At 53.2% G+C, this 102,386-nt stretch overlaps 3 protein-coding genes across 10 annotated transcripts; 2 read left to right on the forward strand and 1 right to left on the reverse strand.

Annotated features, from left to right (window-relative positions):
• Positions 1 to 465: 465 nt before the first annotated feature.
• Positions 466 to 61,864, forward strand: SEC14L2 (SEC14 like lipid binding 2). 7 transcript variants are annotated; one of them, XM_044989701.1, is made up of 14 exons: positions 466 to 604; positions 5,322 to 5,431; positions 17,152 to 17,204; positions 21,746 to 21,821; positions 38,291 to 38,334; positions 39,212 to 39,271; positions 39,396 to 39,584; positions 40,326 to 40,421; positions 43,382 to 43,442; positions 45,980 to 46,063; positions 53,300 to 53,406; positions 53,680 to 53,819; positions 54,315 to 54,484; positions 59,151 to 61,864. In XM_044989701.1, exons 5-14 carry the CDS (start codon positions 38,323 to 38,325, stop codon positions 59,303 to 59,305), a joined length of 1,074 nt encoding a protein of 357 aa, XP_044845636.1. In that variant the 5' UTR covers positions 466 to 604; positions 5,322 to 5,431; positions 17,152 to 17,204; positions 21,746 to 21,821; positions 38,291 to 38,322; the 3' UTR covers positions 59,306 to 61,864. The 7 variants fall into 7 exon arrangements, with proteins under 7 accessions (XP_044845636.1, XP_044845638.1, XP_044845639.1 ...); XM_044989704.1 differs by lacking the exon at positions 17,152 to 17,204 and adding an exon at positions 37,856 to 37,921 and having other exon boundaries at positions 472 to 604; XM_044989700.1 differs by lacking the exon at positions 17,152 to 17,204 and having other exon boundaries at positions 472 to 604.
• A 17,225-nt stretch (positions 61,865 to 79,089) lies between these two features.
• Positions 79,090 to 85,486, forward strand: MTFP1 (mitochondrial fission process 1). Of its 2 annotated transcripts, XM_044990436.1 has the most exons (4): positions 79,090 to 79,295; positions 80,496 to 80,623; positions 82,480 to 82,712; positions 84,804 to 85,486. In XM_044990436.1, exons 1-4 carry the CDS (start codon positions 79,241 to 79,243, stop codon positions 84,874 to 84,876), a joined length of 489 nt encoding a protein of 162 aa, XP_044846371.1. In that variant the 5' UTR covers positions 79,090 to 79,240; the 3' UTR covers positions 84,877 to 85,486. The 2 variants fall into 2 exon arrangements, with proteins under 2 accessions (XP_044846371.1, XP_044846370.1); XM_044990435.1 differs by lacking the exons at positions 79,090 to 79,295; positions 80,496 to 80,623 and having other exon boundaries at positions 80,644 to 82,712.
• Positions 85,487 to 86,008: 522 nt separating this feature from the next.
• On the reverse strand, positions 86,009 to 90,337 carry LOC123351189 (zona pellucida sperm-binding protein 3-like). Its single transcript, XM_044990434.1, has 6 exons — positions 90,133 to 90,337; positions 89,494 to 89,605; positions 88,297 to 88,388; positions 87,587 to 87,681; positions 86,694 to 86,774; positions 86,009 to 86,341 (listed from the first exon to the last, which is right to left on the reverse strand). The coding sequence occupies exons 1-6, from the start codon at positions 90,297 to 90,299 to the stop codon at positions 86,052 to 86,054; spliced, it is 837 nt and encodes a 278-aa protein (XP_044846369.1). The 5' UTR covers positions 90,300 to 90,337; the 3' UTR covers positions 86,009 to 86,051.
• Positions 90,338 to 102,386: the final 12,049 nt, after the last annotated feature.

Below are 102,386 nucleotides of genomic sequence, written 5' to 3' on the forward strand. Positions count from 1 at the left end.
AGAGACCTGGGGAATGGGGAGGGGAGGTCCCTGGATACAGGGGTGTAGCACTGAGCTCACAGGGGAGGGGAGCAGCAGTGACCTCACAGAGACCTGGGGGAGGGGGAGGGGAGGTCCCTGGATACAGGGGTGTAGCACTGAGCTCACAGGGGAGGGGAGCAGCAGTGAGCTCACAGAGGCCTGGGGGAGGGGGAGGGGAGGTCCCTGGATACAGGGGTGTAGCACTGAGCTCACAGGGGAGGGGAGCAGCAGTGACCTCACAGAGACCTGGGGGACGGGGAGGGGAGGTCCCTGGATACAGGGGTGTAGCACTGAGCTCACAGGGGAGGGGAGCAGCAGTGACCTCACAGAGACCTGGGGGACTGGGAGGGGAGGTCCTTGGATACAGGGGTGTAGCACTGAGCTCACAGGGAAGGGGAGCAGGGTCACGGATACAGGGGAGTAGCAGTGAGCTCACAGAGGCCTGGGGGAGGGGGGCAGGGTCCCTGGATACAGGGGTGTAGCACTGAAATCACAGAGGAGAGGAGAGGAGCAGGGTCACTCTGGGTACAAGCGGTGACCTCAGACGCCTGTGGCTGGGGAACAGGGCCGTTCTGGATACGGGGTAAGGCAATGACATTAGGGTTAGGTTAGGATGTGCCACTTATCGCACTCCACCTGGGCCTGCCCAACTGGGACCCTCATGCCCCGCTCTCACCAAACACCCCTTAGCCATGGCCTTGGCTCCCCCAGCTCCAGCCAGCACTGCAGCTGAGCCTCTCAATCCCACTCATCAAGAGGTCAGAAAATAATTAAAATGGAAAGTGCCACATTTTTTGAAAAAAATGTCTGCAAAAATGCTTTTGCACTTTTTGCCCAGCTCTACCATGAGCCTCTCATACTAGAAATGAATAGGGAAACGAAGGCCCGGATTCTAAGTGACATGCTCTAGGTTACATAGCAACTCTGTGGGCCACTGGGAATTGAATGCAGGAGCCGGGAATCTTAGTTCTCTGCTCCCTTATAAATATTAATACTTTTTATAGTGCTGTTATACCCTCACCTCCTGTAAGCCACCAATCCAGCATATCCATTAAGTTCCACCCTTGAATTGATGACAACCCCGCTTGTGGCTGAAGGTAAACTGGGAGCTAGGAGAGATCAGACAAACACAGATGAGATATGCCAAGAACTGACCAGAGACAGCTGTTCGGGGACAGGAGGCCATGGGAAGGTTATTAGCACCGACAGCAACATCTGAAGCATTCCTGGGTGAAGTAGGGCTTCAAGGCAAGATATGAAGGGGGGTGGCTCTGAATCATAGAATATCAGGGTTGGAAGGGACCTCAGGTCATCTAGTCCAACCCCCTGCTCAAAGCAGGACCAATTGCCAACTCAATCATCCCAGTCAGGGCTTTGTCAAGCCTGACCTTAAAAACCTCTAAGGAAGGAGATTCCACCACCTCCCTAGGTAACCCATTCCAGTGCTTCATCACCCTCCTAGTGAAAAAGGTTTTCCTAATATCCAACCTAAACCTCCCTCACTGCAACTTGAGACCATTACTCCTTGTTCTGTCATCTAGACTGCCACAGTCTAGATCAGGGGTAGGCAACCTATGGCACACGTGCCAAAGGCAGCACCTGAGCTGATTTTCAGTGGCACTCACACTGCCTGGGTCCTAGCCACCAGTCCGGGGGGCTCTGCATTTTAATTTAAGAACATAAGAACGGCCGTATTGGGTCAGACCAAAGGTCCATCTAGCCCAGTATCTGCCTACCGACAGTGGCCAATGCCAGGTGCCCCAGAGGGAGTGAACCTAACAGGCAATGATCAAGTGATCTCTCTCCTGCCATCCATCTCCATCCTCTGACAAACAGAGGCTAGAGACACCATTCTTTACCCATCCTGGCTAATAGCCATTTATGGACTTAACCACCATGAATTTATCCAGTTCTCTTTTAAACACTGTTATAGTCCTAGCCTTCACAACCTCCTCAGGTAAGGAGTTCCACAAGTTGACTGTGCGCTGCATGAAGAAGAACTTCCTTTTATTTGTTTTAAACCTGCTGCCTATTAATTTCATTTGGTGACCCCTAGTTCTTGTATTATGGGAATAAGTAAATAACTTTTCCTTATCCACTTTCACAACATCACTCATGATTTTATATACTTCTATCATATCCCCCCTTAGTCTTCTCTTTTCCAAGCTGAAGAGTCCTAGCCTCTTTAATCTTTCCTCGTATGGGACCCTCTCCAAACCCCTAATCATTTTAGTTGCTCTTTTCTGAACCTTTTCTAGTGCTAGAATATCTTTTTTTGAGGTGAGGAGACCACATCTGTACACAGTATTCGAGATGTGGGCGTACCATGGATTTATATAAGGGCAATAATATATTCTCAGTCTTATTCTCTATCCCCTTTTTAATGATTCCTAACATCCTGTTTGCTTTTTTGACCGCCTCTGCACAGTGTGTGGACGTCTTCAGAGAACTATCCACAATGACTCCAAGATCTTTTTCCTGACTCATTGTAGCTAAATTAGCCCCCATCATATTGTATGTATAATTGGGGTTATTTTTTCCAATGTGCATTACTTTACATTTATCCACATTAAATTTCATTTGCCATTTTGTTGCCCAAATTAGTTTTAAATGAAGCTTCTTAAACATTTTAAAAACCTTATTTACTTTACATACAACAATAGTTTAGTTATATAATATAGACTTATAGAAAGAGACCTTCTAAAAACGTTAAAATGTATGACTGGCACGCGAAACCGTAAATTAGAGTGAATAAATGAAGACTCGGCACACCACTTCTGAAAGGTTGCTTACCCCTGGTCTAGATCCATCCTCTTTGGAGCCCCCTTTCAAGTAGCTGAAAGCAGCTATCAAATCCCCCCTCATTCTTCTCTTCTGCAGACTAAACAATCCCAGTTCCCTCAGCCTCTCCTCATAAGTCATGTGCTCCAGCCCCCTAATCATTTTTGTTGCCCTCCGCTGGACTCTTTCCAATTTTTCCACATCCTTCTTGTAGTGTGGGGCCCAAAACTGGACACAGTACTCCAGATGAGGCCTCACCAGTGCTGAGTAGAGGGGAATGATCACGTCCCTCGATCTGCTGGCAATGCCCCTACTTATACAGCCCAAGGTGGGAATCTGTTCCAGGCATCTGGGTGGGTGGGCAGCAGGTAAGAAGCTAAAGGTGGGAGAAGACTATGGAAGGAGCTGCACCAGGCCTAACACAACGGGGGTCTGGTCTATGATAGCGGTTTCTAGATGCTACTGCAATACAAACAATAATAGCCTGTACCAGGGGTCGGTGCTGGGGCCGGTTTTATTCAATATCTTCATTAATGATCTGGAGGATGGTGTGGACTGCACCCTTAGCAAGTTTGCAGATGACACTAAACTGGGAGGAGTGGTTGATACGCTGGAGGGTAGGGATAGGATACAGAGGGACCTAGACAAATTAGAGGATTGGGCCAAAAGAAATATGATGAGGTTCAACAAGGACAAGTGCAGAGTCCTGCACTTAGGACGGAAGAATCCCATGCACTGCTACAGACTAGGGACCGAATGGCTGGGCAGCAGTTCTGCAGAAAAGGACCTAGGGGTTACGGTGGACGAAAAGCTGAATATGAGTCAACAGTGTGCCCTTGTTGCCAAGAAGGCTAATGGCATTTTGGGTTGTATAAGTAGGGGCATTTCCAGCAGATCAAGGGATGTGATCATTCCCCTCTACTCAGCACTGGTGAGGCCTCATTTGGAGTACTGTGTCCAGTTTTGGGCCCCACACTACAAGAAGGATGTGGAAAAATTGGAAAGAGTCCAGCGGAGGGCAACAAAAATGATTAGGGGGCTGGAGCACATGACTTATGAGGAGAGGCTGAGGGAACTGGGATTGTTTAGTCTGCAGAAGAGAAGAATGAGGGGGGATTTGATAGCTGCTTTCAACTACCTGAAAGGGGGTTCCAAAGAGGATGGATCTAGACTGTTCTCAGTGGTAGAAGATGACAGAACAAGGAGTAATGGTCTCAAGTTGCAGAGGGGGAGGTTTAGTTTGGATATTAGGAAAAACTTTTTCACTAGGGAGGGTGGTGAAGAACTGGAATGGGTTACCTAGGGAGATAGTGGAATCTCCTTCCTTAGAGGTTTTTAAGGTCAGGCTTGACAAAGCTCTGGCTGGGATGATTTAGTTGGGTTTGGTCCTGCTTTGAGCAGGGGGTTGGACTAGATGACCTCCTGAGGTCCCTTCCAACCCTGAGATTCTATGATTCTATGAGATACCATGGAGCTAAAACACCTGGGGTCAGTCCACATTAGTGTGTCCATTGGGCAGCTGCGCTGGCTCTTGCTCAATGGTGCAGGAGTTTTTGATGATTGCCAGGCTAGATGCAGTTCTGGTGTCTCTGCCATGGACACCTCAACCCTGCTCCCTGGTTCCTGGCAGTGGCCTCTCTAGCGCTTGCAGCCTGAGTCTATAAGCTGCCTGATAGCTACAGAAGAACCTAGGCCCTGATTCTGGCCTTCACTATGTCCCATGTACCCCAGCTCTGCAGGCGTAAAGAAGCTGTATAGCCAGTTGCCCCTGGCCTGGCTGCTGCAGAACCAGATGAATGGCTCAGAACTTGCAGATCCCAGCACAGGGCATAACTGTGGGAGAGGGTGTTCTGATATTTTTAACTATCTGTAACACCTAGGAACCCCAGTGAAGGATCAGGGCCCCATTGTGCCAGGTGCTGTACAGAGCAATAGCAAAGAAGACAGCTCCTGCCATAGAGAGCAATCACAACCTACAATGGTGGAAGTGCCCTCTGCACATTTCTTGTTGCTGGAATGGGGCTTTGGGTACCACTGCAGCTAAGCATAAATTAGAGCAGCCCTCTGGTTGCTCTAGCTTGTGCCAGGGGCTGACCTACTCCCTGGAGGGCCCAGACTCAGGCAGGAAGGTGGCATAGGGCTGCTTTTCTCTTCTCCCCCTCCTCTAAGCTGCACGGAGTTTAGCTCAGCTGCCACCCAAGGGTCAGGACCTGAAGGAACCTGGCCTGGAGTCAGTGGGAGGTGTGAGTGCTCGGCACTGCTGCTGAGAGACCTCCGATTCTTTGGGTGCTTTGACTGGAGAATGCAAGGGAACAGTGTGTCTGCAAAATAAAAACAACAAAGGGGAGGGGGAGAACTCTGAGCTGGGACAAAGGCATTCAAAGGTAGCCAGTCTGGGGCGTGGGGCATGTCCTGTGTGTTGGCAGTGCAGACACTGGGGGATCTCTGGGTGAATTCATAATTTTGATCCAAAGGAACAAAACGAAAACTTGGCATCAAAATCTCCCATCTCTTTTCAGTGCAAACACACTCCTGCAGCGGCCATCGAAGCTTTCGGCAGCAGCTGTGCCCAGGCAGGACGGGGTTAGTGACCGAGAGGGCAAACTGGGCAACGGAGCAAGAGTCCAAGGTCAGAGGCACAAGTTACCGTCTATTATCACAGGTTGTCAAGGGGCAGGGGCTGTACCAGACAGTGCCAGCCACGCACGGGGGTGACTGCTCCCTGCCCAACACCTCTGCCACAGCACTCTGGCTACAATGCCCTCGCCTTCCAGCAAAACTGGTCCTGCCTGGCCTCCTACATGCTTCCTGCGTGTCTGAAACCCATCAGGGCTGCCAGGGAGCTGTCCCCTTTAAGAGGTGGAGCTTGCAGCCTGGCACAGGAAGATCAAGTCTGGAATGAACTGCCTTGGTCGGAGGAGGCTGCAGACAGAAGCCAGCTGGTCAACACAGAAGAGACCATGAGTGGCAGGGTGGGAGATCTGAGCCCCAAGCAGGCAGAGGCGTTAGGCAAGGTGAGATCTTGCAACAGTCCCTATTCTTCGGCAATGCTGATTATTTCCTCACGCCTCCTCCAGTGGGGGAAGGGAGGGGGTGTTAATTTTCTCCCCAAGTGCTGTGCCTTTGAGATGCTGGGATCCCGCAGTGATGGGGGCTGTATAAGCACCTAGATCAGGCCTGCACAATCATAAAGCAGTGAGGGCCATATTACTCCAAAGAAAACAGCTGAGGGCTGAACCCCCCCCCCCCAGCCCTGCCGAACCCCCTCCCAGCGCTGCTGAACCACCCCCCCAGCACCATCCAGCCCCCCAAAACATAATCCCCCAGCACTGCTTGCCCTGTGAAAACAACCCCCCCCAGCGTCACCCAGCCCCCTCGAAACAACCCCCTCAAGCGCCGCCCGCCACACGGAAACAAACCCTCCTTCCCCAGTGCCGCCCGGCCGAAACAGCGGTATTGAACCTTGGTAATATGTTATAGCGGGCCCCTAAGGTAGTATAATTAAGGTAAAAGAAAAATGTCTTTTTGCTACAAGTAGAATAAGATCTTCCCCCCACTTTGTAATCAATTGCCCTGTTGAATGAAGGAGGTGTGGATGAGGGAGGCAGCACCTCCAGATAGCTGCAACCCTCGGAGAGGGGATGGGAGCCAGACCAAATCAGTAGAACAGGTCAGCCACCGACTCGTAGCTCGTCTCCTCAGTCCCCCACCCTCAGCCCCCCACCCCCCAGCTCACCTGCCCCCTACTCATAAGAACATAAGAACGGCCGTACCGGGTCAGACCAAAGGTCCATCTAGCCCAGTATCTGTCTACCGACAGTGGCCAATGCCAGGTGCCCCTGAGGGAGTGAACCTAACAGGCAATGATCAAGTGATCTCTCTCCTGCCATCCATCTCCATCCTCTGACAAACAGAGGCTAGGGACACCATTCTTACCCATCCTGGCTAATAGCCATTTATGGACTTAGCCACCATGAATTTATCCAGTCCCCTTTTAAACATTGTTATAGTCCTCGCCTTCCCAACCTCCTCAGGTAAGGAGTTCCACAAGTTGACTGTGCGCTGCATGAAGAAGAACTTCCTTTTATTTGTTTTAAACCTCGCCTCCTCAGCTCCCCACCCCCCCGGCCAGTGATGAGCTGCCAAAATCTAAACAACCAGTTCCCTCCTCACCCCACAAGGGGGTCGTGGCCTGCCCCTGCCCCCTGGGACTCCTGCCCCATCCAACCCCCCGCATTCCTTGACGCCCCCCCTGGGACCCCTGCCCCATCCACCCCCCTTCCCTGTCCCCTGACTGCCCCCTGCCACCCCATCCAACCCCTCCTCTCATTCCTCATGCCCCCCGGGACCCCTGCCCCATGCAACCACCCCTTCTCCCTGTCCCCTGACTGCCCCCCATCCAACCTCCCCCTCCTTCCTGACGGCCCCCCTGGGACCTTTGCCCCCATTCAACTCCCCTGTTCCCCACCCTCTGACCGCGCTGACCCCTATCAACTCCCCCCGCCAATCACCCCCTCTCGAACTCCCCTGCCCTCTATCCAACCCCCCTGCTCCCTGCCCCCTTACCTGCCTGGAGGTGGCTGGCGGTGCTACAGCCGCGCCGCTCGGCTGGAGCCAGGTCATGCCACCGCTGTGCAGCGCCTGGAGCACTGGGTCAGGCCGAGCTCGCAGCCCCCACCCCCCAGTTTCCCACGAATCAGCTGTTTGCGCGGGAAGCCTGGGAGGGCAGAGAAGCGGTGTGGCGGCTTCGCACTCAGGCCCAGGGAGATGAAGGCGGAGGTGAGCTGGGGCGGGGGGGCGCGAGGAGGGCCGCCCACACCACAGCAGGTAACCCGGGGGGCACGCAGGGGAACTGCTCCCTGCCCCAGCTCCCCTCCGCCTCCCTGGGCCTGAGCGCGAAGCCGCCGCACCGCTTCTCAGCCCTCCCAGGCTTCCCGCACGAACAGCTGATTCGCGGGAAGTGGGGGGGGGGGAAGGGGAGAAGCGGGACGGAGCGTTCATGGGAGGAGCGGAGGCGGAGCAGTGGTGAGCTGGGACCAGCCGCCGGCTCACCTGCCCCCCCGCCACTGCCCGCCCGCTCGCTTCCTCAGCCCCCCTCCCCCGCCGTCGGCTCACCTGCCCCCCCGCCACTGCCCGCCCGCTCGCTTCCTCAGCCCCCCTCCCCCGCCGTCGGCTCACCTGCCCCCCCGCCACTGCCCGCCCGCTCGCTTCCTCAGCCCCCCTCCCCCGCCGTCGGCTCACCTGCCCCCCCGCCACTGCCCTCCCGCTCGCTTCCTCAGCCCCCCTCCCCCGCCGTCGGCTCACCTGCCCCCCCGCCACTGCCCTCCCGCTCGCTTCCTCAGCCCCCCTCCCCCGCCGTCGGCTCACCTGCCCCCCCGCCACTGCCCTCCCGCTCGCTTCCTCAGCCCCCCTCCCCCGCCGTCGGCTCACCTGCCCCCCCGCCACTGCCCTCCCGCTCGCTTCCTCAGCCCCCTCCCCCGCCGTCGGCTCACCTGCCCCCCCGCCACTGCCCGCCCGCTCGCTTCCTCAGCCCCCCTCCCCCGCTGCCGGCTCACCTGCCTCCCCACCACTGCCCTCCCGCTCGCTTCCTCAACCCCCCTCCCCCGCCGTCGGCTCACCTGCCCCCCCGCCACTGCCCTCCCGCTCGCTTCCTCAGCCCCCCTCCCCCGCCGTCGGCTCACCTGCCCCCCCGCCACTGCCCTCCCGCTCGCTTCCTCAGCCCCCTCCCCCGCCGTCGGCTCACCTGCCCCCCCGCCACTGCCCGCCCGCTCGCTTCCTCAGCCCCCTCCCCCGCCGTCGGCTCACCTGCCCCCCGCCACTGCCCGGCCGCTCGCTTCCTCAGCCCCCCTCCCCCGCCGTCGGCTCACCTGCCCCACCGCCACTGCCCACCCGCTCTTTCGCTCACCTCCTCAGCTCCCCTCCCTCACCCACTGCCGCAGGCCACACAGTGAGCCCACGCGGGCCGCATGTTGTGCAGGCCTGACCTAGATAGAAGCAGGGATCTTAGAGGGGTGCAAGAGACTGGGAGAAAGCGCATCTGTGCCCCCAGGCTGACCGGGAGGCAGTTTACCTGACCTCTCCCGCAGGCTGTAAACGAGATTTCAAATCTCCCTGCACCCAGGACTAGGGTGACCAGATGTCCCATTTTTTTAAAGGGACAGTCCCATTATTGGGGACTTTTTCTTATATAGGCACCTATTACCCCCCACCCCCAGTCCTGTTTTTTCACAGTTGCTATCTAGTAACCCTGCACAGGACCATCCTGCGAGGAGATTTCTCCCGTTCCTCAGCACCCAGCACCTGTGGGACTCAGGTGCCTAGAGCAGCCCAGGCCAGCTCCAGGAGCTGACTCACACAGGAGCCTGTTTGGGGAGTGAGTGGCAGTCCCAGCCGTGATTAGCACAGAAAGTGTTGGCAGAGGCACCAGCTCATGGGAGCGTGATCATGCTGGGTTTCTGGGGGCTGACGAGCCTCTAATGAGTTCCCTCTAGACTGTGCAGAAGGAGCAGAGGAAGCTCTCAGGGTGACTAGGAATAGGACCCCCCCCACACCCTCCGTACCCCGAGATGTGTCATTAGTAGGAAATGGGACGCTGCTGGGCCCTGGAGGTGACAGAGCTGCACCTCCACTGGGCATGTGGTTGCCTGGCGACTAGCAGAAGGGACTGGACACAAGAGAGAATTCATGGCCTGTATCTGGTGGAAAAGGCTCAGGGCCGCAGGCTGATTACTTGGCAATTGTTCCTTAAGCAGCTTCTGAATGAAAGGTGACGAGTGCACAGCTGTGGGGTCCTCGCTGCACAAAGCACCACTGCCCTGTTCTCCTGCAGGGAGAGGCTGGGAGCTGCCCCACAGCCCCCACCATTCCTGCAGTGCCAATTCCTCCCTGGACAGGAGTAGCTGGGCCTTTGCATAGTGAAGCCTAACATTTTGTTCCCTGCAGCTCCTGGAGAGAAGCGTTTGGACGGGAGTAGCTCTGAGCCCCTCCACAGCCAGTGCTCCTGCCCCATGTCATAGGGCCTCTTGCAAGGCCAGACAGGAAGAAGTGGTTTAACTCACATGGTTGCTTCTTTGCCCCCAATTTGTTCCTCTCATTGTAAACCTTGAGTCTTTCCTGCCTCCTTTGAGCCTTTCACCCCCCCCTTCCCATCTTCCTCTCCCTTGCCCTTCTGCACACATTTGCTCTTTCCTATTCTCTGTCCAAACGTGCACCTGTGGGGGCCTTTTATGAAACTGCTCTTCCTTTGATGCTAACTCAGACACATCTGTACTGAACTTAGGAAGGGGAGAGAGGGCTGAGGGGGGTGTTAAAGGAAAAGACCCCTGTTCTGCTATCCAGCGTTGTTGGATACATCCATCCATCCATACAATCCCCCACCAGTATTACAAATACCTGGGAAGTGTGAGCATTGCTGGTGGCAGCCACTGGCTCAGAGCTCCCTGTACAGAGCAAGGGATTTTTCTCAGCTGGGCTGAGAGAACCTTTTCCCCAGTGTGTTCAGAGGGAAGAGCTGTCAGCTTTGAATGCGCGTTTGTCAGTCTGGGGGAGCAAAACGTGGCTTTGTCATACAGCACCTGCTTCAGTGTATGTACAGGCAGGTAGGGGCAGGGATCTGTGCATGAAGGCAAACTGCACCCACCCCCAATGAGCTCCGGCTAGCCCCCTTCCTGCAGACCGTTGAGCCAGGTATGCAGCGTGAGCAGGAAGTTCCACCACAGGTGTAAATGGGGAAGGGAATTTTGGTAGCATTTTTACATGTACTGGGCATAGGTGCTAATGATGGCACAAGGTGGTGGAGAACCAGCCCCCTCTGCATTTGAAGAGTGCATGTGCTATAGGGATTTAAACCTGTTCCTCTAAGGAATAAAGAACAGCCTTGTAGGTAAGGTGTGTGAGTGGGTCCTGGGAGATTTGGAGTCTGTTTGCAGCTCTTCCTGCATGGACTTTGGCAAGTCACTTAAACACTGTGCCTCAGTTTCCCCAACTATAAAATAGGAACAATTCTATTTCCATACTTCTCTGGGGAAGCCATGAGTGTTCATTAGTGCTTGGGGAGCCTTTGCAGCCCTAGAAGTGCGGTGTGCTATCAACAATTCTATTTTGCATTCTTCTCATCAGCTGGTTTTCATGACTCCTCTTGTCAGTTTCAATGGAACTTTCAAGTTAAAATAAAAAGAAAGCAAGAGATGCTGGCTGGCAGGGAAACCTCTCCCTCATCCCACTTCCTGGCATTCAAGGGAGAGGGAGGCCGTGGGTTAAGCAGGGCCGTCCTTAGGCATAGGCAGAATAGGCAGCCGCCTAGGGCACCACTAGGTCTGGGGGCACCGCTCTGCTGGGAGCCTGACAGATGGGAAGCAGTGGAGCATGTAAGAGCAGGCTGCTGGGTCCTAGAGAGAGCCGAATGCAGCACAGTCTGAGGGAGGGGACTGGCTGCTGGGGTCTCTGGGAAGGGGAGGGGGTAGGGGTTGGGGAAGGAGCTCACCTGTGAGTGTGACTCTTTCTCCCCCCCCCGCCCCCGCTGAGGTGAGGTGAGGCAGGCTCTGCGGCTCTGGAACCAGTATCCTTTGTTGTCCCCCATAACATCCATTCTTCTCTCCCCCCCCGCCCCATGGAGCACCCCCTCCTTTCTCCCTCCTCCCCAGGAGCATCCCTCTCTCTCACCGACCACCCCACCGTCAGGGCTGGGGTGGGTGGGGGGGGGGGGGGTAGGTGGGGGGAGGAGGCTGCCTGCCTGCTGAGGAATGAAAGTGAAAGTAACTCACTTCCTCGGCCAGGATTGGAATGTCTCACAGGGCTGGGCTGGGGTTAGCCAGATGTGTGAAAAATCAGGACAGGGGGTTGGGATAGGGTGAGCAGATATCCCTATTTTATAGGGCCAGTCCCAATTTTGGGGCTTTGTCTTATATAGACACTAATTACCCCCATCCCGTCCTGATTTTTCACACTTGCTGTCTGGACACTCTAGGTGGGGGTAATTAGTGTCTATATAAGACAAAGCCCCAAATATCGGGACTGGCCCTATAAAATCAGGACATCTGGATCTGGGCACCCTAGCTGGGGAGCACGTCTCTCCCCCGGGCTGGCAGCTGCCAGCGATCCACCTAATCCGGGGGGAGCTACACAGGGCAGGATGAGCTGCTGTGGCTCCATGGGTGACCTGTCCCTGAGATCAGATGCTGTGCTAACTTCACCATGGTCCATAAGGCTGGTGGTGGTGCCCATTGGCATGTGATTGGACCTGAGGGTTTGCTGCTGCTGTTGCCACTCTGCACCCTAAGAGGTGGATTTTGGGGTCTACTGCAGCTGTTGGACCAGCAGGCTGGGGGGTGAGCCAAGCATGAAAGCAGTACTGTGTTGCCATTTAGATTGTCATTTAACAACTTTGTTTGCCAAAAATTCTTGCTAACAATCCTGAATGCAATTTCAATATTAAAAAAAAAAAAAAATCAATATCTTAGCCAAAAACAGAAAATTAAGTTGTTGACAATTATTAGTGACAGGTTTGGTTTGAGGCAGGGAGTGGGCCAGTTTTCATCAGAGAAACAAAAAATGTTGACTGACTTTCCTATAGCCTGTTACTCCAGATAAGAGCCCTCCAACAACTGTAATATGCTCATCTCCTTACTAGTGTATAAAGCAGGGGTCGGCAACCTACGGCACACGCGCCAAAGGTGGCAGGTGAGCTGATTTTTGATGGTAGGCAGCGGCAGGCTGAGCAGCTCAGCCCATCACTGCTCTGGGGTTCCGGCTGCTGCCCTATTGCCAGCTGGGATACCGGCCATCGGCCCCACTCAGAACCTGCTGCTGGCCTGGGGACCCCCAAGGAACCCCAGGCTGTCAGCGGGCTGAGCAGGCCGGCTGAACCACTCAACCTGCTGTCAGCCTGGGGTTCCATTCACTCAGCCGGCAGTGGGCTGAGTGGGCTGGTGGCGGGCTGAGCAGGGCCGGTGGGGGGTTGAGTGGCTCAGTCTGCTGCCAGTCTGGGGTGCCGGCAGCACTCAGCCTATTGCTACTCCAGGGTTCCGGCTGCCGGCCCCTTGCCAGTCAGGAGCCCAGCCGCCGGCCCCACTCTGCCTCCTGCCAGCCTGGGTGAGCAGAACCCCAGGCTGGTAGCGGGCTGAGGGGGGTTGGCGGCCGGGATCATGGCTAGCAGGAGTTGGTGGTCAGAACCCCAGACCAGCAGCGGGCTGAGCAGGGCCTGGGATCCTTGTCTAGGGTTCCAGCCACCAGTCCCGCTCAGCCCGCTGCCGGTCTGGGGTTTCATTTACTCAGCTGGCAGTGGCCTGAGCAGGACCGGTGGCCAAGACCTCAGATAATAACAATAGTTTATTTATATAATATAGACATAGAGAGATATCTTCTACAAACGTTAAAATGTATTACTGGCACGAGAAACCTTAAATTACAGTGAACTTGGCACACCACTTCTGAAAGGTTGCCGACCCCTGATATAGACTGACCATATGTTGTACTAAGATTCTCCTGCATTTTTTTTTTCCTGTGAGTCAGTATAGCTTTTGCTAGCCCAGAAGTTGGGCAGCCAATGTTTTACGTTTTCACAATGTTTTCTCTAACTTTCATAAAGTAAATACATAGTTAATATGAGTTAAAAAGGCCAGGGACACTTCCTTGTGAAGAATCTGTACAGCAGATCATGCTAGAGCTGTGAAAATGTCAGTTTTTGATGGAACTTTAGAGGCAGTGATTTATCATGTATTTTATCATGTGAATGTGCTGCTATTGCTAATGTCTTTCCAAACAAAAATAAGGTACAATAGGACTTCTGTAACATTTCTGTGCTACCTTAATCTAGATGAGATGATTCTGTGCTGACTTCATTTTGGTCACTTTGTGCTTTACCTAGCAGTAAAACTAGGGTTATATTTTCCCACTGTTTGGAAACCCAGCTTGTTAAACTGATTTTGCAGCCAAAAAAGCCAGAAAGATTGCTTTTAATTAAAAACAAATCTTTGTTTCAATACCTCTTCATATAAATTTCCAATAAAATTTTGACAAATTAAAAAAATTATATTATTTGCATCATTCTGTCAAATCAGAATTCTTTCTATAGTGCTACTTCTTTAGTGCTAGTGCATCAGCATTACAGTGTGCTTAATTAAGTTAAACTGGTTTTAATACCGTGAATGTGGCAAGTTTTCCAATACTGTATGCTTATATTTGTGTTGCTAAGAGCAGATCAGGCACAGGGGCACCAGTTTAATAATCTCGCCTAGGGCACCAGAAATCCTAAGGACGGCCCTGGGGTTAAGAGTAGGACATCCCAGGAGCTCTCTGTGGTATGTTTGTGTGGGAGTGAGGGAGGGATTGCAGCTAATCATCATGTACAAGTCCAGGTCCTTCCATCTGTCTAGAAAGTAAACAAGTCCAAGTGACTAGTGTAGAACTACATTCATAGCTCCCCTAAAGATCATCTGAAAGTCAACTTGAAACAGCATTCAAAGGTGGCTGCCTTCCCCATTGAAAGCAGCAAAGAATCCTGTGGCACCTTATAGACTAACAGACGTTTTAGAGCATGAGCTTTTGTGGGTGAATACCCACTTCGTCCGATGCAAGTAATGGAAATTTCCAGGGGCAGGTAAATATAAGCAAGCAAGAAGCAAGCTGGAGATAACGAGGTTAGTTCAATCAGGGAGGATGAGGCCCTGTTCTAGCAGTTGAGGTGTGAAAACCAAGGGAGGAGAAACTGATTCTGCAGTTGGCAAGCCATTCACAGTCTTTGTTTAATCCTGAGCTGATGGTGTCAAATTTGCAGATGAACTGGAGCTCAGCAGTTTCTCTTTGAAGTCTGGTGCTGAAGTTTTTTGCTGCAGGATGGCCACCTTAAGATCTGCTATTGTGTGGCCAGGGAGGTTGAAGTGTTCTCCTACACGTTTTTGTATATTGCCATTCCTAATATCTGATTTGTGTCCATTTATCCTTTTCCTTAGAGACTGTCCAGTTTGGCCGATGTACATAGCAGAGGGGCATTGCTGGCATGTATTACATTGGTGGACGTGCAGGTGAATGAACCGGTGATGGTGTGGCTGATCTGGTTAGGTCCTGTGACGGTGTCGCTGGTGTAGATATGTGGGCAGAGTTGGCATCGAGGTTTGTTGCATGGATTGGTTCCTGACCTAGAGTTACTATGGTGCGGCGTGCAGTTACTGGTGAGAATATGCTTCAGGTTGGCAGGTTGTCTGTGGGCGAGGACTGGCCTGCCACCCAAGGCCTGTGAAAGTGTGGGATCATTGTCCAGGATGGGTTGTAGATCCCTGATGATGCGTTGGAGGGGTTTGAGCTGGGGACTGTATGTGATGGCCAGTGGAGTCCTGTTGGTTTCTTTCTTGGGTTTGTCTTGCAGTAGGAGGCTTCTGGGTACATGTCTGGCTCTGTTGATCTGTTTCCTTATTTCTTCGTGAGGGTACTGTAGTTTTGAGAATGCTTGGTGGAGATTTTGTAGGTGTTGGTCTCTGTCTGAGGGGTTAGAGCAGATGCGGTTGTACCTCAGTGCTTGGCTGTAGACAATGGATCGTGTGGTGTGTCCGGGATGGAAGCTGGAGGCATGAAGGTAGGCATAGCGGTCGGTAGGTTTTCGGTATAGGGTGGTGGTAATGTGACCATCACTTATTTGCACCATGGTGTCTAGGAAGTGGACATCCCGTGTAGATTGGTCCAGGCTGAGGTTGATGGAGGGGTGGAAGCTGTTGAAATCGTGGTGGAATTTTTCCAGAGTCTCCTTCCCATGGGTCCAGATGATGAAGATGTCATCAATATAGCGTAGGTAGAGAAGGGGCGTGAGTGGACGAGAGCTGAGGAAGCGTTGTTCCAGGTCGGCCATAAAAATATTGGCATATTGTGGGGCCATGCGGGTGCCCATAGCGGTGCCACTGATCTGGAGATATATATTGTCATCAAATTTGAAATAGTTGTGTGTGAGGATAAAGGCACAGAGCTCAGCAACCAGTTGTGCTGTGGCATCATCAGGGATACTGTTCCTGACAGCTTGTATTCCATCAGTGTGTGGGATGTTTGTGTAGAGAGCCTTTACATCCATGGTGGCTAGGATGGTGTTTTCTGGAAGGTCACCAATGCATTGTAGTTTCCTCAGGAAATCAGTGGTGTCACGGAGATAGCTGGGAGTACTGGTGGCATAGGGTCTGAGTAGAGAGTCCACATATCCAGCCAGTCCTTCAGTGAGAGTTCCAATGCCAGAGATGATGGGGCGTCCAGGATTTCCGGGTTTGTGGATCTTGGGTAGTAGATAGAATAACCCTGGTCGGGGCTCTGAGGGTATGTTGATTTGTTCTGGTGTTAGTGTAGGGAGTGTCCTGAGTAGATGGTGCAGTTTCTTAGTGTATTCCTCAGTGGGATCTGAGGGAAGTGGCCTGTAGAATTTGGACTCTGGAAAAATTCCACCACGATTTCAACAGCTTCCACCCCACCATCAAAATGTCTGTTAGTCTATAGTATTTACCCACGAAAGCTCATGCTCTAAAACGTCTGTTAGTCTATAAGGTGCCACAGGATTCTTTGCTGCTTTTACAGATCCAGACTAACACGGCTACCCCTCTGATACTTCCCCATTGAAATCTGCATTCATCAGAGGAAGTCAATTCCACAGATTTCACAGGGCTATGGCAACTGGCATAGGAAAGGTTTCTGGTGTTAGACCTGGGAGCCTGATTCTTGCACCTTGCATGGCCTTTGACTCCTGTGCAAGTTGCTGGGCAGCATTTCACACACACCCCTTTTGCACAGGGCAGGGGAGAATCCAATTGCACACTGATTTATTTCTGGATGTGGTTCAGTTGGTTTTGATGATCTGTTGCATCATTCCAAACAACGATGCGTGTCTTCCTTTAAAGGGTCCTGGAACATGGATCCCAGCTCAGTTGCAACTAAGAGTCACTGTTGTCTAACAGCCACGCAGGGCCCTCTGTGAAATGCATCGGTGTCCACATGAAACCCAGAATGATTCAGCCTCAGCAGAGCTATGAATAACTGCCTGGCCACAGTTGCCAACTTTCACATGGTAAATAAGCACCCTGACTTTCACAATAAGCCAAAAATCAAGCTAATCCCATTTCAAAACAAGACAATCCCTAAGAACCCCAACACTCTATGTGACTAGATCTCCCTGGTGTGCAGTCTGAGACTGTGGTGGGCCCGCTGTGCACCCCTGACTCTCCCCCCCCCCGCCTCTCCTTGCCCCTGCTTGCTGGGAGCTGATCAAAAGATAGAAGCAACAAGCTACAAGCCAAACAAACTACAAGCCAAAAACTAGCCAACAAGCAACTCACAAGCCAATTAAGCCAAAAACAAGCCCAATTTCTGTGTTTTTTCCCACAGGTTTGGCATATCTGTGCCTGGCCTAGCGACTGAATCCTCCCTCACACCAAGAGGTGAATTCCTGGCACATTGGCATAGTAGCGATGGGGGAAAAGGGCAGTTTATCCTGTTGCTGGCTGTTTGACCTCTTCTGTGGTTAAATGTAGGGCCTGCTGGGCAGGGCCGGTGCAACCATTTAGGCGACCTAGGTGGTCGCCTAGGGCACTGGGATTTGGGGGGTGCCATTTTCTTCGGCAGCGACCGCAGCAGCCGGATCTTCGTCCGCCCCGGTCACTGCCAGCATTTAGGCAGAGGGAGCTGGGGCAGGGGAGCATGGGGAGGGCCACCTGCAGCAAGTAAGGGGGGGGCGGCACGCAGGGGAACTCCCCGCCCCAGTTTACCCCTGCCCCGCCTCCTCCCCGAGCACGCAGTGGCTGCTTCACTTCTCCCGCCTCCCAGGCTTGCAGTGCCTAAGCTGATTGGCGCCGCAAGCCTGGGAGGCAGGAGAAGTGAAACAGCCATGGGGTGCTCGGGGAGAAGGCGGGGGAGGGGTGAGCTGCTTCACTTCTCCCGCCTCCCAGGCTTGCGGCGCAAATCATCTAAGGCGCCCCAAGCCTGGGAGGTGGGAGAAGTGAAGCAGCAATGGGGTGCTTGTGCATGGAGCAGGGGTGAGCTGGGGCGGGGGGGGTGCCTCAGGGCAGAGGGTGGGGAGCTGCTGCAAGGGGGTACCTCAGGGTGGGGGGGGAGCTGCCTCGGGGGGGGCCTCAGGGCGGGGGCATGGGGGGGGGGCGCAAGGTGGAAGTTTCGCCTAGGGCGTGAAACATCCTTGTACCAGCCCTGCTGCTGGGTTGTCAAGCCAATACCTTGCGCTACTGCTTACAATTGATTTTAAATGTGTAGACACAGAAACTTCAAACAAACCAGGACTCCAAAAGACAGGCTGCGGATGTCCAAGTCTCTCCCTTTGAGGTGAAGCTGGAACCTGCCATGTGCCGTAATGTCAGGGGCAATTTGGAGACTCCTCTGCCTTTTTGACCCAGGCTGTAGCAGGACAGAGGAGTTGCTAGCCTGGAACAGGCCCGAGGTCCCTCTAGTTCAGTGTCCTGGCTCTGGCAGTGGCCAGCATCAGATACTTCAGAGGCAGACATCAAAACCCTTCGATAAGGGACAATAATGCCACATTTTCCAAAGTTGCCTCCTAGGCTGCAGGCGCTGAGAGATCTGAGGCCAAATTTCCAGGGATGCCGGGGGCCCAAAGCTCCCTTGGTTTCAAATTAGGTTGGTGGTGCTCAGCATTTGGAAAATCATGTCTCAAATCAGCACCCAAAATCAGGGATGGTCTCGAAAATGTGGACCTTAAGAATAACAAGCCCATTGGGGGCCATTTCTAGCCACAGATTTCTGGGTGTGCGGTTATACCTTGGAGCAGGAAGGTTGATCTCCTTTACACATTTTTATTCTTTCCCATCATCACTATAAACACCTTACACTTTTTTCAAAACCCTATCAAACTGTTTACCTCACCCGTGTCTTGTGGCAGCGAGCTCCAGAGATGAATTAGCGGAAAAGAGTTCTGTTGCACCTTATAGACTAACAAACGTATTGGAGCATGAGCTTTCGTGGGTGAATACCCACTTCGTCGGATGCAAGATGAATTAGACATTTAAAGTGTTTCCTCCTATCAGTTTTATCTGTGTTGCCTTTTAATGTCTTGGGAGGTCCCCTTGTTTTTATATTATAAGAGGCAAACTGGGACGAGATCAGTGAGGCTGGAGGGGGTATTTTAGATGGATGGTGGAGTTAGAGAGAGATGGATTTTAAGCACTGGGAAGGTCGGGGAAGTTTTGCCAACTGAAAAGTGTTATATTCTCTGCAGCGGGTCTGATCTGATGCATAGTTGCACATAACTGAAATCTCTATTGTGCAATATCTTTGGTTCAAGGAATCAAAGGTGGATCACAGCATTAATTGACAACAGATCTTTGGAAATTCTCCTCTCCTGCTTCCCAGAGCTACTGCTGGGCTTTCATTCTATCTTCCCTTTGCACGGCCCCTCCGTGTTGCTGTTCTCAAGGCAAAGGAATTAATCCCAGATTTAATTACACCTAATTTCAGACCACAATAATCTAACTGGCCCCATTAAGAAGGGAAGGGAAGGACTTAGAGTGCTCTGCCCCTCTGTGATTTATGCTATTCATTGCCCTGGTGCAGCCGTGGCTGACCCTGGTGTGTGTGTCCTGGGAAGCGGGGGATCAGCTGACTTGCAGGCTCAGGCTTAACTTATACATCTATTACTTGGGACTGATTCCTCCCCTGCCCTTTGCACCCCATGTTGGGTTTGCCATTGACTCAAGGCCACCTGCTTGGGCTCCCCTGCTGCCTCTCAAACTGATGCCAATGTTGCATGCATAGCAATTCCCAGCCATTAACCCCCCGTTCTCCATATCTTGGGCAGGGGCCAGCTCTGTGATTCAGATGAGGACTGCTGGCCCAAGGAGAGAAATGCTGCCTCCAACACAAATTGCCCACATGCCGCCATCCACGTGCCTTTGTGCCCTATGCTAGCACCTGAAGGTTCCCTTCAGGAACCCTGGAGACCCTTTTAGACCCCTAAAGATTGCTTTAATGCCTCCCCTTTTGGGAGACTGAGATCAGGGCTACCCTGTAGCACTGACCCCCGTTTCCCTTCCAGCTCAGCTGTGCTGTTCCTCACTTGGCCAGAAGGAGCCACCGTTGAGCATGACAAGCATCCCCGGTCACGGGGTGGGATGTGCTGCCCTGCCCCCAGCACTGCAAGGCATTAAACAGGCTCCAGGACCCCATCTGGTTCCCCTCAGATGGTTAGTTAGCCAGGTGTAGGGAGGCCCCCAGTAGATTTCATGCTGTGTTTGGCCCCTTCAGGAAGCTCTGCCTGGGGTGGTTTGGGGAAGCGTTGCTCTGGACGGGGGAGTGTTGTGGTGACTGACAGTCCAGCTAGGGCAGGAAGGCTTGATCCCAGAGGTGGGCCCCGTGCGCTCCCCCATGGACGGTCAGACCCTGGGTTAGGCTCATCTCATGGGGAGCTTGGTTCCACAGCCAGACCAGACCCCATCTTCCCCCCTGCCTGGGCTCTGTGCCAGCATTTCCCAAGGAGCGCAGCGGGCTGAGTGACCAGTGGCCCTGCTTCTTCATTGCTCACTTCCTGCTTGTGCCTTTAAACTGCCTTTGGTTTCCCCCTATTCCCAGGGCAGTCTGGGCCTGAGTAGCCCCAGTTTAAATTACAGGATCCCCAGGGCTGAGACCAAGCCCCCTTTCCCACCACATCTCTTATGCTGGCCAGGGAGTCCCCTTACGCAAGGGCTGTTCCCAGGAGCAGTAACAACCCGTTGCGCTGCCCAAGTGGCAGAAGGATCACAGCACAAACGATCGCTGGGGAACGGGCCTTGATGAGTTGGCTCCTCCCTGGCCCATGGCTTTGACGATCAGGACCAAGGCCTTGATCTGGCAGCGGCAGCATGAAAACCAGAGCTGTGTCCAGAGCGCTATCGATGAAAGCACTGAAATGCTCTTGCGAAGGAGAGACCGAAGCTGAACCCCAGGGCACTGAACCCCAGGGGTGGGGATGGGTCACAGGACTGAAATATTAACTTGGGGGGGAGGGTGTCTGAAGGACGTCATCCCCACAGGCAGTTGTGCTGCGTAGGCTGCTCATGGGGTGGGGTGGAAGGAGTTGAATCGCCCCTCAGAGTGACGTGTTAGAAAGGAGCAGCAGTGAAACACCCCACCAGCAAGATCTCTGGAGCTGTGGACAGGCCTGCCGGGGAGGTGGTGGAAGTGCCTCCCATAGGACCCTGCAGCTAGACTGGAGATAGAACCACCCTGTCTCCAGCCCAGAGGGCTGGACTAGATGGGACCTAATGGGTCTCTTCCACCTCTACAGGGTCTTCCCTGAAACCCTGATCTCTAGGGGCAGGGGTACGTTGCCATGGTGAAGAGCTCCTCATTAGACAGCTCTCTGCCCCCCCCCACCCCCCATACTCCTTCTGTGCCTACAGCCATCCTGGCCTCTGGCATAAGCGATGTCAGAAAGGGAGAGGGTCCCTCCCCCCCGCCCACAAGTCACTGCGGTCTGGTCGTCTCCACTTGGGGCCCAAACATTGGGTGCAGGCCTTTTGCTGTTCTGCAGCCCCCAGCTCCGGGAGCGCGAAGCCCATGCAGGAGACATGTCCTGCTGTAGACATGCTCAGCAGTCACTTTGCCCTTCGGTCTTAGCGGTCGAGGGAAACAGGTCAGACTTGTGAGAGGCCTTGGCCAGATGGCAGGGCAGGCATGGGGCTGTCTGCGGCCTGGCAGCTGGGCACTTCCTGGGCAGTTGCATGCAATGTGCCCCTTGGGAGTCTACCTCCTCCTTGCCCCTGCCCTGACTAAAGTCTCATCGTGGGATCAACCTTCGGAGTCCCCAAGGTGCTGGGCCCTGGATGGGGAGGGGGTCATGGGGGCTGGGTGAGAAGTCCTGGCCTCTGCACTGAGACACTGAGCTTGTGGGCTCTGCGGGGCCCAGTTGGTGCCTCCAGTTTTGCTGATCCTGCACTGGGAAGCGCCCATGACGCTGTCCCTGCTCCTCTTCTCTCTGCAGTTCCGTGAGAACCTCCAGGACGTGCTGCCCTCCCTTCCCAATCATGACGACTACTTCCTCTTGCGCTGGCTCAGAGGTAACGGGCTGGAGGAGGGGGGAGATGCGGTGTGGAGCCAAGCTAGCCCTAGTTGCCCCTTGAGCCGAGATCAGCCGCAGGCACTGAGCTACTGCTGGAGCTTTCTTGTTGTTCCCACTCCTGCGAGACAGGAAGAAAATGGATGGGCCTGAGTTTGCCTGAGGTGTTTTAGGCAGAGGTGAAAGTAAGCGGGTACGGGCTGGTACGGAGGACTGGTAAGAAAAGGTGCAGTAGCTACCAGCAAGAAAATGGAGCATTCTCTCCCTCTCTGACTCCGCCTCCTGGATCCAGCAAAATTGAGGGTCCAGGAGCCCAGCTCCATGAATGTTCGGGGTCGGGTCTCCCCTCTGGCCCCACCTGCTGCCCCCCCGCGCCTCCCCTGAGTGTGCCCCGGCCCCCTTTTGCTGCCCCCGTGCACCTCCCTGGGTCCCGGAGCAAAGCATTTGTCTCTCCCCATCCCCTGCAGCTCCATGCTGCCTGCCTACATTATCTGCTGCCACGGGGTCCTAGTGCCCCCCCTTCCCACTACTGCCAGGGCAGGCTGCCATTCCCCCTAGGACCCTCTCATTTTCCAGTGGGACCCTCCACCGGTACAGCCGCCCCCCTGCCCGCAGTCACTGCTCTTGCCCCACCCTGGGTAAGGGGCAGCTCCAGTGAGGGGCAGCAGCAGGGGAGGAGGTGCACATGTGATGGCAGATCCCCCCCCCAGCATGGCACTCACCACAGGGGAGGCGAGGGGGATTCCTGGACCTGAGAGGGGCCCTAGGGGCACGTGCAGTGACGGGGGGGGGTGAGTGTGCTGCCGGGGGAGAAGGGGGTCCCTACCCCAGAGCTCGCTGCTGCCAGCAGGGAGAGGGCTGGGGGGAGTCCTTCTCTCTGGCTCCAGTCCCAGGGCAGCCTGCCTGCACCCCAAACTCATCCCCAGCCCTGCCCCACCCCAGAGCCCACACCCCCAGCGAGAGCCCTCATCCCCCGCACCCCAACTCTCTGTCCTAGCCCTGAGCCTCTCCAACACCCCAAACCCCTCATCCCCAGCCACATCCCAAATCCACCCCAGCCTCACCCCACAGCCCTCACCCCTGCACCCCCTCCCTCCACACTCCCTCCCATCCCCAAACTCCCTCCCAGAGCCTGCACCCTGCATCCCAGTCCCCTGCCCCAGCTCAGGGCCTGCACCCCAGACCTCCTCCCCCACCCAAACTCCCTCCCAGAGTCTTAGGCAGGTGGGGGGTGGAGTTTGGGGGGGCAGAGTTTGTGCAAGGGCAGGTTCTGGGCACCACCAAAATTTCTACAAACCTGCCACCCCTGCCAGCAAGAGCTGGTGCGCCATACTGGGGTGGACCGGCTTCCTGAGGCAGCAATTTAAAGGGCTGGAGCCCAAGGCCCTTTAAATTGCTGCCAGAGCCCCGCTGCCAGAGCCATGAGGTAGCGGCTGTGGGGCTCGGGTGGCGATTTAAAGGGCCCAGGGCTCCTGCCGCCGCTACCGCCCCGGGCCCTTTAAATCGCCGCTGGAGCCCCACTGCCACTACCCCAGGGCTCTGAGGACAATTTACAGGGCCCGGGCCCTTTAAATAGCCCCCGGAGCCCTGGGGTAGCGACGTCTGGGCTCTGGTGGCTATTGAAAGGGTTCAGGGCTCCCGCTGCCTCTACCACTCTGGGCCCTTTAAATAGCCACCGGAGCCCTGCCGCCGCTACCCCAGGGCTCCAGCAGTAGGGCTCCGGAGACGATTTAAAGGGCCCAGTAGGGTAGCGGCAGCCGGAGCCCCGGGCCCTGCTGCTGGAGCCCTGGGGCTCCATCGGCAATTTAAAGGGCCTGGAGCTCTGCTGTGGTAGCAGCAGCTAGAGCCCTGGGCCCTTTAAATTGCCCCCCAACCCCAGGGCTCCCAGCCACCTCTGCAGCTGGGAGCTCAGGGGGTGATTTAAAGGGCTTGGGGCTCTCAGCTGCTACTACCACAGCCCTAGCCCTGGGCCCTTTAAATCCTGATTAAAAGGGCCTGGGGATTTAAAGGCTCCGCCTCTTCTGGTGGAGGCCACGCCCCTCCACAGCAAGTCCTTTAAGTTACTTTTACCCCAGGTTTAGGTTTGCCTCACAGAGGGAGTGGGGGCTTGTCACCCCTGAGCAGGGAAGGGGGGAAATGCCTCCTTGGGCACAAGAGGAAGGAATGGCGAGGGGGCGTGTGTGGGGATTCCCCTGCTGAGCCCCTGGGAGGAGGGGGGAGAGGAAATCCCTTAGCAGCACGAGGGCACCCATGGGCTTTTGCTGTAGGATTCAGACCCCAGGCTCCAAGCAGCCCTGGGATATCGGGTTTGTCTTTAAGCTGCTGGTTTCTCTCAGAGAACAATAGAGCAATCTGACCCCCTGTGGGGGCAGTGACAGAACAGGTAGGGCAGTCCAGGATTAGGGGCCCCACACACCTGCCGGTGTCTGGGTGCAATGGAAGATGGTTCAAGTGTGAGAACTGGATCGGGGGAAGGAGAAGCTGCTCTTTTGTCTGGGGTAGCTGTGGTTTAGGTTACACACAGGCACAGGGAGCAGGCGCAGGGAGCTAGCCGCATTTCTTGGTTGCATTAGCTGTGGCCTGAGCCAGCCCTGCAGCGGGGAACCCAGAGGGAAAGGGCTAAGAGCTCAGCTCCGTGAGAGGTCTGGGCCCTGGCCATGACAGAGCCAGCCTGCTCCGTCTGGGGCATGAATGGGCTGACTTGGCTTTTGGGGGCACATGGCTTCCTCAGCACCCAGGCCTGAGTGTTTCCAGCCCTGTTGCTCCTCTCACATGCAGCCTGAGTCCTGGGGGGGGTCCCCAGCCAGGGGCACCAGTGGGACACCCCACAGTTAGAGCCAAGCAGGGAACAAAGACTAACAGCATCCCAGTGGCAGCCTTCGAGTAACAAAGGGGCAGGGTGGGAGTGTGTCCATATGGGGAGGCAGGGAAAGGGCCTGTCCCTGGGAGAGAAGAGCAGGGGCTTGGCGGCCAGGATGCACATCTCTCTGCAGAGCAAAGACGGCCATGCCCCATCAAGGAGCTTTTCTTTCCCCGGCAGGCGTGGACGGCTCTGTGCCATCTGCAGGAAGCTGGGTGGGTTGGTACAGATCAGGCCGATATCAGAGGCCGATGAGGGGCCTTATCTTGGCAGGGGGTGGGGCAGTGAACTGTGAGCTCTTTTATCACAGAGAACTCCCTCCCTCCCACTTCTCCTGCTATCTGTTTTGGAAAGTCCAAAATTCAGAGACTTGTCCAACCCTGACCTGGGAGATTTCTATCCCCCTGTGGCTGGGCGGGCCCAGTGTGGCTGGGCCATGCACTGCCAGATCCAGGGCAAGTCCCAGTACAAGGGGCTCTATGGGTCCTGTCTGCTTGGCCTCAGTGTTAGGGGGAGGCTTCTAAAAGCAAAAAGGGCTGAGGGGTGCCTGCGTCTCCTTGACTGGCCCACCCACCCTTCCTACCTTTGCATAACTCCCCCATAGGCTCTGACCTCCCAGGCTCTCACTGTAGCAGGCCCCAAAGAGAGGCCCTCCAAGATCAGCATCTTTCCACTTGGCCCCATGAAGCCAGGACCCTAAACACACCCACAAGGCCCTGAGATCACTCCTCTGGTCTAAGGGGGTGTGGAGTACCCCCAGCACCCACTGAGAGCAGGAGGGGCTGGGGGGATCAGTCTGTCCAAGCAGCAGGCTGCTTTTAGTTTATGGGTGGAGAGTTGCTCTGTAAGCACCCAGCTGGACAGCATGGGCCCAGGCAGCTTAGCCCCAAATTTACATTGTTCTGGCATTAAAATACAGGGCTTCTTACAAAGCTCAGTGTTGGGACCAGTATTGTAACAAAGGGAACTCCTTCCCCCGCAGCGTTGGGGATCCACTTGGATGCCAGAATAGGCCAGCTGGCTTGGGACTCCTGCTTCCTATGCTAGAGATCATGGGTTCAAATCCATCTGGTGCCCTGGGGTGGGGAAGAAGAGTGCATGAATGGGGCAGTAACCTTAGATTGGGGGTGTGTGTGTGTCCATCCCGATCTGCAGCTGCTCTGAGTCTGGTATAGCCCCAGCTATGAGGCTGAGGCTCTTTTGTGCAAGCTGCAGCAGCTTATGCTTTTAGCTCAGGATGTCACTGCTTCAGTGCCTATGGGCTGGCCAGGACGGTGGCTTTTACATAATGGTCCTTTTGGGTGGATCCACTTATGGGGTTGGGTCTTAATACATGTATCTACAAAGCCAAGTAAGCTGCAGTACTGGTTCCACACCCTACAGCAGTGGTGCCAATCCCATGTGTTGAAACATAAATATTAAATTAAAAAAAACACAATTGCCTTCAAAATCACCAGACTTAGGGTATGGCTACACTTACAAATTTGCAGCGCTGGTCATCCAGCTGTGCAGGGCCAGCGCTGGTGTGTGGCCACATTTGCAGTATTTGCAGCGCTGTTGGGAGTGATGCATTATGGGCAGCTATCCCAGCATTCAATTGGCAGCAATGGTGCTTTTCAAAAGAGGGGGGTGGGGTGGGGCGTAGTGTGACAGGGAGCGGGGGGAGAGAGCGAGAGTGGATATTTGGAGCCAACACTGTGTGTTAGCTTCCTGCCTTGAAAAATCAGAACATGTTCCCGATCCCTTACCCTTAACTCTTAACTGCAAACAGCCTGCAGCCAACACGACTCCCTTTCTCCCCTCTGCCCCCGCTGTTTCTGTCAAGCAAACACTCACTCCCTGCCTGCCTTATTATCTCATTTGATTGTTCACAGATTGATCACAGCAAACAGGAGCTGTGTTTGTAGATAAACAGCTCCGGAGTTCACAACAAAACAAAGAGAGGCTGCATAACGAAACAAAGAGAGTAATTTATAAAAGCGTTCTGGGATACATCCTTATACCCTGGAGGCCAATCACAGCGCTGGTGTGTGGCCACACTTGACCAGCGCTGGAATCCTTATTCCCCATGCTGAGTGAGGTGTACGGCCAGCGCTGCAGCCAGGGAGTTGCAGCGCTGGAAGTGCCCTGCAGGTGTGGCCACTTACTAATTGCAGCGCTGGTGGAGGCTTTCCAGCGCTGCAACTCGCCAGTGTAGCCATACCCTTAATAAGCTTTCTGAGCAACTAGGTGGCTGAGGTAATATCTCACTGGATCAACGTCTTTTGGTGAGGGACAAGCTTTCGGGCTTCCACACAGCTCTTCTTCTGTGTAAACTCAAAAGTGTCTCTCTCCCACCAACAGACGTTGGTCTAACAAAAGATATTCCCTCATCCCCTTTGGCTCTCCAGTATCCTGGGAACAACACGTCTGCACCACCACTGCATTCAATCAACTTTCTGTTTGTTTTGTTTGCCATCTGCTTTCAGAGCCTTTAGGGCAGAGGTTCTCAAACTGGGGGTTGGGACCCCTCAGGAGGTTGTGAGGTTATTACACGGGGGGTTGCGAGCTGTCAGCCTCCACCCCAAACCCTGCTTTGCATCCAGCATTTATAATGGTGTTAAATATATAAAGAAGTGTTTTTAATGTATAAGGGGGGTCGCACTCAGACGCTTGCTATTTGAAAGGGGTCACCAGTACAAAGGTTTGAGAACTACTGCTTTAGGGGACATTGGGGTCTGAGTGCCAGGCTATTCTCCACAAACCCAAGGGCCAGAAACTTACTTAGGTGTGATTCTCACCTAATCACTTGACTTTGGAGGCTGGGACTTGCCGAAAAGACATGTCATGAGCTCGGGGATAAAGTCCTGACAACTGGGGACACTGCCCCAGGACACACTGCAGGGCTTGGGAGATAGCTGCAGTGCTTTTTCTTAGGGCAGATTCTCCCACTTGACAAGCTACCAAGAAGGCTCTCCCTGTTGGACTTTACAAAGCAGATAAGCAACTGCGATTGGAGAAAGGGCAAGTGACACCGCTTTCTGTGATAAAATGAGCTCACAGTTCACCCTCTCTCCTGCAGAAGTGAGATAAAGCTGCTCTGGGACAGAACCCAGGGGATTTAAGCCCTAGCAGCCCTTCATAGAGAGATCATAAATGGAGCTATTAAGGGGGGAGGGATGTTGCAAAGCCTTTGATCTGTGCACCCCTGCACCACAGGCCAGTCTCCTTCTCTTGAACTGGGGTCACATTCCAACTCCTCCTTCCAAACAGCAGAGCCTGCTGGCTGGGGGGAAAGAAGGTACTTTAAAGAGATTTTACACATCAGTACAACTTGCCCTTTATTTCCCATTCACTGAGAATCCTGGGAAACCCCTGGCACCTCCTGAGCCGCTTCCTCTTCAAAGCTCTTTACCAGCACTAGTTAAGGAGAGGCAGTGAGCCCTAATATGAGAACTAGGGGTCACCAAATGAAATGAATGGGCAGCAGGTTTAAAACAAATAAAAGGAAGTTCTTCACGCAGCGCACAGTCAACCTGTGGAACTCCTTGCCTGAGGAGGTTGTGAAGGCTAGGACTATAACAGCGTTTAAAAGAGAACTGGATAAATTCATGGTGGTTAAGTCCATTAATGGCTATTAGCCAGGATGGGTAAGGAATGGTGTCCCTAGCCTCTGTTTGTCAGAGGGTGGAGATGGATGGCAGGAGAGAGATCACTTGATAATTGCCTGTTAGGTTCACTCCCTCTGGGGCACCTGGCATTGGCCACTGTCGGTAGACAGGATATTGGGCTGGATGGACCTTTGGTCTGACCCAGTATGGCTGTTCTTATGTTCTTAGTGCACCAGACTGGGACTTAGGGGACCTGGGTTCTAGTCCTGTCTCTACTGCATGACCTTGAGCAAGTCATTTAACATCTCTGCACCTCAGTGTTTCCATCCGTAAATTGGGAATAATGACACTGACCTCCTTTGAGAGCTACTGATGAAAAGAGCACTAGTTCTTATGCCCACCCCTGTTATAGGAGTCAGGATGCTCCTGAGTTCTAGTCCTGGCTCTGCAACTGACACCCCATCTGACCTCACCTCTCTGTGCCTCAGTTTCCCCATCTGTGACCTGGGGGATAGTGATACTTTCCTACCAGGCAGAGGCACTTTCAGATTAAGTTCAATCACTTTCGTGCTGAGTAGCTGTAATGAGTTACACATGAGCGTATCGTCCTCATGATTGTGATTAATAACCAACCCTTCCCAAGTCATATAAACCACAGTCCAGCCCCTACCCAGAGAGAATCCTGTGTCACACCTGGCTCCATTGTGCTGGGTGCTGTGCACACACACTTCATCAAAGACAGACATTGCCCCAAAACTGGGGAGATGTGTCACTCCCAGGTTTGGGCCTGTGTTTCCCTGAACTCAGGCATGAGACTAGAGCGTGAGCAGGAATGTAAATACTCACCACAGCAGGCTGAGGAGCCCAGGGCAGGATCAGGCAGGAGGCAGCAATAGGCAGAGAGGGAACTGGCCCTTACCATTACTTTTAAATCTGGGAGTGCAGGCACTCAGAGCTGGAGAGCAAGGTTGTAACCAGCCCAGCCCAAGGGCAACGTTCCAGCACCTGGCCAGACAAATGCAGAGAGCTCCCGTGGCAGGAATCCTCTGTGCGGTACAAACTCGCTCGTAGCTGGAGGTACAGTCCTAACTATGGTGATAACAGGTAAACCGCCACCTGTGTCCCCTCACCGCCTGGGGTGGGTCTGAGGTACTGTGCCTCATTTTCCCAATAAATCAATAAGCTCCACTAGAGGCTCTCTGGTGGCCAAAAATACCCCTCCTTGGGGTCTAGGTTTATGAACAAAGTAAATCTCAAAGTCCAACAAAAGTTCTTGCCCCCACTACAGCTACCCTTTAACCTGTGCCCAGGCCTTCTTGGCTGGTGTCTTTTTCTGCTCTCCCTGGCCCTCTAGCCTCTGGCTCTGCTTTCCAGATCCAAAGATCCCCTGCAGGAGTGCCCTGTTCACCACAGCTCTAGTGCAATTTCTGCCATAGCTTCCTCACTAAATGTCTGTCCCCCTACGTCTTCCAGCTCTTACTCCTGAGGACATTCTGCACCAAAAAATTAAAAATTCTGCACACACTATTTTAAAATTCTGCAAATTTTATTTGCCAAATAAATGTGGAGGCTCCAGCATGGCATTGGGGAGCACAGGCCACTGGCTGCACGGGGTGGGAGATCACTGTGCAGCTTGTCCCCGGGACATGGACTCAGCAGTGAGGCTGCACCCAACCCTGATGCAGTGCAAGGACTGGGCCTGCTCCAGAAACACCCCAGGGCCCTGCCCCTCCGTGCCAGGTGCACCAGGTGTGGGCAGGCAGACTCAGCAAGGCCAGGCTCCAAGTGTAGAGGACACGGTGATGGCATTAAGCTTCCGACAGTCCACACAGAACCGATTGACCCGTCCTTTTTGGGGACCAGCACCACAAGAGAGGCCCAAGGGCTGGAAGATGGCGGGATCACCCCCAAAGCCAGCATGTCACTGACCTCTCTTTCCAGGTCCTGAGCAGTTTTCCCAGTGACTCAGAAGAGGGAGCATCTGATAGGAGAATGCAATTCTGTATCCACCTGGTGGACAGTCAGATTAGTGAGTCCAGGCTGGTTGGAAAACAGCTGTCAGTACAAATGCAACACCCCTCTAATCTCAGCTTGCTGGGCAAGTGTTAGCTGATCAGAGAGGGGAATTGTTTCCAGGGAGGAGCCAGCTCCTGTCTCAGGGAATAGATCTACTAAAGGGTCATCTCCCTGCTCCTTCCAATGCCTACACACAGCCACCACCACATTCCCCCTGTCATAATATGGCTTCATCATGTTAACGTGGTACACCCTGTGGCGGTGTGCCTGGTTAGACAGTTCCACCACATAGTTTACCTCATTTAATTGCTTGACAACCTTGAAAGGGCCTTCACAGGTGTCTTGTAGTTTGTGTTTTCTCACGGGGATAAGAACCATCACCTGGGCCCCGGTGGCGTAAGTGCGGGCCCGTGTCGTGCGGTCATAGCAGACCTTCTGCTTCCTCTGGGCTCTGACCAGATTCTCCTTGGCCAAGCCCATGAGCTCAGCAAGTCTTTCTTGGAAGGTAAAGATATACTCCACCACTGATTCTCCATTGGGAGTGGCCTTCCCCTCCCATTTGTCTCTCATCAGGTCCAGGGGCCCCCTTATCTTCCATATAACAGTTCAAAAGGCGAAAACCCAGTAGACTCCTGGGGCACTTCCCTGTACACGAACAGCAGGGAAGGTAAATACTTGTCCCAATCCTGCGGGTGCTGGTTCATAAAGGTATTCAGCATCATCCACCAGCCCATTGGACTGGGGGTGATATGCTGAGGCCCAGATGTGCTGAACCCCACATTTCTCCCACAAACACCAGAGCAGGGCTGACATGAAGTTGGATCCCTGGTCTGTCAAGACTTCCTTAGGGAACCCCACTCAGGTGAAAATGGTCACTGTGTCTGCTTCGATAGAAGACAAGGCCTCAGGGTAACGGGTAGTGAAATCTACCACCACTAGAATGTATTTCTTCCACGACCAGGTCGTCTTGCTGAGAGGCCCCACTATGTCCACAGCCGCCTTCTGAAAAGTCTCTTTATGATGGGCAAAGGTCTCAAAGCTACAGTTGGACAGTATTAAAGACTCCAGGCCAGTAAAAGTTCTGTAGCAGCTTCTGCCTGGTGCGCCGGGTTCCCTGGTGTCCTGAGAGGGGGATGTCATGGGCCAGGTACAGTAGCTTGATGTGATACTTCTGGGGGATCACCAGCTTCCTCTGGATCCCCCACAACTCCACTTCCCCTGGGGGAGCCCATTCTCGGTACAGGAATCCCTTCTCCCACAGGAACCTCTCCTGGCAGCCTTTCCCCATGGTCTGTGGCCAGCCAGGTCCCTTAGCTTCTGCAAGGAGGGATCTTTCTGCAACTTGGCCTGGAACTCGGCAGCTGGGGACAGGGCCGTCCTTAGGATTTCTGGTGCCCTAGGCGAGATTATTAAACTGGTGCCCCTGTGCCTGATCTGCTCTTAGCAACACAAATATAAGCATACAGTATTGGAAAACTTGCCACATTCACGGTATTAAAACCAGTTTAACTTAATTAAGCACACTGTAATGCTGATGCACTAGCACTAAAGAAGTAGCACTATAGAAAGAATTCTGATTTGACAGAATGATGCAAATAATATAATTTTTTTAATTTGTCAAAATTTTATTGGAAATTTATATGAAGAGGTATTGAAACAAAGATTTGTTTTTAATTAAAAGCAATCTTTCTGGCTTTTTTGGCTGCAAAATCAGTTTAACAAGCTGGGTTTCCAAACAGTGGGAAAATATAACCCTAGTTTTACTGCTAGGTAAAGCACAAAGTGACCAAAATGAAGTCAGCACAGAATCATCTCATCTAGATTAAGGTAGCACAGAAATGTTACAGAAGTCCTATTGTACCTTATTTTTGTTTGGAAAGACATTAGCAATAGCAGCACATTCACATGATAAAATACATGATAAATCACTGCCTCTAAAGTTCCATCAAAAACTGACATTTTCACAGCTCTAGCATGATCTGCTGTACAGATTCTTCACAAGGAAGTGTCCCTGGCCTTTTTAACTCATATTAACTATGTATTTACTTTATGAAAGTTAGAGAAAACATTGTGAAAACGTAAAACATTGGCTGCCCAACTTCTGGGCTAGCAAAAGCTATACTGACTCACAGGAAAAAAAAAATGCAGGAGAATCTTAGTACAACATATGGTCAGTCTATACCAGGGGTCGGCAACCTTTCAGAAGTGGTGTGCCAAGTTCACTGTAATTTAAGGTTTCTCGTGCCAGTAATACATTTTAACGTTTGTAGAAGATATCTCTCTATGTCTATATTATATAAATAAACTATTGTTATTATCTGAGGTCCTGGCCACCGGTCCTGCTCAGGCCACTGCCAGCTGAGTAAATGAAACCCCAGACCGGCAGCGGGCTGAGCGGGACTGGTGGCTGGAACCCTAGACAAGGATCCCAGGCCCTGCTCAGCCCGCTGCTGGTCTGGGGTTCTGACCACCAACTCCTGCTAGCCATGATCCCGGCCGCCAACCCCCCTCAGCCCGCTACCAGCCTGGGGTTCTGCTCACCCAGGCTGGCAGGAGGCAGAGTGGGGCCGGCGGCTGGGCTCCTGACTGGCAAGGGGCCGGCAGCCGGAACCCTGGAGTAGCAATAGGCTGAGTGCTGCCGGCACCCCAGACTGGCAGCAGACTGAGCCACTCAACCCCCCACCGGCCCTGCTCAGCCCGCCACCAGCCCACTCAGCCCACTGCCGGCTGAGTGAATGGAACCCCAGGCTGACAGCAGGTTGAGTGGTTCAGCCGGCCTGCTCAGCCCGCTGACAGCCTGGGGTTCCTTGGGGGTCCCCAGGCCAGCAGCAGGTTCTGAGTGGGGCTGGTGGCCGGTATCCCAGCTGGCAATAGGGCAGCAGCCGGAACCCCAGAGCAGTGATGGGCTGAGCTGCTCAGCCTGCCGCTGCCTACCATCAAAAATCAGCTCACCTGCCACCTTTGGCGCGTGTGCCGTAGGTTGCCGACCCCTGCTTTATACACTAGTAAGGAGATGAGCATATTACAGTTGTTGGAGGGCTCTTATCTGGAGTAACAGGCTATAGGAAAGTCAGTCAACATTTTTTGTTTCTCTGATGAAAACTGGCCCACTCCCTGCCTCAAACCAAACCTGTCACTAATAATTGTCAACAACTTAATTTTCTGTTTTTGGCTAAGATATTGATTTTTTTTTTTTTTAAATATTGAAATTGCATTCAGGATTGTTAGCAAGAATTTTTGGCAAACAAAGTTGTTAAATGACAATCTAAATGGCAACACAGTACTGCTTTCATGCTTGGCTCACCCCCCAGCCTGCTGGTCCAACAGCTGCAGTAGACCCCAAAATCCACCTCTTAGGGTGCAGAGTGGCAACAGCAGCAGCAAACCCTCAGGTCCAATCACATGCCAATGGGCACCACCACCAGCCTTATGGACCATGGTGAAGTTAGCACAGCATCTGATCTCAGGGACAGGTCACCCATGGAGCCACAGCAGCTCATCCTGCCCTGTGTAGCTCCCCCCGGATTAGGTGGATCGCTGGCAGCTGCCAGCCCGGGGGAGAGACGTGCTCCCCAGCTAGGGTGCCCAGATCCAGATGTCCTGATTTTATAGGGCCAGTCCCGATATTTGGGGCTTTGTCTTATATAGACACTAATTACCCCCACCTAGAGTGTCCAGACAGCAAGTGTGAAAAATCAGGACGGGATGGGGGTAATTAGTGTCTATATAAAACAAAGCCCCAAAATTGGGACTGGCCCTATAAAATAGGGATATCTGCTCACCCTATCCCAACCCCCTGTCCTGATTTTTCACACATCTGGCTAACCCCAGCCCAGCCCTGTGAGACATTCCAATCCTGGCCGAGGAAGTGAGTTACTTTCACTTTCATTCCTCAGCAGGCAGGCAGCCTCCTCCCCCCACCTACCCCCCAGCACCTCACCCAACCCAGCCCTGACGGAGGGGAGGGAGGAGAGAGAGAGGGATGCTCCTGGGGAGGAGGGAGAAAGGAGGGGGTGCTCCATGGGGCGGGGGGGGAGAGAAGAATGGATGTTATGGGGGACAACAAAGGATACTGGTTCCAGAGCCGCAGAGCCTGCCTCACCTCACCTCAGCGGGGGCGGGGGGGGAGAAAGAGTCACACTCACAGGTGAGCTCCTTCCCCAACCCCTACCCCCTCCCCTTCCCAGAGACCCCAGCAGCCAGTCCCCTCCCTCAGACTGTGCTGCATTCGGCTCTCTCTAGGACCCAGCAGCCTGCTCTTACATGCTCCACTGCTTCCCATCTGTCAGGCTCCCAGCAGAGCGGTGCCCCCAGACCTAGTGGTGCCCTAGGCGGCTGCCTATTCTGCCTATGCCTAAGGACGGCCCTGGCTGGGGAAGGGATGGGGGCCTGCTCCTTCTCGCTGGCTGGGTCTGAAGCTGCAGCCCCTCTGAGCCTTGTCCCTGGGCACTCCCTCCCCATTAGGGTAGGGTCCTGTGCCTCCAGTGAGGTACCCTCCCCGATGTCAGGGCGTTGTGCCCCTCACCAGCTCTGGCTATGGGTCACGACCAGGGCATTCTGGGGATTGCTTGGCCAATCCTCTAGGTCACCTCCCATCAACACCTCAGTGAGCAAATGGTGGTGCACCCCCACATCCTTGGGGCCCTCCTTGGCCCCCCATTTCAGATGTACACTTGCCATGGGCACCTTGAATGGGGTCCCACTCAAGCCCATCAGGGTCAGGTAGGTATCGGGCACCAACCGATCTGGGGCCACCACCTTGGGCCGGGCCAGTGTCACCTCAGTGCTCGTGTCCCAGTATCCACTGACCTTCCTCCCATCCACCTCCAGGGGAACAGGGCACTCGCTCCGCAGGAACAGCCCCACGCCCACCCTGTAAACGGAGAACTTTGAGTCTGGAGCATCCAGCCCTCCCAGTGGAGCTGATCTGGGAAATTCCTCCCTCCTGAGCAGTTGGTTAGGTGCCTGCCCCTCCTGCCTGGGAAGCCTGCCCCTTCTCCAGCTGGGTCCCTACCCAGTTAACCTTGTGAGGGTTTGATTTGCTCAGTCTGTCTTTGAGCTTGGGGCACTGGGTCCATATGTGGCCTCTCTGCCCAAAGTAATAACAATTCACGCTCCATTGGTCCCCTCGAGCCGGGTAGTCGGTCCTGGTGCCAGTTGTTCCCCTGGAGAGGGGGTTCTCCACATTCCCCCCTTGGGGGGTCCCAGGGTGACTCACTGTCTGCACCATGGTGGGCTTATTCCTTTGGGACTACTCCGTTCCACCCCCTGACAAACTCGTTGGCCAGCTGCCCTGCACTCTGCAGGTCCTCTAGCTTTTTATCCACCAACCATATCCTCAGGTCGGATGGGCAATGTTCATACAGGTGCTCCAGTACAACCAGTTTAACCATGTTCTCCTTTGTCTTGGCCCCATCTGCCAACTTGTAAACATATCCCTCCATTCGGAGGATCAGTTCCAGATATGTGTCCGCTGACTCCAGAACTTTTTCCTGTACGCCTTGGGAGTCATCCCAAACTTGCATAACAGGGCCTTTTTGAACAGTTCATAGTCCCCTGCCTCCACCCCTTCCATTTGGCTGTACATCCCTGTGGCTTTGTGGTCCCGTAAGGGGTGAGGAACCAGAGCCTGTCTGCAGGGTCAACTCTGTGCAGCCCACAGGCCTTCTCAAAGGCCATCAGGCATTCATCTATGTCCTCCCCTTCCTTAAACTGGGACAGGATGCGCTTATCAAAGTTCCATGTAGTCCTGGGTCCCCCCTCACTCACTGCAGCAGGGGGCTCTCTGCTCCTCAACTTTGCCAACTCCAGTTCATGCTGCCACTGTTTCTCCCGATCCTCCAGCTCTTTCAGTTTTATCTACCTCTCCCATTCCAGCTGCCTCAGCTCCAGCAACAGGGATCTTGGCCGTGAGGATCCCCTGCTGGCTGCGGGGGTCACGGTGTTCACCTGGCTGCTTCTAGCCACTCCCCTAGCCATAAGTAGGAGAGGCCTCGGAGTGCTCTCGGCAGCAGTCTGACCACTCCCAGCCAGGACAGACACCCGGATCTGCCGGGCTGCTTCCCTCAGTGATCCTCCAGCTGAGCAATCAGCTGTGCTTTGGTGGCCTTCCCTCTGCAAAGCCCTCTCTCCTTACACAGCTCTACAAGGTCCCTCTTAAGGAGATGGTTATACATCTCTCCGCTGTTCCCAAGTTGTTGTGGACTCACAGGCCTGTGTGCTCTCAGCTCCCCTTGGTTTCCAGGAAGAACCTCTAGTGTGCCAGCCCTTCTCCAGGTCACCACCTCACTCCCAGGGTCAAGCTGCAGACTCCTCCACCCCTGAAACCACTCACTGCAGTCCCCAGGGGGACCTGTTACTGCAACAGTCTTTCTCACTGGTCACACACTCCCAGGGTTAAGTGTAGCTCCTCTGCCTCTTGAAACTGCTCCTTTCTGAGCCTTCAGCACGCCTGGTTCTTGTTAATCTCCCATCATTTTCTGCTCCTCAGTCACTTACTGCAGGAAGTGCCATCCATAGGGTGCAGTACATCCCACCGCTAACACCAGTTGTCACAGAATGTGGGGGAGTCAGGGCCCTGCACCCCACACTTCCTGCAATTCACCGTGACTCTCAGCCAGCCAGTAAAACAGAAGGTTTATTAGACCACAGGAACACGGTCTAAAACAGAGCTTGTAGGTACAGAAAACAGGACCCCTCAGTCAGATCCCTCTTGCGGGGTGGAGAGCCCAGACTCAGGTTCTGGGCCTCCTCCTGTGTCCCCCAGCCAGCTCCAACCTGAAACCCCTTCCTGCTGCCTCACCCAGCCACACCCCTGCCCCCTCCTCCAGCCTTTGTCCATTTTCCCAGACAGAAGGTGTCACCTGGCCCCAACCCCTTCATGGGCTCAGGTTACGAAGGGCAACAACCATCGCTTACGTGCTGGCCGTCAAGTATCAACCCTCAGTGAAGTCACACCCTTATTTCCCATCACCATCTAGTATTGGTGCAGTACCCCAGGGAAACGGAGGCACGCCCCATATTAGCAGAAGACAGTAAACTAGTAAAACTCCCATGCAACATTACCAGGTTAATACTCCATACTCCATCACAGTTTCCCTGTCAGAAAGTCATTTTTCTGCAGAGAAGCAAAGAAATCTGCGGGGGACATAAATTCTGTGCATGCGCAGTGGTGCAGAATTCCCCCAGGAGTTCTTATAGGGGAATCACCTGGTTCCTGCTCAGGTGTGTCTACGTGGTAACTAAGGTTGGCTGGTCCCAGGTCTCTAGCTCTTAAAGGGGCATGTCACCCTGTTCCAGGCCCTTTGCTGCTCCCTGCATGTATCAGACTCAGAGCTCCTGGCTTCCATGACAGGAAAGTGTGGCCACCTGTTGGTTCCTGCTAGCCCTGCGGAGCTAACTCAGCTAAGGGAGAGGGAGCTGGAGTCTATTCCATCCTGTGCAACATCAGCAGAACTGTCCAGCAGTCAGTGACCTCTGCACACCTCCCTGGAAGCCCAGAGGCTGCCCCAGTGTTGCTGGCATCACTGACTGCAGAATGATAATGGGAAGAAACAATTTTCCTTGTAGGTCTCGGTTTGGATGCAGCCCAGGTAGTGGTGCTGGAGATTGGAACTCATCAGCATCTGATGGCAGGCAGGTGGCTTGTGCGCAATGAGTTGGTGGGTCTCAGCCCAGTTTGCAGCAGGCAGATAGCCACATAAAACAAATTGCCACCCCAGCTGGTGCTATTCACTCCAGTAGTGGCAGCTCAGTTGAGAAGCCATGGACTGAATGGATCACATGGACTGATCCCAGGAGTTCAGTCCCTCTGGTTGAGGGGCCAGGAACAACTCGGGAGCTGATTTTTCCTGCTGCTCCCATACCTCACCGGCGCTGTGCTCCAGCTCCCAGTGCTGCCATGCCGGCATCATTCACCAGCAGGAACTCCCTGGGGCAAGCTGTTCAGATGGGTAATAACAGAATGGGCCTGGCCACGAGCATAACCTCCCCGTTCTGTTGCAGCTCGATGTTTCGACCTGCAGAAATCCGAGGCCATGATCCGCAAGGTAAGAGAGCCTCCCAGCCCCCTCCCTGGGGTTTCTACATCCCAAATGGGGGTGCGGGGGAGAGAACAAAAGCAGTCCCCGATCCCTATGCCCCTGCACTCCCCACTGCTCTGCACACCCATGCTGATTCCAACAGGATCCAAGCCCATGATCCCATGTGTGTAGCCATTCATAAACCTGTCCAGGCCCCCTAGCCACACGGCAGGCACTCCCAGCCTCTGGTTCCAGAGTCCAGCTCACACCAGAAGCCCTGGAAGTATTGTATTTTATACAAGATATACATTCCTTCCCCCTCTTCCTCACTTCCTGCTGCCCCACCCCCTCGCCCCAGTACACCCCTGCTTGTCCTGTTCTCACAGAGTGTGACCACCTGCTATTCCAGCCCTGAGTCCCCAGCACAGTGCAGAGGGTGCATTTCAACCCAGCCTGCTGCTCCAGCCGTACTCTCCACAGACACCCAGCTCTACTGATGCCCCACAGGCCTCACGTCCCCACCCCCATTCCAATCCTGAGTCCCTTTTGGTTAGAAGCTGTCAGTTACATGCAGGATCTTTCCTGATGCTGCAGCTGTGTAATCCATACCTCGCTCCCCGCCTTGCTGAGTTTTGTTCCACAGTGTCAGTGTTCATCGGAGGAGGGTGGAAGATGTACACAGATTCCTGTATTTCCTGTCCCTGTCCCTGCTTGAAAGTGACCCAGACTTAGGGTGATCAGACAGCAAATGTTAAAAACTGGGATGGGGGTGGGGAGTAATAGGAGCCTATATAAGAAAAAGACCCAAAAATTGGGACTGTCCCTATAAAATCGGGAATCTGGTCACCCTACCCAGACTGTTTCCCTCCACTCTCAACAGCTCCCCTCTGGTTTGTTTTAACAGTACGTTGAGGTTCGGAAGCACATGGATGCTGACAACATCATCAACTGGTGCCCCCCGGAGGTGAGTTCCCATTTGCCCTCTCTCTTCTGTCCTCGGGGCTGGATTTCTGCACCTGTTCTGAGTGCAGCCTGCGAACGGCTGTGCTTAGTGGAGGGTGTCTGAGGCCTGTCTCTCTTCTGTGCAGGTGATTCAGAAGTACATGTCTGGGGGGATGTGTGGATATGACCGGGATGGCTGCCCCATCTGGTATGAGATCATTGGGCCCCTCGATGCCAAAGGCATCCTGTTATCAGCCTCCAAACAAGATCTGCTCAAAAACAAGTACCGTGACTGCGAAATGCTGCTTCAGGAGTGTGACAAGCAGACCCAGAAGGTGAGACCTCGCTGCCTCCATGAGTCATTGTCATCTGGGCCTGAGGAGCCCAGGGCAGGAAAGGAGCCTGTAGCAGCGGCTAGGGACTTTCTGTCTTGAGGTCTAGGGTCCTAAGCCAGAGCAGGGCACAGGAGAAACCAGCATTCAGACTTGGCTAGGATCCTAGTAATTGAAATGCATTACAGGCTCTCTGCACCAAGACCACTTTGCCCACCGCTGAAATGCAGCTACTTCTGGGATGGAAGAGAGCAGCTCTTTAACATCACATAGCAACACTGCAGAATATCTCAGATTAGGTAGTGAAGAAGAAAACCGTGTCCAGTTGAAACACTGGGTGGAATTCAGGGAGGCAGAATGTACATTACCTGCCTGTGTTGGAATATGCTCAGGACTTTGGGTGTTAATAGCCCAGCACTGTTGGAACAGCTTAGGAATTTCAGATGGCTGCCTGAAGGATAGGATCTCCTGCAGTGTCCCGTCACCACGCTGGAGCATTGAGACCCGCGCTGGGACAGGAGAGCATCCCCTACTGAGCTACATACACCACTCTTCCAGGATGACAGCCCAAGGGGTCATGCAGGAAGGCACCATGCCCCAGGGCCCAAGCAGGAAGCGAATAGGAGAAAACCCATCACATAGTAAAACAGTCTTGATTAAAGATGGCTATTTCTCCCTGGGATGTTACCCTGCAGATGGCTGGAATGGTGTCTGTCTGAATCCTCTTGCTCTGTTCTCTTGCAGCTGGGGAAGAGGGTTGAGATGGTCATGATGATCTATGACTGTGAGGGGCTGGGCCTGAAGCATCTCTGGAAGCCAGCCGTGGAGGCGTACGGAGAGGTGAGGAGGTCGGGGGAGGGGGTCTCTGTTTACATGTTGCTTATTCTCCATCTTGCAGAATGGTCTGGTGCATGGGTTTCCTCAGATCACATGCTTTCCTCTCAAATCCACTTCATGGTGATTTAAGGATTAGTCCTCAGGTCTATGAAGGAGGCAAATAGATCTTCCCCTGTTTCTTTGTTAACAGGTGTCTACCGGCTAAAAGATGTGGTTGGTGGTTCCTTTCCTGGGAAGGAATCCAACTGGACTTTTATGGATTACACTGGCATTGGTAGTGTTCTCTTATTGAGGATGTGACAGGATCACAGATACCTCAGTAGATGTTTGCGCTGAGGGCCTCGCTTTTGGTTATCGGGTTAACTAGCCCAGCTGAAAAAAGGATATGGCTGCACTGCAGTCAGGAGGTATGATTGCAGCATGTGCAGCATGTGCAGCATGTGCAGATGTAGCTTTGATTTAGCTTGAGTAGCAATAAGTGAAGCTGGCAACTGCTCCAGTATGTACCCTGGGGACCTGGGCAAACTAGCTTGGGTATACTATATATGCACTTGGACAAGTGTCTGGATTGGAAGGTTGTGCTAGATAGTTTTAGAAGGGCTTCCTGGATGTGTTCAGTGGAGTGTTTGATGTTTTACCTTGGCTCTCCGATCTTCTAGATTTGAGGTGCTGAAGGCTGACTTTGGTTGCGTCTCTTGTTCCTACAAAATCCATGGAGTTTTGGTAGTTTTCCAGTGTTGCCAACTCTCAGAGTTTTATTGTGTGTCTTGTAGTCTTTGGTGTTTTTTTGTAAAGCCCCAGCTCCTGGAGTCATGGGAATATGTGAGAATCTCAGCTCTCATTTATCAAAATAATAGTTTCTGGCCCTTATGGCAGTGGAAAAAACCTCAAAAACGTGAACCCGAAAGGGTCAAAGAAACCCAGAAAGCAAATACAAATAATTCCAAGTTATTTTTTTAAATCTCATGAATTTCAAGCCAATCTCGTGATTTTGGGAGATCTCACTCATGACTTGTTGACCATTTGGGGTTGGCCATGCTGACGGTGTCTTCCAGCGTAGCTGGTTTGGAATGATTCTGTTTTATCCTTCAATACTAGCCAACCCCCAACCATCTGAAAAATCATGTTGGGGCCTCAAAAATCATGAGATTGCTGTATTAATCATGAGATATGCCTTCCCCTATGGTTGTGGGGTTCTAATAAACATGGAAAGGCTTTAATGCTGTTATTCTTTCGGGGTCAAATTCCACCCCATGCAGAGGGCTATTGCTTAGGGCCTGGGCACTGCATGAGTCTGGCTTCAGCTCTACGGGTGCTATAGCCCTCTGCACAGAGGTGAATTTCCTCCTCTCTGCAGATGTCATAGGGTGACCCCACCTAGGGCACATTTCATGGGCAGGCTGTGACACAACAGGCATGCCTAGCCTCAGTTTCCCTTTTAGTCTAGCCCTGAAAGGAACATCTCTCAGCGTGCGCTACCAAGCCCACCTTTGAGTACAGCTTGCTCGCATAGACCAGTGCAGTAGTTCCCGTAAAGCAGTTCTCCAGTGTGCACAGTAAACATAAAGGTACCATGGTTTCTCCATTCCCCACTCCAAGGGAATCACCTCCACCCACCCACTCCATAGCAGCACATTGTTCCCAGTTCCTTTCACCCCGATGCAAGGCCCTGCTCTCCAGGCCATCCACTTGAGAGTGGCCAGTCTCCACAGCCCCCATCAGGTGTCCCCAAGAGAGCTCCCCAGTGTCCCACTCCCCAGGCCTCCCTGCCAGCAGGATCCACCCTCCCACACCAACCGCCTTGAGCCCAGGCTCGACTTCCCCAGATAAGCTGGCAGGCAGCCCAGAGGATTCAGGGGGCCTGGGGTCGAATTGCTGCCGAAGACCCGTCACTTTGGCAGCGGGTCCCGGGGCGGAAGGACCCCCCGCCACAGGTCTTCAGAGCACTTCAGCAGCGGGGGGTCCTGGAGTGGAAGGACCCCCCGCCGCCGAATTGCCACTGAAGATCCAGAGCAGAAGAAGCTCCGGGGGCCTGGGGCCCGGGCCCCGTGAGAGTTTTCCAGGGCCCCTGGAGCGAGTGAAGGACCCTGCTCCAAGGGCCCCAAAAACTCTCGTGGGGGCCCTGCAGGGCCTGGGGCAAATTGCCCCACTTGCCCCCTCCCCCCCCCCGGGCGGCCCTGTAAGCTGAATCTTCCCCAGTTGCCAAGGAGCCACTGCCTGAGCCTTCAACTCCTCAGGGATCCCGAGCTTTGGTCAGTTCTCGCTAGCAGTGCGGTTCCACACAGCTCTCTCTACCTGCTGCATCGCAGCCAACTGGCCGATTCTCCCAGGCTCCTCCCCTCTAGGGCCCTGGTGCCCTCTCTTAAGCCCAGCTGGGGACAGGGAGGGGTCAACTGGCCAGTCACAGGTGCACTGGCCTCTTTTCTCCCCCTGTTCCCCCATGACAGCAGAGCTAGTGGGTTTATGTTTTAATGCCCTTTTGTGGATCTGAATTTGGGGGCTCCCTGACAGCCTGTCCTAGACTGACCCCTCTTTCCTGAGGAACTTGGATTTGAATTGCTTGCCAGTCCTTTGTTTGTATTTATGACTGGCCTTTGCCCTTTGATTTCTGTTCCTCTCTGTTCTGGCGTGCGGGGGGCGGAGGGATTCAGATTGGGGGACTAAAGGGTCACTGGGGTTTAAAGCAACCAGAACACCTCTCCTTTGGTGCAGAACCTGGAGGGGAAGGAAGAGACGGGGAAGGGCTGCCTCCGGTCTGAAATCTTTGCAAGCTTTGTGCAGGTGTCTGATCTGGCTCTGGGGAGGGATGTGAATCTGGTTCCGTCTCCTCCCACACAGCTGCTTGCTACTACAGCCCAGGGCTGGCTGGTGGGGGCTGAGGCAAGGTCCCAGACATGAGGTACTGGGGTTGGCTGGGGGCAGGTTTCTGTCTCCCTGACTGACAAGCTCCTTTGGATTCACAGCTTCTGTCCATGTTTGAGGAGAACTATCCCGAGACCCTGAAGCGCCTGTTTGTAATTAAAGGTGGGTTTAACCGCAATGCAGGACAAGGCTTGTATGCAGTGATGAGCTGCCAAAATCTTAGCAACCGGTTCCCTACTAGGTCTTTGGCGGCAGGTCCTTCATTCGCTCTGGGTCTTCAGCAGCACTTCGGCGGCGGGTCCTTCAGTGCCATCGAAGACTCAGAGCGAGTGAAGGACCCGCCGCCAAAGTGCCGCCGAAGACTTGGAGCGCCGCCCGGTGAGTAAGCGCCACGTGTTTTTTTACGTGGTTTTTTTTTAAGTTCATCCCTGCCGGGGCCCTGTCAAAACTGTTCAAATCGGGCCCCACACTTCCTAAAGCTGGCCCCGCACATCGGGGTTGCAAAATTGTATCAGGGGCCAGGTAGGGAAGGCTGTGCCTCCCAAAACAGCTGTCCTCCCCATCCAACACCCCCCCACGTCCTGCCCCCGACTGCCCCCCTCAGAACCTGCAATCCATCAACCCCACCCCTGCTCCTTGTCCCCTGACCACTGACTCCCAAGACCCCCTCCCACCCTAACTACCCCCCCAGGTCCCCACCACCTACCCAACTCGCCCCGCTCCCTGTCCCCTGACCCCCTCCACACCCCTGCCCCCTGACAGCCACCCCCCGAAACTCACTGTTGAATAATAGCTGACTGCACCTCCAAATATAATACGTATGTAGCCAATAAGTCAGATTTAATAGTCTCTATTGGATTCTGATATTTATTGCAAAATTGAACTAAGTGCTTTGATGAAGCAGTTTTTACAAGCACTAGTGTGAATTGAAGCTAGCAGTTACATTAATTTAATCTCTGTTCTGTGGATATGATGAAAAGCTTGGCAAGAATTTAGACAGTAGCCATGGCAAATGTTACAGAACACCATCGTGGGGGAGGGGATTATATCGCTACTGCCAGTGGCTGTAAACAAAAGAAATGATGTTTTAACAGTTAGCCAGTGAGAAACTATAGTATTTCCATTATTATACAAACAGGTCTTAAAGTCATTGCCTTTCTTCCTGATGTGTTAACAGCAATTACATTGGTTAATAAAATTCAAAGACAAGTTTTGTTTTTCCTAGTCACAAAGTGTAAAGGACAGAGCCTCTTTAGAATTCTGGGCGATATAGTCTTACCATTATCTCTCTAGCTATTTTTCTATGTAAAACAAGTTACATATTTAACCCTGTCTGAAACAGAGACAGATTAACATGAATAGATAATATAGGCTTTAAAACAGAACTATAGACTGGAGAAAATGAGGCAAAAATAGAAAGGAAATGTAGAGAGGATTTTGCTAGGGGAACAGCTGCTATTATTTAGAACATACAGACAGGGAACTCACTGCCACCCTGGGATCCCATCCCTCTCCCCCCCCCAACCTCGTCATCCCCCAATTCCTCCCCCCACGAGCCTCGTCATCCCCCGATTCCTCCCCCCCCAGCCCCATCACTCTCTGATTCCTCCCCTCCCCGTCTTACCTTGGGCTCCGCAGGCTGCCAGCTGCAGTCTGATTCCCCTCGCAGCAGCGGCAGCTGCTGCGGGGAGACAAGACACCTCGGCTCTGTGCAGCTGAAGAGCTGAGAGTCCTTTGCTCGAGCGCTACCTTCCCCTGGTTTGCCTCACAGCCCCCCAATTCCTCCCCCCGGAGCCTCGTCACCCCCAATTCCTCCCCCCGGAGCCTCGTCACCCCCAATTCCTCCCCTCTTACCGTGGGCTCCTGCAGAGTGATTGAATCAGCTCGGGCAGGAGCGCTGCAGTTCGATTCAATCAGCCTGCCGAAGCCCAAGGTAAGACGAGACTCGGTGGGGAGGGGAGGAATCCGGGGGTGACGAGGCTCGGTGGGGAGAGGAATTGGGGGTGACGAGATTCGGGGGGGCTGCGGGGCAAACCGGGGGAAAGTAGCGCTGGGGCAAAAGACGCTCTAGCTGCACAGAGCGAGGTGTCTTGTCTCCCAGCAGCAGTCCAGCTGCTGGCTGTATGGTAACCCTAACAACCGGTTCTAAACCGGCTTCTAAATTTAGCAACCGGTTCCTGCGAACTGGTGCAAACCGTCTTCAGCTCACCACTGCTTGTATGCTTCCCCTCCCCGCCCAACTGTGCAGTTGCATGCACACGCACACATACACACATGCATATCCATGTGTGAGCTGAGACAGCAGACTTGCATTTGGAGGAGATGCTGCATGCACATCTCTGCCCCCCAGGAACAGCCAGTCTGGAGGGTGCTCTGGACAGACCCTCTACCTTTGCCACTTGGGGTACAGAGCTAGTATCCAGCTGGGGAAGCATGGTTGTTTGTGCCATGGCCCAGTAGGAGATACCACAGTCAGCCCAGGTGATGCACCATGTTGTTGGCCATGTGGTATGTTGTTCTCCCATCTCTATCACATTGGCACAGCACTGGCGCTCCATGGCAGGGATCGGTGAGAGACAGGAAGAAGGCATTTCAGATCCCTGGCAGGGGTGGTGCAGGAGGTGAAAGGCCAGGGTGAGAGGATGGTATGAAGGATTTCTTGCCCATGATGCTATGTTCTCTCTGTACCATCCTTGCAGCTCCCAAGCTTTTCCCTGTGGCCTACAACCTCATCAAGCACTTCCTGAGTGAAGACACCCGTAAGAAGATTGTCGTCCTGGGAGGTGAGTTTGACCTTGCCCTCTAACCTTGCCTTGCACCTCCTCTCCCAGCCTAGCCCATGGGCCCCCAATGACCAGTCCCCGAGCCCCTTTTCTAAGGGGAAGTTGCTGCCCAGACTGAGTCTAACCCCCGCTGCTCAGTGCAGAGACATCACCAGGCTGCTGCTTCCTGTTGCCTAATTGATGCTCCAGTCCCACCATTCACAGAGAGTTGTTACATTTGGGCACGGAGGGTCTTGTGATGATCACGATGCTGGGCAGGATAAATGAACCCATTCTAAGCGTCTTTGTACATCTCACTAGCTCAGCGGGGCTGGGTCTGATCAGCAGCTGGATGGGAGACCTCCCAGGAAGACTCAGGCGGGTGTGAGTGTCACGGTGGCAGTGCTGCTGCCAATGCCCCTGTGTGGCATTAGGGGGCAGCGCGCTGTAGGAAGTGCCATATTTCAGATGAAATGTAAAACCAAGCTGGGGTGTTTAACTGCCTGTGGGTCTCTTTGTAAATTGATCCACCCTCCTGGCCAAGTTTCAGTTTTCAGGGCCACACCTTGTCTGCTTAAATCTCCCCAATCCCCCTTTCACTGCCTGTCCTGCAGGCAACTGTGGTCTTCCCCAGAGGCTGGTGCAGTGACGTACATAGTCTGTAAAGCCCTTGGAACTAGAGCTGTCAAGCGATTAAAACAATTAATCACGATTAATCATGCTTTTAAGTGATAATAGAATACCATTTATTTAAATATTTTTGGATGTTTTCCACATTTTCAAATATATTGCTTTCAGTTACAACACAGAATACAAAGTGTACAGTGCTCACTTTATATTTATTTTTATTACAAATATTTGCACTGTAAAAAGCAAAAGAAATAGTATTTTTCAATTCATCTAATGTAAGCACTGTAGTGAATGTTGAACTTACAAATGTAGAATTATGTACAAAAAATAACTGCATTCAAAAACAAAACAATGTAAAACTTTAGAGCCTACAAGTCCACTCAGTCCTACTTCTTGTTCAGCCAATCGCTCAGACAAACAAGTTTGTTTATATTTGCAGGAGATAATGCTGTCCTCTTCTTGTTTACAATGTCACCTGAAAGTGAGAACAGGCGTTCACATGGCACTTTTGTAGCCGGCATCACAAGCTATTTACGTGCCAGATGCGCTAAAGATGCATCTTCCCTTCATGCTTCAACCACCACGTGTCCATGCTGATGACGGGTTCTGCTCGATAATGATCCAAAATAGTGCAGACTGACACATGTTCCTTTTCATCATCTGAATCAGATGCCACCAGCAGAAGGTTGATTTTCTTTTTTGGTGGTTCAGGTTCTGTATTTTCCGCATCAGAGTGTTGCTCTTTTAAGACTTCTGAAAGCATGCTCTGCACTTTGTCCCGCTCAGATTTTAGAAGGCACTTCAGATTCTTAAACCTTGGATTGCGTGCTGTAGCTATCTTTAGAAATCTCATATTGGTCCCTTCTTTGCGTTTTGTCAAATCTGCAGTGAAAGTGTTCTTAAAATGAACAACATGTCATCATCTGAAACTGCTATAGCATGAAATATATGGCAGAATGCGGGTAAAACACAGAGCAGGAGACATACAATTCTCCCCCAAGGAGTTCAGTCACAAATGTAATTAACACATTATTTTTTTAATGAGTGTCATCAGCATGGAAGCATGTCCTCTAGAATGGTGGCCGAAGCATGAAGGGGCATACGAATGTTTAGCATATCGGGCATGTAACTACCTTGCAACACCAGCTACAAAAGTGCCATGTGAATGCCTGTTCTCACTTTCAGGTGACATTGTAAATAAGAAGCGGGCAGCATTCTCTCTTGTAAATGTAAACAAACTTGTTTGTCTGAGCGATTGGCTGCACAAGAAGTAGGACTGAGTGGACTTGTAGGCTCTAAAGTTTTACATTGGTTTTTTTTTAGAGTAGTTATGTAACAAAAAAATTCTACATTTGTAAATTGCACTTTCACAATAAAGAGATTGCACTATAGTACTTGTATGAGATGAATACTATTTCTTTTATCATTTTTACAGTGCAAATATTTGTAATAAAAAAAATAAAGTGAGAACTGTACACTTTGAATTCTGTGTTGTAATTTAAATCAATATATTTGAAAATGTAGAAAAACATAAAAAATATTTAATAAATTTCAATTAGTATTCTATTTAACAATGCGATTAAAACTGCAATTAATCACAATTGTTTTTTTAATCCCCATTCACTTTTTTGCATTAATCGTGTGAGTTAACTGTGATTAATTGACAGCCCTACTTGGAACTTTTCTGTTAAAAGAATAAAGAAATGTCAGATCATTAGTCCATTGCTATTAAAGGGAAACAGTCAGGTGAGCCAGGGGCACCTTGATATTGTGACCTGTGTATTTCCTTCTCCACTTCTTGGCTTTCTTCTTGAAACAAAACTCAGTGTGACAGCTCCCCCTGCTGACTCTGTGCTGCCACTGGGCTAACAAACCCTGTTCCCAGGCTGGCAGTGCTCACGCCACTGGTGATGCCATTTCCTGCACAGGCAGCAATGGAAGCAAAAAGCCATCATTCAGTTGAGCCCCATGTGCATCAGTGGAGGGAAGGAGGTGGCAACCCAAACTCAGCGCATTTCATGTTGTGACATTGGCTTGAGAGCCACGGGGAGTGGAGTCCACAGCTGTGGCCAATGCACCTCGAGCTTCACTCTTTTTAATAATGACCAGCAGGGTCCCGGGCCAGAGCTTACAGTCTGAACAGACAAGCCAAACCCAAGGGGGGGCGTTCTCAGCCCTATTTCATGGGGGCGTGGGGCACTGAGAGCCAGAGAAACTCAGTGACTTGCCCAAGAGCTGGGAATTGAAGCCAGCTCTCCTGAGTCCCACTCCAGTGCCTCCCCGCAAGAGCTCACTGCCTCTCTCCTCCGAGCTGAGGGCGGAGCCCCTCCAGTGGGAGCCAGCTGGTCACTCTCCATGGCCCCTTCAGTCATTGGCCTGTCTGCTAAGATTACCCCCAAGGGAGCCAGTGAGGAGATGGGTGCTATTCTCTAAACCGGTAGACTAGGTTAGGCTGGGGTCCAGGCAGTGGCAGAGGGCCAGAGCCAAGTGCTGTCGGGATAACACCATCCTATGCTAATAAGGCACTTTGGCCAGCGCCTCTGATCCCTCCCCGTTGTCACAAGACTATACGCACATCTGTGTCACGCGGGGCTGGGCTGACAACCGCCAGCTCGCTCCAGCCATTGGCCATGGGGATGGTGTTCGATCCCTGCTAGCCCAGGCTGGCTTTGGACCTGGGCTGTAACGTGATGGCACGAGGCAGAGAGTGGAGCCAAACGTTTGGGCCTGGCCTGTTCTGGAGCAGGGACAAGCTTGGCAGCCATCGCTGTCCTGGCCTTTAGTGCTGTGTGTTCTGTGTGTCACTGACACAGAAATGCCTCCTTGAGAGCAGCTGTGGGAGCACGTGGGCACTGGAGATCGCTGCCAGGGACTCACCCTTTGGCTCCTAACCCGTGTGCTCTGTGCTGAGCTCCCTGCACTTCTTAGCTCAGCTGTCCAGACATGGTCAAACTACAAGGCTGACGTTGGTTCCATTTCCCTTGGTTAACTCGGCTCCTTGGCAGGATCCCTGCGGAGCAGAGAGCGTTTCTTGTCTCCACCCCTCCTCTCCTTGTCTCAGCTAAAGGGGAGGGGGGGTGGCTAATGAGTGGGTCTGTTATGTGCCAAGCCAGTCTCCACCACGCCAGAAACTGCGCCACCCCAGCTCCATGGCATCACCACTCTCAGCACTCGCATGCTGCGGTGGAAAGACCTAGGGAGGGACTGGAAGCGCTAACAGATCGGTTCCACCCCTCAACCCCTCTGGTTTTGTTCCCTCCCCCCAAGGAGCTCAGCATGCTGTAGGTACCTGTGTTCCCTTCTGCCCTGTGATCCCAGCACAGAAGAGGGTCTCTGTATCTATTGGGTTTCTGGGAAGCAGTGCGGGCGGAAGCCCGCCCCATGCTAACGGATCCCCCCCTCAGCCTAAGGGGAGGATCTACAGGACCTCAGAAACCCACTAATTGCAGGGGACAACTAATAAAAGAACAGGGACAGGAGTGCGGTCAAAGGGTCATTAGAAGGGAGCCTGACAGGGACACCAAGCAGAGAACCCCAGACAGCGCCCACTGCTCCTCGAAGGCGTCAAGGGAGCCAGCGGACGCCGCCCAGAGGAACTCCGCCCGGAGACGTGAACGGACTAAGGATCGGAAACAAGCCCCACAGTCGAGAGGGTCCCTGTATCTATTGGGTTATCCGGGAGAGGGGGCGGGCGGAAGCCCGCCCCATGCTAACGGATCCCCCCCCCCCAGCCTAAGGGGAGGATCCACAGGGCCACGGAAACCCACTAAGTGCGGGGGACAACTAATAAAAGAACAGGGACAGGAGTGAGGTCAAAGGGTCATAAGGAGGGAGCCTGATGGGGACACCGAGCAGAGAACCCCGGACAGCGCCCACTGCTCCTCGAAGGCGTCAAGGGAGCCAGCGGACGCCGCCCAGAGGAACTCCGCCCGGAGACGTGAACGGACTAAGGATCGGAAACAAGCCCCACAGTCGAGAGGGTCCCTGTAGCAGGGGGATTACCCGCTCCTGCCCTTCGGGGCTTAAAACAGTCCAAGAGAGGGCTAGGGCTGGGGCTGGGGCTGAGGCAAGAAGCCTGGGCTGATTGGGGGAGAGTAGGCTCAGCTGGGCCACGCCCCATGAGGCCCAGCTGGCCCCTGTATAAAAAGGCTGAGAGCCAGGAGCCCAAACAGTCTCTCTCTGCATTCAGAGAGAGAAGGGCCTAGCTGCAGGGAGCTTAACTAAGTGCCTAGAGTGGAGCAGGCCTGGGGAAAGGCCAAGGGAGCTGGGGAGTTCCTGCCTAGGAAGCCCCAGGCTGCGGCCTAGCATTGGGCTAACAGGTCCTGGGAGTTGCAGAGGGCAGCCCAGGGGTAGGCAAAGGCAGCAGGTCCAAACCCAACCTTGCCAGTGATGAGTGGCTGATACTGCAGTCTGCCCCAGGGCGCGGGGGCTAGACAATGACTGGCAGTAGCCACATACTGAGGTGAGGTGGGGATAGAGGGTGGGGTTCCCTGGGGAAGGGAGACCCTAAGACTGAGAGAAAGGTGTCACTGCCAGGGGGCAGCACCCCAGCTCTCAGGGCACTGGAGTCCAGAGAGGGACACGGGGGCCAAGCGATAGTGGATCAGGTGCTCCGGGCTGGAAATCAAGCTAATTCCTGGAACAGACTAGCAGGAGGTGCCGCAGAGGTGAGTCCCACACCCTTAGGCCTGGTCTACACTAGGAGTTTATGTCGAATTTAGCAGCGTTAATTCGACTTAACCGTGCACCCGTCCACACCAGGAAGCTAATTAGTTCGACCTAGAGGGCTCTTTAGTTCGAATTCTGTACTCCTCCCCGACGAGGGGAGTAGCACTAAATTCAACATGGCCATGTCGAATTAGGCTATGTGTGGATGGAAATCGACCTTAGTAGCTCCAGGAGCTATCCCACAGTGCACCACTCTGTTGACGCTCTGGACAGCAGTCCGAGCTTGGATGTTCTGACCAGCCACACAGGAAATGCCCAGAGAAAATTTGACACACTCCGGCGCCTTGTGGATGTTCTCCAGGACCGCAGGCAGGAGGACAGAGCCCCCCTGCACTGTATCTGCAACCGCCCTCCCCCGCCACAAAGTCCCAAACCCCCCTCACCCAAAGTAACAAGAAGGAGGGGCGACAGGGGCCGTGAAAACTGTCACTGCACCCCTGCAGAGTGCACAAATACAAGAAGGCTCTCATTCCCTAAATGTTGAGAAGTCCTTCCCTTCCTGGCTCACCGAAGCCCCAATCCCAGTTTCATCCCCTAACTGTGTAGTTGATTATTAAAAGTAGTTTGCTGTTAATTACTATTTCCGTCAAGTTTTTCTACAGAAGACTGTCTGTGAAGTGCGGGGGGGGGGGGAAGGGGGTTGTTAATTGCATAGGACAGTCACCTTTACCAGGGTACAGACACAGGGGCAGGATCAACAGCAGGTCACACACACAGTGCAGTCAGTAGGCACCCTGGTCGGTCTGGGAGGTGTTTTCCATGTTCTGTGTGGGTGGGGGGTACGTGACTTTGTGGCATGGGAGGGCGGTTACAGAACTTATGCAGCGGTCCTTGTCCCGGACCACAGAGCCACGCAGCAGGGGAATCTGTAACCGTCCTCCCCCGCCACAAGGTCACGTAGCCCCCGCACACAGAGTCCCGAAAAGGAGGGATGGCAGACTCCGTTGAAACAACCAGTCTGGCACTGCAGACCACTCTAGGAGCAGGAGCCTATCATTCCTCAAGTGTAGAAGCGGTGTTAACATCACTGCACACCCTACCCACCACAGTCTGTGTCCCTGTTTCAACCCTTTAACGCAAATTCATTAATAAAGAAAATGTTGTTAATTAACAATGTTCCATTAACTTTATTTTTAAACGTGTGTTGGAAGGGGGGAAACGTGGTGAACGGGGTATGTAACCGCAGAAGAAAGTCAACAGTAACTGAAGCAGGGGCAGGTTCAGCTTCTCTGTAAAGAAACTGAACAGTCATAGGTTACCCTGCTCCCTGAGGAACCTAGCTTTCAAAGCCTCCCGGATGCACAGCGCTTCCCGCTGGGCTCTTCTAATTGGACGGCTGTCTGGCTGAGCGTAATCAGCAGCCAGGCGATTTGCCTCAACCTCCCATCCCGCCATAAAGGTCTCCCCCTTGCTCTCACAGAGATTGTGGAGCACACAGCAAGCTGCAATAACAATGGGGATATTGGTTTCGCTGAGATCCGAGCGAGTCAGTAAGCTCCTCCATCTCCCCTTGAGACGTTCGAAAGCACGTTGAATGATGACAGTTACCCAGGACCACCCTCGACACATTTTTCCCCCCAGCATTCATTGGGGGGAAATCCCAGAATTCAAATGGGCAGCGGGGACTGCGGGAACTGTGGGATAGCTTCCCACAGTGCACCGCTTCCAATGTCAACGCTTGCCCCGTTAGTGTGGACTCACAAAGTCGAATTAGTGTCCTTAGTGTGGACACACAAATTCGACTTTGTAAGGTCGATTCCACAAATTCGAATTAAGTTAAATCGAACTAATCTGGTAGTGTAGACATACCCTTACAGTCCCCCTGCCCCCCACTGCAGCTCTCTAGCCAGAGGGCAGCTCCTGCAGGTGTAACCTCGCTGCTCTTCTCTCTTCTGCCAGCAAACTGGAAGGAGGTCTTGCAGAAGTACATCGCCCCCGAAGAGATCCCTGTGGTGTACGGGGGAACCCTCCGGGACCCAGATGGGAACCCCAAGTGTGTGACCAAGGTACAGTGACCCCATCCTGAACACCAGCATCCCCCACTTGCATGCTGGGGTGTCAGCCACTGCTCTTCCAGTCACCGCCCAGCTTGGCTAGTGCAGCCACCAGCTGGGGAGCCCAGTTGGAGACATGGCAGGGCAGAGGCCTCTGGACTCCAGCACAGGAGTCCTCTCAGTCATCTTGTGTCTGTGATCCCAGGGTGGGAGCGATATCGGGGGGGGGGGGGGCGGAATGTGTGATGCCCTCGTGGCTCAGGGCCTGGTTCTCTCTTGTTCCAGATTAACTACGGCGGTGACATCCCCAAGAAGTACTATGTGCGGGACCAGCTGAAGCAGCAGTATGAGCACTTAGTGGTAGTGAACCGGGGCTCCTCCCACCAGGTGGAGTATGAGATCCTCTTCCCAGGCTGCGTCCTCAGGTAGGGAGAGCTGGTGCAGAGCTATCCCAGGGGCTACCAGCAACACATGGGCCCCACCTGGGGTGAACAGATAACAGGGGCTGCATGAGGGTGAATGGGGGGGCAGTGCCAAGACATGGGTCACCCCAGCCATCTGGGGGCAGGGGGTTACTGAGGCCACCTGAGCCAGCCCACCTACCCAGACGGAGGTGGGGTAGGAAGGTACCAAGGCTTGGGTCAGACAAGCTACCTAAGGTTAATGAGTTCTGGGTCACACCAACTACCCGGGCATGACCCTGAAGTCAAGGTGAGCCCACTGAGTATGTGTGGGGGTGGTTCCTCAGGCATGGGTTAGCCCCACTGTATTAGGGGAGGATGGATGGCAAGGTCTGGGTCAGCACCACAGGCTGCGGGGTGGTACCAAGGTCTAGGCCAGCCTCACTGTATTGGGGCGGAGTGGTTATGAGGGGAAGGGGTCATGGGAGCCCCCTGTGTCTAAGGCTTGTGTCCCACCAGGTGGCAGTTCATGTCTGAAGGGGCCGACGTGGGCTTTGGGGTCTATCTGAAGACTAGAATTGGGGAGCGGCAGCGAGCTGGCGAGATGATGGAGGTGCTTCCAAACCAACGCTACAATGCCCACCTGGTGCCTGAGGACGGCTCCCTCACCTGTTCCGTGGCCGGCATCTGTAAGTGGCTCCCTCTCCCTTGATGCTGGGAGCTTCCCCATCTGTTGGCTCCAGAGACCATGCTGAATCTGCTGGGGGGAGGAGTTGGGACTTAGAGGGCACCATCTCTCCCAGCATTTATGGAAAGAAAATACAGAGACTTCCCCAGGTAACTGAAATGCTAATTTCATGGCCAGTCTCAGAGCTTCCCTCCAGCTGCAAGTTAATCTGCCAGCTGGAAATGCTGCCCTAAGCACGAGTTTCTGCCCTGTCAATACCCAGGGCCTGTTCTGGCCCAAGGCTTCACTGACACTACTTCATGTGGGCTGGGAAATGGCTGGATGATGTGGGAAAAATGAAGCTGGCTATTTAAGCCTGAATAACTCTAAAGGCCACATCAGCTTGCATCACAGATACAGAACGCTTCACTCATTAGTCTGCCTGATCTTAGCCATGTAACAGAATCAGCCAGTTCAACCAGAAACCCATTCAGGTGATAAGTAGCCTTTGCTGGGATTACTCTGTAAACTAGCACCTCAGCAGGATTTCCAGGAGTTTTCTGGGCTTTCCCTGGGAACCCATTCTGCTGAATTAAATGCAAAGAAGGGGCCGTCAGACTCCTTCAAAGTTGTATCTAAGCTCTTTATATAGAACTATTTCATACATGGCCATTTTAAATAAGAACATAAGAATGGCCACACTGGGTCAGACCAAAGGTCCATCTAGCCAGGTATCCTGTCTTCTGACACTGGCTAATGCCAGCTGCCCCAGAGGGAATGAACAGAAGAGGTAATCATCAAGTGATCCATCCTGTTGTCCATTCCCAGCTTCTGGCAAACAGAGGCTTGGGACATCATCCCTGCCTATCCTGGCTAATAGCCATTGAGGGACCCATCCTCCATGAATTTATCTAGTTCTTCTTTGACCTCTGTTATGGTCTTGGCCTTCACAACATCCTCAGGTTGACTGTGCATTGTATGAAGAAATACTTCCTTTTGTTTGTTTTAAACCTGCTGCCCATTAATTTCATTTGGTGACCACTAGTTCATGTGTTATGAGAAGGAATAAATAACACTTCCTTATTTACTTTCTCCACACCAGTCACGATTTTATTTCCCCCCCATGTTGTCTTTTTTCCAAGCTGAAAAGTCTGAGTCTTATTAATCGCTCTTCATATGGAAAACTTTCCATACCCCTAATAATTTTTGTTGTCCTTTTCTGAACCTTTTCCCATTCCAATATATCTTTTTTTGAGATGGGGCGACTACATCTGCATGCAGTGTTCAAGATGTGCACGTACCATGGATTTATATAGAGCCAATCTGATATATTCTGTCTTATTATCAATCCCTTTCTTAATGATTCCCAACATTCTGTTGGCTTTTTTGACTGCCGCTACAGATTGAGTGGATGTTTTCAGCGAACTATCCACAATGACTCCAAGATCTTTCTTGAGTGATAACAGCTAATTTAGATCTTGTCATTTTATATGTATAGCTGGGATTGTTTTCCATTGTGCATTAGTTTGCATTTATCAACATTGGATTTCATCTGCCATGTTGTTGCCCAGTCACCCAGTTTTGAGAGATCCTTTTGTAGCTCTTTGCAGTCTGCCTGGGATTTAACTTGAGTAGTTTGTATCATCTGCAAATTTTGCCACTTCTCTGTTTACTCCTTTTTCCAGATTGTTTATGAATATATGGAATAGGACTGGTCCCAGAACAGACCCCTGGGGGGCACCACTATTTACTTTTCTCCATTCTGAAAACTGACCATTTATTCTTACCCTTTTTTCTTATCTTTTAACCAGTTACCAATCCATGTGAGGACCTTCCCTCTTATCCCATGACAGCTTACTTTGCTTAAGAGCCTTTGGTGAGGGACCTTGTCAAAGGCTTTCTGAAAATCTAAGTCACTATATCCCCTGGATCCCCCTTGTCCACAAGCTTGTCGACCCCCTCAAAGAATTCTAGCGGATCGGTGAGGCAATGATTTCCCTTTACAAAAAAACATGTTGATTCTTCCACAACAAATTATGTTCACCAGAATGTGTCTGACCATTCTGTTCTTTACTATAGTTTCAATTAGTTTGCTTGGTACTGAAGTCAGGCTTACAGGACTGTAATTGCCAGGATCACCTCTGGAGCCCTTTTTAAAAATTGGTGTCACATTAGCTATCCTCCAGTCTTTTGGTACAGAAGCTGATTTAAATGATAGGTTACAAATTACAGTTAGTAGTTCTGCAAGTTCACATTTCAGTTCCTTCAGAACTCTTGGGTGAATCCCATCTGGTCCTGGTGACTTATTACTGTTTAGTTTATCAGTTTGTTCCAAAACCTCCTGATGACACCTAGGACAGTTTCCCAAACCTTTTTAGGTGACAAATCTGAGAATCTCCCTCACATCCTCAGCCATGAAGACCAATGCAAAGAATTCATTTAGTTTCTCTGCAATGGCCTTGTCGTCCTTGAGTGCTCCTTTAGCATCTTGATTGTCCAGGGGCCCCACTGGTTGTTTTGCAGGCTTCCTGCTTCTGATGTACTTAAATTTTATTTTGCTGTTACTTTTTGAGTCTTTGGCTAGGTGTTCTTCAAATTCTTCTTTGGCCTTTCTAATTATATTTTTACACTTCATTTGCCAGTGTTTATGCCCCTTTCTATTTTCCTCACTAGGATTTAACTTCCACTTTTTAAAGGATGCCTTTTTGCCTCTCACTGCTTCTTTTACTTTGTTTAGCCACAGTGGCTCTTTTTTGGTTCTCTTACTATGTTTTTTAATTTGGGGGATACATTTAAGTTGAGCCTCTATTATACTGTCTTTAAAAAGTTTCCATGCAGTTGCAGGGATTTCACTTTTGGTGCTGCACCTTTTAATTTCTGTTTAACTAAACTCATTTTTGTGTCGTCCCCCTTCCTGAAAGTAAATGCTACAGTGTTGGGCTGGTATGGTGTTTTTCCCACCATAGGGATGTTAAATTAAATTATATTATGGTCACTATTACCAAGCGGTCCAGCTATATTCACCTCTTGGACCAGATCCTGTGCTCCACTTAGGACAAAATCAAGAATTGCCTCTCCTTTTGTGCGTTCCAGGACAAGCTGCTCCAAGAAGCAGTCATTTAAGGCGTCAAACTTTATTTCTGCATCCTGTCCTGAGGTGACATATACCCAGTCAATATGGGGATAGTTGAAATCCCCCATTATTATTGAGGTTTTTAATTTTTATAGCCTCTCTAATCTCCCTGAGCATTTCAGTCACTATCACCATCCTGGTCAGGTGGTCAGTAATAGACCCCTACTGCTATATTATTAGAGCATGGAATCCATGGAGATTCTGTGGTACAGTTTGGTTCATTTAAGATATTTACTTCATTTGATTCTATGTTTTCTTTCATATATAATGCCACTCCCCCACCAGCACCACCTGTTCTGTCCTTCTGGTATATTTTGTACCCTGGTATTACTGTGTCCCATTGAATATCCTCATTCCACCAAGTTTCTGTGATGCCTATTTTATCAATATCCTCGTTTAATATGAGGCACTCTAGTTCAGCCATATTATTTAGACTTCTAGCATTTGTATATAAGCCCTTTTTAAAAGTAAAAAGAACAGGAGTACTTGTGGCACCTTAGAGACTAACAAATGTATTTCAGCATGAGCTTTCGTGAGCTACAGCTTACTTCTTCGGATGCATAGAATGGAACACACAGACAGGAGATATTTATATGTACAGTGGACATGAAAAGGTGGAAGTATGCATACCAACAGGAAGAGTCTAATCAATTGAGATGAGCTATCATCAGCAGGAGAAAAAAAAACGTTTGAAGTGATAATTAAGATGACCCATAGAAGGTGTAAGGAGAACTTAACATAGGGAAATAGATTCAATTAGTGTAATGACCCAACCATTCCCAGTCTCTGTTTAAGCCTGAGTTAATTGTATCTAATTTGCATGTTAATTCGAGTTCAGCAGTCTCTCTTTGGAGTCTGTTTTTTGAAGGTGGCAATTTTGCAACAAAAAAGCTTCAAGTCTGTCACTGAGTGGCTAAAGAGGTTGAAGTGTTCTCCCACTGGTTTTTGAATGTTATGATTCCTGATAAAGAATAAATGGACACAAATCTGACATCTATGCATCCAAAGAAGTGAGCTGTAGCTCACGAAAGCGCTAACAAATTTATTTCAGCATGTCTCCAAGGTGCCACAAGTACTCCTGTTCTTTTTGCAGATACAGACTAACATGGCTGCTACTCAGAAACCTTTTTTAAAGTGTCACTTTTTAGCTATCTGCCATTACATGATGTAATTGAATGGGAATCTTTTTTTTTTTAATTTGACTTTCTCATCAGATCCTACCCATATTTTATCTTCCATCCTCTCCTCCTTACTAGGACATAGAGCATCTCCATTAATAGATCCTCCCGCTAAGGTCTGTCTCCAGCCAAACCATGTGCTCCTCCATGCCTGTCAGCTTTCCCCCAGCCCTTAGTTTAAAAACTGCTCTATGAATAGGGTGTTAACGCAGCCTCCCTCTGAGGAGTCAATATCTCCCAGATCTGTATCCTCCAGCCACTAACAGGCAAAATAACTACCCCCATTCACAGGTCTGGTTCTGTCCAGCTAGGGGCAGTGCCCATGGATCTCTTCTTTGCACTGAGTGTGGAGTAACCTCTCTCCCCTCCTCCTGCAGATGTTCTGCGGTTTGACAACACCTACAGCTACCTCCATGCCAAGAAGGTCAGCTACACAGTGGAGGTTCTGCTGCCAGACAAGAAGTCAGAGGAGCAGATACAGCAACTGGAAGAGACCATGAATGAGTTGGACCTCAACAATGCCCACCAGTGATGGCTCTTAGAGCTCCCTCATCGTCTGACCTCCTCCGCCAGCCCCACTCCCATCTCTCTCTGCACAAGCAAACCCAGGGCTTCTCCCAGACCCACCCAGCCATGGGGAAGTGAAAGTGGAACTATTCTCCAGAGAACCTCTGCTAGTTGCCATTAGAACGTTCAGGCACCTTCTCTGGAGTGATCTTTTGGGCATTCCCTCATCCTGGGCTGGCTGCAGAGGGGGTGTTTGTAGGCAGGGGCATGGATGCTGCAGAGTGGAAGATTTCCATCTCTTCCTTGGAGCTGCCTAGAATGAACATAGCTGAGCTGGGGAGTCAGCATCTGGGATCTAGCACTCTGTGCCCAGACATGCACCAGTTCAGGCTGCCAATCCAACCAGCAGCTGCCAGGTTAATCTGTCCCTGATCTGAACTCTGGGCTTTAAGCAGCTGGGGGTTGGGGGAGGGTCCTGGGGTGTTCAGGAGGGAAACCCCTTGTATTATCAGTAGGTGTGTCCTCGACATGGGCTGAGCTGAAAACATGGGAGGAAAGGGGCCCTTCTTGGCACTTCTGTAGCACAATGAGGTGCAACAGCTGAGAGCCCAAGTCTTAGGGTGGTAGCAGCTGGTGTTGGTGGCAAGGCCCTGGCCAGCACAGAGCTTTGCAGGAGGGCAGAGTGCCCCTTCTTCCCCACCCCTCCAAAAACCTCCCCAGCACTTGTCTGTGTAATTCATTACCTTGCTCATTAACATTCACACCTAACAAAGGGCTGGAGCTTCCCTGGGGCCAGTGGATCCAGGCTCCACAGTCCCAGAGGAGGGGACATCGCTACCCATAGCACCATAGAGGCTTGCACTGGGCTCCATGGCCCAGTGTGCCGTACAGGGGCAGGGATCTGTAAAGACCAATCAGCTACAAGGGAGTGGAACAACTTGAGAAAGCAAATCACAGTGAGGAGGAGGGGCAGGACCTGGGCCTGGGGAGTGGGAAGCACAGACATAGTGGGAGGGGAAGTGGGATGTAAGGGTTTGTGTGGGGCATCTTCCACCTTAACATCAAAATCAATAATACAGAGCAAATCCCAGAGACAGCAATATTCATGCTCCCCTCCTTGCCCCCAGGGCTGGCCTGAGACATAAACACATGTCACTGCACTTTAAGGAGGACCCAGGCATTCAGAAGGTGGCCTGACCTATCTTCCCCCTCTGGGAAGGAAACTCATGGTTGGCCTCACCCTTCTACAGTCCCAGCAGGAAGCCTGGCCCCTGCCAATCATAAAGCCACCCCCAGCCCATCATGCGGCACTAGGAGGGGAGGTTCCCATGAGACTCACACTCAGCAAAGCTTTCAACAGTCTTTCCAGGTCAACATCAAGAGACAGTGGGGTGCTCCAGGGCCACTGAATTCCTGACCACTCAGCTGGCCCACAGTTACTTGCAACGAGGACATTGGTTCTGAATGCAGCTGTTGTGGCATTATATATGAAAGAAAACATAGAATCAAATGAAGTAAATATCTTAAATGAACCAGCTGCAGAACCTGATCCCCATCCACAGGGGAAAGGGAGCAGCACTAGGGGTGGGGTAGGAAAAAGACTGCACACACTGCGTTAAGGGTGCAAATGGAGCAAGTGGAAATGCCTGAGCCAAAGACACATCAGAAAGCCAGCTCTAGATTGGAACCAAGATGGCTCAAGCAGCCACAAGCAAGTGGAGGTCTCCCATGCAGTTGCACTGTGTTCTGGAACACAGAGAAACAGCCAGTGCAAATTGTATGTGCAGCAGATCCTAGAGACAGCAAAGATGGGATACAGTCTGATTTTCAAGGACATCTCTAGAACAGTCAAGCATGGTGTCAATATGGGAAAGCACTGACCATAAAGGGGGAACTGGTGGATTTCATGAAGGACAAATTCCTCCCAAGTTTTGAAGGAGTCCCGAGGCAGGAGTACTCACTCAGCTGTTTGGAAAAGATATGGCACTTTTAATTCTTTGGATCATGGACAGTAGAAGAAAATAATAAGTTAATCTGATGGGTGGGCACTGTGAGGCTATGCAGCCTAGACTGTATCACCCTATCTGTGGCTCGGGCTCTGACCACCCCAGGTGGGCCATACTGGGTGATACAGCCCAGCTTGTCGGCCCATCAGTGCCTTACATAGGTTGCACTGGTAATAGAAACTCTAGTCTTAAAGGGAGACCAGGTCTCTTCTTCCAGGGAATGACTAGCTCTGTAGGTCATGTTTCTTTAGAAGGGACCATGAGTATAGCATGATTGTTAGCAGGTGGCAAGGCCATCAGGAGGCTGCTGGCTCTGCAGCCTTTACAGAAGCTCCAGGCTGGAACAGTTACAAAATGAGAGTAAATTCACATAGGAGAGGGAAAAGGATGGAGCCATCTGGAGCCTCCATCACAGCCACTAGCTCCCAGCCCACATGCCCTTTCAATTCCTCGTGTGCCAGGATAAACATCAGAGGTGAGATGGTTTGGAATAACAATGGACAATTATAGGATGGAATAATATATATTTGTGCTATCTCATGCTGTCCACAGGCTTTATTAGTAAATGGCTGAACAGATCATTGTCTCATCCTTTCTTTTGGGGGTGTGGGTTCATAAATGCTCCAGGTGGCCAGACCTCTGTGCTCCCTGCCTTCAGCCCTTGCCATTGTGCTCATAGTAGCTGAGAGTCCTTCCCCACTCCCTGCAGCAAGAGAGCCCCACATTGGTTTAATATCAATGGGGTTTAAGCCAATCTCATCACTTAGGGGGCCTTGTTGTGAATATTCAGGGTGGTCAACAGCAACATCTGACTTCCTGCCACACCCAGCATCTCTCCCCCCCAAGCATTTCCTCCCCTCCACCCCCCCCACCACACAGCCAGCATCCCCTCACCCCCCACAGCATGCCCTCACCCACCCCCCCCACACAGCCAGCATCTCCTCACCCCCCCCCACAGCCCGCATCCCCTCACCCACTCCCCACAGCATCCCCTCACCCCCCCACACACAGCCCGCATCCCCTCACCCCCCACAGCATGCCCTCACCCACCCACCCCCACCCACAGCCAGCATACCCTCACCCACCCCCACACACAGCCAGCATGCCCTCACCCACTCCCCACAGCATGCCCTCACCCCCCCCAGACAGCCAGCATCCCCTCACCCCCCAGACAGCCAGCGTCCCCTCACCCCCCCACAGCCAGCGTCCCCTAAACCTCCCCAGCATCCCCTAAATACCCCCCCAGCCAGCATCCCCTCACCCCCCACAGCATGCCCTCACCCACCCCCCACACACAGCCAGCATCCCCTCACCCCCCCACAGCCAGCATCCCCTAAACCTCCCCAGCATCCCCTCAATGCCCCCAGCCAGCGTCCCCTCAGCTCCCCCCTCCGCCTACCATCTCCTCCAGCCAAGTACCCGCCCTCCCAAGCCAGCCTGCGGGCAGGGCCGGCTTTAGGAAGTGTGGGGCCCAATTCGAACAGTTTTGACGGGGCCCCAGCAGGGATGACCCAAAAAAAAAAAAACCCCACATGTAAAAAAAAAAAACAACAAAAAAACCCAACAACACATGGGGCTTGTACTCACCGGGCAGTGCTCCGAGTCTTTGGCGGCACTTCGGCAGTGGGTCCTTCACTCGCTCCAGGTCTTCGGTGGCACTGAAGGACTCGCTGCTGAAGTGCCGCCGAAGAGCCAGAGCAAGTGAAGGACACACCACTGAAGTGCTGCTGAAGACCCAGAGCGTCGCTGGGTGAGTAAAAATTAAAAAGGCACCTCTAGCCAGGGAAGGGAGTCTCACTGGGCGCGGGGCCCTCTTAGGCGCTGGGCCCAATTCGGGGGAATTGGTGGAATTGGCTTAAAGCCGGCCCTGCCTGCGGGCTCAATACCAGGCCCAGAGCCGTGCCGGGAGCAGACTCCAAGCACCTGAGGACCCCCCGCACAACCTCAGTGGCGGCCTCTTTAAGGGGAGGAGTCACTAATGTTGGGGAGCAGGGTGCTAGCACGGGGGCAGTGCAGCCTGAGAGCCCCGTGGCAGGAAAAACCATATGCGCATGCGCACTATCAGGCGGGTCGTTTCCGGGGCCGCTGCGTCCGCAGTTTCTCCGTCAGGTGGCTGCCAGGGCCGGAACTCTCGGCAGACATCTTTATTCGGGGCGGAAGTACTCTACGGTCGGGATGGGCGGAGCCGCAGAGGAAGGTTCGGATGGGGGTAAATTAGAGACCGTCTGAAATTGCGTGTCCGGCGGGCAGCAGGGCAGCGATCAGTTCCGCTGTCTCCTCGCCCAAATCCCCATCTCCGAGCCCGGCCAGTCCCGGCCTCCTCACCCCACCGGCCCCAGGTCCCCATCTCCGAGCCCGGCCAGTCCCGGCCTCCTCACCCCACCGGCCCCAGGTCCCCATCTCCGAGCCCGGCCAGTCCCGGCCTCCTCACCCCACCGGCCCCAGGTCCCCATCTCCGAGCCCGGCCAGTCCCGGCCTCCTCACCCCACCGGCCCCAGGTCCCCATCTCTGAGCTCAGCTAGTCTTGGTGTCACCAGACTTTTCATCACAATCTATTCCCTCCTCTTCCTCAACCCAGCATTTTTTCCCTCTGCTTTGAAATTAGGTGTCTTCCTCCTCCACTGTCTGGGTGGCAGCAGAGTGGTACTGGATAAATGGGCTCCCTGCTTTCATGGTTGTACCCAGCCCTACACAGGCCCAGAGCAGGCATTACAGGGAAAGTGCTTCCGTGCTGCTGTAATCGTGGGCTGCAGGAAGCATGCTCATTGCCTTTGTGGCCCCTGTGCAGTCCAGTCACACGTAGGCACTGCGAGGGGATGAACCATGCCTCTGTGGGGATCGTGCATGCGCCATCTGGTCAGTACTAGCAGCTGTAAGGGGCTGTGGCATGCTCAGGGCTACGCTACACTTGAAATACTACAGCATGGCACTAGCACTGTGTACACCAGGTGTTAGGTCAGCATCGCCTCACCACTCAGGGGTCTGTATAGATCTAGCCTCAGCGAGGATGGGATCTTGTGAGATTTTAGGTGCTAAAATCACCCTTCTTGCCAAATTTCCTCTCCTTGCTCCAGAGCATGGGGGCACTAGTGCACTCAAAGAGAAGGGCACCAGGATAATTTCATGGGGTTTTCCCCCAGCCTTATTCTCAGAAGTGGCTGAACCATTTCGGCTGGATTTTTTCCCAAAATAATTCCTCCTGAAGCAGACACCTGGCCTGGAGAATTTAAGATGAAATGGTTAAAATCTGGCAGAGCTATAAGCAACTGAAAAGGGAATTCACACTGGGCAGTGTTGGGCATCCTTGATGGGTAATGCTCCCCCCTCACCCCCCAGGATGTGTGTGCTGCTCACCTTTGAGAACAAACATCGATGCTGCTCTTGCAACAGCGCCTCCTAGAGACAATGAGATTCATGCCAGGACTTGACTAAAACCTTACATTTTTAACAGTCTAAAAATAAAGATTATGATGTTAACCCCTCCCCCCATTCTGTGCATGTTGAGAGGAATGACAGAGAGATGCCATTTCCCAGTGTGCTCTGTGTTCAGTTGCATGAGGTAGGCAGTGCTGAACCTTCTATATCACCCCCGGAGAGAGATGCAAGAAGAGGGAGTCACTCACCAGCACACCCCTTCATGGCTGGGCACAGCATTTCAGGACCTTGCCTTCAGTTGGACCTTGATGGCTCTTCAGTTGTCTGGTTCTTCTACTGACTTGATGCTCTGGGCAGGTCATGTAGTCTCACCTCTTACGAACTGACAATGTCCCAAATAAAGTGTCCATTACCATAGAACATCTTCCACTCCTGCTGGGCTCTTCACTCCCCTTCTTCTTTCAGCATAGCAGGGTCCCAGGCTTCCCAGCAGAACTCAAAAACTCCAGCCAGAACCATATACAGCTTAAGCCACTTCTGCCTGCCTCTGGCTTGAGCTTTTAGTCCCTCCCAGTCTTCCTCAGCTCCCTGTTCCTCTTCCAGAACAGCAACCCCCAGGGCTTTCTCCCTGGAGCTTTGCAGGCAGACCCCCTCCTGGGTCTCTCCCCTCACTACCCTGAGCTCCTTCCTTCATGAAGACCTAGCTCTTCCCCAGCTGGGTCTCACACACAATCCTGATGTAACCTGAACGAATTGGGGCCACAAGCTCCCATTTAACCCTTCGTCTACCAGTGTGGAATTTATGCCCCCCATAACAGGTGATTTTATAAAGTGCTAGTTCTTGGGAGTGGTTGGACCATGATATAACACAGCGAGGGTCCATGCACAGCGGATCTATGCAGCTCTGTTGAGTCCAGCTCTGGATCTGTCTTTCTGCATTTTGAAAATACCCATCACTGTAATAGCGAGATGTTGAAGAGTTACTAGAATGTTAGAGAGCCAGGGGCTGAATATCATGCCCATAACATGTGCCAAATGAGATCCCCTCTCAGCTACCAACAGCCTCACTTGGAGCTCATGAATCTCTGCTAGGCTGGGTTGATACTGAACCGTGGCCTTTTGCTCACTCAGATCTTCCACAGAGTCTAGGCCTGAGGGTCCTATCACCATCCCAGCACTGCTCATTCCTGTCCCTTCTCTGCTCATTCACGAACCAGCCTGCTGGCCTTGAAGACCACAGTCCCCTATTTATCCACAGGGCAAGCGTCCTGTGATGGGTTGGATCACAGAAACCCCCTTGGGAACTGCCAGCTGATGTGCCAAGACTACTTCTGCCCCTGCTTTCCCTGCCAGCTTGGGACTCCAGCATCCTCTCATGTTGAGCCAGACACACCAGTCTGCTCCAACACAGACCCAGGGTCCGAACCATATGCCCCAAAGCTGCAGACTTAACTGAAAGCAACTTAAAAAGTGTTCTTGTCTCTAACACTCAGATGCTTAACTCCCAATGGGGTCCAATCCCCAAATAAATCCATTTTACCCTGTATAAAGCTTAACTCATAAATTGTTCACCCTCTATAACACTGATAGAGAGATATGCACAGCTGTTTGTGTTATATCCTTGGGGGCAGCCGGTTTAGGAAGAAATCACCTGAGGCCAGACAGCAGACAGCTAACTAAACTACCATTTTATTTACAGACACAGAGCTCACCCAACCGGCCGAAGCTGGCCGGGCTATCCCCTAATAATCTAACTCAGTTGCCATAGGAACAAAAACCATGACAACCAAATACACAACATATTCCTCCCCCCCAATAAGAACATCCCCTAAATAAAACACACACTAGACTAGAGAAGGAGGGTAGACTGCCTCCATTCCCAGCTAAACCCTGGGGATTATTTTGCCCCATAACCGTGGGTTCGCCCTAGCTAAAGATCCAGCCGATGAGGAGGCCTTCTGTCTCTAGGTGGATTACGGCGAACTTCTGGTGTTGTTGCACCCGAAAGTACCATGGGCTCAGGGTCCGCAGCACGAACAGGTGAGGAGGTGGTATCAGCTCCGCTGGGCAAAGGGGTATCTCAGCCGCCGGCAGTAATGGAAGAGAACAGTCAGAAACAGGTGATTCGTGATTCGGTGTCTCACCAGAAAAGGTGAAGTAAGACCCATCAACTGCAGATGTGTCCTGAGGACTGGCATGACCTGGCAACAGCTGATCTACATGTCGCCGCCAGGTAAGATTCTCTGCAGTCCGGACTGTGTAGGAAACAGGTCCTGTTTGAGTGATGATTGTGGCTGGGACCCATTTAGCTCTGGAAGTATAATTCCGAGCCAAAACTGGCTGACCCGGGCTAAAGGTTCAGTCTTTTGCTCTGGGTGCCCGTCTGATGACTTGATATTGCTGCTGATGTTGCACAATTTGTCCGGGTTCAGAAGGTGCGCAGCTGTCGTCCCATCATTAGAAAGGCCGGGGATGCCTGGGTCGTAGCATGAGGTGTGTTTCTGTAGGAAAGTGTTGCCGGCCCAGAGGGCCCGAGGGGGGCAACAGTGGGGTTCGTTGCCCGGTGTGCGTCGCACTAATTAACACACCAGGGTGGAGAAGCAAACCAAGTTTATTTGAGCTCAAATAAGGTGCAAGGGAGAAATAGGAATCTCAAATCCTGCACACCCGCACGCAGGCGGGGTCCCAGTATTTATACCCCCTTTGTTTTTTTCTTTCTGTACTTTCCCACGGTGGGCTACTTTCTCATGCATAGAACCTTGATTACAGCATTTGCTTTCCACCTGTTTTATCTAGTATTGGCTACATCTAGTGCTAACCGGCCTTGCAGCTGCTAACGGTCAGCACATAGCACAGGAGATTACAAAAGTTTAGTAAGGCTAACAGAAAAGCTTAACATGGAAGTACTTTGGTTCACATAGGCCTAGAGCAAGAAGACTTCATTGACACTTGTGGTCTTTCATCCTCCCGAGTTACCTAGATTTATGCCTAGTGACATCAACAACTGCCTAGTGACACCAACAACTAAAGTAAGAAGGTATCCAGACGCTTTTGAATGGAGTGTTGTCCCCTTGCTGATTTCAAAGCGTGTTTCATTGTCTGCACAAATCTTTCAGCTAATCCGTTGGTGGATGGATGATATGGTGCTGACGTGATGTGGTGTATCCCATTTGCCTTCATAAAATTTTGAAACTCCTGAGAGACGAACTGCGGTCCGTTGTCGCTCACAAGTTGTTCTGGCAGACCAAAACAACTAAAGAGTCCTCGTAGTTTTTGGGTAGTACTCTCTGCAGTAGTGGACTGCATTATAGAGACTTCTGGTCATTTAGAATGGGCATCTACTGCCACCAAGAACATGCTTCCTTCAAGGGGGCCAGCGAAGTCAATGTGAATACGTTGCCACGGGTTTTCAGGCCAGTCCCATGGGTGTAGGGGTGCCCACTGGGGTGCATTCCTCACACCCTGACATGACATACAAACTTTTGCCTTCTCTTCAATAGCACTGTCCAATCCAGGCCACCAAAAATAGCTTCGTGCAATTTCCTTCATGCGCACTATTCCACAGTGACCGGAATGTAGCTGTTCTAACATCTGTGATCTCAGTGGTGGTGGAATAACGACACGTCTCCCCCACAACAAACAACCAGATTGGACCGATAACTCCATCCTCCTGGACATGTAGGTAACAAGGTCGGATGAGACCGGAGAGGTTTGTCGAGATTTTCCATGCATCACCAGGTCCATAACTTGGGACAATACTGGGTCAACGCGAGTTGCCTTCTTTATCTGAGTAGCAGTGATGGGTGTATTCTCTACCTGTTCAAAGTAGAAGATTTCCTTTTGGGCACTATCTTGATGTTTGACCAGCAAAGGCAACCTTGAGAGGCCATCTGCATTGCCGTGCAGAGTGGATTTCCGATATTTGATTTAATATGTGTGTGCTGAAAGTAACAATGCCCAACGTTGCATACGACTAGCAGCTAATGGGGGAATGCCTGTGTAGGGTCCAAAAATTGACGTCAGAGGTCGATGGTCTGTGAGAAGAGTAAACTTTCGCCCAAACAGGTACTGATGAAACTTCCGAATTCCAAAAACAATTCCTAATGCCTCACGTTCGATTTGGGCGTAGTTAGTTTCTGCTTTGCTTAGAGTGCGTGAAGCAAAAGCAATAGGTCCTTCTTCTCCCGAAGGCATAATGTGTGACACGACTGCTCCCACTCCATAAGGGGAAGCATCGCAGGTCAATTGTAGGGGTAAGGATGGATCAAAGTGTGTTAGAACTTCAGAATTTAGCAATGCATCCTTAGCTTTGTTAAATGCAACATCACAGGCTTCAGTCCACTTCCCGGCCTTGTTCTGCCCAAGCAGCTCATGAAGTGGTTTTAGCAGTGTGGCTAACTTTGAGATGAACTTTCCATAATAGTTCAGTAGTCCTAGAAACGAGCGCAGCTGGCTTACATTTCGAGGTGGGGGAGCCTCCACGATAGCTTTAACTTTTGCAGGGGCCTTATGAAGACCTGCAGAATCAATGATGTGTCCCAAATATTCAACAGAGGGCTTGAAGAATTCACACTTGTCTTTGCGAACTCGTAGGCCATACTCTTCCAGTCTTTGTAGGGTAGCTTCTAAATTCTTTAAGTGATCCTCTTCATTTCTTCCAGTGACCAGGATATCATCCAGATAGCACTGAACTCCTGACAAGCCACACAAGATCTGGTCCATAGCCCTCTGGAACAGGGTGGGAGCAGACGTTATTCCGAAGGGTAGGCGACAGTATTGATAAAGTCCCTTATGAGTCACAATAGTCAACAGCTCTTGGGACTTTTCATTGACATGCATCTGTAAATATGCTTGACTCAGATCAATCTTACTGAATTTTTGTCACCCAGCCAGGCCTGCAAAGAGGTCATCGATGCGGGGAAGCAGGTATTGCTCTGCACACAACACTGGGTTGACAGTGACTTTAAAATCACCGCAAATCCGGAGAGAGCCATCTTTCTTCACTATTGGAACGATAGGAGTGGGTAACTGGTATTAGGAACGATAGGAGTGGGTAACTGGTATTAGGACTCCATTGCTTCAACTTTTGGCCTGATGGCATATGGCACAGTTCGGGCTTTCAGATATTTTGGTGGACTGTCAGGTTTAATGTTCAATGTCACAGTGATTCCCTTCATACTTCCCAAATCATCTCCAAAAACAGCAGCATGTTTCCTTAGTATAGGGGTTAGACTGGTTTCTTCTTTAGTCATCCGGTGCACTTCTGCCCAGTTCAGTTGAATCTTCCCAAGCCAAGACCTACCCATTAAGGCTGGGTAGTTACCCCTCACCACAAACAGTGGCAATTTAGCCGCCTGTCCATTGAGCTCCACCTTAACATCAATAGTGCCCAACATGGGCACAGCTTCTCCCGTATACGTCTTCAGAACAGTTTTTGTTGCCTTAAGTGGAAGATGCTGTAGCTTTTCTTTATACACAGTCTCGGAGACCAGCGAGACGGCTGCATCAGTGTCCAGTTCCATGCGTATAGGTTTGCCATCCAACAACGGGGTTACCCAGTATTCATGTGAGCCCACTGCCAAAGACAAAACATGCAGTGGCACTTCCTCTTGCGATGAGGTGTCACCTTGATCATCCTGGGTCTGCTCTAGGGTATGCAGGGTTCCTCTTTTTGTCGGCCAGACCACAGGCCTCTTTTTTTTTTGTTTACAGACACACTCAATGGAAGGCAGCAGGAGAAATCCCTTCCACCCCAGAGGCGCCTGTTCCAAACCCCCCAGAGTGAACACACCCACCCACAGGAAAAGTACAATGAAGATAACAAAGGGAGATATTTATTTGCAGAGGGATGAGAGGAGAAATACAACTAGGGGAAGTATAAGGGGAGCAGTAAACCAAGGCCCCACGGGCCCAGTGGTAGCACAGTCTGGAAGGGCAGACACTGAGCAATGTGTCTGCACACAGAGTTCAGGAGGCCTGAGCAAAGTTCCAGTCCAGTGGTGAGTCTCGGGTGCTCCTGGTCGTCTTCGGCGCCAGTGAACTCTCCCCCCCAGCAAACCCCTCCTGTGCCCTTCTGCCACTCTCTGCAAAGCCACAAGAGCGACCACCTCCCCACTTAACTAGCTACAACCTCCCTCCTTGTTCCCAGTGCAGAGTCACAAGCCCCAGTACTCCCAGCCCTGGGCAGTCGTGATATTGGGTCCAGCTCCAGCTCCAGCCTGTCCTTCTTGGGCCATTCTTCCCTGGCACCGGGCTGAGTCCTGGCTCCTGTCCCTGATCAGGCCTGTCCTGCTCAGGCCTCACGCAGGTTCTCCCTGCTTCACTTCGCCAAGGCCTCTCACTGCCCCTCTCTCTCTCCCTGGAGCTCCAGCGCTGCCCTCTGGAGTTTCCTTCCTTTTTTCTTACTCTCCCCCTCCCTCCTGGGAAAAAGATTTAAAGGGGCCATGCTCTCTAAACCCCAAAGGGGTTACATAAGTAAAAAGTGATTTTATTAAATACAGAAAGTAGGATTTAAGTGGTTCCAACTAGTAGCAGACAGAACAAAGTGAATTACCAAGTAAAATAAAATAAAACATGCAAGTCTGAGTCTAATACAGTAAGAAGACTGAGTACAGATAAAAACCTCACCCTTAGAGGAATTCCAGTAAGCTTCCTTTTACAGACTAGTCTCCTTCTAGTCTCGGTCCAGCAATCACTCACACACCCTGTAGTTACTGTCCTTTGTTCCAGTTTCTTTCAGGTATCCTTGGGGGTGGGGAGGCTCTCTCTTTAGCCAGCTGAACACCAAATGGAGGGGTCTCCCAGGGGTTTAAGTAGACTTTATCTTGTGGGGGGGAGACCCCTCTTCTCTCTCCTATGCAAAGTCCAGCTCCAAGATGGAGTTTTGGAGTCACATGGGCAAGTCGCATGACTGAGTTTCTTACCAGCCAAACCCCTGGGACTCCCATGCCTATCAAACCACTGCCTGTCCCCTGACTGCCCCCCTGACGCATCTAACCCCCCCTTCTCCCTGCCCCTGACTGACTCCCCAAACCTCAGCCTCATCCAACCCCCCCTGCTTTCTGTCCCTTGACTGCCCCCCCTGGAGCCCCCTACTCCTTCTCCAACCCCCCAGAACCACTCAGACCAGCGTGTCTGGCTCCGCGCAGCGCCAGACACGCTGCTGCATACATGCTGCCGTGCTCTGCTGTGGAGCTACAGCCCCCACCCCCAGCACCTGCCTTCCAGATTTGAACACCTCAAAATTCAGGAGTGCTCAAGCTCAGTTTGGGCAGCTGTTACTTCATTTCTCCGAAATCAAATATACTGATCCACTGTAACTTGCTGTAGAAAAAGTAGGATAAAATTGAGCAAGAAATGCTTCCCAGTGGTTATTAGGACTGGAATTACTATTTTCAACAGTCATTGCCTTTTTGTTTGTTTGTTTAAAAGGAAGACAGTGATATTGCATTGGCACATTCCCCATAGAAAGAAAGAGTGGAACAAAAGAATAATAAAGGCACCTCAACTTTTCCTCATTTATGGAGGACAGTCTTATAATATGCATCCAGATCTCCTCCAATCACACAAGTGGAAAATTGTTCCACTTTACTGCAGCTCTGTAACCATATGGGAACCAATCCTGTCTGTGTTCTGTGCACATCCAAAATTCCTGCTGAATGAGCCACCCTGGGAGCGAGTTACCAGTGACCCAGGGCTGCAGCGGAAGGAGGGTGCAGGTGGGGGAGAGCCCAGGGCTGGGGCAGCAGGAGGTGTGGGGTGGCACTGGTGGGGGGAAAGGGGGAGCCCAGCGCTGGGGTGGCAGGGGGTGTAGGTGTGTGGGGGAGAGTCCAGGGCTGGGACAGCAGGAGGGTGCGGGGGGGAGCCCAAGGCTGGGACGGTGGGCAGCCAAAAATTTTTTTGCTTGGGGCAGCAAAAAAACTACAGCCGGCCCTATAAACAGGTGATCCCAGAACCCACCTACCCGACAGCAGGGGATCTTCACAGCCGAGTTCCCCATTGGTGGAGCTGAGACGGTTGGAGTTGGAAATGGAACTGAAAGAGCTGGAGGACTGTGAGAGACAGAGGCAGCACGAACCGGTGATAGCGGAGCTGAGAAGCAGAGAGACCCCTACTGGGGTGAGTGGGGATGGGCCCAGGGTGGCAAAGCCAACAGGGAACTCCGATATAAAAGGGCTGCCTCAGTTTAAGGAAGGGGATGATATAGATGCCCCCCTCACTGCCTTTGAGAAGGCCTGCAATGTGCACCAGGTTGACTCTGCAGACAGGCTTCGACATCTCACCCCCTTACTGGGTCCCAAGACCATAGGGATGTTCAGTCAGATGGATGGGGTGGAAGCAGGGGACTATGAACTCTTCAAACAAGCCCTGCTGTGCAAGTTTGAGCTGACCCCCGAGGTGTACAGGAAAAGGTTCCAGAGTATGCAAAAGACCCAGGGGGTGACGTATCTGGAACTGGTCACGCTGATGGGGGAATACACCCACAAGTGGGTGAATGGGGCCGGGCCCAGACTGAGGAGGATGTGATTGAACTAATGGTGCTGGAGCGACTATATAAACTCTGTCCCCCTGACCTGAGGATGTGGCTGGTGCAGGGCTGCTGGCTGACGAGCTTGTAGACAGGTCGGGATATGGAATCAAATAACCGGGGGACAGGCCCACATCAGTGAAGAAGGGGAGTCACCCAGGGGCTTCCCAGAAGAGGGACTCGGATAAATCCCTCCTGAGAGGCACAGCCAATACCAGAGCCGACCGACTGACCCCAGGGGACCAACGGGACCTGAGGTGTAATTAATGTGGGCAGAGGGGCCACATATGAGCCCGGTGCCAGGGCTGGGACAGCAGGGGGGTGCGGGGGGGAGCCCAGGGCTGGGACTGGATGAGCAAACCGAGCCCTCAAAGGGTTAACTGGATGGGAGCCCATCTGGAGGAGGGGCTGGCAGTCCAGCAATGGCACATGTGGGAGGAGTCTCCCAGGCCAGCTCCTCAGGGAGGCTTGATGCTCTGGATTCAAAGTTCTCAGTCTACAGGGTGGGTGCGTGATGGCCCCTGAGGAGTGAGTGCCTCATTCCCCTGGAGGTAGATGGGAAGCAGACCACAGGGTACTGGGACATGGTGCTGAAGTGATGCTGGCCGGGCCCGAGGTGCTGATGGGGGGTGACCTGGCGGATTGGCTGGGCAGCCCCCAGAGCACCCTAGTCATTACCTGTAGCCAGAGCTGGCGAAGGGCACTCTGCCCTGAGACTGGGCGGGAGTGTGTGTGTATACCCCGCAGGGGGCGTGGCACCCTACCCTGGCAGGAAAGGAGCCACAGGAGACAGGACTTAGTAGGGCTGAGGCTTCAGACCCAGCCAGTGAGAGGGAACAGGTCCCCAATATCTGGGCCACAATGTCCCTCTCTCGGGAAACCAGAGAATCCAGCACACCAAGCAGAAGCTGTTACAGCACTTTTACTAGCCTGGGGTCTTTGGTGCCGTCCAGCAGTACAGCAGGTCCTGCGACCCCTGCCAAAGGGTGGAGAAGGCCCGGGACAAGGGGAAAGCAGCTTTGAGGTCCCTGCCCATCATAGAGGAGCCTTTTCAGAAGGTGGCCATGGACATGGTGGGGCCCCTCAGCAAGGCAACTCGGACAGGGAAAAAAATACATTCTGGTGGTGGTAGATTTCGCTACCCAGTACCCCAAGGCAGTGGCCTTGTCCTCTATCGAGGCAGACACTGTGGCAGACATACTGATGAACATTTTCAGCTGAGTAGGATTCTCCAAGGAGGTCCTTACAGACCAGGACTCCAACTTCACGTCACCCCTGCTTAGGGTGACCAGATCACCCAGGTCAAATATCGGGACACAGGGAGGCGGGGCGGGGGCAGAGGGGAAAAAAATGGGGGCAGAGCAAAAAAAAAAATTCCCCACCCCCGATTCCTCCTCCCTCCGCAAGCACTGGAAGGAGGCCTGGGAGACTCAGGGGAGCGCAGGGCTGGGGTGAGTGTGAGTCGGCCTGGCCCCGAGCAGGCAGGATTCGGGCGCGGTACCTGGAGCGAGAGTAGGGGGTGGCCTGCGGGGCCAGGTGGCGGCTGTTGCAGCTCCCACTGCCGCGGGTGGAGGAAGCGGCTGCTGGCCAACCTCGGCTGCTGTGGCTCTGGCGCCCATGAACCCCCCGAGCCCGGGCCTGCTGCGGGGACCCAGCAGCGCGCACGCTGCGCATACCCAGCCCCTGGCCAGCTGCATCTGGGCTGGCTGCCCAGCTGGTGCAATACCGCGGGCGGCCCCGGACTGGGGGCAGCAGGCCCCAGCTCCCCCATCCCGCTCGGGTCCTGCAGGGGAACGAACGGGGCTGGGCTGCCGATGCCTCCGCCGCGGGATTGCACCAGCCGGGCAGCCAGCCCAGACGTGACTGGCCAGGGGCTGGGCGTAGCGTGCGCGCTGCTGGGTCCCCGCAGCAGGCCCGGGCTCGGGGAGTTCGGGCCCAGGCTCCACGTGCTTGGCAACTTCCTCCCTCTGCGGCAGTGGGAGCTGCAGCAGCATCTGCTCCCAACTCCCGCTGCCCAGGTGGGGAGAACAGCCGCTGCCTGGCCCCGTGGGCCACCCCCTACTCTCCATCCAGGTACCGCGCCCGAGTCCTGCCTGCTCGAGGCCAGGCCAGACTCACACTCACCCTGGCCCCGCACTCCCCTGAGTCTCCTGGGCATGGCGTGCTTGGCAAGAGGCGGGGATTTGGGGAGGGAGCCAATGGGGCAGTGAGGGGGCGGGGATGGGGGCGGGGATTTGGGGAGGGATCCAATGGGGGAAGGAGGGGGCGGAGTCGGGGCAGGGGAGGGCGCGAGCCCTTCCGGGCTCTGGAGCCTTTGCTTGTTTGTCCCGTGTCCCGACCTAACATTGGTCGGGACACGGGACAAACAAGCAAATATCGGGACAGTCCCAATAAAATCGGGACGTCTGGTCACCCTACCTGCAGCTCCATGCTGCCTGCCTGCATTAACTGCTGCCACAGGGTCCTAGTGCCCCCCTCCCCACTACTGCCAGGGCAGGCTGCCATTCCCCCTAGGACCCTCTCATTTTCCAGTGGGACCCTCCACCGGTACAGCCTCCCCCCTGCCTGCAGTCACTGCTCTTGCCCCACGCTGGGCAAGGGGCAGCCCCAGTGAAGCTCCAGTGAGGGGCAGCAGCAGGGGAGGAGGTGCACATGTGATGGCAGACCCCCACCCCCCCAGCATGGCACTCACCACAGGGGAGGCGAGGGGGATTCCTGGACCTGAGAGGGGCCCTAGGAGCACGTGCAGTGACGGGGGGTGAGTGTGCTGCCGGGGGGGCGGGGGAGAAGGGGGTCCCTACCCCAGAGCTCGCTGCTGCCAGCAGGGAGAGGGCTGGGGGAGTCCTTCTTTCTGGCTCCAGTCCCAGGGCAGCCTGCCTGCACCCCAAACTCATCCCCAGCCCTGCCCCACCCCAGAGCCCACACCCCCAGCCAGAGCCCTCATCCCCCGCACCCCAACTCTCTGTCCTAGCCCTGAGCCTCTCCAACACCCCAAACCCCTCATCCCCAGCCACATCCCAAATCCACCCCAGCCTCACCCCACAGCCCTCACCCCTGCACCCCCTCCCTCCACACTCCCTCCCATCCCCAAACTCCCTCCCAGAGCCTGCAACCCTGCATCCCAGTCCCCTGCCCCAGCTCAGGGCCTGCATCCCAGACCTCCTCCCCCACCCAAACTCCCTCCCAGAGTCTTGGGCAGGTGGGGGGTGGAGTTTGAGGGGGCAGAGTTTGGGCAGGGGCAGGTTCTGGGCACCACCAAAATTTCTACAAACATGCCACCCCTGCCGGCAAGAGCTGGTGCGCCATACCGGGGTGGACCGGCTTCCTGTCCCATCCAACCCCCCCCCATTCTTTGACGCCCCCCCCGATCCCTACCCCATCCAACCCCTCCTCTCAATCCTGATGGCCCCCCGGGACCCCTGCCCTATCCAACCACCCCTTCTCTCTGTCCCCGACTGCCCCTAGAAGTAGAACCCCTGCCCCTGACTGACCCCCACAGCCCCTTCCAATCTCTGATCCTTCCTGACTGTCCCCCCCCGGGACCCTTACCCTCATTCAATCCCCCTGTTCCCTGCCCTCACACTGCCCTGACCCCTATCCACCCACCCTCACTCCCAAACTCCCCTGCCCTCTTCCAACACCCCCTCCCTGCTCCCTTACCACGCTGGAGGCCTGGCCAGGGGCGCTGGACCAGGCTGGGGCTGACCCGGAGCCGCTTGGCAGGGACCAGCACTGGGGGGAGCTGCTTGGCCGGAGCCAGGCTTGGCAAGGTAAGATGGGGTGGGGGAACGAGGAGGGCTCCTGGGAGGTGCGGCGTGGCCCAGCCCAGTCCTGCTCCAGCCTAGCGCCCCGGGCCTCGCCCTGGCTCTGGGCTGAGTGGCTCTGGCCCCGGCCCGAGACCGGAGTTGCTCAGCCAGAGCCTAGGCCAGATCCTCTCAGCCGGGGCCGGCGCTGCTCAACCAGGCCCGGGGCGCTCGCGGCCAGAGCCACTCAGGGCTGGGGCCAGAGGCGCTCGCGGCCAGAGCCGGAGCTAGGCCAGGGGCGCTAGGCTGGAGCAGGACTGGGGCCGGAGCCGGACTGGGCCGGAGGCGCTCGGGGCTGGGGCCGGAGGTGCTCGCGGCCGGGGCCAGGGTCGGGCCGCTTGGGGCCGGAGCCGGACTGGGCCGGAGGCGCTCGGGGCTCGTGGCCGGAGCCGCTCGGGGCCGGGGCCGGAGGCACTTGGGGCCAGAGGCGCTCGCGGACGGAGCCGCTCGGGGCCGTGGCAGGAGGCGCTCGCGGACAGAGCTGCTCGGGGCCGGGGCCGGAGGCGCTCGCAGCCGGAGCCGCTGGGCCAGGGCCAGAGGCGCTCGCGGCCGGAGCTGGAGCTGGGCCAGGGCCGGAGGCGCTCGCGGCCAGAGGCGCTCGGGGCCGGGGCCGGAGGCGCTCGCGGACGGAGCCGCTCGGGGCCGGGGCCGGAGGCGCTCGCGGCCGGAGCTGGAGCTGGGCCAGGGCCGGAGGCGCTCGCGGCCAGAAGCGCTCGGGGCCGGGGCCGGAGGCGCTCGCGGCCAGAGGCGCTCAGGGCCGGGGCCGGGGCCAGGGTCGGGGCGCTCGCGGCCGGAGCCACTCAGCCGGAGCCGGGGCGTTCGGCAGGAGCAGGACTGAGCTAGGCCGCACCATCCCTCCCTGGTCCCTTCCTGGCTTCCCCGCCCCAGCTTACCTTGCCAAGCTGCTTCTTGCTTCTGAGTCCTCCCCAGTCCCAGGCTTCCCGCGCTAACATCTGATTGGTGGGAAGCAGGGGAGGGGGAGGAGAAGCGAGGGGCAGAGCCTTCAGGGGAGGAGCCCAGGAAGCAGCGGTGAGCCGGGGCCGGGTGCGGGGCAGCCCTTTTAGAATCGGTTGTCCTGGAACAAGGGTTTCTAAATTTAACAACCGGTTCCTGCGAACCGGTGCGAACCGGCTCCAGCTCACCACTGGTCACGAGGTGTCAGCCTCCACCCCAAATCCCGCTTTGCCTCCAGCATTTATAATGGTGTTAAATATATAAAAATGTGTTTTTAATTCATAAGGGGGGGTCGCAGTCAGAGGCTTGCTGTGTGAGAGGAGTCACCAGTAAAAAAGTTTGAGAGCCACTGGTCTAGATTGAAGCTGAGTTCCAGAAAGGCAATTACAATCTGATTCACAGAGAGGAGCACACGATAACATACATGCCAGTGGAATACTGTCATTCACAACCCCAGTGTAGCCCTGCACTGTCCTTCATTCCCAGCAGGACAGAGCTCTGGTAGAAAGGAATAACCATTATAAGGAAATGGGGCTACTCTGTCTTATAAGAACAACTCCCTATATAATGCACTGTCCTCTTAGCACAATCAGAGCCATGAACCCAGATTCAGCTGCCAGGGACTCTCAACCCCCTCCCCCTTTTAACTTTCTGAAAGACCCTCCCTTGGAGCTGGAAATGTCCATGTGTGGTTCCTGAATTTTTTCCTGCCTGGAAAGTGGGGTCTGACCCAGGGGAGGCTATTGCCTCTGGTAGAGATGGCCCTGACCCAATGCTGCGGGCCCAGGCCTTGCATCAGGAAGGTGGGTGAGTCAGAGAGCCCTGGCTATTGGGGGTGCTTAGCCCCCCCGCAGGACCCTGGCTCTGTGCCAGGGGTGGCTCTAGACATTTCGCCATGGCACGCCCGCGGGATGTCCACCGGCGCCACCTGCTCCCCTCCCGGCGACCAGCAGAGCGCCCCCCGCGGCATGGCGCCCCAAGCAGCGCTTGGCGTGCTGGGGCCTGGAGCCCCCCTGCTCTGTGCAGGTCTCCCCCTCCCCGGGTGCAGATCTGGGCCTTTGCAGACACCGCACACACCACGGGGCAGCGCGGGGCGGGGCGCTAGACTCTCTCTGCTCTGACTTCGCTGGGGAAGGCAGCCCAGCTGCCCCCGGCCCGGCCCGGGGAAGGGCTGGCTGAGCCTGGCTCCCGCCGGCCCGGCCCCACGGGGGCGGGGACTTGCTGACACCGCCCTCGGGCTGGATGGCGGCGGCTGACCCGGGGCCGGCGTGACTGGAGCCAGCGGCGGCTGCGCCATGGGCCCCCCCTCCGAGACCGACCTCTACCGCGACACGTGGGTGCGCTACCTGGGTGAGTGTGGGCCCGATCCCGACCCCGGGTAGCGCCGGCCCGCCGCGGGCCCGATCCCGACCCCCCCATCCGTGTAACGGGTGCACAGCGCGGCACTAGCTCCATGGTCAGTGATGTGTCTGGGAGCAGGATCTGCCGCTGTTAGACACCGAGCCGCCCGTGCAGGGCATGCTGCGGGGCTCGGGGGTGCCGCACACGCGTGGGGAAGGGGCTGTGTGTACTCCGAGGAGAGAGGCGGCCACACTCCATAGCTAATGCTGGAAGGGCTGTTTGTCAGCCTGATTTTCCGGGGTGTTCTTGTGTAGCTATGCAATATAGAGTGTGTGTGTTGCTGTGTAACCACACACCGATTTACATAGGTCAGTGTATAGCGTGTGTGTTGTTGTGGAATCCGTGCACAACACATTCAGGCGCCCATGCTCTCCCCCCCCCCCCGCCCCGATTGTTGCATTGCGGAGAAGGGGGCCGTGTCCCCGCCATACTGTGGAGCATTGACTCCTGTGACTACCCGCGCCATGGGATCTTCCCGCTGGGGCTGGCTTTCTGGCTGAGGCGTGGAACGGCCCCCACCCTCCGCGGGCAGCTCGCCCCAGGGTGGCACCGCCCACCCCTTCTGGATGGGCTGCTGGAGGGCGATGCGGGGAACAGAGGGCAAGCGCTCAAGGTGACCGGCCTGCCCATCAGTCCCAGACAAGCGAGGCATCTGCCGGGGCTCAGTGATTCTGCCCTCCGGAGGCACCTGCAGGTATCTGAGGCTAAAAATAACCCAGGAGGCACTGCTGAGAAGCAGGTTGCTCTGAAACTCCGTGTGGTGCATGGGTGAGCGAGCCCCGGAGAGCCTCAGAGTAGCGCAGCAGAGGGCAAGCGTCACCCACACTGCCCTGCCCAGGGCCTAGGCTCTCCTGGGCCGAATTTACATGTGCAGTTCCCAGCCTCCTGATCCCAGAGGGGACCTGATGCAGAATTGTCTGTTCAGTCTGTGGAGAGCCTGACACTCTCTGAGAGGTGTGAGCTGCCATTCTGAAGCCTAGTGCCGACAACACTTGGACTGCTGAGCATTTAGCTACTGGGGTGTTGTGGGTGGAGCTTGCAGTCCCACCATTTTTTTTTGGTTTTAAATCCTCTCTGGCCTGTGCTTTAGCCTCTTCGGTAACGAACCCCTCCGCCCTCTGGCCCCTCTGACCTTGCTCTTTCTTAAAGGCTATGCCAATGAAGTTGGAGAGTCCTTCAGAGCCATTGTGCCCATCTCACTGGTCTGGGCGAGCTACGGGGTGGCGACCACATACGTGATGGCTGACGCCATAGATAAGGGAAAGAAGGCAGCTGTTGTAAGTGTCCTGGAGCTCTCAAACCCTTTTGTCCCCCAGAGCTGGTTGTCTCCTCGACCCCAGGGATCGCCTGTGTGTGTCCTAAAAGGGAGGGGCCAAAGCAAGATCCTGTCACTTAGAGCCTGGTCAGGTCCTGGTGGAGGGAGCAGTGCCAGCGGGGACGGCAGGCTAGGGTGGGTCTCACTGTCAGGCCTCTGACCTTTCATGGGGCAAAGACTCCCCGCTCCTGCTGACAAACTGGGCAGCCTGGGGCCAAGTTCTCTCATCTGCCAACTCCACCCTCCCTCTCATTGCTGCCCAGATCCTGTCTACTGAGCCAGTCCTGCTCATGCACCAAAAGTCTGCTTCTGCCTCTGAGCCCAGGGGCAGTCCCCACCTTTGCACAGACAAAGTCAGTCCTGCACACCTCCGCTGCACAGCTCTCTGTGCTGAGGCCCTGTCTTCCTCTCCTGCTCCACCAGCAACAGGCGTCAGACTCCACAGATTGACGTTCCTGGGCATCTTTTGATTCACGGTGTCAGCTCAGGACTTGTAGTGTCCTGCATCTCTATTCTGTGACATTCACCTGCCTTTTCCTTTCAGTCCTTTCTCACTCACCTCCCTGTCTCCAGGAGAGCTGGAGGTTAGGACCATAAGAATGCCCCTTCAGAAAGAGACTTGTGGTCCATCTAGTGCAGTATCCCATGTTCCTGACACTCTGGAAGAGACCCCAGGGCTATACAGTCCAGTATCTGACATTGGCCAGTGCCAGATGTGTCATAACTATGCAATATGCTGGGCTGGGGGATCATTCCTGAGCCCACCCTCTGCAAAAGCATTTGGGTTTAGGGCATGCCAGGAGCTGGCAGCAGATCCAGGAGCCAGAGAAGCCAGCTACAGCACCTCCAGGAGTGTGGAAGAGGATGCTCTGAGCCCTGCTACCATGCTGGAGACAGAGGGTCAGAGCCTGCTAGCACTGACCCACCATCCAATGTTAGCCAGAGAGCAGGGAGCCATGTGCCATGGGCCAGGGGAGGCCTGGCTCCCAGTGAAGCAGCGGGTGGGATCCCTGTCAGACACAGCAATGACTTGACAGCTTCCTTGCTCTGCATGGGCTGTGCTGCCCGGCAGTGCCAAGCTGAGCTTTGTGGCATGTTCCTGAGTGGTGGTACCTGTCTGGGGAAAGCTGCTGCCAGGCTGTGATCTACACCCTGCACACACCAGGGCAGCACCTGCCCTGCTCAGGTGAGCTAATGCACCCACCCAGACATGTACAAACACACACAGACCTGACATCCCAGACCTGCACACGTGCACACATGCACAGAGCTGTACACCCCCGACTTGCACACACACATGCAGATGCATGCACACACCCATAAACCCACACAGCGATCTGTACATCCCCTACCTGCACCTACATCTATACACATGCATGCACACCCCTACCTGCACACACCCCTGTACACATCCACACACACACACACACAGAGATCTGTACATCCCCTACCAGCACACATCCACGCTCACACACACACACAAAATCTGTACACCTCCTAACCTGCACACACCCCTGTACGTTTGCTGAGAGACACAGATCTGTTCACCCCCCTACCTGCACACACCCCTGTACACATGTGCGCATGTGCACACAGAGCCCATAACAAATGTGTTTTCTCTGCTTGTCTTCTGCTGTGGTCCATTCCTCTCTGCACCATTTCCCCAAACCCATACTGGACCCTGTGTGTAACCCCTCCCCCCTCCACATCAGTGGTACATTCCTCTCTGTGCGCTCCCACACCCACTCCCTGCTGTTCTGCCCCACTCCACCAGTACAGTGTCCCTGCTCTCCATGCTCTCTGTGCTGCACCCATCAGGCACATGAACACGACGTGGGGAAGACGACACAGGTGGCCGTGGCTGTGGTGGATACATTTGTGTGGCAGGCTCTGGCCTCTGTGGCTATCCCCGGCTTCACCATTAACCGCATCTGTGCTGCCTCCCTCTACTTCCTGGGCACCATGACCCACTGGCCCCTCCCCATCCGGAAGTGGATGACCACAGCCATCGGCCTCTCAGCCATTCCCGTCATCATCAAGCCCATTGACAGGTATGGGCTGGCATGCCGAGGGTTAACACGGGTGGCAGGATCAGGGCTCAGCACCTGGGGCCCAGGACTCTGGGCAAGAGGCTGGAGGCCTGTGATGCCCTGGGGGGAAGCTGGTGATGGAGGGGATAGTGTACACTACATGCCTAGAGAGGCAGGGTGTTAGAGCAGAGGACTGGGAGTCAAGACTCCTCACTCCACTATTGACTCATGGTATGGCCTTGGGCAAGTCATGGTGCCACTCTGGGCCTCGTTTTCCTTGTCTCTGTCAGCGGTAGCTACAGTGCTTGGCATTAAAAATGCAGCATTTGTCAGTAGTGCTCTGCCTTAGGGATACCAGTGACCCTTGTAAGTGATCCTTGCAAGTCCCTGCACCCTGACTCCACTCCCTGGCAGGAGTGCCAGGCAGGGGAGGGGGGAAGCCCCCATGCCCCAACCTTATTTCTCCAGCTGGAGTGCTGGGGAGAACTGCAAGCAGAAGGGGCCCCCCTTGTTCTGGCCCAGGGCCTCACAAACCCCTAATCTGAGTGGAACAACGCCTGAGTGTCTTTGGAGCGAGACCCCAGGCACTCAACTCCTGCTGAAAGTCCCCTCATGCCCCAGGGCCTCTGGCAAGCGCAGCCTCTGTGTTCATTGTCAAGCAGCTCAGAGGGAGCTAGCACTGGGGAATTTGTGCACATATTCTGGCTGCACCAGCACACCTGGGGTGCCTCGCTCTCCTGGCACAGCTGCTGTTGAACACCTGGCCGAGCACAGCCCTAGCTCATAGCTAAATGTTACCCATTGTTTCAAGGAGTCTTGGACCCAGGCAGACTGTAGAGGCGCATGGCTAATACCAGCCTGGGGCTGATGACAAGCCTCAGTGCTCACTAGGAAATTCCTACACTAAGAAATGACCCGTAAGCCACCAAGCAAAGGCTGGTGCAGGCCTGGGAAGCTGAAGTTGATTGGTTGATGTAGGGCCTCAGCCCTCACTGGTGCCTGGCTGTGGTGCATGGAGCTCATCCTGCCATCCCACATGGTGCTGCTCTTTGCTTTCAGTTATCATCCACTCTGTATTACCGGCACAGGCATTCACACATCATGAGTCAGGCCCCCTCCAGCATGGCTTTTTTTAAAGACACCCCAAAGCCCTATTGTTTTTGGCTGGCTGCCAGCGTCCTAGCTGTTCAGGGTCAAAGCTCCAAGCTTTTCCCCACCCCTTACAGGGATAGAACCTTAGTTTCCATTTTAAAAAGTGAGATTCTCACACTCAGACAACTTGAAGAGCCATGAAGCTAGTGCTACACCTACATGTGCCAAGCATCCAGGGGCGGCTCTAGGAATTTGGCCACCCCAAGCAGTCATGCCTGCGGGAGGTGCACCGGAGCCACGGGACCAGCGGACCTCCCGTACACATGACTGCGGAGGGTCCGCTGGTCCCACGGCTCCAGTGGATCTCCTGCAGCTGCGGAGGGTTCGCTGGTCCGCGGCTCTGATGGAGCATCCGCAGTCATGCCTGCGGGAGGTCGACTGGAGCCGCGGGACCAGCGGACCCTCCGCAGTCATGCCTGCAGGAGGTCAACTGGTCCCGCGGCTCCGGTGGACCTCCCGCAGGCATGACTGCAGAAGGTCCACCAGAGCCGCCTGCTGGCAAAATGCCGCCCAAGTGCGCACTTGGCACGCTGGGGTCTGGAGCCGGCCCTGCAAGCATCCCCCTGCACTGAGAACCTAGAGGGCTGTAAAAGTAGCTGGAAATTAAGAGCAGCCCCCTGGCTGCCTCTAATAGGGCTGCTATGTGTGAGAAGAAACAGGCAGCTAGTATCCAAGAGTAGGTGGCTGGGCAGCACATCCATCAAGGGATTTAACAGCTAGGAGGAAAGAAGATCAAAGGAGACCATGTGATTAACCCTTTCACTGAGGGCCCAACACTGATCACATTAGAGCTGGATACCAAGGCTTTCCTTAAGTAATTCCTTGCTGTGAGCTAGTGCTCTGGGGCTGTTTGCTAGGAGAGGGGGCCCAGCTGATGGAATGAAGGGACATGCCAGGGCACAATGGGCTCGGAGAATGAAAACACCTGTTTGAAGTAACCACAGCCTCTCCTCTCTGCAGGTCAGTGGATTTCCTGATGGATTCCAGCCTCCGCAAACTCTATGGTGCAGAAGAGAAACGTCCTTCTTCATGAGGCAGCCCCCTTACATAGCTAAAGCGGGGGGGGGGCACTCCTCTCATCCACCCAGCTCCACACCTCACAACTGACTACACTGTATTTAGAGTCATTTTCTGCTGTTAAGCCAACTTACTGTGACATGGGGGCAGGAGAGCAAGTGGGCTGGGCAGCCCTGCCCCAGCACAGGCTCACCCCTGCTTCAGAGGCATTAGCACTAGCCCTGAATTGCCAGGTGCTGGTTGCCCAACCCAAATGCTGGAGGCCCAGCTGCTTTGGCAGCATGAGATTTCAGGGTTGTTCTTGGTCCTTCGTGGCCACGGGGGAAGAAGAGAGAGGAAAAGTGCAATTGCTATCAAAACCCAGTGGTGCCAGGGGATATTAATACAGGCTAGGGCTGGCATATTCTGTATCTTAGGAAGCCCCAGGACAGGTTAGGTTTGGCCCATTGAGAGATCTGTATTTACTGTGGGGGAAAAGAGAAAACCAAACACCTGTTCTGGGGGTTAATTGCACTAACTCACATTCCTCTAACTGGCTCCAGTTCCTGCTGTTGTGTAGTGGGAACCTGACTAGTCAAACTCTGCAATTCCCTCTCCTCAGAATAAACTGCTTTAACCTGAATTCACTCCCAGTTCCATGTGCTATTGAACTAGCTAGTTAAGGCTCCCTCTGCTTTAGTGCAGGGACAGTCTTACTAGCCATGATATGCTGGCAGGGAGAGAAGCGAGGAGGTTTGTCTTTTCCTTCCTCTAAGCCTCACAGAAGCAGACAATGCAACATACAGACACCAGAAAAATGCAGGATTTGGGTGGTGCCCACTGTAGTACCCCAGAACATTGGCCTCTAGCACAGCTTTGGTTCACTGTTCAGCCTGTTTTCAGAGACTTACCTGCTAGCCTTGAGATACCCCATCACTCCAGCTCTATTTTCTGAGTCCTTTGCTACTAGGAAGTTCCCCTGGTTCATTGTTACAGATCAGCTGAAGGCAGAGATTGGCCCTGTGTACAGGTGTTAAGTGCACTTGCATGTCAGGACACAGGTACTTGCACCTGTTATTGCTGAGCTTGACACAGAGAACCCCGACTCCTTGGCTTTTGACTCCTCCCCACCACCCTCATTTGTCAGCAGAGGGAAGACAGACAAGAGATTGACATTAGAGAAAAAGCATTTATTGTAGCTTGAAGGCCTGGTTATTCCTTCTCTGGTGCATCTGTAGTCAAGTTGTAGTCTATCCTGGATTCTCTCTCATCCTTCTGTATCTCTTCAGTAGTCATGAGGGCGTTCACCACACTCTGCAGCTCTGTCTGGTAGGGGTACTCCTTCCTCTTCCTCAGCAGCCTTTGCCCTTTGCTGCGCTGGTATGACCGGAATGAGGCCAGAGCCAGAGCCAAGAGGCCTCCTACAAAGAGGGCTCCCACTAGACAGCTGCCCACAAAAGCAACACCCACCAGCAGAAGCTTCTTCAGGGTGCGGCATCGTTCTAGGGGACAGAGACATTCAGGGGTTGAATCCAGACCAAGTAGACCAGATTAAAATGTAACCCCAGGAGAAGCCAGTCTCCCTAAGGCTAAGAGCCCTGCATTTGTGTATCTGTGCACAGTGCATAGCCATTCATTAGATGCCACCTACAGAGAAATGCCCAGAACTGTGGTTAGTTACAAGCAATGCCAGCTGGAAGCCAGAGAACCAAGTACTGCCTCTTACTCGCAGAGCTTTTAGCATTGTCTTAGCCATTTCCAGGTGTAGTAGGGTTGGAAGGACCCTTGAGTCTAAGATAGTCATTCCCACTTCCCTCCCAATACAAGGAGTTGGGAGGTCTCATTCACACCTACCTTCATACCATGGAGCCTCTTCCTTGTGCACCGTCAAGGGGCCAGCTACTTTTCTGTGGAGCATCCCTTCACCTATAAACTCTGGAGGAAAACAGGTCTTTGTACCCATGCTCAGACTGGGTTGTCCAGTCACTTTACTACAGAGGCAGCTAAGCACAGCCATGGAGATCTATGGGATGGCTGCAGCCACCTTCATGCCACAAGAAGATGGAGGTTGTGTCCCAGCATGCAGCTACACTGCTCTGTCCAAGCTAGTCACTACAGGCTGCACTGCCATTTTGGTTAACAGAGCAGGGCTTACTTGTGTGAGAGGGTCCAATACCCACCTCAGGTGCCACAGCTTGATTTTACAAGGTGGCTTGATACCATGTAGCAGCCAACAATCAAACTGCTGCATACGATGGAGTGGTGGCTGCCCAATCTGATGTTAGATGGGCCTTTGTTTGTGTCCCCACCAGAGCAGGTAGGGGGTTGTGACTGGCTCCTGTTGGATAGCTAGGACTTCCCCCCCCTCACCATGTATCCAGGCTCATAGAAGAGCCCATTTCCTCAACATTGCCCCACTCTTGTTGGATGTGTTCTTGCCCTCACAACCACTAAAGTCCAATGGAGAGCCCAATGCTAACTGGCCATAGCAGAGTGCATGCTACCAGGAATCCAGAAGCCCTCCCCCCTGGACAGATGAAGCACCCTCTTATGGCATTGCTGCAAGGTCCTGCCTACAATCTGCTGAGACAGCCCCAGCAGAGAACATCTGGATCTCTGCAGCCAAGACAGTGGCCACACCCCAGCCTCCTCACATTCTGTTTGGCCAGTTGGTGAGTGCTCCCCATACAATCTGGTTGGGCAGTATCAAGCATGCAGAGAAGATAATGGACACAGAGTCCTGGTACCTCTTAGTTCTTCTGGAGGAGCAGAGTCAGCAGGGCAGTGGTTGTCACAGCAGCTACACTTTAAGTTTTGGGAAGGGTCTTCTAGGTTCTGCCAGCTGAAGATAGAGGGAGGAAGGAGTCACTGGGCAGCAGTCCCTGCACAGCACATCTGGGATCAGGAGTGGACCTACAGAGATGGTAGCCCATATAGCCCCACAAGCAGGCAATCTGAGGACAGACCAGCCCCACACCATTATAGCCTTGGCTTCTCTGAAGAGGATCCACCAGTTGGTGACAGCTTGCCCACTAGAACTGAATGGAAACCCACTACTTCCACATAGGCCACTCAACCACCAAATGGCAACTACTGATCAGAGCTGGAGTCAAACCAGCTTCCTGGAGGTACCCTTCCTAGTACCAGTCCCCTCCATGCCATTGCAGGCAGGGTGTCATGTTGGCAGGGGGGCCACATTTGAGCCAGGTCATGGTGGCTCCAGTTTAGTCATATGCCCTCCCTCCAAGCATAGCCCAAAGAGCCTTCTCCAGGCACTGTTTGACAGATGCTCTGGAGTGGTTTCTCATTTATGCTCAGATGTGAAAAAGCACTTCCCAGACACTACTGTTGCAACAGCCCTGCCAGCTGTTCCTTATATTGGAGAGCCCCACTAGTCCCAGTGTTCTGGGGGCCAGAACCAAAGCACCCCATTAATGCACTGAATGGCTGAGCAGACCTGAAGGAGGTACTGTTGTAATAGCAGGACTTCTTCCCCAGGCTTGTGAGGCTCTCCTGGCCCCATGCAGTCAGCAGGCAGTGAATGTAGATCTGGAAGAGACAGCTTGTGCTCAGAGCAAGCCCTGAGCTCCCACCCCAGATTCGCCAGCAGCACCTGGGGTGGGGGTTTACATGCGAGCTCGGCTGCAGAGGGATTGAGCTCAAGGTCATGATCAGAGCAGTGAGGGGAAACCCTTGGGCCAAGCCTCATCTTGGATGAGGCCTGCACTGACTGACAGTTTCATTTGGAGGGAGCCTAGCAGGTGTCCAGAAGCAGACCGGGGATGGTGGGCTTGCCTACTGCCCTGCAACTGCCACACATGCCGCCTTCCCACTCCAGGCAGGTCCAGAGCTCCTGGGGAGCAGAAGTGAAGCTGGTACACAAATGAGGCCCCAGGAAGAGTTGGCTGCCTGGAGAGGCAGCACACAGGGAGCCCATGGCTGAATGATCGTGAGGACTGAGCCAAGCACAAGCCTCTCTTCTGAGCCATTTGCTGTACATGCTCAGCCAGTCTGGCTACTGCACACATTCCAGGGGCAGACATCTCCCTGAAGGCCCCACCTACATTGTTGGAGATGCTCATGAAATTCCCTTGCAGGGCACCAGCTTGCATCTGAGCCTGGGTAATAGGGCTAGATCAGTCTTGCATAGCAAGGATGACCCCTGTTCTAGCCAGGCAGTTAAAGCACCTAGTTAACAGGGCAGAGGAGACTTTGGGATCCTTGTATGAGGATCTGGAGTCCAGTTAAGGTGGCTTTCACCAAGCAGTTCCTGCTTTTCTGGCTTAGCCAAGAGGGGCAGCCAGAGACTCTCATAGGGCACCCTCTGTTCAGAATTAGGACCCTGAAGCAAAACAGGCAATTGCTGCCGAGTGCCTTGGCCAGGCTGTAAGGTACAGACAGCTCCATTCAGTCGCTGTAGGAAGCTCGTTCAAGGCTCCCAAGTCTGCTTCTTAGTTGGCACATCTGAGGATGCAGGTGCTCAGACTGCTGCTCTCCATCAGCCTCTGGCTGAGCCCAGCCACCCCTTTCAGCTACTAGCAGAACAATAGAATCATAGAATCTCAGGGTTGGAAGGGACCTCAGAGGTCATCTAGTCCAACCCCCTGCTCAAGCACAAAGCCAGTCACGCTCCCCACCCATAGTTGGGCCTCACCTTTTCCTCTGGTTCGTCAGCCAGCATGAAAGCTGGGATGGCAAACTGCAAGGCAGAATCCTCAGGCCGACGCCAGACAGCAACATTCCCAGACTTCCCCCCATGCAGACACCTGTGGGAGACAAGGGAGCCAGCCAGGGATGCCTTCAGCAGGGTCACAGCCTTCAGAAGGGGGAAGGGATCAGAGGAAGTGCCCTCCCCAGCAGGGATGTGCAGTGGGTGCAGACTGAGTGTGAAGGTTGTCATGTTACTGACTAGGCTGCCATTCTTCCCGTTGACTTGTCCTAGGCTACTCAATACCAAGGTGATAGGCACAGCACAAGAAGAGACTCCCTCAAGTGTATGCATTGGAGTTACATGTTCCCCTGCTAGAGCAAGGGATCCACACACCCCTACATTGAGTGTGAGATCAGGGTTTAATACAGACATCATCATCATCATCATCAGCTGAGGGTCAAAGAACATCTGCTCCCCTCACCCCCCTCCCTGCTGTATTTTTGCTCCAGTGAAGTGAAGAAATCCAACCAGCAGGATAGATTGCATGTCCCTGTGTTGGGAGTGAGACCCCACAGCTGAGGGCATGCAGAACAAGCCTAAGCACCTCCTCAGTCTGATCTCCCCACTCTTCACCCCACTGACCCATGGTTGTTCACAATCACATAGATCCTCCTGGAATGGCTCAGGTGCTTTGCACTGCTCCCATAGCACTCATCCACGTAGATTCTTGGGGAGACACCTGCACTGGATTCCACTTTGGCCTCAACACAGATGAGAGCGCCAAGGGTGTATGTTGGGGGCTCTGCCATCACACTGAAGTCTTCTGCAGGGGGAGGAGAGGATAGGTTACATGTGCCAATGTCTTGCACTATCCCAAATATGTCTGGGGCACCTCTGAAGAGGTGGGCCTGTCTCATCCACCCAGTGACAGGGGGAATGCCCTATGGGCTGAGTACACCTTTCCAGTAGCCAGAGAGGTCACAGGCTGGAAAGAGTATGTATCAGGTCCTTGCACTCAGGAACAGTGAGCCATAGCTGTTCACTAGCACCATCTCCATCCTAGTGTCTGTTCTCCAGAGAGGTCAGACCAGCAACCACCCTGCCCAGGTTTCTTCAGCCCAGGAAAGGAGCAAGTGATCAAGGGGCTGGATGAAAGCCACCTAGCCCTTGAGCTCAGTTACTGTCAATCTGAACTGGATTGGAAACAAAGAGCTGGAGTCTGAGGTGTCAGAAGTTCAACTCCTTGATAAGTTTGAGACCGACTCAGACTTGTGCTCTGGGGGGACCCCCTGTCCCCAATAAGCCACCAGCTGGAGTATATGAACAGCTCAGGGAAGGTACTGAATGCCCCAGCTAGACAGAGGCTAATCTAATTCAGGAATGTGTGTGGTTGCAGCCACACAAGACTCCCATTTATGAAGCCCTCTGCTGAAGAGCTAGCCCCATATGCTGGCCCTAAACCTGCCACCCCAGGCATTTAATCCCAGTCATTTGGCTCCAGCACCCATCTGAATGGGCCTGTGTGCATGTTGGGCCAGCAGAGGTTCAGCGCTATAGAACTGATCCACCCTTTGACCAGAGTAGCTGGGCTGAGGACGGCAGCTCCCCACTCTCAAGGTGAAAAAACTGGTGTTAAGTAACACTTCCAACATCTCCCTCAGGAAGTGCCTTTGCTTTCTCAGCATATGAAGCCCTACACATGGGGTAGTCCAGGAAAGGAGGGGGGAGGGAATAAGTCAATAGTCACCACTAACAAGAGAGCCCAAGATGCCTGTAGGCAGTCACATCCAGGAGCATGTTAACCAGAAATCCATGGACAGATTGTTACCCTAGAGACAGCTGGCTCAAACTCATACTGACACCTAGGCAGCTGGGTTAGCTTTTACCAGAGTTGGTTTTGTATGTGGGGTGGGGTGGGGAGGACAAACAGTGCAGAACAGAACATTGAGAAGGCAGAAGGCTGCCTCTTACACATGGCAACCTCACCAAGATCTGTAGGAAGGTCTCACCATTCAGGATCCTTAGGGTGAAGTTCATCTTTGCAGTCTTTATGGAGTGGCCACCTTGCAGGAACTGGACATAACCTGGTGTCCTAGCTGAGAGATGGCCAGCCACTGTGGTACCAGATGGGGCTGAAGCAGCAGGCGTCACTGTACTGTTAGAGGAATCATCCCAGAAGGGGGACACTAGATCTTTGGCGGCTATGAGAGAAGAATTGAGAACTAGAATCTACATTGAACAGCATCTGCAGGAACATAGGAAGTGCCAGACTGGATCAGACCAGCAGTCCTATCCCCAAAAGTGCCCAATTGGAGAGAGAGACTTTAGAGGAATGTGCAACTAAGCTGCCCATGGGGGAATTTATCATTAAACACTCACCCTCACTGCAAAGTTTGTTTTATGCCATGGTTTTATTTAAAACTCAACATGGAAATGTTCTTGCTACCCACAGAGTATCTTAGTCTGGCAGAGTTCTTTGAGGTCAATGCATTTTGGTGTCATTGAAATCCACTTAGACAAGTCTTATCAGTTTTAAGATTTGCTGCATTCTAATTTCACTGGTGTCCATTTGTTCTTGGAATACAAGAATGGGTGAAGAGGAGCATCTTGTCTACTTTCTATCCCATTCTTTAGATGGGAGACCTTCATCAGGCCCTGTGATTCATTGATGTGCCATGAAGGCACCTCTAAGTCCTCCCCATGAAGCATTCACCACCCTGATAATTATGGCCACAGAACTGGCCAAGTATGACTTCCACCACCACAGAGGGACCTACTGAAAATAGGTTCAGTAGAGAACCTATGGAGAGGCCAACCTGACACCTGCAGCACTATCAGAGGGACCATTAAGTATACATGAGTTTCTAGGTAGCTGGTCTTTCCTCCCATGAAGATGGTAGAAGGGCATGGACAGGGGCAATAGGACCTGCCTTTGGGTCATTCTGGAAGGAGGGGTCAGATAGTAATTAAGAGGGCTAGTCAGCAGCTCCCAGAAGGGAGATGACAAGAGCCCCAAATGACTCTCTTCCTGAAAGATGAGCCATCCATAGGCTGGGGTAGGGGAATACTGCCCTACAAACATGTAACTAACTTCTGCACTGAGGGGACAGCCTGGCTAGGTTGCAACCTTCAAGTCAGTGGTTATTTTGCTGAGCAGCAGCCCACCAAAGGACAGGCAAGCACTGCCTACCCCCACCCCCCACCCCAGAGCCCTGCCTCACCCAATGAGGGGATGGCAGTGATGCAGGGTGAGGAACAGAATAAGCTCCACAGAGTTTCAAGGATGCTGCTGCAGATCTGCTGAGGGCTTAATCCAAGATGGAAGTAGCTAGTATCAGCTCATGGGCTTTTGCAGGGCTTGGCCTGCCTGACCCAGGAGGCCAAGAGTTTCTCACCATTCAGGACTTTACGGAAGAAGCTCATCTTTGCAGACTGTGCAGTTGTGGCATCTTGCAGACTGTGACCTGTAGTGCTAGCTGCTGTGGTTGGGTGTGAGGTGCTGTTCCATTGGGAGGGAACCAGCGCCGGGACAACTAGAGAAGGAAACCTTTGATTATTGCCCTGACTCAGCCTGGGTTAGCTACTATGCTTAGAGTCTCCTCCACTCACAGTGCACAAGCCAGGCACCGCAGCTGGAGAAGTCATCCTAGCTAGCCTTCAGCCTCCTCCGCATGGAGCGAGATGGTAAATGGAGACCTTAACAGTACTGATTCCTAGGATCCAAGGCATCACAACAAAGCAGGGAATTTGTTCCTTTAAATCCAATGTTATCAGATAATAGGGGGCTAGTTGCAGAAAAACCCAGCCATGCTGAGGAAGCAGGACCCAGCAAGAGTACAGACCCCAAGATAAGTGCTCATACAGGTTGAGAGCTTCCTTCAGAGCAGGGAACATCCAGGCAGAGAAGGAGTGTCAAGACTAAGGTGTAGACAGCAAGTGAAGTGCTACCACTCCCCAGCCCAGGGCTTAGAAGGGGAAAGAGATAAAGAGTGGCAGAAGCAGCTCTCTCCCCTTTCTTGTGGTCTACATATGAAGTCAGTGGATGCTCCAGCTCCTAGGGGTCAGGTGTCCACATCCCCAGCTAGCACCATTATCATCAGTCACAGCAGGAACCCAAGGGAACATGGAGTGGGCCAAGTCCAGTGCTGCTGATACTGGATTTATAGGAGAATCTCGTAGCATTTGGTGGTTTTCTTACAGCCCCAGCTCTTATAGTCATAAGAGTGTGGGGAGTCACTGTATTAAATGAAAGCTGAAACTGCTCACATAACATCCTCCCGCTTAATGTTGTTTCAAAGTTATGTCACTGCTCAATTAGGGAGCATGCTCGTTTAAAGTTGTGCAATGCTCCCTTATAACATCATTTAGCTGCCTGCTCTGTCCACTGCTTGTAAGATTCTGTGGAAGTGCAGTGCTCCCTTGTAAAGTCACTGCTCAAGTTCCTCTTCGGTCTCCTCCCCCTCCCTCCCAGTGCTCCCCCCACCACCAAGCAGGTGGTGCTTAGGACTTTCTGGGAGGGAGGGGGAAGAGCAGGGAAACAGCATGCTCGGGAGAGGAGGTGGGCCTGGAGTGGAGCGGGGCCCAGAAGAAGCAGGCCTGGAGCATCCCCCGGTTAAGTCAGCACCTGTTCTTCTCCAGGTAATCTGCCTCTAGCATCCTTGCCTGCAGCGGGCTGTGCCTGTGTGGGGTAAGCCTGGGGCCCTTCACAACCACAGTACTGTACATGATGCCTTTTGTCTACCCCAAGGAAAAAAGTGTCCTTGGAACCTAACCCCCTGCATTTATATTAAATCTTATGGGAAAATTGGATTAGTTTAACAGTTTCACTTAAAGCTGCATTTTTCAGGAACATAACTACAATGTTAAGTGAGGAATTACTGTAGAGAATTTCTAGCCTTATGGTACAGAAGCTCAGAAACCAGAAGTAAATAGAGCTTTAAGACACACATGGCATTAGCTATCAAATCATAAAATGGTATTACCAACGCCAAGCTTTAAAAAACAAAGAATCTGATTTCTCCCCCACATCCTACCACAGGGCCCAGGCAGGTCAGTGCTAAGGCATAATAGCAGATGGGGGAAGCTCCCAGTCTGCATGGTGTATGTGAGCTAGAGACCATTTTAGTCTCCAGGGCTGAGAGGCACCTTTCTCCAGCATTAAGCCCCAGCATGGCATTTCAGTCTACAGCTCTATTCCCTAGACACTAAACAAGCCCATTTTCCTTGGGCACATGGTTTTCATTAGTCCAACAAGCCGATAGCAATTTAGTGTAGTGTCAAAGGCAGAGGACACCACAACAGTTCCTTGCCTGCTCAAGGGTAATAAAAGCCAGAAGGTTTTGCTGTCTGCTCCTCCCTCAACACCTGGTTACAAAAAGCCCTCTTAGATCAGCCTTGACTTCTTTAGGCAGATCCCTGTTGAAGCACCTTTGCCTTCAGAGCCTCATGCAGTGAAGAGAAGCAGAAAGACATAGGGGAGTGGTGGAAAATCAAGTGGAAGCAAGTCAAGACTGAATGTCTAAGAAGTTACACTATAGTTTAGATAAAGAGGGTGTGGGGGGGTTTTGGGCAGGGGAGGGAAGGACTTTATTAGGCAGGTGGTCAGACTAGATGCTCATAATGGTTTCTTCTGGCCTTAAGTTCTATGAAATGCAGAGAGTACAGGCTAGACTTTTGGTGGAACTGTGGCTTTGTTACAAGAGATAAGACATGCCTGTCCATAGACAGCTTCCGCTCACCTGGAAATAAACAGCAACTAGTGAGTAGAGCTCAAGCTGCATGTTCTCACAACATGTTCAGGGTAACACTGCTTTGCTCCTTAGAATGCAGAATGATCACACTCAAAACAAGGGGAGCAGTCTGCTTTGTCTCCTCAAGGCAGAGAGGCACAACTCTCCCCACTTCTCCATAGCTGGCTGCTGCTAGGCCCATATCACATATTCCCCATAGAGCCCCATAGCCTGCAAGCAGGGCCAGAAAAAAACAACCCCCATGCCATTTAAAGTGATGGCTTACCATTTAATACCCCACACTTCTGAGTTAAGCAGACACCCTAGAAAAAGACTAGCCTAATTTAAGGCATCAGACACCATCTCACCTAGCACACAGGAGTGCCCAAGCCTCCCAGTAGAGAGGACAAGAGACCTTAGCAGTAGGACTGATAAGTAAAGATGTTACAGGGTAAGAAATCCACCAGCTATTCTTCTGATCACAAGAACCCTGCTTTAGAAAACAGGACAGCAAGCAGAACACCCAGCACAGCAGAACAGCCCACACCATTGTTATTAAGCTCAGCAGCACAAGTGGCTTTGAGTCTCAGATTACCTGGCACCCCAAACACTGCTACACACATGGCAGCAACCAGGACCACCCTCCAGGGAGCCATTCTGGGAAAGAAAAGATTCAGAACACTAGCTTCCCAGCCCCTGTAAATAGGCCCTGCAGCAGGTGCTCTGAGAGAGAACAAGACCCACCTGTCTCAGCTTCAGCCCAAGAGCTCTGCCTCCTCATTGGGCAGGTCACCTGGATTACCACCTGGGTGGGGGGAGGGGGGAATCAGTGCCAAAGCAAAAGCTCATAGAGATTCCCTGGGCCCACCTGGACCAGCTTCACCCTTCACCTAGAAATGGGTCTCCTCCAGTCCCATTGTATTGGGGAGGGATCCCAGCCCATGCGGATTTAAGCACTAGTAAAAGTGCTGAATGGAGACGTCCTATTCATTTAGCTGACAAGTGCTTAATATCAATGCTGGGAGCAGTGCTAAAGGTTCAGGGGTTCTGCCCAGCCCAAATATCTAACATGTCCAGTGTTTTCTGACCCCCGACTCTAAAAATCTCACTGGCTCTGGCTCTCCCATTGGCTTTCCAGTCTCTTGATTCCAGCAGGGCTGTATATATCTTACAGATAGTCAGCTGTGCAGGGATTATTTATTTTTTGCTACCTACCGAGATCTGGGCCCCATCGCGCTAGGAGTTGTGCACACACATAGGAAGAGAGAGCCCCTGCTCTGGTGATGGGGTTGCCCCAAATATGGGACATCAGTGAGAGGTTTTCAAATTTCAGGCAAGGTGGGGCACAGGTTTTGGGAGGAGGGTTGTGTCTCACCTCATGAGAACCAGTTTCTCTGTCCCTATCAATTTCCTGGAGGTGAGGATTGGATGAGGGGAAGAGGATGGTCTGGGCCTGGTATCTAAGGAGTTCATGCCCCCAAAAGAGACTAGTTTGCAATCAAGGTTTAAGTCGTCTCAGAAGCACAGTTCTCTCCTTGCTTGTCTAGCCTGGGCAGGTCACAGAACTCTCTAGGGCTCCTTGCTGTGGGATCAGCCCCTATCTTGCCTCTGCTGGCCTGGAACTACCCTCGCCTCCCACCTGACCTCACTGTGTACAGTATTCATCCCCCTCATTGTCCTCTGAGGTGACAGAATGGCTGGCATCCTGTAGGCCTCTGTATCCCAGCACGCTGCCTCTAGGGTTGCCAGGTGTCTGGTTTTCGACCGGAGTGCCCAGTTGAAAAGGGACTTTGGTGGCTCTGGTCAACACTGCTGGTTAAAAGACAGGTTGGCGGCACAGTGGGGCTAAGGCAGGCTCCCTGCCTGCCATGGCTCTGCATGTCGCACAGCTCCCAGAAGCAGCGGCACGTCCCTCCTCCAGCTCCACATGCTGCCCCCACCCCAAGCGCTGGCTCTGCAGTGCCCATTGGCCGGGAACTGCATCTAATGGGAGCTGCGGGGGCAGCACCTGTGGACAGGGCAGTGCACAGAGCCACCTGGCCGTGTTTCTGTGTAGGAGCCAGAGGGGGGACATGCTGCTGCTTCCAGGAACTGCTTGAGGCAAGCGCTGCCTGCACTACTGACCTCCTCCGGCGCTCCAGCCCCCTGCCCCAGCCCTGATCCCCCTCCCTCCCTCTGAACCCCTTGGTCCCAGCGTGGAGCAACCTCCCACACCCGAAACACCTCATCCCCAGCCCCACACCAGAGCCTGCACCCCCAGCCGGAGCCCTCACCCCCTTCCCTGCACCCCTGCCCCAGCCCACAGCATCCTCCCACACCCTGAACCCCTCATTTCTGGCCCCACCCCAGAAGCTGCACCACCAACCCAGAGCCTGTACCCCCTCCTGCACCCCAGCCCCCTGCCTCAGCCCAGAGCCCCCTCGCATATTCTGAACCCCTCGGCTCCACCCTGCAGCCTGGAACACCCTCCTACACCCCAAACACCTCATCCCTGGCCCCACCCCAGAACCTGCACCCTCACCCTCTCCCACATCCCAACCCACTGCCTCAGCCCAGAGCCCCATCCCGCACCCTGAGCCCCTCTTTTCTGCCCCATCCCAGAGCCCGCACCCCCTCTTGCACCCCAACCCCCTGAGCCAGCCCGGTGAAAATGAGCGAGTGAGGGAGGATGGGCTGAGTAGAGGTGGAGCCTCCGAGAAGGGGTAGGGCAGGGGGCGGGGCAAGGATGTGCGAGTAGAAAGTTGGGAACCCTAGCTGCCTCTCTGGCCTGGCAGCCTATGCCCCACTGCACTGACTGAGTCGCTGGGGAACGTGATGGTTGTTGCTGACAGAGGGTCTGGGCCTCCTCCACCTCCTCTTCCCTCTCAACTCCCCCTCCAGGCTATATCAGGACATTGGCTCCAATGCAGTGTTGACAGACAGAGGCTGGGATGAGGGGCGGAGTGGCCCAAGTGAAGTGCAAGAAGCGACATGGTGGGACAGCTGCCCAGGAGAGCGAGGGGCCATGGGGATGGGGTGTGGAGCAGGGAGCTCTTGGCCACACACAGGAAATTCATGCTATGGCTTTGGTCCCCACCCATTGTCTTTGTTTAAGCATTTATATGACATCACTGTTGTCTAGACCTTCCCTGTCTCCCCGAAATAACCACGCATCCACAACCATAAGAGCAGATGCTTCTTGATGCCGCTTGCTCTTCCCTGCACCCCCCGCACCACTGCTGGATCTTGAGCCAGGCTGCTCTTGTGCCACTGCTGCCCACACGTTTCCTCCCACACCAGGAGGAGGTACTGCTGGAGGTATATAGCTAGGAGGCAGTTTTCCGCCTGCAGAAGGTTGTTATGTTGTGCCCAGCCCCCAGAGAGCTGAGCACCTCCAAGTTTTCTTCCTTGTCCATGGGAAGCATGCCACCCACCCCACCCATCCACAGAGGCCTCGCCATGATTCCTGGGAGGCGCTTCTGTGGGAAGGAGGCCAGGGGGCCGTATTCTCAGATGTTAGGGCTGGTCAGAAAATGCTTTTTATTTTCCGACAAAAAATTGTCATTTTGGTAGAAAGTCACCAAACTGAAATATTTGGGTTTGGAAATGCTGCTGCAGTGCTACATGGCAGTTGTAGTTCTGATGCCTCATAGTGCCACTCTCTTGTATATGCCTGGCTCCCTTCTTGGACTACATTTCCCAAGATGCACCATGGTCTCACCTTTTGGTGAGGCGAAGCAGTGCTTTCTAGGAAAAAGAATGAGGAGTACTTGTGGCACCTTAGAGACTTACAAATTGATTTTGGCATAAGCTTTTGTGGGGCTAAAACCCACTTCATCAGATGCATGCAGTTGAAAATACAGTAGGAAGATATATATACACAGAGAACATGAAAAAATGGGTGTTGCCATCCCAATTATAATGAGACTAATCAATTAAGGTGGGCTGTTATCAGCAGGAGAAAAAAACATTTGTAGTGATAATCAGGATGGCCCATTTCCAACAGTTGACAAGAAGGACCTGATGGGGACCTAGCTTCTTCTGATACCCCAGCCTGTGCACCTACACTGACCAGCATAGAGGAAAGCAAGGAGCAGTTCTACTCTGACCTCAACTCCATCATCAGATCAACCTGGCAAATGACAAGCTCATCCTCCTGGGAGTCTTTAATGCTAGAGCTGGTAGAGATAGCAGTGGCTGGAGAGGTGTGATAGGATGACATGGAGTGGGAGAGATGAACAGCAATGGACTCCTCTTGGGTAAATGTGCAGAACACAGTCTGCTCATCACTAACACCATCTTTATAAATATAAAACAACATGGATGCACCCATGGTCCAAACAGTGGCACCTGATCAACTATGTTATCACCTATCAATGAGACATCCGCGATGTCAGAATTACCAGAGCCATGCATGGTGCAGAATGCTGGGCAGACCACACATTGGTAAGAGCAGTGCTTAACCTGCATATAGTCCCTTGACACCATAAGTGTCCCAAACTTAATAGAACAGCCTTTAACAGAGCAAAGCTCAAGCACACTAACTCTCAGGTGCAGTTTCAGAAGTCACTTGATGACAAGCTTTTTTCATGCCTGCCAGTTCCTGGCAACCCAACAGAAAAATGGAACCAGTTCAAGCATGTGATTATTGACACAGATAAATCAGTGCTGGGGACAAAGAAAATGGTGCACTGGGATTGGTTTGATGAGAACAGCGAGGACATCTCCAAACTCCTAAGTGATAAGCAGAAAGCATTTGTTGAATGGCAGGAAGATCTCACTTCCAAATCTCAAAGAAAGATAGGTTTAAGTACCTACCAAGCAAGGCCCAGAATGAGAAGAGAAGGAGGAGACTGGGTGGTGGGAGAGGAAAGCTGCAGAAGTCCAGCATTATGCAGATACAAACAACGTAAAGCAGACTACAGTCCACCTAAATCTGGCACAGCCCCCTTGAACTCAGCAGATGGCACAACCCTCATCAAAGACAAGGAGGGACTTGTACAGAGATAGGCTGAATGCTTCAATAGTCTACTATAGTCCACAATAGTCCACAGGTGTGTCCTTGATCATTTACCTGAGAAACCCATCAAAGAGGATCTCGATCTCCCTCCATCGGTTGAGGAAGTTTTTTTATATATATATATATTTTTTTAAGTTATAGAAGCCATCAAACAACTGAACTCTGGCAAAGCCTCTGGAATGCATGGCATCCCATCAGAATTGTATAAAGTAGCCACCCCAAGGCCATCGAGGTGTTTCATGACAACTTGAGTAGCACTTGGGAGGAAGAAGAAATGCCACAAGGCTTCAAATATGTTGTTATTTTATCAGTCTTCAAAAACAAAGGCAGCAAACCGCGGAGGCATTGCTCTCCTCTGTACTGCAGGGAAAATACTAGCGTGCATTCTACTGAACAGATTCATTGCAACATCTCTGAGGAGAATCTTCCAGAAGCACAGTGTAGTTTCAGACCAGGTCATAGTACTATGTGTAATGCCGACAGACCCCAGTCGTCAATAGGCAAGATTGAACCGGGGACCTCTGGAGCTTAGTGCATGAGCCTCTACCACATAAGCTAAAAGTCAACTAGCTGTTAGCTAAGGCTGTAGAGCAGCTCATTTAACTCTCTCTCTCTCTCTCTCTCTCTTCCTAAGTGGTCTTGGTGCCACTAGATGGGACAGAACACCACACCCAGGAGGTGTGTGGGTAACATATGGGCATGATCTTTGTCATAAGGCAGGTTCAGCAAAAATGTTCAGAGCAGAACATGGACTTGTATGCAGTTTTCATCGATTTGACCAAAGCTTTTGATATGGTCAACAGAGAGGGTCTATGGGCTATTCTGCATAAACTGGGCTGCCCAAGAAGGTTGATACAAATCAACCATTTGTTCCATGACTACATGACACTGCAAGAACTTGCCAATGGTAACTTTTCTGATGCGTTTGAAATCTCGAATGGAGTGAAGCAAGGCTGCATATTTGCTCCAGTGGTGTTCAACTTGTTTTTTGCCTGTCTCCTCAGCCATGCAACAAGACAACTTGGATCAGGGGATATACATCTGCTACCGACTCAATGGCTCCCTCTTTGAAAGACTCAATGCTAAGACCAAGACACTGGAGAGGCTTCTCGTCGAGGCACTTTTTGCAGATGACTGCACCTTGATGGCCCATAGACATGATGACCTTCAGATCATTGTTGATAGATTTTCTGAAGCATCTCAGCTTTTTGGCCTCACCATCAATATTGGGAAGACAGAGGTCTTGTTCCAACCAGCACCTCATTCCAATGCCCTAGCACCAGCCATCTTCATCCAAGGCACACAGCTGAAAAATGTGGATCAGTTCAAATATTTGGGCAGTACCGTCTTGAGTAATGGTACCCTCCCTCCCCCAATAAGGAAATTTCCTCCAGAATTAGTAAAGCCACTTATGGGAAAGCTGCTTGGAAAAGGTGCATCTGATCAAAGGGTAAACACACCTAGCCCACAGAGCACAGATCGTAGTGCTCTAGGAAAAGGGGCAAGGAAGCACTCAGGGCTGGGAGGGGGAAGCACCGGGTAACCCAAAAAAGGGAGCTGGATTTTCCATATATGTACAGTCCTGGGGTTGGGAGACCGCTCCCCAAAGGGGCAGCCAATGGGCAGGATCTCCCTGAACACCTATCTTTCCAGACCCTGAGGCACCAAAATTCCAGAAACATGATTAAATTAAGAGTCCACACAGAGGGGAACACTGGAGAGAAAGAAAAGCCAGTGATTGATTACATGGGAGAGAGTCAAAGGACGCCATGCAAACTAACCTCAAACTAGAATATCTGAACAGACACTTGTAAATGCACATCTGTGATAAATGTTAACGTTAAATTTTGGAGATAAGAATTTTGACATGGATGTTAAACCTTATGATAATGCTACTTTTCAATTAATACCCGTAAACAGACTTAAAGCATACCACAGCAGAGAAACCATAACAAAGCTGGTTTTCTCGGTGAAGGAGAAATTGAGGCATGCTGCCTCATGGCCTTAATGGCTGGATGCCAAGAGAACTATAACACAAACTGCCTTCAGGATAGTTTACTGCAAGAGGGTTAGTCACTGACTAAGGGGGCAGGTGTGGCATTCGGTACCTTGGGGAAACACCCTCCATCCCATGTTCATCCTTATAATATGATTGTGTGGTATCCAAT

The sequence above is a fragment of the Mauremys mutica genome, chromosome 16, assembly GCF_020497125.1.
Source record: "Mauremys mutica isolate MM-2020 ecotype Southern chromosome 16, ASM2049712v1, whole genome shotgun sequence".
Taxonomy (NCBI): Eukaryota; Metazoa; Chordata; order Testudines; family Geoemydidae; genus Mauremys; species Mauremys mutica.

What these genes read in the sequence shown, in the direction of transcription:
- SEC14L2 (XM_044989698.1), top strand. Translation starts at nt 5,604, where the DNA reads ATGCTTCCTGCGTGTCTGAAACCCATCAGGGCTGCCAGGGAGCTGTCC. An exon ending in GAAGATTGTCGTCCTGGGAG is followed by an intron (nt 46,064 to 53,299) that starts GTGAGTTTGACC and finishes CTCTTCTGCCAG; the next exon opens with CAAACTGGAAGGAGGTCTTG. An exon ending in TTCCCAGGCTGCGTCCTCAG is followed by an intron (nt 53,820 to 54,314) that starts GTAGGGAGAGCT and finishes GTGTCCCACCAG; the next exon opens with GTGGCAGTTCATGTCTGAAG.
- MTFP1 (XM_044990435.1), top strand. Translation starts at nt 82,270, where the DNA reads ATGTGTTTTCTCTGCTTGTCTTCTGCTGTGGTCCATTCCTCTCTGCAC. An exon ending in ATCATCAAGCCCATTGACAG is followed by an intron (nt 82,713 to 84,803) that starts GTATGGGCTGGC and finishes TCCTCTCTGCAG; the next exon opens with GTCAGTGGATTTCCTGATGG.
- LOC123351189 (XM_044990434.1), bottom strand. Translation starts at nt 90,299, where the DNA reads ATGGCAGAGCCCCCAACATACACCCTTGGCGCTCTCATCTGTGTTGAG. An exon ending in TACAACAGTACCTCCTTCAG is followed by an intron (nt 87,682 to 88,296) that starts GTCTGCTCAGCC and finishes CTCTATCTTCAG; the next exon opens with CTGGCAGAACCTAGAAGACC. An exon ending in AGAGGCTCCATGGTATGAAG is followed by an intron (nt 86,342 to 86,693) that starts GTAGGTGTGAAT and finishes TCTGTCCCCTAG; the next exon opens with AACGATGCCGCACCCTGAAG.